At 41.1% G+C, this 120,950-nt stretch overlaps 5 protein-coding genes across 6 annotated transcripts in view; 2 read left to right on the forward strand and 3 right to left on the reverse strand.

The window, feature by feature from the left end:
* Positions 1 to 293: 293 nt before the first annotated feature.
* ptena (phosphatase and tensin homolog A) lies at positions 294 to 18,441 on the reverse strand. 2 transcript variants are annotated; one of them, XM_083897209.1, is made up of 10 exons: positions 17,575 to 18,441; positions 10,740 to 10,824; positions 10,532 to 10,576; positions 10,400 to 10,443; positions 10,024 to 10,262; positions 8,706 to 8,847; positions 5,794 to 5,862; positions 5,089 to 5,255; positions 2,405 to 2,734; positions 294 to 917 (listed from the first exon to the last, which is right to left on the reverse strand). In XM_083897209.1, the coding sequence occupies exons 1-10, from the start codon at positions 17,651 to 17,653 to the stop codon at positions 732 to 734; spliced, it is 1,386 nt and encodes a 461-aa protein (XP_083753335.1). In that variant the 5' UTR covers positions 17,654 to 18,441; the 3' UTR covers positions 294 to 731. The 2 variants fall into 2 exon arrangements, with proteins under 2 accessions (XP_083753335.1, XP_083753336.1); XM_083897210.1 differs by lacking the exon at positions 5,794 to 5,862.
* A 2,781-nt stretch (positions 18,442 to 21,222) lies between these two features.
* Positions 21,223 to 39,406, reverse strand: LOC310934409 (bifunctional 3'-phosphoadenosine 5'-phosphosulfate synthase 2-like; the record flags this gene model as incomplete). Its single annotated transcript, XM_083898132.1, is given in 13 exon segments — positions 21,223 to 21,869; positions 22,684 to 22,913; positions 24,046 to 24,314; positions 25,980 to 26,115; positions 26,202 to 26,407; positions 28,429 to 28,540; positions 28,822 to 28,935; positions 31,288 to 31,406; positions 31,498 to 31,636; positions 32,681 to 32,916; positions 33,856 to 33,970; positions 39,129 to 39,358; positions 39,361 to 39,406. Coding segments are annotated over 13 exon segments (2,094 nt in total). The 3' UTR covers positions 21,223 to 21,727.
* A 2,944-nt stretch (positions 39,407 to 42,350) lies between these two features.
* Positions 42,351 to 47,848, reverse strand: minpp1a (multiple inositol-polyphosphate phosphatase 1a; the record flags this gene model as incomplete). Its single annotated transcript, XM_083897458.1, has 5 exons — positions 42,351 to 42,772; positions 43,608 to 43,738; positions 44,970 to 45,067; positions 45,317 to 45,511; positions 47,278 to 47,848. The coding sequence occupies 5 exons, from the start codon at positions 47,846 to 47,848 to the stop codon at positions 42,388 to 42,390; spliced, it is 1,380 nt and encodes a 459-aa protein (XP_083753584.1). The 3' UTR covers positions 42,351 to 42,387.
* A 10,770-nt stretch (positions 47,849 to 58,618) lies between these two features.
* sgms1a (sphingomyelin synthase 1a) lies at positions 58,619 to 82,628 on the forward strand. Its single transcript, XM_083898090.1, has 6 exons — positions 58,619 to 58,737; positions 75,432 to 76,272; positions 76,363 to 76,480; positions 78,434 to 78,587; positions 80,457 to 80,623; positions 81,907 to 82,628. Exons 2-6 carry the CDS (start codon positions 75,662 to 75,664, stop codon positions 82,081 to 82,083), a joined length of 1,227 nt encoding a protein of 408 aa, XP_083754216.1. The 5' UTR covers positions 58,619 to 58,737; positions 75,432 to 75,661; the 3' UTR covers positions 82,084 to 82,628.
* Positions 82,629 to 118,573: 35,945 nt separating this feature from the next.
* LOC310934377 (cGMP-dependent protein kinase 1) overlaps positions 118,574 to 120,950 on the forward strand; it is a gene marked incomplete at both ends in the record, with an annotated part of 169,169 nt that continues 166,792 nt past the window's right edge. The window contains one exon of the mRNA XM_083898089.1: positions 118,574 to 118,830. Within this exon, the coding sequence (XP_083754215.1) occupies positions 118,574 to 118,830 (257 nt within the window). The remainder of the gene's footprint in view (positions 118,831 to 120,950) is intronic.

The following is a 120,950-nucleotide window of genomic DNA, read 5'->3' on the forward strand; positions in this document are numbered from 1 at the left end:
GAGAGCATGAGAAGCATTCACAGTAAAGGAGGAGGAGGATGGAGGGTAAAAGATGAGAGGGAGGGGGAGAAAGAAAGGGAGGAAGAGGAGGAGGAGGAGGAGGAGGAGAGAGGGAGTGAAACAAAGTGACTGCAGCACTGGCCTTGGTTTAGACAGGAGAAGGAGCAGCATAGTCCTAGTATTTCATTTCTAACTTCTCCCACACTTCAAAAACTCCCGTTTCTCCTGATTGTGGAACTCTTTCCATTGTCTTTGACACCAAAAAAAAAAGAGAGAAAAAAAAAAAGTTGGTTTATATATGCATATATATATATACGTATATACATATACTTACGTATGTATGTATGTATACATATATGTGTATATAGCTACAGCACCTTTTCCCATGGGGCAACAGTGTCAATACCTCGCACACATGGTACATGGCCGTGCCAAAGAAAATTAAAAAAGAAGAAAAAAATAATGATAATAAAAAAAAAAACATATTGGTCAGGATATTTATCTTTTTTTTTTCTTTTTAATTTTTCCCTAAAATTGGCATTCGACAGGATGATATTCTATTGCCGTCTGGGGAAGGAAGGGACAAAGGTTCTTCTTTTTGAGTTCATATTCAAGTTTTCTCCTTTTTTTTCTCGCTCACTCTCTCTCTTTCGCTCTCTGGTGTATAATTTTTCTTCTTTCTTTCTTTTTTTCCTGGTTGTTGTTGTTGTTGTTTTTTTTTTAAAAAGAGTTCACACTTTTGTGATTTGCGTGTGCTGCTCTTCATCAAAAGGTTCATTTTCCGGATCAGAGTCAGTGGTGTCAGAGTATCGATAATGGTCTGGCTCATTGTCGCTAACGTCCGGGGTGACGGATGTCGACGTGCTCGCCTCCGAATTCGAAGGCTCCTCCACGGCCTTCGTAAAATACAACTTCACCTGGGAAATCAGGGGGGATTAAAGACAACGGACTTCAGTCTGTGCAGTGAAACATCATCATAAAAACACACGCGTTAGCAGGGGTGAATTTAACCATTATTTTCTCTTTTAATCCCGTTTTTGAGTCGTTAAAATGTTGATCAGTGTTTACCAAACCACAAAATGAACCAAAAATATTCAGTTTTAATGATTTCTTTGTCATATGGAGCAAAGAAACCAGAAAATAGTCACATTTAAGGAGCTGAAAAATCAGAAAACTTGTTTAAATCATTGGAAAAAACACTAAAACCAATGAATCGATCAAAAATCGTTACTGTTTTTCAACAGCGTTCCCACACCTTGGTTAACATCAATTTCAAGCACTTTCCAGGACCAATTCCCTCAAAATCAAGGCTCAAAAATGCTAAAGATACAGCTTAAGATGGGAGGACAACAATGTTAGAGCGTCTTCGCCCATGATGGCGCTCTCTTTTATTGATCTGCAGCATGCTCTGCATCTGGACAAGTGACTGTCCTTGGGATCTTGGGTCAAATTTTTATTTGGCGAGACAGAGATCTTGGAATTTGCATTTCTCGGGCATCGTTTGCTCGCTTGCTAAACTTTACTCGCTCGTTGTTCTTGCGAGGAATCTCGCGGTGTGTCAAAATGTGGATGCGATAACTGATACACCAGGGTAAATATGGATATTTACACCCTTCTGATACCGTTCTGTTTGGCATTGCGTACTTCTCGTTACCGTAACTCCTAGATAGACCGTTTGTGATATCTAGAAAATTCAAAACCTATGGACGCTGTGGAGGATAAAGCGGTATAGATGGATGGATGGTTAAGGAAAGCAGAGAAATAGAGCTTTGCACCCATATACTTGACATTACGGTAGCCGTCAGTGCGTCACGTTTGTGACGTCAGCTTGTCAGTACTGTATTTCCTAAACAGTTCAATAACTGCCAGATATTGAAATTATCTTTAAAAAAAAAGGGGAACAATTCTACAGCCATAAAATCGAAATAAATCCAGGAAGCCTGAACATCATGATGCTAATAAGAGGCTTAAACAGTTTCAGTCGCTGGACGTCGCTTCTTGGCGGCAGAAGTTAACTTGGCTGAAGAAGAGGGAGTTTACAGCGGGATAACGTCGGAGAAGAGATGCTCCATCCACGTTCAATACATAAACTTTATGACCTTTATGCTACAAAGACTGATATTTCACGTTAACGTTTTGTTTTCTTCAGTTAGATATCGCGATGTATCGCTCTACGATATATTGATCATCACAGAATCGCCGTATCGTGAGATTCTTGGCATCGTGGACGATGCATCGCAAACCTCGCAACACTACTAGTAATTACGACTCGAAATTCAAGCTCTTTCATTCAAGGAACCACTTCTATCTTTCTTTCACGGATTTCAAGGACCCGCGGGAACTCTGGATCAATTAAAGCATTAATAAATCGACGAAATCGCTTGCAGCTCGTGCCGCGGCTTACCTTGAAGTTTGGCGAGAAGTAGCGGTTAGCTTTGTCTTTGTTGGCCTTGTCCAAGTCGTTCTTGGTGAGCGTCAGGATGAGGTCGTCCCTGTCCCTGTCGCTGCTGTCCCTGCAGATGTCCCTGCTCCTGGGGCGCAGCGCCTGTAGCTGCTGCTGCTGCTGCTGCTGCTGCTGCTGCACGAGCATCTGCCCGGCTCCACCATGCTGCTGCTGCTGCTGCTGCTGCTGCTGACTCTCCACGTTGTTCACCGCCCCGTTCTCCATCTTGTCCATGCTCTCCTCCGGCCCGGGGATGAAGAAGGTGTTCACCCAGAAATGAAACATTTTGTCCTTTGGAGGAGAAGGAGGGGGGGGTAAAAGTGAAGAGAGAATTTAATTAGCTGTAATTTAACTCCCGAGCTTTCCAGTCACTATTTAAACAGCTTCTTTATGATATTTTATTTTATTTGACAGTTATGCTGTGGTTGTTGACGTGAAGCCAAAGACAATTTTCCACCTTGTGGACACTTAAGTTTACCCTTAGCTAACCTTAAACCCTTTGAGGTTTTTGATTTAATGCATGTACGTGTTGATGTTAAAGAATGTTCTCATGACGTCTCAATGTCTGAACCAGGTTTGTTTTCTCTCTGTTTATTTAAAATGACAAATTGCCTCAGTAATTAAATAATTGGTATAATTCCTGTTTTAATTATCTCGACAAATTAGACTCACCAGAGTCTATGATGAAAAAATAATCATGATATACGACGTTACTGTGGTTATTTTCTGTAGTTTATGTTTGCAATTCTCAGAATTGGAAGCTTTCAATTAATACGTACACAAGCGCAGTCAAATGTTTAACAAAAATTTGTACAACACGAAAAACATTGTTTCAGGATGATCCTGATAAAAAGAATTTAATTACTGTGGTAAACTTCCACTTAATGACTCTATAATTAAAAAATATTAGATTTAAGATGTGTTTTTTTAATGTGTGGAGCCTTCTGCATTTAACTAAACCTTCATTTATTTTATTTTTTGTGAACAAATACAGACTTTCAGCTATATTTGTGCACATTTTATCCAATATTAATAAACGAAAAGTTGTAAAAATCTATAACTCAGGAACGGGAGGGAGTATATATACATACACACGTTTACATCTTCACTGCAGTGCAATTACATACCGGTATTTTCAATAAAAATAATGCATTAACTTAATATTATTGGGTGAAAACATACAGTTCTAGTGACTTATCAAAGTTTAGAAGAACAAAAAAGGCAGAATTTGTGATCACTGACTGTCAGACTGAAAATATTTAACCATGAAATCATCATTAATCACCAATTTGCTGGTTTATTTGCTCCATATAATTCAAATGGAATAATTTAATAATATTTGGAATAATAGTTTGTGGATAAAACAAGACATTTGGGAAAACAACAATCTAAGATTTGATTGATTTAGAGCCGCAACTAACGATTATTTTAGTAATCGATTGGTCCACAGCAGCTAGTGGAATAGGACGTGTTGATGCTTCAGCTGAGAATTTCATCAATACTTAATTTTTCAGATCTTGTGCTTCCTCACGTAGGAGTCCCTAAATCATGTACAAAGTTTGGTTTCGATATGTGAAAGCGTTCCTGATATACGAGCTAACTTCCTGTTTTTCGTGTGGCTGTGACAAGCAAATGCTTCCGAAAATCAAAAATCCTCCCGGTAACTTTTGTCAAGCTTGGTCCAAGGATCGCGTACGCAAAGTTTCGTGAAGATCGGGCAAAAATTTGCGACCTGTGAAAGTTTAGTTTCGCTTTCTATTCAATCCAATATGGCGGAAGAACGACAAGGGTCAGTAACGCCATCTTCACTTTCAACACTACACCGGTTTCGGCCGGATGTCCCAGAGTTGGAGATATCGGAAAAGGTCTCTGGCTGATACAGGAATAAGAAAAATTAAGGAAGATAGTGTGCTGCCATTCAGCGAGCACACTAATAATCAGATTAATTGATAAAAACAATCGTTAGTTGCAGTCCTTATTGACTGATAGATGACCAAACAATCCAGAATATCTTTAAAAAAGTCAACAAATCAGCTACGTCAAGCAAATGTAATAAATAAATAGGGGACAATGAAAAAAAAAAATCCTAATATCTTCAAAGGCTCATGTCAGGTAATAATCCTCTGGAAAAAGTGACAGCCCCCCTCCCTCCCTCCCTCCTCCTCCTCCTCAGGAGTGTGAACTTGTCGCTCGGCCTCTGTGATGCATGTTCAACACGGGCCGACTCAACTCTGTGGGAAACGGCTGCTAAATTTTTTCCAATATCTGTCAAAACAGAGCATTTGTTGGCAGGAGCGATACACATTTGTTGCGTTAGCGAGCATTTACGTCAGCAGGACGGCAACTGTGGGAACATGTCGAGTCCAACGACAGCCAGGCTCATTGATTTAATCATTTCACTGGACAACAAAAGAGGCAGGAGCAGCACAATAAAAAAAAAACAAAAAAACTAAAATGTTCACGAAACATTTACGAAGAGGAATCACATGGCGGCGTATTGATGTTCGAGGACGCGGACGTCACGGTCGCGCGGCGACGGCGGCGGCGGCAGAACACAGCCTCTTTTACGGTGGAGCCACAAAGAGCCGAGCAAATCGAGAAAACAATGCAAGACGACGCAAAAAAAAAAGGAGACACAAACTCACCTTCTTCATCATCTTGTTTTGTTTATGGAAGAACTCCACTTTGATGTCTCCACAGACCGGCAGCGGCTGGGGGAACTCGAAGAACATGTGCTTGTCCTCGCGCCGCGTGTGAGCCGGGTTCGATGTGTGGATCTTCACTTTTAGCTGATACACCACGAACTGGGGATCTGTGGAAGTTACGAGACGTTGATGTTGCACGGGAGGGGAGGGGAGGGGAGGGGGATGGGTGTTGAATAAATTAATGAAATTAAAAGAAGCACACACACATACACAAAGTGAGGAGTAAGTGAGGGAGGGAGTGAATTCAAAGAGCCAGACAGGATACAAGTGTTATTACACAAGAACCAGGTTAACACAACATTTAAATTAAAGAGTGGAAAGAAAGGGGGGGGGTAGATGGTAAGATGCGACACCCAAAGAGACCCAGAACCAGAGACACAGGACCCTATTCTGACAGTTTGGTGTTGGACGAGCACAACACGTTGCACATAATACAAGAATTTCAATCCTTCCTCCTTCCTGTCAGGGTCGGGGGGGGGGTTTGTGTTGGGAGGTGACTTCATTCTGCCTGCAAGCTACGACCTATCCTGCTAGGCAACATGTCTACTATAGCTCCCGTCTGGTGGATCTCTGGGGCCCCATTTACAAAAAAAAAAAAAAAAGCAAATGAGTGAAATGACAATAATGGATAAAAGGCTCATTTACCCCAGTGCCAATTCCCTTTCTTGAAGCCCTGAGGGGTCGGCTCGCTCCTGTTTTTAACCGTACTGTCCCCTTAGAGAGAGAGAAGGACATGGTCACACACACATACAGGGCCCAGTGCTAGCCCTCGTCGTCAGGGCTAACAACACACCGCTAACACAAATATTTACAGGTATTTTTGCACCCACATAGCTTCTTCTTACAAATAACATACAGTATTAGTGTGGGTTTTTTGTTTTTTAAAAAACTAGTGCTGGGCACGTTAACGCGTAAACGGCGGTTGGTAGCATTAACTCTAACGCTGACGCTAACGCATGACGCGAATGAACGGGAAAAGACATGTGTGATATATGTTTATATGTTCACCAGTTAGCTCCGTTAGCGCCATTAGCGCGCCAACGGTCGAACTGGTTTGTTTATTAAACGAAAAGAGCAGCGCTAACAAATAACCGGCGTAGCTGCGTAAGTTTAGCGTTACTTTAGAGTCACGTAAAACATGGCGTCGCTCGTCATGGTGCGTTAACGTTGGCGCTGTTAACGCGCTAACATGCCCAGCACTAAAAAAAACAAAACACGTGGAGGCGTACATTTTACACATCAGACACGGGACCTGATGCACAACAACGGGGGAAAAAATCCAATTACCTAAAAATACTGGATTTAGCAAAGAAAAGTGTTATCATTTTTTTTAAATATAGGCTGAAAATGTGATTGTTTTCAAATCAAAATGTGAAAATGGGACTTTACTGTTGATGCTAATTCATATCCTTAAAGGTCCACTGTGTAACATTTCGGAGAGCCTATTGGCTTTTCTACATACGCATGGGGCAAAGGCCTTGCTTTACAGAGGCGGCCATCTTGAGTGCCCCGATTCTACGGTAGCCCAAAGAGGACAAACCAAAGCCAGAGTTTGGCATTTTGAAGAGAAAAACTTGCTACACAAAACAGGAAGAACCACATTCTTTCGTCCTACGATTGTTACAATTTGCAGTTTCACCATTAGATGTCGCCAATTATCACACACTGGACCTTAAAGTTCCCATCCTTGTAAAGAACACAGTAATATATACATTTTAAAAAAACAAATTACGGTGAATGAAACTATGTGGATAAACAGCACATCATTAAAAAAGGTTGATTTCTTTATCTTTGGGGCTCAAACATCTATAGTCGTGGAGCTAAAACATTAGCACAACGCGTACACATGAATACAATATATGGAAAAAACGCTAGTGGCTTAGCAGGAGACGTGTGTTTGTAATAAGATGTCAAACTCAGAATAGGGCCTCTTTTTTAATTAAGAGGGGAGAGTTAATAGGAAAGAGAACGGTCAATACAGTGAGAGCTCTTCAGTCAGGTGTTAATATGAAAAAGCCAGAGAAAAGAAACAAGAGGAGGTGTTTCTCTCTTCCACACACTCTCTCTCTCTCTCTCCGTCTTTCTCTGACCGACAGTTAAAAATGGACAAATTCAGATCCTAAAAAAAGCAACAACACTGTGTGACTCAGACACATTTGAGCAGAGAGCGAGAGAGAGAGGGGGGAAAAAACTGTTTGACTTTAAAGCCTCTGAAGGCCAAAACAGAGCAGTGTTGACAAATGAGAACAGTTAAACACATCACATTAAGAGCTGCGATCATTATATTCTAAATCATCAATGTGTTCCAGTGTTATTTCTCAGTGTTTTTGCTCCTTTAAATACCAACGCACCATCGTAGGAAGTTAAGAAATACACATTGACATTTTGCAACATTTTCCCCATAACGGACGGATTCATCAATTCTGAAAATGAGCATTTGTAGCAGGCAGCGTTAAAAAAATACAGACAAACGATAAACTTATTGTGTCGGTTGTGGAAATCTGAATGGACGTTTTTGTATTTTATGCATTAAAACATGCGGTTTATTCGGCCACCTGCTGTGTGTGTGTGTGTTTGCACAACACACACATTTTACAATAATGTCACAACACTCGGGCTACAAGCAAACATGCAGTTCACCAAATGACTGAGTTCCTTTAGTTTACCTTTAATAATAACACCTTTCTGACTATGTGTGAATAAAGTATACGCTGCTGTGGCTTCTACCGAGATCGTGTGTGTGTGTGTGTGTGTGTGTGTGCAGACTGTAAAATAGGGAAACACCCTCCAGAGCAGAGGTTCTCAAACTTTTCATACCAAATAACCACCTGAGAAACTGTAGAAGTAATTATCAGTTAAAACACTACAAAGTCGGCCAGAGAGATAATTTGCTTCACACACTGAGATGGAGCGAGTGATCAGGTGACTAATGGTTAATATTTACATGCTATTTGTTTCGTTTTCTACGCACTACGGTCAAAATTCCTCAGCTCCGCTGCGATCGCATACCCTGCTAACAGTAGAGCAGTATTTCTGATTTTGCTCAAAGTACCACCAGAGGAAGCTCGCGTACCCCTGGCGGTACATGCACCACAGTTTGAGAACCAGGGCTTTAGTGTGAATGACGAATTGAATTGGCTTAGTCCCTCCTAAAGAGGTAAATAAGTACCTAAAACAACAATTCACTTAGCTTAAAAATGTCCTTTCTTGGATTTATTTTCTTTAATGACAATTATTTTTATTATTCTTGCTTATTTTTTGTATCTTAGTTATGTTTATGTTTACCTGTGCGACTTTAACTTGCAACAGCAAAAAAAAACCCTGATATGATCAATAAGAAGCTGCTCTTCAAACCTGAATGTTAAAATCGTGGCTAAAGTGCAGCGTGGGTGAAGAACTACAACGTACAGAACGTCCACGGCTCTGCAGCAGCAGCAGCAGCAACGACGTGCACGCACATGCATGCACGCACACGCACACACACACGCATGCATGCATACATGCCTGCCTGCCTACGCCCTGGTGTGGAGTGAAAGTTGAACATGAGTGTGACTCACTGCAGGTGCCCCCGCTGAACATGGGGAGAGTCTCGAACACCATTTTGTGGAAGAGCAGCGCCACCGGCTTGTAGTCGAGCTGGTTCTTCAGTAGGTAGCTGTAATAGTAGACGTAGCGGCGCTGGCTCGGGATCGTTACTCCCTGAAACGACCACGACGACGAGAAAGAAAAAAAAAACGTTAGCGAAGGCGAAATGTCGTCATCTCTTCTGTGTGGGTTCAAGTGTGAGTGATAACGATCAGTCATAAAGAAAAGAAGACATTTCCAGCAACGAAATCTGACATTTTCTGACAGTAGACAGACGACATGAGGACTTCAGAGCATCAGCAGCAGATACGACTGCAGCAATTAATCAGCAACTGGGTTCATAAAAACACACAAAACTAGCTCTGATTTTTCAGCTGCTTCTCTGGATTCTTTTGCTCCGATATAACAAAAAACGGTCCATAAAACTGATTTATTATGGTTTCATAACAAAAAAAAGACATTTAAGAACATTTCCAGGTTTGATTGTCCTTTTTTCAAATCTTCATTCATAAAAATTTAATGGTTTAGTTTTGATTGTTCTGCAAAATTAAGAGTGCTAATATACGAGGGTTTCATCTCATAACATTTAAAAATGTTTATTTTGCGTTAAATGAGAAGACACTGTAATTTGTTATGGTGTGATTTATTTTACGTGTAATAGATTTCACTTGATTCAATTTGTTTCATTGCTAATATACAAGTGCTTCATTGCTAATATACTAGGAGTGTTTCTCTGCTTATACACAAGCGTTTCATTGATAATACACGAATGTTCCATTGCTAATACACAGGTGTTTCATTGCTAATATACGAGTGTACCACTGCTAATATACATGTTTACCATTGCTAATATACGAGTGTGCCATTGCTAATATACAAGTAATATACGCATGTTCCATTGCTAATATACGAGTGTTCCACTGCTAATATAAGAGTGCTTCATTGCTAATATACGGGTGTTCCATTGCTAATATACGAGTGCTTCATTGCTAAAATATGGGTGTTCCATTGCTAATATACGGGTATTTCATTGCTAATATACGGGTGATTCATTGCTAATATACGGATGCTTCATTGCTAATATACGGGTGCTTCATTGCTAATACACAGGTATTTCATTTTTAATATACGGGTGATTTATTACTAATATACGGGTGCTTCATTGCTAATATACGAGTGTTTCAGGGCAACACATTTTAGGGGAATCTTCATTTTGAGGTTTAGAAAACTCCCGTTTTTAAATTAAGAAAATAATTGAGGCGGTCTGTAGCTGAGGTGAAAACACCGTACCTTCTTGTCCCTTGTCCTGACTTCGCCGTAGAAGTCGAGCGCTTCTTGGGCCTCCTGAAATTTGCCGCGGTGGAGGAGATAGGCGCATATCATGACTCCGGTTCTGCCTTTCCCGGCCTTGCAGTGTATGGCTGCCACGTGATTGTCGTCCTCACTGAGCCACATGTCCAGGTCTTCACAAAACGGCTTTATTAGCTCCAGCTGAGGAGGGTTGTGGTCTTCAAAAGGGTACTGTGCAACTGGTGTGTGACGGGACGCAGGTCCACGCGGAGATGTGACGAAAGAGGGAGGGAAGAACACGGTGGAAGAAATGTTAGATGAGATGTTTTTAGACGACACGTATATGTAAAGAAAGAGAAGAAGAAATGCAGCCTACCTCTGCAGTTAAATTTGGTAGTATCGTAGTGTCTTTCTGCACAGCTGAAATGGGAAGAACAAAACGCAGTGAGCGATCAAATACAGGAAGTTCAGCGAGTAAACAATGAGACGTTCAGGTGTGCACACTTACAGGTTGTAGATTTTATAATGGTTTTTATGCTTTGAATCCAAAAACCTGGAGGAAACAGAAGCACACGGAGCGTTTATTTATCAAACCCATGAAAGGTCATCAGCCAAAAGTCAATGAATTGAGGACGTCGTTTTCTATAACAGCAAAGCGAAAGAAGTCTTTCTCTTCTGTTTTTTTGCCGCGACCACAAAGCAGAAGCAGAACTCACCGTACTACATCGTCTATATTGTTTCTGTACACGCCTTCAAGTCTCTCTGCTGGAAAGCCCATAGCAATGATGTTTGGGTAGATATCTGTTCAGGCAGGAGGGGGTCAAGGAAACGTGCACATGGAGATTAAGCTTTTACAAAACAGAGGGGGTGAAGGTGCTGAACGGTGAATTCTGAGAGTTTAGAGTCACACAGAAAAACACATTTGCTGTTGAGGGTGAGATTTTGCTGTAAATGTTATAGCATCAACATCTTCAGATTATTGTTAGATGCAATTCTGGGTATCGTTTGCTAATGTTAAATAGCTTGCTATTGTTTTATTTTATTAGAAAGATGGGGAGAGAAACCAAACATTGGCTGCTCTGTTTTCTAAAGGTTGGTACTGGCCAAAGAAAAGCACATATTAGCCAGCCGCTAGTTATTGTATCTGTAAGGCTACTATAAATAAAACAAAACGGGATTATTTCAGTATCTGTCTCAAAGCATAGTAGGGAAGAGCATGAAGATTAGATTTTTTGATTATTCGTTTGATAAAAAGTAATAATGTTAAAAGATTTGGTCAGAAAGGAACCAGGGGTCTTTGAACGCATCTCGTGCAATGTGCTGCATTACTTTCACTAGCTCGCATGCACTGGATTGTAAGAATACTGTGGCTTAGAAGGCCCGTCCTTTAAAAAAGCGTAACATCGCTACTTATTCACAAAGTTCGAGCACAAACACAAGAATGAAGAGATGAGCAGCAGAGCGTGGAAAAGTTTCAGCCAATGTCAATAGGAGGTGTGCTGGTCAGTTTCTGTGTGTGTGTGTGTGTGTGTGACAGATGGCCTTGACAGTGAGAAGCGGGCAGAGAGGACGGGAGCGTTAACAGCGCTGCAGCTCGAGCCAGGCCCACATGTGCCTCCACAGGGAGAGAGAGAGAGAGAGTCTCCGCTCCCTGACCTGGGAGTATTTTTAGAGTCCAAAGTTATATTGGGACGATCGCAAATGTTCGGCTTATCTCTCTTTCAGCCCGAGCCAGACCAATTTGAATATCTCGGCGATCGAGCGCAGGCGACGCGGAGGCAGATATACGTGGATAGACAACATTTTTTTTATAAATAAAACATCAAACAAGAATCCTTTGTGTCGCGATTTGCACGTATGCAAGTTTGTGTAGCGTTCAGCAGTGGTGCGGGACCACGACTGTCACTACATTACTTTCAGGATTAATCGATTAGTTATTTGGTCCATAACAGTGTTTCCCCAAACATCAAATGTCCTGTGTTTGTCCACAAACTTAAATGATTCCTTTTTAATGATTTCTTTGTACCATGGAGCAAAGAAAGATTAGCGATTACTTTAATTCAGTTCAGTTAATTCAGGAACTGGTTAAAAATTGATTAGACTAGAACTGCAACATCAAATAATATTGGTTTAAATAAGCATTTGCTGTTCTTATTATGGATTAATTGAATAGAAGGCTTGTTTGTTTTGTTTTTAAAAAAAAAAAAATAACACTGCAGCATTAAACATCTAAAGACAAGAATAAAGTGTACTTAGATCAGCTAAAATGTTTCCACATATAGACCGTTTTCATTTCTGTTTCATGAAATCATTGTGTACGACTTACGGGGGGAAAACCCACGTGTGTCACATAGATGGACTTTAACCATCAAATGGTGGCAAAAGATAAGAATTCCCATGATCCCACGCTGCTTCCCCAATGTCATCAAACTCTGTCCTTTGTTATGGTTTGAAATTGAGGGCCTAAAGAAAATAAATATTGCAGGGTTTTCTTCTTTGATCCTCCATGACAGACAGTTCAATAAATATCTGAGAACATTTGAGGATTATCTTGAGTATTGGTAAATAATGATTTTTACCATTTTCTGGACCAAACAACTGATCGATTACACAATATTTGTAGCTTTTTTCATGATTAAAACAAGATTTCTAGTTGTTTTAGCTTCTTAAATGTTAACATTTGCTGGTTTCTTTGCTCCAAATAAGAAAGAAATCATTAAAACTGAATCATTTTGGTTTGTGGACAAAAACAAGACATTCGAGAACATCATAATTTTCAGATTTGACAAACACTGATCAACGTTTTTTAACATTTTATGACATTTTATGGACCAAACGATTATGAAAATAACACAGATTAATCAACTTGAGATCGCACCAAAAACCTTAATTCCACACCGGGGAACTATTTCATTCCTTTCTTGACAAACGGAGAAAATCCGAACCACCTTGCACAGGTAATAATGAAACTAATGGTTAGTTGCAGCTCCAGACGAGACGCCAAAGAAACCAAACGCACCAGATTCCTGCAGGAGTTTACTTGTCTTACATCATCAATTCAGAGCAAGAACAGTGGTGGAAAACTTTGTGGGCCAATTATATAGTGACAGACGTTCACATTTTTTTTAAAAGACACAAATGAAACAAATGACTGAGTTGGCGCTCGACGCCTACCTGACGCTGACAAGTCTGCAAGGTTTTCACACTTTAACCACCGACTAAAGGGCAACCTTTTCTAACACTTCCTGTGCCACGGCGTCAAAAATAGACGAGTTGAAGATGTGTCAAACTGGACGTTTCTGCTTCATTCTGTGAAGACTTTTTCCAAATCACTTTTAACACATGTATCCGACAAGTGTGGTGAGAGAATGAGACTGGCTCTACACAAGAACAGGACACTGCATTGACTTCCATTCATTTAGACAAACCCCCCCCCCCATCACCAATCTTAACCATAACCAATTCATGTCTCAACCACAATTCAAATTTTAGACCTTAACTTAACCACTTCCTCAGAAATGACGAGGTCAAAGTTTAGGACAGAAAATGTCCTAAAAAGGTAACAAATACAAGTACACACACTTCATTATTTAATCGGTTGACCTGCTAGCGAACAGGGCTGCAGCTAACGATCATTTTCATAATCGATTAATCTGGCGACTAGTTTCTCGATTAATTGAGTCCTTGTTTGGTCCGTTTGATGATGTTCTCAAATGTCTTGTTTTCTCCAATGATTTCTTTGTTATATGGAGCAGAAAAAACAAAATAAATGTACACTTTTACACTTCCATTGGTTGAATAATCATTGCAGCTCTACTAGCAAGGGGGAAAAAACTGTTAGAATCCGAGGTCAACTGTATGACAACGGACAAACGTATACAAAAGGACTATTTTCAAACATGGTTGTAGGATGAACTTCAGTACAGGATTCCTCTGGTGACCCCTCCGTTCCTCAGACACACCAGGGATCTACGGTGGCCTTCGCATACCAGAAAGGACGTCGTTCCTCGACGTTTCTGTAGCTAAGCGACCATTTCAAAACCCTAAACGCATACTCTGGCCAGCAAGCACCAAAAGTCAGATTCTACGGCTCACATAAGACAACATAACCTCCATAAGTTTCTCCTGATCTCAGTTCAATGCAGCTAAGCATTTGCTAACACATTTGTGCTGATGCATTACATCAACATAAACGCTACAACTGTGCAGCTAATATCCTGTTTCCATAAATAATAAACGTAGAGCCAGCGATACGAGTCAGTAAAAACGCTGCTGCTGCCTATAAATCAGCATTTTAAGTTTTTTTTGTAGTGATTTTCATCAGCACCGGACAAATACAGTCCTGAATATGACACACTTTCCATTTAAAACCGTTTCATACAGCTGAAACGCAGAACTACAACAAGGCCAACAGCAAATCTATGCCATTATTTGCATAGTGCTGAGCTTCCTTCCCCGTAGCCCACACCACTGTCGCCTATCTGTACACACTGTGCCGTAATCACTTCCATTAATGCCTCAAAGACCTAATTTAGAGCCAAACACAGGTTTTCTGTGCGACGTAATGGGCCAATCTAACCCTTGGACCTGCTGGCAACGTGATCCCAGTCAGACCGTTCTAAAGTGTTTTTAAAAAGCTTCAGAGCTCCCAGGAGAACCTCGGCGCAGAGCGTGGGGGGCTTGGTCTCCGCAGCTGGGAGGAAACACACACATGCGGGACCCCCGACGGAAGCTCCGAGTAGGAGGAGGGTGATGGTGGCGGTGGGGGGGGGGGGGGGAGAAGAGAGGGAAAAAAAAAGGAAAATCTGGTGTTTCGGGCACGCCTTTTTTCTTTAAAGCTAGCCTTGAATCAGCTCGATGCATATAAGCCAAATCCACGACTGAGTACGAGAGAGAGAGAGAGAGGGGGGGAAAGGGAGAGTGGGAACTGGCCGGTGCCGAGTGAGGAGGGGGTGGGGAGGACAGGAAAGGAGGAGAGCAGCGAAATAAGGGGGTAAAGCAGAGGGAGGGAGAATTAGAGTGGGAGTAGTAGAAAAAAAGAGAGAGAAAAAGAGAGGTGGTGGGTTGAGAGAGAGCGAGAGAGAGCGAGAGAGAGAGAGAGAGCTCTCAGACAGCAGCGCTGATATAAGATCACTGGCAACTCTATTTTAAGGGCAATTCCCAGAACTGTGATACTGCATTACATAACAGCAGAGAGCCAAAAAAGCATGATAAAGACGATCGAACCACATCTGAAAGAGACTGTGACAGAAAAGAAACGCTGCAGGGACGTCTTTCTGTTCTTTTTTGTTTTTTTTTTAAAGTGGCGTGACCCCTTTAACATCTGCACGACACAAAAGGGCCTGCCACCTACAGACACAAGACACAAGCTCCCTCTTTACCACATGATAACACCACGAGAGAACACCTGATCAGGCGCCGCTGTGATCTGCAGACGCTGCCGCCGCCGCCGCCGCTGCAGCGTCTGCAGATCACACTTACATCATAGATCACAGGTCTGGTTCAATACGTTTCTATTTCAGGTGGTCCCCCCGTATTGAATCATTGCAACTCAGTCACTCTCTCAGTCTCCCGCTGCCTAAACATTTCCATTCTTAGAAGAAAAGACGACACAACCGGGGCCAAACCCAGGCCGGTTTTAAACTTTTATACCAGCTGTACGCTCGTTCCCGAGCGGTTCATTATTCATCACACATTTTCAGAGCCGTCCGACCAACAAATCAAGACGCCGCGGGGATGAATATTATAAAACAGGTAACTAACGACGACGACACAAGACGTATTACACTCAGGGCTCGACATCCTGACACAAAGTCAAGTGCACAACCATCAGACACACGTCTCATCACTGGCACGCAACAGATTTTAGCATTTAGTGGGCCATGGTCAACCACATCAGCTGCTCATCTAGTTTATCTGCAGCCAAATTTGTACAAGCACCGGGGAACCAGGTCAACGACTATCAGCGGTAATAGAGGAGATACGAGGCCTTGAAGCAGAGACGTTCAAATGGTTTAAAGGAAATGAAACCGATTTTTCAAAGCTCAATCGCAGTCGTCGCAAATTTCTATACATTCTGTGAACGAGCGAGTGTATTTTTTTGTTTCTACCCACAGGAGTTCATACGTGTGATAAGAAGATAAGAAGGTCGCATTAGCAACTTCCGTATGCACTTTTTTTTTTTTTTTACAGTGAAATGCGTTACCTGGTGTAATATTTGAGTCACATAATCTGTAAACATTGGCATTTTTTTCAAACAATATCTTTTACCACTGCACGCAATCAAATTATATTTTTCCACCTAACTCAGATGTATAAACCTTTTAACATTATTAATGCCATTTAAGTTTTTTCACATGCAAATGCACCTTAAAACCATGCAGATGGAAACTATGTGGGTTTATCTGCTTTCACTCTCAAGTCCCCCATAAACCTGACCTTCCTCATTGGGGCTGCAATGATGATTTGATTAATCAATTACTACAATAACTGGCAACTTCCCTGATAACTGATTGATCGGTGCTCAGCTTCTTAAACATTTTTTTGGTTTCTTTGCTCCCGGGAAATCATTACAACTGAAAAATTTCAGTTTGTGGACAAAACAAGACATTCAAGATCGTAATGTCAAGGTTTAGGGAAACGTCAATAGACATTGTTCAATATTTTACGGACCAAACAAATACTCGATTCATCGAGGACATCGTCTAGTCATTTGGTACAAATATCTAATCTGGCAATGTAGAGATGGTCAAGAAAGACCTGCAGAGGTCCAATGTGAGCATCAGCGTGGAAAAGTAAGGCGACGCAAGTGACTTTAGATGTGTATTTTTTGCAAGAATTTCTAAAAAAAATTACTACCTATCTACCGAGCGCAACCATATATACGGTTCGCAGGGAATCGTCTGAAAATGAGAAAATATCAAGTGAGGTGCAGTTTTTTTGGGGGGCTCTTTAAACGATAGAAATGCAAGAGTAAGCCAAATAAACCAGTCATTACAACCAATGGTTGTCTACATCCATCTATGAACCGTGAAGCAGAGGCTGAGCTACAGCAGCAGAAGACCACACTGAGTGCCACTCCTGCCACTTTATTAGGTGTCCTTTGTACCTAATAAAGTGGCCGATGACTGTATACAGCCTATTTACTTAGTATACTACACACACACACGAGTACATGATTATTTCGTCATACACACTCGACAAGATCCTCCTGTGTTCAACCGACAACTCATTTTAAAATTTAAAACTATATCTACATTTAAAGCAGCATCGTCTGTGCAGCTGTAACATGACGGTGACATTTCTGCGCGCTGCTTTGACAGATCCACCATCTTTCAAACATGCTGGCTGACAGCGGAGCTGCTGCTGCCTGAGCAGCTAGCCTGCGAGCTAAGTAGCAGCAGCAGCAGCAGCATCAACGGCTAACACCCTCACCATCTCTGCTTCCACGGCTCCCCCACACATTAATGCACTTACTACCGCGTTACAAACCCGGTGTCCGGGCGGGGGGGGTTTTTGCTGTGCAAAACAGGCAACACGGAGAAAGGATACATGTTAAGTCCAGGTCGAAGCCGTCCTCTTGGTATCTCCTTTTGTTCCGGCTGACCATTTCTTTTATAATCGCAGCCATTGTAGCAGGTGACAGGAGTCTATATGGGGGTAAATGATGGAGGAAAAAAAAGCGGAGGTCGCTTTATGCACTTCAAGCACTGGCTGTGCGGACGTGTCCGTCGCAGTTAACGGCGACAGTCTTTGCCTCTTTGTCCCGGGTCCCTGCAGAGACGTGCTAGCCCGCAGAAGTAGCCGTGAGCCGCGGGTCGGATTAGACAGGCTTCCTCTGGATCATAAAGACGGGCCTCGCTCTGCTCCTCCGCGCAGGCCCGACTTTCCCAATCCTGCGATTCGTCTTGCAAACGCGCCCGATTTAAATACATGCAGTTGTCCTCGGGTGAACCTCAAAAAAAGGTGTCGAAAACGGTTAAAATATATATATATATATATATATATATCCGACTGGCTCAGTCTCAGCAGCAGCAGCAGCAGCCGCCGCGGCCGCTTTTGACAGCGAGGGGAGAACGGACTCACCGGTTCCCGAAGCCTGGATCCCAGAGCGAGCGAGCGAGCGAGCTAGCCTCGCTAGCTAGCTAGCGCAGCAGCAGCTAGCCAGCTAGCAACAATAGCTAACGCTGCCTCCTTTTTTTTTTTTTTCTCAACGCCGAGAGCCTTCTAACGATTCAACATTGTCATCGACTGATTGCCAAAAATATACATGTGGAAATAAAGTGACAGGCTCCACCTTGACTTGTGTATAGAGTCTACAACGCTCGGGAATCGGCGGGGATTGGTTTGACAGCTCGGTCCCGGGGAATCATCTTCTTTTCTCGCAGCTCTCGCTCCAGCTGAACTCTCAGGCTCCCATCATGGCCTCCACCGAGGGAAAAAAAGAAGGTAGAGCAGGCTGGGATTTTAGATGAAATATCCCTCCGCCTTTTCACCACATAGTCCCACACAGTCATTTAAACACACACACACACACACACAAAATAAAAACAACCAGATACACGTGTTTCGTTAAGTAAAATAAAAAAAAAAACACGTTATCGCTATTATATTTACGCACGTACGCGATTTAAAGCCACCTGTGCCCGGACACGCTCCAATCGAGTTATTTCGTGGTCCCGGCGGAAGGACACACACGAGTCCGCGCTCGCGACGCGCCCTTCTGTCAAAGTGGTCACGTGTGCTTTGTAATTAGGGAAGTTTCCAACAAAATGTCACTTTTCGCGGCTTCAACTGTCATTTAAAAGCTCCGCAACGCGTTTATTACACTGAAAATGACACATTTAGATGATAAAATAAATAAATGAATACATTTGGAAGTAAATAATGCTGTTAATTACAGCGTCCGTTAACTGTTTTATTCCCTTAAACCCTATAATCCTTATAAACCCTTTTGTTGTTTTTGTTGTTGTTGCTGTTTGTACTTTAATCTATTTATTCTTCTCTTAGTGACACTGTCTATTGTCCTCTTTTGTGTTTATTTACACTGTATAAATAAATATTATTATTGTTGTTGTATTATTATCATCATTACTATTATTATTATGTAATGGTACCACAGTAGAACTTATAAGAGAAAAACTAGGTTGTTGAAATGAATGAATCATGCAAACGTACCTTGTATATTAATGATTTGTAAACACACAAAAGTCTAAAATGTTGAGAATTAAACTAAATATAATTCACAGTATAAATAGTGACAGGGGCAACATTGTGCACCTAATATTTAATAGGCATTTTCAATAAATCCATGTTTAATAAGTAGTTTAACGACTAAAAGGCTTTAAATATTCAATCAATATATTTGATAACCCCTAAAACTGTATGATTACTGTGGTAATCAATTAATAATTATACAATTAGGTCATTTATAGCTGTTTACTGGGTTTATTATCTGTTTAAAGACCATTTTCTTCTTTCTGGCTTCCCCTTAAGATGATTTTTAACCTCTTTACTGTTTAGTTTTACTGTGTTTTATGTCCTTGCACATTGGTAAACATCTGAATTTGAACAGCGGGAGCCATTTTGTGTCAAACGTGTGGTATTTTCTCAGTAAATCGCCCACGTAAACGTAGTTTCTATTAGATGCGACATGTTGCACCACGTACAGTAGTTACAGATCTGATAAAAAGCAGCGATCGGTACAGTTAATCAGATTAAAACGGGGATTAACTGCAGCGTCGCAGATTAAATGATGTGATCCCACCTAAGGTTAATTAAGAATCTGCTTCTTTATGAAGTTGTGGAGATGGAGAGAGACAGGTTAGTCGTCACAGAGGAGATGTACGTAAGCCCTTAATACTGTCAGTGCTTTGAGTTCATTCAACCTCCTCTTAAGAGTCATTTGAAAAGCACTTTAAGATTTTAATCTGTGATTTAAGACGATAAAAAACCAGTTCAGAGCTAAAACTCACTTCTGTTAACTACTACTTAACATTTTAAAAAGTCAAATCTGCAGTAGTTTTCTTGACAAGAGTTAAAAACTTAAGTTTGACCACAGTAAGTGTAAATACAGAGGTTTTAAGACTAAGGCTTTTGATTTAAGTGTAAATAAAGATGTTTTAAGACTAAGGCTTTTGATTAAAGTGTAAATAAAGATGTTTTAAGACTAAGGCTTTCGATTTAAGTGTAAATAAAGATGTTTTAAGACTAAGGCTTTCGATTTAAGTGTAAATAAAGATGTTTTAAGACTAAGGCTTTTGATTTGAGTGTAAATAAAGACGTAATCAACGACACGCTAAAACATTTGAGTGAAAATTAAGATTCGAAGTGTGAATAAAGATAGTTAACAACGTTTTAAAGCATTTGGGAGAGAATTAAGACGTTACATGTAATTTGATTTTAAGGCATTTAAGGGAAAATGAAGACGTTAAGTGCAACTTAAGATATTTGACAACATTTTAAGGCATTTTTGGATAAAATAAAAACAATAAGTGTAACTTAAGATATATTAAACACATTTTTAAAAGACATTCTAGTGAAAATAAGATGTTAAGTGTAAACAAAAATCTTAAGGCATTTGAGGGAAAATTAAGAAGCTTTGTGTAAATAAAGATAATTAACAACAGTTTAAGGCCTTTTAGTGGAAATTAAGACATTAAGCGTCAATAAATATGTTAATATTAAGATTCTAGGTGTAAATAAAGATATTTAATAACATTTGAGTGAACACAAACCACACTAGGACAATAATGTTCACTATTCACAAATGAATATATGGTAAATTTTGACCTGTTTTCTTAACAACTGTTAGGAAAACTGCACTTAACAAGCCTAAATCCTGTAAAAATAAACCTGCATGTGCCTTTAAACATGAGTTGAGGCTCGTGCTGTTATTTCTTTTGTTACCACTCATCGCCAGCAGAGGGCAGCATTGCACTTTCGCCTTAGCAGAGCCCTCAGAGCGTCACACTGCGACCTTTAACCCCTGACTTTGATAACCGTGCACCTTGTACAGACCGAGGTGATGTTACACAACCAGTGAGGCAAAGATGAACGAGGACAGTAAAAACAATCACTTATAACTAAAATGTCCAACTTTATTATGCTAAGACTTTCATAACATGACACGAATTTTGAAAATCTGAGGCAAAACAAAACCTTCCACAACAATTTCCTCATTGGTGTAAAAATGTTGACATTTTTGAGAGCGAGACAAAGGCACTTCTTTCATTTTTCATATGTACAAACAAAGTGTTGCATCTTTTAACGTCGCTAACGTTCAAACGCACGTGAGATATGAGATAGCAACAGGCACCGTCGGTTTATGTTCTTTAAAATCATTCGCCGTTATTAAAATAACTCCTAAACCTCAGCTAAAAATAAAGTTATTTATTAAAATACATATATATATATTTTTTTTTAAGTTAATAATCATATAAAAAATACAATCGGGTTATAAAATCACATAGATTTAAAGCAGTGTACATGCTTTAAGGGAAGATACCCATCCCAGACAGAATTCATCCTCATCATTATTATTATTATTATTATCATTATTATTTATATCAATCTAAATTCTGCACTCTAAATAAACACTTCATTTACTGTAGGATAATGTAATGTCTAAATAAATCCCCTTTAAAAACTAACCGTATTGTTAACTGACAGGTTAGGATTATTGTTATTATTGTTATTGTTATTATTATTGGTCCTTTTGTAGAGAGCTGTAGTATTCCACCAACACCTTCCAGGCTTTGGGGGCCATGAAGCCGTCGGGGGGGTTCGCTCCGCTGCGGGCCATGTTCCTCATCTTGGTTCCAGAGATGAATTCGAACTCGGCGTGTCTACGATGGAGAGAGGAGGGTCACGTGGTGAAGAAGAGTCGGCAAAAAAAAAAAACACAAAACATAATTTTATAACCGTTTTCTGACCGGAAATCCAAGTTTGCGTCACTGTAACCAAACTCCATAGAGAAAAAACAGCGATTTTACAATAAGGCACACAGGGGTTTTTCATCCACTTCTGCCTCCGTCGGTGACTTTAAATGTGTTGTTTTGTGACTTTGGTGTTTGGAAGTCTTTGTTCAGATTTACCGCAGTGACACAAAGTGGCCACACGAGGCAGCAATGGACCAGCAGCTCCTGGGTTCCCACTGGTTAAAAATGTTGGTTTTCTCTATGGACTTTGGTACAGGAGACTATAACTCTCTAGCAATCAAAACTCGCGGCCCGCCACTTATTATCAAGTTATAGTGAGTTATTTCTGTATGTTTCTTTTGATTAATATATCATATTGTGAAGTATTTATCATTCCATATCAAATTAAACACTTTTATTTTGAAAGTTTGTGAAATATTGTCAAAAATATGATTATTTCGCTGCCTTTTTCTCAAATGTTTGGACTCAAACCCTTTAATTCACACGTGAGCATCCTAAAAAAATGAATTTCAGCAGCCATTTTGAGATTCATACTCCAAACAGTTTCCAGTGTCATTAGGGCAAAGGATTAAGGTCACAGATGTTTCATATTTTCACGAGGTTCATGATTTGGGTGAAAAGATTTAGGTCGACGAGTGTGTTTATGAGAATCTCGTGTGAGATTTTGTCAAACGCTCTAATGAACAAATAAACCTTCCATTATTCATCACTCGTCACTCACCGCTCTTTGTCGTAAAAGTCCATGGCCTTCTTGTCCTTGTTGTAGGCGGCGACCCTGAAGGGGATGATCTCCACAGAGGTCAGGCCCGGGGCCATGGTGAGGACTTTGCCTCCATGAGTGGGTTCATACAGGTCCTGTTTGGTCTCCGGGTGAGGCATACCGGCGGGGTCCCGGCCCACGATGTAGAAGTTAGCTCCGGCGATCATCCTGGCTCTGCAGTGCCACTGGACCTGTGGAGAGAAGGGAGGAAAAGATGGGGATTAAAGTCATGTTTTCGTCGAGTTTGAACAAAAACGATTCTGGATAACCAGCCTCTACCGTTCCATTTTTCGGCACCCTTATCTTCAGGTACCTTAACACGGGGCTTTATTATTCCAAACCTTACTGTATTTTTTTAATTTAATTTCTTTTGTTTTTTAATAAAAAAATTACAATTTGAATGTACAAAACAACAACGTTTACAATAACAGCACATTGGTGGATAACCAATTTAAGTTAGAGTACAACTAAAAAAGAAATTATAATAACAATATTATTATTATTATTATTATTATTATTATTATTATTATTATTAACAATAATAATAATAATGATAATAATAATAATAATATGTAAGTTAATAAATAAATGAATGAATGAATTAATAAATAAATAAATAAATCCATTAAATAATAAATTCATTAAATATTAAATAAATAAATACATTACCTAATTAATTAATTAAATAAATAAATAAATAATTAATTAATTAATTAATTAAATAAATACATTAATTAATTAATTATTTATTTATGCAATTAACTATTAATTAATTAAGTATTTGTTTATTTAATTAATTAAAAAATAAAAATAGATAGTTCAAGCAGGGGGCTTCAGGAAAAAAACTTTTCATAATGACTCAGTAAGGTATTATGTTTTTGTTATTTACCAAAATCAGAGATTTAAGCAAAAATCTCAGTTCCAGGAGAAAAGGAGCACATTTCGGGTATTGATTTTGTCAATTTTTGTTTTTGAATAAACAATTTTGTATATAGGATGACAAAGTTCATCAGGTGTTCAAGAGCGTTACCTTCTGGGTTAACATAGTAGCAAATAATATGGAGTTAGCAGCATTATTCCAAAACGTCTTAGATAAAAAAAAAAAAAAATTTGACATTGTTTCTGTATTAAGATTCCAAAAAAGTACAGGAATCATCAACATCTATACACTGGACAATAGCATGATGTAAACACAGCAGAATGAGTAAGCTCTTTTGTGTCTAACTCTATATTTCCTCAGATGGTACTTTGTATAAAAAGTTTGACAAACACTGATTTGAAGCTCTTTTATCGCAAGTTTTGAAACTCGGGGCCCTCACTCACCTCTGTCGGTCCGGCATACATCATCGGCGAGGGGAAGATGGCGACGATGGTGGAGTCCGGCTCCAGGACGCCCTCCTCCAGGACGGCGGCGTGCTGCTTCATCCTCCAGTCCAGCGGCACGTCGTCGTCCTTGGTCCAGCCGCCGAGCGGGTGCAGCAGGAGGACGGGCTTCTTGTAGCCTCGCTCCAGCAGGCGGCGCTTGGTGTCCTGCATCAGCAGAGCGTGGCCGTTGTGCACCGGGTTTCGCAGCTGGAACGCAAATATGGCATCTGCGGCAGACGAAGAAGAAGAGAATGTTAGAGTGTTTACGTACATTGGCCCGGTGATTTAGTCGTCACAGCAAACATCGTGCCTTTTGATTTTCAGCTAGTAGTGGCTATTTTGGCGTCTATTTCAATGTCACATTTCAACCATTATCTCCGGCATTTCTTATCCAAACAGCATCAAAGTCGGACCTTCACACTCTGGTGGTCGTACTACGGAGCTCGCCAAGTTTGAAGCCTGTCGAGCAAACCGTTGGACACTTATAAGTCAGACAGACATTCCTTGCATTTATGGATAGATTCGGACAATGAACGTTCATATTTTGAGCGATTTCAAAGGTTTTAACCACTTCTGTTCACTTCTGGCATCTGATAATGTTGCATTAAACATCCATCTTTTCCATGTAATCATCTATTAATTCTTGTATTTCATTGACTGAAACCATTATTGATTAATCTATCAATTGTTTTGATATGATTTGGTGTGATATGGTGCTAGAAATGAGAAAATATTAACATTCAAGAACACAGAGTTGACAGTTGAAGATTAACTTAGATTAATTGATTAATATATGAGTCATTGCAGCTCTTAAACCAATAATAATGATAAAAGAACCTGGTAGATGATTAATAGTTTCTACCTACAGTATGTCTGCATATACGCCCTCAGGTGTTTCCAGGTAAGAAGTCATTATTTCCTTCAAAGTAAAGGCTGTGGAGGATGAAAGTCTACTTTACAACATCGTAACTAGTAATTTTTTGGAAATAGCATCATGTTGATGTAATATTATATCCTATTTATACCTGGAAACATGCTAGAAATGACACACTATTACTATTATTATTTATTTTTTTCAACTCTATCTAATTTTTTATGAACTTACTGTACATCCTATATTCATTTATGTATTGTTATTATTAGTAGTATTATTTTTATTGATTTCTCTTTTGCCTCCATTTATATTATATCATATTATATTATACTATATTATATTCTTTGTTTTTGGGGGATGTTCTTTTCCTGGTTCTTTGTTCTAAAAGTACCATTTAACAAAAAAAAAATATATAAAAAAAACAACAACAACATAATAATGGATTTATAATCATACTCTACATTAATGAGTTATTTCCTGACTGAATTTAAAGTGTTAACATAATTATCTTCTAACTTTTACACTGAAATGCTGTGGCAGTGGAAAACCTACAGGAAAGTGTTCCATAGATTTAAAGCTGTCAGTTTGATGAATTATTGAACATGCATTGAAATACAGCAGCAGCAGCAGAAGCTTTAGGGAACAAATGCTTGTGGGTGTGGGACACGGACGACTCGGGGAGAATAAACAGACGCTCGCTGTTGGTTTTGGACATTCTTTTTGTCTTGATGTGGTTTTGTGTGTTTTGTCGAGTCCCGGAGCTTTAAAGGCACGTCACATGAACATGCTCGGACTTTAAAAAAAACAAAAACAAAACAAACACTATACTATAGGAAACCACAGAACAGCAAAAACTCGTCATGCAGCTTCAAATTTACCATTCTCATTTTTTCATCTGGTCTTTGGTCGAGTTCCTCTGGAAGAAAAACGGTCAACCGCTAAACGCTAACACAACCAAAGCTATGACAGACTTTGTGTGGAGTATTTGTGAGCAATAATAATAATGACACTTCCTGACCTGCTTTCATTTCTTTGAACTTCTGCTTGAGCTCCTTCGGCGTCAGGCGATACTGGTCAAGGCCGTCGTTCCACTTGATTCGCTCCAGCACCTGGAGGTCGCCGCCCACCAGCCAATCGCCTCTCTCCATAACCATCTGTAACAAGATGATCGACAGAGATCATTGCATTACTGTGCCAAAGCCTGCATTTCAGAACTAGCGTGAAAAACCTGTGCCGTTACCTTGATGTAAGGGTGCTGCGGACAGGTGGTTCCCCACTGTCGGGCACAGCGCTCCTCCTTGCAGTGAGCGTAAAACTCGGGGTTCCTGAGAATAGCCACTCGCGAGCCCTGGTACTCCAGAGCCACGGCCGCGCAGCCGTCCAGCTCCTGCTTGACCTCGGCGGTCACGGGCAGCACGATGGGGACGGACAAGTTGATGGTTCTACCTGAGACAGAAGAGGACGCGGAGACGTCAAGACCTGATGTAAACCCTCCTATTTATCCAGGCTTCAGACCACCATAAATTTTACCCTGATGCACTTTGACAGTGAGCTGACTTTCTTCCCAAAAACAAAAAGTATCTCGGAATAACTTGAAATTTACCATCATAATAGTCGGCATCGCCCTGAACAAGGATGTGTTGAAAACATTTGCAAACCTTTTAAGGAATAATTTCAATGAATTTTTGAAATTCAGGAAATTATCAATTTGCCCTGATGCACTTTGACAGTGAGCTGACTTTCTTCTAAAAAAAAAAAAAGTATCTCGAAATGACTTGAAATTTACCATCATAATAGTCGGCATCGCACTGAACATGGATCCGTTGAAAATATTTGCAAACCTCTTAAGGAATAATTTTAATGAATTTTTGAAATGCACCAAATGATCCATTTGCCCTGATGCACTTTGACAGTGAGCTGACTTTCTTCTCAAAAATAAAAAGTATCTCAGAATGACTTGAAATTTACCATCATAATAGTCGGCATCGCCCTGAACAAGGATGTGTTGAAAACATTTGCAAACCTTTTAAGGAATAATTTCAATGAATTTTTGAAATTCAGGAAATTATCAATTTGCCCTGATGCACTTTGACAGTGAGCTGACTTTCTTCTAAAAAAAAAAAAAGTATCTCGAAATGACTTGAAATTTACCATCATAATAGTCGGCATCGCATTGAACATGGATCCGTTGAAAATATTTGCAAACCTCCTAAGGAATAATTTTAATGAATTTTTGAAATTCAGGAAATGATCCATTTGCCCTGATGCACTTTGACAGTGAGCTGACTTTCTTCAAAAAAACAAAAAGTATCTCAGAATGAGTTGAAATTTACCATCATAATAGTCGGCATCGCCCTGAACAAGGATCTGTTGAAAATATTTGCAAACCTCTTATGGAATAATTTTAATGAATTTTTGAAATTCAGGAAATGATCCATTTGCCCTGATGCACTTTGACAGTGAGCTGATTTTCTTCCCAAAAACAAAAAGTATCTCGGAATAACTTGAAATTTACCATCATAATAGTCGGCATCGCCCTGAACAAGGATGTGTTGAAAACATTTGCAAACCTTTTAAGGAATAATTTCAATGAATTTTTGAAATTCAGGAAATTATCCATTTGCCCTGATGCAGTTTGACAGTGAGCTGACTTTCTTCTAAAAAAAAAAAAAGTATCTCGAAATGACTTGAAATTTACCATCATAATAGTCGGCATCGCACTGAACATGGATCCGTTGAAAATATTTGCAAACCTCTTAAGGAATAATTTTAATGAATTTTTGAAATGCACCAAATGATCCATTTGCCCTGATGCACTTTGACAGTGAACTGACTTTCTTCTCAAAAATAAAAAGTATCTCGGAATGACTTGAAATTTACCATCATAATAGTCGGCATCGCCCTGAACAAGGATGTGTTGAAAACATTTGCAAACCTTTTAAGGAATAATTTTAATGAATTTTTGAAATTCAGGAAATGATCCATTTGCCCTGATGCAGTTTGACAATGAGCTGACTTTCTTCTAAAAAAAAAAAAGTATCTCGAAATGACTTGAAATTTACCATCATAATAGTCGGCATCGCATTGAACATGGATCCGTTGAAAATATTTGCAAATCTCTTAAGGAATAATTTTAATGAATTTTTGAAATTCAGGAAATGATCCATTTGCCCTGATGCACTTTGACAGTGAGCTGACTTTCTTCAAAAAAACAAAAAGTATCTCAGAATGAGTTGAAATTTACCATCATAATAGTCGGCATCGCCCTGAACAAGGATCTGTTGAAAATATTTGCAAACCTCTTATGGAATAATTTTAATGAATTTTTGAAATTCAGGAAATGATCCATTTGCCCTGATGCACTTTGACAGTGAGCTGACTTTCTTCAAAAAAACATTAGAAAATATAAAATATGTATGTAAAATATGGATTTAAACGTGACAGTGGACAGCGGAGTGGACTCTTACCGTCCAGCAGGTTGTTGAAGTGCAGCACCTGGAGGAACTCCCTCTCCCTCATGAAACCCTTGAGAGGACTCGCCCAGCCTTCTGCAAGGACCTGCACCCACTGTAGATCCAGCTGTGGACATGAAGAATAAAAACTCTTAATTATACACTATGACTGAAAGAATGATGTTGCGCACGTAGCGTAGCATCAACGCACCATATTTCACCACAGGTATCAGCGTAGCATCGTAAGCTAACAACACAGCTCACACAGGCTCACAGAGTGGAGGCTGATTTGATAAGACACCAGTGTGTGTGTGTGTGTTAGGGTTAGCCAGTGCAGTTCATATGCACGCGGGGATTGTTTACGGGCTCATCATCACGAGCCTACGTTCTGGAGTGGCGGTCGGTTACCTTGGTGATGCTGATGGTGGGGAGCGTGCTCGCTTCAGCCACGGCGAGGTCCAGCTTGTTCTCGGGAACATAGAGTTCAGTCAACTCTTCCGTGATCTCATGCGGTACGATGCTCTGCGCGCGAAAAAAGAAAGAAAGAAAGGGAAGGGTTAACGGAAGCTTAAAAAAAAAAGAGGCAACGCTTCATTTTAGAGAAGCAGGAAATCAGATTATTAGATGTTCTCTCATCACTCAAGTACAAACTGTTGCACAAAGTAGGCCTCAACTCATGAACATAACTCTTTTGAGGTGTTACAGAATATGAAAAGCAGTTTTATGTTGAGATTTATTCGACGTCCATTCCTTTCGGAACAGACTCGACAAGCACGATCCCTCGACAGTTAGCCCTCAAGGTAACCAGCTCCTCAGAAAAATGAGGTTCTGCCTCAAGAGGACCACATTTGTGCCTCCGTGAGAATGAATATACCTCACATACCATACACTCAACATGCCTCAGAGCGCTCTGCGCGTCTCCCGTGTCGCCGCAGCGTCAGGAATTAGCTAAAGGCGACCGAGCGTACTTCAAATGAAGCAATTCCAGACGCCATTCGCTAACTCCCGACGCCCAAACCTGTCTCAAAAACTCAAGGTGAATATGATATGCTACATATGATAGGATTACATATTAAAAAACACACAAAACAGTGTTTTATGTACTAAATCGGTGACTTAATTTGTTTTACTATGGCAAAAATGACCAGTTGCACCAGATGACGATGAAAGACGAGCTCCGATGGGAGTGGTGATGAAAAGATACGAGGCCTCCAGAGAGAGAGAGAGACGCAGACAGATACTGATCCGTCTTCCTTCCACAGACTTCACTCTCCGTGTTTACATGTCAATGCGTCATTATGTGTGATTTGCCATTTCTTGTACCCACCAATTATCTCAGGAGAACACATATCGGCTGGACTTAAATATAGGACCACTTATTGTGTTCCGCTCCACTCGTTTCGGAACACGTTCTTCAACTCCGCTGAAGCCTGAGGGCAAAAGCAGTTCCTGGAACTGGTCTTTTTGTTTTTACGCCACCCTTACGGTGACGTAAAAGTCGTGGGCCCGGCTTACAGTTTAAAGGTCAATATTTGTCATTTAAGCACTTTTAGTTGAGTGAGCGATCTTCCTGTTCTCGCCGCAACGCGATTGTGACACAAATCGGCGAGGAAACGAGGCACTTGCGCAATTCCTGAGAAATCTCTTCCTGTGACACAGACACTGACAGATTGACCTCGAGGGGGTTTTTAAGTCGGTATATGATTATTTGGAGATTCAGCTGCTGCTGCTGCTGAAAGAAACACTTGATTTCTTCTCCTCACAACAGTCGCTTTCAGATACACGTGTGTCTGTTACTGTCTGGATTTTTTTTTTTTACTAACTTTTCAAACTCCTTGCGTTGACGGATGAGAGTTTTATTAAAATGTTCATGTGTCACCTTTTAATGTGGACAATGCAGGCGGAACACCATAACCGCCAATGTTAAAATACAGACTGAGGCTAAGTAGTACCACCAGTGGAAGTTAGGAATAATTTGACTGTTAATTTCTGTTTATTTTGTGGCGATAAAAGCACCAGGACATACACTACCGTTCACTTAGAAATGTCCTAATTTTTGAAAGAAAAGCTCCTTTTTTTGAACGAATATAACATTAAATCTATACATTGTTAATGTGGTAAACGACTATTCTAGCTGCAAACGTCTGGTTTTTAATGGAATATGTACATAGGTGTATAGAGGCTCATTTCCAGTGTTCTAAAGGTACATTGTGTTTGCTAATGGCGTTAGAAGACTATTGGATGATTAGAAAACCCTTGAGCAATGATGTTAGCACAGCTGAAAACAGTTTTGCTGGTTCTTTGACCAAAGCGAAGTGAATAAAAATCATTATTTCTAATCTTGCCAATGTCTTGACTATATTTTCTATTCATTTTGCAACTCTTTTGACGAATAAAAGTGTGACATTTAATGGAAAACACCAAACTATCGAACGGTGGTGTATAATTAAAGTCTAAATGCATGAATGAAATGATTGCTAAATTTGCTAATTTGTCGCGTCATCGGTGGAAAGTTGTATTCCAAGCAAACACGATGATGGCGTGATGTTCTCTGGCTCTGCCCCGGTGTTTACCAAACTCTTTATCAAGTCATTAGGACTTAAAAGATCCAGGATCTTCTTGGTGTTTGATCTAAACCACTGTTTGGCTTGAGATGAGAGAGTCACCGTGGCCCCTCCTCGACTACAAATAACTGGGCTTTACGCAGGAGACAATGTATACACGGCGTTATAATTACGTTTGACGGGTACACAAACTCTCACGCCATGGCCTCCTGACGAGTCCATACGCGTCTTTCGTTATTTGTTCTGGTGTTTTGAAAATGTTTCGCGACTCTTTCTCGTCAAACGTCCGACCCGACCCGACCCGACCCACCTGGTCCTTGAGCAGCTCCAGCACTTGCTGGAGGCATTCGTTCACCGTGAGCTCGCCGGTTTTCAGCACAAGCTCCGGCCCCTCGGGACGCTCGTAGTCCGAGTCTATACCAGTGAATCCTGGAAAACACGGAAGCGCACGGTCACTGAAACCGCAACACGGCAACGTAAACCAAAAGAGAACCGGGGCATTGACAGTTAGTGCACAGACCTTTGATCTCTCCGGCACGGGCCTTCTTGTAAAGGCCTTTGACGTCCCTGGACTCGCAGACGTCGAGGGGAGCGTGGACAAACACCTCGAAGAAGGGCAGGCCTGCGCTCGCATGGACCTTTCTTGCCTCTTCACGATCCTGTCGACGAGAAACATTTTACTTTTCATAGATATTTTATCCACACAGAAAGAAAAACACAATCTTTTTCTTCACACAAACAGCTGCTTACGTGAGGATTAATTAAGCTGATACGCAAATTCTCCTGAACTCCTACGGGCCGTTAGAATGCCGATACTAGGACTAGGGCTCTGTCCCAATACCTCCCCCTTAAAATTTCCCCTTGGTTTGGAGTGCCATCAACCGTAAGTGGTATTGGGACACCACTATATGCAAATTAGCGTAGTGAACGTAACAAACGTGCTAACCTACGTCACATGTTGACAATTCTACCGGTGGAGGGTGCTAATATTTTCATTCAGGAAAAATGCCGGCGGTCCAGGGTATTCGTGTTCAAGTGAACGCCGGTACACACATCCAAAATCTGACAAAACTACCCTGATGTAGCAGAGCTAGCTAACGGCTATTAACCGAGTGCTTCGAGAGCTCTCTCAAAGCACTCTGCAAATAGCCGCTAGCTAGCTAGTTAGCTAGCTGCTTTCAGAATGGTCAGCTATTTTCTGACGTTAGTGTTCATAGGTCAACGGCCCTTTGGATGTATATCAAACCAACATATTCCAACACAATTCGACATTGTAACGTGCTTATTTGCGAAAATATATTACAACGAAAATGTTCCTCGGCAGATGCGGCCGCCATCTTTGTTGGAAAAATATCAGCCGGCTCGCTGAATTCGCAAAGCATCATGGGTAATTTCATCTTCCACTTCTTTTTAAGCCCGCATCAGAGCTCACGACACGCGCAAAATTTAGGGTTAGGGCAAAAATGTAGGGTTAGGGGAGGTATTGGGACAGGGCCTTAGGTCTTATTTGCACCTTCATAAGACTTTATTTACGTATTTAATGGTACAAAACGGGCCACATGGTTGGTGTAGTGGTTAGCACTCTAGCCTATGTCAGCGTAGATTGGCACGGTAGAAAATGGATGTAAGTATTTGCCACGATTTCTCCCGCCAAACTTCTTGTTAAGCAGACAACAAACTATCGACCGCCGATGTTTCCTGACCTTGGAAAAGGGCGAGATGAAACTGGTGATGCAGACGAGCCCAGCGTCTGCGAACAGTTTGGCCACCTCGGCGACGCGGCGGATGTTCTCCTCGCGGTCTTCGTCCGAGAAGCCCAGGTTCTTGTTCAGGCCGTGGCGAATGTTGTCGCCGTCCAGTGAGTAGCAAGGGATGGCTTTGGACACGAGAAACTCTTCCAGGGCAAAACTGATGGTGGTTTTCCCTGCACCGGACAGACCTGATGGGGGTAAAAATGTGATTTAAACAGAGAGTATGAGCACAACACTGGGTTGAAGGTGGATATCATTAGGTTTGTGGACCATCATTTCTAGTGCTTGACAAACATTTTCTCACGTTTTCCAGATCCAGGGTCTCTACAGGTTTCAACAAGTCAAATTTAAGACTTTTTAAGACTTTTTAAGACCATAATGAATACAATTTAAGACCCATTTCAAATCCATACTGGCAAAAAAGTAGAAAAGACGTGAAGAAAAATTGGAGCCACAAATCTTTGAACTTGCAATTCGGCTTAGCTGTGGGCTTTCATTAAGTTGTAACACACCGCGGCGCGCGTTCACAGCACACTAGCTAGTGGTGCTCGATAAATTCTCACCGGGCAGAAACAGGTGGCCTACTTTAGTTCCGTGTTGTAGTTATGTTATCGCATCGTCAAAACTAGAAACATTTCAAAGCGAGACTGAAGTTTATGTATGTTTTAAATAAAAGTAACGTGAATTATTAAGATTTTTAAGACCTTTCAACATTGTATTTAAGACCTTTTATGAGATTTTAGGAGAATTTAAGACATTTTTAAGACCTTAAATTCAAATTATTGGATTTAAGACTTTCTATAAAACCCACGGATACCCTGAGATCAAAAAAGTACTCTCACCACAAAGCACTGCATGTATTTATTAGTATAAAGTAGTGACGTATATTTATAATAGTGTCATCAGCATATACTGAGATTCTGTGCGAGACTTTTCTGGTTTCTTTGCTCTATATGACGATATAAGATGAAGAAATGTTTAAAGCTGAATAATGTTGGCTTGTGGACAAAACAAGACAACAATACAAAGCAAGAACACCATAATTTCGACATTTTTCACAAGCTTTTCTGACATTTTACAGACCAAACTCATCAGTTAGTTGCCGCCCTAAGAACACAAAGACGTACCGGTGAGCCAGATCGTGCAGCCTCTGAAGCCACTCCTGGTGCCCACGACCTGCCCTCTCTTGCTCCGGCTGACATGGTGGGCCTGGTACACCACATTCGTCGCCCTGTTGGAATCCTGTAAGAGAAATGCAGACGGTTGGAACAAAGTGAAGCGGCTGAGGGGGAATTAAAGTCAATACAGATAGCTTGAAACGCGTCTTATTGGTGAGGCAAACATATTAAGATATCAGAGACTTCAAGCAAACATATGTCGTTCCTTGTGGGGAGGAGCACATCCATACCCTCAGGAGGGGGCCGGGAACCACACTTCCTAAAAACCTGAACTATCACTTTAACAGGGCTGCATCCTGCAATGTGACACAACATGACACTTTACATAGCAATGCTACACGTAGCAGGACTGGTTCTACATGCTCTGGTCAAAGTGACTATGTGGCCCCGGGGATGAATGGGGCTGTATTGACATCTGGAGGGGAGGGAGGGCGTCGGGCGTGGTGGTGGTGGTGGGGGGGGGGGGTTGACATGGAAGGGATGAAGGGAGGGAGAGGACTGACTGTGGACAATGTGTCCAGTGTAGTGCCTGCAGCCCAGTGATGATGTGGCAGTGCTTGTGCCCACAGGATTGCCCTCTGCACCCACTCCCACTCCACTTCCCTGCATCGATTCAGTGGCTTTGCTTCTTTAAAAATTTCAATGCGGTGACTTTAAAATGCGATGGTTTCTGTGACACGTCACACATAGAGGGTGTGTTTCAGTCAAGGGGTGAGGGAAAATGACCACATAAAGTTTTACTTTATGACTTAAAAAAAAAAACTTCCATAAACTTGCTGGGTTTATAGACCAATCTATACATTAGAGGTCGACTGATATGAGTTTTATTACAGCCAAGTGATTAATGACAACAAATAGTACAAGAATTACTTAACTGAATGGTCTGTCTCTCCAACCAACATGTATAAATGTATAAACTAAATATTAAATATATGAAACAGGTCATCAAAAAACTACTTTTGGATGAAAAAAAAAAAAAAAATCAGTCAGCCAGTGCAAGTTGACAAGCTGAAACAAACTAATACAAATGCTAAAGGTCCACTATGTAAGTTTGCTAGCTTGCGTTTGTGTAATAATGCTGTGTTCCATTAACATCAGAATTTGGGAAATGGAATTCTGTTGAATTCTGATGACTGCGTTCCAGAGAAGCTGGGGAAAAAAAACCCACAAACGAATCTCATGCTAGCCGTTGTTAGCAATAGCAGTCGTAAAAAACGCTCCACGTGGTATCTTGGTATTCTCGCAAAAAGACACAAATCTGAACGACCGATTTTCTCTGAAACTAATACGACGCGTGGGCTGCGCCCTACGGTCAATGTCAGATGCGTGGCGTGACGTCATAGCAGTCGCCCCAACAATTGCGGGTGGAGCTACTCGCACCGTATCATTTTACTCCAAGTTACCCCCAAGGGAAGTGTACCAACAGTGGAACGGTGGGGGCCAGTTATTATGGTACTATTGGAAGTACTAATGGAAATGCAAAAAAGTATGTACCGTACCATTACACTGTGATTGCGTGTAAATGTACTCAATCTGCTGTATGATAAGCATCGGTAAGGTCAGGTTATCCAAATAAACACATGGCACACTCTGCATTGTGCGCATGAACACACCCACACTACGTTGGCGTTACTGATATTCCAAACACTCCTTCTTCTTTCAAACCTCCCTCCTTCAAAACTACTTAAATAAATGGAAAGCACCATTTTCTGAATTCCTGTGTAAGAAATTGACTAAAAAAACCAAACTTGCGTAACTCTTCCCACTTGCTCTCACAAGTTCTGCCTACATCCTCTCTCTCTCTCAGGAAATCACACCAGATAATACAAAACTATGATGATGAGGAGTATTGTGAAATTCCTGAGAGACAGGGCTGACCAGCACTGTGGCTCAAATAACAGCTGATCATTTGTGTAAGAAACAGTTTTTTTTTTCGCTCTTGTTGTTGTTGTGCATCATAAATAGCCGCAGATGCTCGGGTGTATTCTGTTTTTAAGTGTCTTATCGGTGATGTGCGTCGAACGGTCTGCAGTCTCAAAAAAACTCAAGGGTTTCGACTCACGTCTGACCTGTTTGGTGGCATTTACATAACTAGTCCATGACAAAAGCACCGTCTATAATTAACGTAAAAAATGTTTCATAAATAACAATAAATCAGATTGTGAGATTGTGCGTAAACGGAGGATGACACAGTCTTGGACTACTGCCACTACTACTAATACTGTATTAACACATATATTTTGTCAGCTATTTCCATCGGAAGTCGGAATTGGGAATAACTAAGTTAACCGAGTTCCAGTTGCAACCATATCTCTAGGTTTGTGAGGTTGCTCCGACTTTTCCAGTAAGGAAATCTGACTTGAGAGAGCTTTCGGTTGAAGTTTCTGAGTGGGAATTCGGAAATTACGACTCCCGACTACAACTGGAACGCACCATCGACCTCGGTGATGACTGACCTTTCTTTCTGACCTGTTCCAAACTGCCCAGCCAGCAAGTCCATGCGGGTTTGTCCGTGTTTTCCATGGAGGTCCTCGGCCCATTTCAAGCCCATGCCCACTCTGTACCCACTTAGTACCTAGTAGCCTGGTGAGGCCACCGTGGAAACCATGAATAAACCCATTTTTGGACCTATTCTTGTCAGCCCAAATATAACTCTTACAACTCCACGTGGACGTGGACGGCTTCTTCTTCTTCTTTCTCCCCTGCACCCGCTCAACCCATCTCACAAGGCAACCTATGTTATGAATGGCCAACATGGAGACGCAAGTACAACAAGCAGCCTATTCACAAGCGAAAGGAGCCATTGATACAGTAAAAAAAAAGAAAGAAAAAGAGAGGTATATAATGGATTTAAAGCAACGCTCCTGAAGGTTTGACATTGAGGGAGAAAGAAGGCAGCAATTGTGAATACGTGTGTTTTCTGCACCAGACATCATCGTTACTATCAACCACTTAAGTTGATAATGGGATAAATTACACTGCGGGATACAGACACCTAATTAGCTGCACCTATTCTACTGCTTGTGATTCAAATCAAATAGAAATTGGTGTCCCATTGATTCAAAATTGATTCAGTAAACACGGCTGCTATTTTGAGCGCCATACTAGTTTTGAATCGCAGACAGGAATTGTGAATTTCACACAAATTTACTTTCTTGACAATGCATTTCGGGCACGTGGACACGGTCAAGGTGTCCTGCCGAAGTGACTTTGAACGTGGCATTGACTTTGGCACAGCCTTTTCTAAAAGTTCATGGGTCAGGGTTAGCACGACAACATGGTGATGTGCTACAGCAGCAGAAGACCTTACCCAGCCTGACTTAATTAAGTACACATTATACCTCATCCAGTAACCCGCGAGTGGATGTTCAGTAAGCAATCTGCCGAGTCAGCCAGGCCCGTCTCACACTGGCTTCTTCTTTCTGCGCCTGACAGCAACGGCATCAACCCCACCACACAAGGCACACACTATGTTATGAACGAGCCATTAAATAAGTCGACATGGAGCTGTAACTACAACAAGCGGCCCATTCACAGTGAAGGCAACCATTACAGCGAATGATACAGTAAATAAAAAAGAGGCACGAGAGTGGACAGAAAAATGAGCTTTGACGGAGTTTACTTTTCTAAAGGCTACAACTTTAGCACGTAATCATTGAAATTAATCGATGTGATAACATGCTAATTATAATAATACTATTCCAAATATACTTATAAAGCATTTTCTGGTATAAAGTATATCTATATATGGCATACGTTGACGTATGTTGCAGCATTATTTACTACAATGGCCAGCCTAAGTGATGGCAACAACTGCAATAACAAAGAGGCATGAAAGTGAACATGGAAATGAGATTTAAATGGTTAAAAAAAAGGGCCGACACTGATGAGGAAGGAGGGTCGCTGCCGTGTTTACTTTTCAAAGAATCACAGTTAAACTTCAGCTGACATGGCATTACATAATAAGAATGATTTCTGCTGTTTGTTCTCTTATGAGAGTACAAAATAAGAGTCTTTTCTGCTTTATGTTCCGTTATTATGTCATGAAAAGACAAATTAAGAGTCATTTCTGCTTTGCTATATTATCATAGTACAAAATAAGAGTCCTTTCTGCTTTATGTTCTGTTGTGATAATACAAAATAAGATTCCTGTCTGCTTTATGATCTGTTATAATAGTACAAAATATAGAGTCTTTTCTGCTTTATGTTCTGTTATAAAAGTACAAAATATAGAGTCTTTTCTGCTTTATGTTCTGTTATAATAGTACAAAATAAGAGTCCTTACTGCTGTATGTTCTATTATAATGCTACAAAATAAGAGTCTTTTCTGCTTTATGTTCTGTTATAATAGTACAAAATAAGAATCTTTTCTGCTTTATGTTCTATTATAATAGTGCAAAATAAGAGTCCTTTCTGCTTTGTGTTCTATTATATTACTACAAAATAAGAGTCTTTTCTGCTTTTTGTTCTGTTATCATAGTACAAAATAAGAGTCCTTTCTGCTTTATGTTCTATTATAATAGTACAAAATAAGAGTCCTTTCTGCTTTATGCTCTGTTATAATAGTACAAAATAAGAGTCCTTTCTGCTTTATGTTTTATTATAATACTACAAAATAAGAGTCTGTTTTGCTTTATGTTCTGTTATAATACTACAAAATAAGAGTCTGTTTTGCTTTATGTTCTGTTATAATACTACAAAATAAGAGTCTGTTTTGCTTTATGTTCTGTTATAATACTACAAAATAAGAGTCCTTTCTGCTTTATGTTCTATTATAATAGTACAAAATAAGAGTCCTTTCTGCTTTATGTTCTGTTATAATACTACAAAATAAGAGTCCTTTCTGCTTTATGTTCTGTTATAGTACAAAATAAGAGTCGGTTTTGTTTTATTTTTTAAAATTTGTTTTTGAGAGCTAAAACATTTACAAGGGTTATAATAGTAGGTAGTAGTCGCCGGTTGTCTTTAAGTACAAATTAGCTTTTTTAAAAAGGATGAATTTACTGGGAATAATGCAGGCATCTGAATGGACTCAGTGTGAATGACTACATTCATCACTGTTTAACCCGAGTCAATGAAATTACAGTCATGAAAAAGACATTAGCGACACAGCAGTGAATGGGTTTAGTTTGGTTTAGTCCAAATCTCTGCTCGGGTAAACGCTGCCACCTTTGACACTTATCGCTACGCCTCTATCTTTACTATCTTCACTATCTTCTTACCGTACGGAGCTTTTTCACGCCGGACATTTCGTGTAAATCCGCAGACAACACACACGCGGGTCTTGGTGCTGAGCGGGGCGGGTGAACCGGAGTTGGAGCGAGTCCTGCTTCACGCCGCTGCGGTCCGGGGGCTCCAAACTTTCGGGCTGCGGTGCTCGGAGCACGGGCAGACGGAGGGTTTTTATGGGACACTTTCAAGACACGTAGCATTCCGCTGGCCCGGCCTCCCTCCTCCTCCTCCGCCTTCTCCTCCTCCTCCGACCTCCACAAATCTGCATAATTTACCGGATACTAGCCAATACTCAAGCAGCGTAAAGGACCGGATCAGACTGAAACCGACACCGGCGTTGTTTCTCCGTCGGAGATGGGGAGCACGGAATGTTCGCAGAGGCAGCTTTTTCTCCGGGCTGAGCCGAGCCGAGCCGAACCGAGTTGTGTGATGTAGTTTACCGAGCAACGTCACCACCAACTCGATCCAGTGTACGGGTCCGAACCCGTTATAGACTCTCCTAGCGTCTCTGTCCGGCACTAGCGAGCTAAAGCTCTCTGACGGTAACTTTTTAAGCTAGTTTTTAAGCTAGTTTTGCCCCGTTTATGTTGAGTTGTGACGAAGCAAAAAAATGGCAGACTGACACTTCACATGGTATTCAGCTGTGTTAAACACCCACAGTGGAGTGAGGGAACACGGCAGTTAAAGGGAAGCACTGTGTGGTTTCAGTGGGAATTGGTTTCCACATTCAATAGCTTTATGGATATGTATTTACAGGTCTCCACAAATCAAAACAAATAAAATATCCATCACTTACAGCTTTGGCTAAAGCATAAAACCAGCTCTTAAACTTCCTGTCAGGTGTTGCTAATGGGACATTTTTTAAGGTAACTTTGTTAAAGGCCAATTTATACTCCCATTTTCTAAACATTATCTCTGTCACTACATTTTAACATGTTGCTACACCATCTTGTGTGGGCAAAACAACACGGAGCGCGCTGCTATGGACTGGTACTGCTAACAACGGCTAGCTCGAGAGGTTTGCGTTTCCGACATCTTAACTGGAACTCGGTGATAATGTCGCTCCTAGTTCCGACTTCCGAGCTCCAATGGAACGTCGCATAAGCAGTTGTTTTTGTAGTTAGACCTAACGGATTAAACTTGACCAACATTTAGCCATTCAAAACTATTAAAATATCTATCACTTACAACTTCGGGTAAAACATAAAACCAGCTCTTAAACTTCCTGTCAGTTGTCGCTAATGGGACTTTTTTTTTAAGGTAACTTTAGCGATTAAAGGCCAATTTATACTAAATTTTCGTCTGTTTTACATGCTAAACATTATCTCCCTCATTGCATTTTAACATGTTGCAACACCGTCTGTGTGGGCAAAATAACACGGAGAGCGTTGCTATCGACTGGTACTGCTGTTTGCGTTTCTTACGTCGCTCCCAGTTCTGACCTCTGAGCTCCAATGGAACGCCGCATTAGCAGTTGTTTTAGTAATTAGACCAGAGGGATTCAACTTAACTTAAAGGCGCCATATGTAAGAATGTGGCCAAAAACGGTTACTACACTCAAATTCAAAATAACAAGGTTTTGTTTTCTCCGCCGTTGTAGCGCAGACGTAACTGGCAACCTGTGGTTGCTCGGCAGCTGAGACTCTACTGACCGCAATGATTGGTAGACGGCGTTAGACGGCGGTAGGTGGCGCCACACGCCAAAACATGATTTCAAACTTAAACGTGTTTTGCGGTCCTCAAAAGATTTTTTTTAAATGCGAATATTTTGGCTGTACTGTTGTTGTTGGTGAGTACAGTTTGTTATATGAACATTATTCCCGAGTCTCTGTGACATATTAGGAGGATTTTACGGCCAGTTGCTTTAGATTTATTACATAATGCACCTTTAATTAATTAATTACAGGTTTCAGGCTGCAAAACAAGAACAAAAAAAGAAATATTTCCATGTGCCTATCTTATATCTAGGAGATTGGCATTTATATGCATCCTTTTTTTTAAAAACTTGGTAATAAAAGTCATTTATGAATTGCTTTATCTTTCGCTGACCTTTCCATTCTGCGTGTTACACTCCTACACCGTTTGTCACGGATACGACTGCTCTGCCCTCGACAAACTTGTTTGTGTTGCTGCTCCGTCTGTCACGTGTTATGACAGGCGCCCTCTAATATTACAAAATGTGTGTGTTCATGTGGAAATTGGTGAGCCAACCGCAATCATGCGAGGACGTCGATCACGACTTGATAACAGAGTGTTCCATTCATATCATGTATTAAAAAAAGGAAGAACGACGTCATTCAAATTAGCGCCTCGTTAGAAGTGTTGTTTCAGTTGTTTTCCAGGTAAACATAGTTGTTGACTCTGAGCGCTCTGTTTGACTTAATCTTCGTGTGAGTAAGAGAGTACATAGTGTAGTGTAGTGTATAATAGAAGGATCAAAAGTAAATCTAAATGTAAATATTAAAAAAAGTAAATGGTGGGGTGTGGTTAAATAAAGTCAGCACAAAGCAGGACCTATATATATACGTGTGTATATAATATACGTATATATATATATATTGTAGGGGGAAAAATTGATTCACATAGGAATTGCGATTCTAATCATCCACGATTCTGAATCGATTCATAAACTTCAAAAATCGATTTTTAAACAAAACACCAGTTTGTGTTATTTGTGTACAGTTTATTTTTGTAACTTCTGGGAGAATAGGGCAGCTTGCCTAAGCTTTTATATATTTTAAGTTAATTTAAGTTATTTTTTTTGTACAGTAAGTAAGTTTTTATTTGTTTTGAATGAATAAGTTTGCCTTTGTGTGATCACATTGTCTTATACAAACTGTATTGTTTTGATGCCATAATTTGCCTTAACACACTATGCATTGTATCAATTTTTGAATCGAGAATCGTTTGAATCGAATCGAATCGTGAGCCACCCAAAGATTCACATCCCTAATATAGTGCATATTATATCCAGAAGAATTTAATTTCAATTTCACACCAACCTGAGATACTCACCCTCACCGACCCAAAATAAAATACATTGCAGATTAAGTCTACAATACCTTCATGGGTGCATTTGCTGATTTAAAAACCATGCACCATTTATTCCTGGAAGTCAAAACTACCTTTTCTTTGGTATTCGGCAAAACGGTGCTGGCAAATTTGATTAATTGGGTAAAAAAAACTTAAAACTTAAACTCAATAAAGCCATTATGATCTTTCATCTTTCCCACAATCCACAATTCCTGGCTAACCGTGAGCAGGACGATCGGCCAGCTTGCACTCCGTCTCAGAGTCGCAGCCGTTGAGCAGTGCTCTGTAGTGATTTCTAACGTCCGCGTAGAGCGGGATCGAGGCCTTCTGGTCGCTTAACCCGGGGAAAGTCACAGCCTGCTCGTTGAGCAGCGGCTGCAGTCGCAGGTCGCCTCGGCCGCAGTCGTACAACACCAGGAGCAGGTTGGCGGCGTAGGGCAACATGAGACTGGTGCGGAAGGATCGTCCTGACTGAGTGGCGAAGTTGGTCGACGTCAGGGCTTCGCTGTCCTTGAAGAAGCCCAGCAGGGTGAGCAGCGGCAGGAGGGTCTCGGCGTGTCCGATCTGGACGGTCACAGGTTCAGTCACCTGCTGGCCAGACCTGACACATACAACACACTGGTTTCAGCTTTAACTTGGACTGAGGTCTGGTACCTACCAGAACAGGGGCGTCCAAGACTATCTTCAAGACATCTAAGACTATCTTCAAGATACCTAAGACTATCTTCAAGATACCTAAGACTATCTTCAAGATACCTAAGACTATCTTCAAGATACCTAAGACTATCTTCAAGATACCTAAGACTATCTTCAAGATATTTAAGACTATCTTCAAGCTACCTAAGACTATCATCAAGATATCTAAGACTATCTTCAAGATACCTAAGACTATCTTCAAGATATTTAAGACTATCTTCAAGATACCTAAGACTATCTTCAAGAGACCTAAGACTATCTTCAAGATATCTAAGACTATCTTCAAGATACCTAAGACTATCGTCAAGATATTTAAGAATATCTTCAAGATATCTAAGACTATCTTCAAGATATTTGTTCCTATCTAGTGGAGTTCTATCCAAGACTACTTTGATGTAGCCTCTTCCTGTTTTGTAAGTCGCTTTGGATAAAAGTGTCTGCTAAATACAAATGTTTTAGAAAACAGTGTTCTAGTAAATAATCCAGTGGGTTGTTAAGTTTGAAGAACATCTACGCAAGAGTGAGAGGGCAATCGATTCATCGATAATCCCAAGTCAACAATAAACGTAGTAATCGTCTACTGCTGCCTTGTCTGAAATCACGTAATAACAAGTTTGAGCTCACTGATGGAGGACGCAGTGGATCAACAACTGGTGTAAAGTTTTCTATATGGACAAAAAAAATCCCAACCACATTTCACAAAACCAGTATTTTCCCCTAAGGGTTTTTTTTATACTCACTTGTTCTCATTGACTGCTTTTTCCAGCCGGCTGAACATATCGTGAAAGAGAATGCAGCTCGACTTGCTGTTGATATCGTGACCGTAGCCTCTTTTCCAGAACTGCTTCAGGTCGTTTGCATATTCCATAACCTGTTGAAACAGATAAGATGCACATTGTTGCTGTTGTGGGTGTGGAGTGGGTAAAAAGTGCAGGGCGTATCTGAAGGGTCTTTTCGCGACACCTGAGTCGAGGGAAGTCACAAAAAAACACAAAAGACCCTTTGTGACATGGAAGATACCAAAGCCTTTTTCTACTACCTATGTCTAACAACAGTTAGTAATGTCTTTCTCTAACTTTATAATGCTATTGTTTACATCTAACCAACATGTTCATGATCGATTATTGTTGCTGATTATTTTCTTAATTGGTTGTTTGGTGTCAGAAAAGGGTGAAAAATGTACTTTTAGATAAGACAAGATCGTCCTTTATTGGTCGGCGACGGCGTTTTTGGGGCTTAAATACGCAAAAAAAATTAGCCCGCCCTCTAGAGTGGAAATCTTAAAAACGCTCCACCGTCACGTTCCCGTCTGAAGGGTTGAAAAACGCAAAAGTGCGCTCTGAGCTGCTCACGCTGGCTATCCTCCCGTACGCGTTGACGTCAGATCCATGTGCAGTACAGCCGAACAACAACAAACATGTCGGATTATATCCATCAGTCGGACCGATACCTATCCGGGAGTCATTTCAGCAATTAAAGGTGCATTATGTAATAAAGCAACTGGCCATAAAATCCTCCTAATATGTCACAGAGACTCAGGAATAATGTTCATAAAACAAACTGAACTCACCAACAACAACAGTACAGACAAAATATTCGCATTTAAAAAAATATTTTGCAGACTGCAAATCATGTTTTTTTGCATGTGGCGCCACCTACCGCCGTCTACCAATCATTGCAGTCAGTAGAGTCTCAGCTGCCGAGCAATCACGGGTTGCCAGTTACGTCAGAAAATGAAACCTAAAAGACCTCGGTATTTTGAATTTGAATGTAGTAACCGTTTTTGGCCACATTCTTACATATCATGGCACCTTTAAGCCGAGTTAATGTTTTGGTTTTTCGACTGTGGGCTACTTTCAAGGCATGCGCGCGCTCCTGGTGTTGTTGTATGGCAGTGCTTCACAGTGCCACCTAGCCGCCTGGCATGCATACTACATCAAATTTCACCGCGTGCAATGCAGATTTCCCCCCAAAGACGCTCGTCTAAACGCGAAATAAAAAGTGGGAACGCAACGCCACTTTTGCGGTTTGTGTTCACATCGTTGTCGTGTAAAGCTAGCCCAAATCGATTCCTCGGCCAGTTGTTTCGGTAAGTGTCGTACCTGTGCATCGACCTCGTCGAAGAGCCGACACCACGGGGAGTTCACAGTCTTGATGGCGAACTCGTAAGCGCACAAGTAGAAGGCAGCCTCGGCCATATCTGTGGGAGACAACGACATATTAAAATGTTAATATGTTGTGAAATCAAACAATTTCAGGGGTTTCAAAGTGGCCTAATAACCCATGATTGTCACAAAATAGTAGAAAAATAGTAACTAAACCACTTTTTCCCAGGTGTAAACCAGTGTATATGTGTGTCTAGTATGATGTTATTTGCTGATCCAGGCTCAACTCTTCACACTTTGATCTAAAAATGATCTGGATCCTCCGTCCTCCCCCCACCACTGACCATCTGTGATGTTCTCATATGGGACCCTGAGGCGGTCTGCGATCTTCTCCATGACCCTCCTCATCTCTGGTCCCTGTTTGAACTGGTCCATCTCTGTCAGAGCTGAGGGGTTTTTATCGACCTCCTCCACGAACCGGGCGCAACTGTCGAAGAACCTCATCAGAGCGTCGTTCACCGTGTGATCAAACTCCATGTCTGTGGAGACACAAACAGAGAGAGAGAGAGCTGTTGCATCAGGGAAAACAAAGCAGACATTTGTCCGGGGCCCCTGGGCTGAAATAGGGTCCACTGAGAGGATCTGATTACTTTAAACCACAGAAAAAACAGTTTTGTGGGAACTTCCTTAAAAGATAACGTTCTTCTTCACCTTCAAAAAGCTAAACGCTAATCGCTTTATTGATACTTGTTAACAGCGTTATGTCATTGCCTAATAATAAAACCACACTTTAAGGGACACTGTGTAGTATTTATGGGTTTATATTACCCATAATCCACTTTTGTATACATATTATGTGCTCCTGCATTAATAAAAACACCTTTTCCCTCAGCCTGACGGGACCTGCATGGGAGCTACTGTTAGCAAAACCAGCTAACAATAACAACGTTCCACATAGTATTTTGCAGATTCAAATGAGTGAATTAACTCAGCTGGCTGGTCTTAGTTAATTCACATAATACTATGCAGAACATTATAATTGTTAGCTGCTATTGCTAACAATAGCTAGTCTCAAATAGAATCACTTCCACTTCCCCACCAGGGCCCCCCCAGGTCCCTTCAGCCTGAGGGCCCTCACAGTGCCTTGAACCACCACTGTTAATGAAGTTAAATTCACATGAACTAATTTTAATCTGCAAAATACTGTGTAGACTGTTGTTATTGTTAGCTGGTTTCGCTAACAATAGCTATCCTCAAATGGAACCACTTCCACTTCCCCACCAGGGCCCCCCCCCGACAGCCCTCAAAGTGCCTTGAACCACCACTGTTCATGTAGTTAAATTCACAGGAACTCATTTGAATCTGCAAAATACTGTGTAGAACGTTGTTATTGTTAACCGGTTGTGCTAACAATAGCTAGCCTCAAATGGCATCACTTCCACTTTCCCCACCAGGGCCCCCTCGAGGGCCCTCAAAGTGCCTTGAACCACCACTGTTCATGAAGTGAATGCACATTAACTCATTTGAATCTGCAAAATACTGTGTAGAACATTGTTATTGTTAGCTGGGTTTGCTAACAATAGCTATCCTCAAATGGAACCACTTCCTTTTCCCCATCAGGGCCCCCCGAGGGCCCTCAAAGTGCCTTGAACCACCACTGTTCATGAAGTTAATTCACATTAACTCATTTGAATCTGCAAAATACTGTGTAGAACGTTGTTATTGTTAGCTGGTTTTGCTAACAATAGCTAGCCTCAAACAGAATCACTTCTACTTCCCCACCAGGGCCCTCACAGTGCCTTGAACCACCACTGTTCATGAAGTGAATTCACATTAACTCATTTGAATCTGCAAAATACTGTGTAGAACGTTGTTATTGTTAGCTGCTAATGCTAACAATAACTAGCCTCAAATGGAACCCCCCCCCCCAGGTCCCTTCAGCCCGAGGGCCCTGAAAATGCCTTGAACCACCATTGTTCATGAAGTGAATTCACATTAACTCATTTGAATCTGCAAAAAACTGTGTAGAACATTGTTATTGTTAGCTGGTTTTGCTAACAATAGCTAGCCTCAAACGGAACCACTTTCACTTCCCCACCAGGGTCCCCCCCAGGCCCCTTCAGCCCGAGGGCCCTCAAAGTGCCTTGAACCACCACTGTTATTGTGGGAGAGAGCTCCCCCTCAGCTCTCTCCATGAATTCACATTAACTCATTTGAATCTGCAAAAACTGTACCCCACCAGGGTCCCCCCCCAGGTCCCTTCAGCCCTCAAAGCCCCTTGAAGCACCCCTGTTCGTGGTCGTACCTTTGATGGCCCACAGCTCGGTCAGTCCTGCCTTGAAGGACACGGTGCTGTTGACACACCTGTGTTTGGAGCTGGTGATGAACTTGACGAGTCCTCCTCGCAGCTTCTCCTCGGTCAACAGCGACGGGAAGAGCTTGGCGAGCCTCACCGCCAGGTTCTTGTGGTCGCTCACCCCTTTCTGCACGAGTCTGCCGTCCATGTCCTCCGTGTACCACATGGTCCACTCGTCCCGGAGCTCACGCAGCCAGCTCTCTCCGCCCGAGGCGCCGCTCTTGACGACGCCGTAGAGCGCCTGCATCTTCTTGACGTTCTTGGAGGTCGGGTACCGGGTGCCGTGGCGCACGATGGCGGTCACGTGGATCTCCCGGCATCGCGGGAACGGAGGCCGCAGCGCGGACCTGTTGACCGCGAGTATGTCCTCGATGAGGTGCGGGTTGACTTCCTCGTATCTGCCCTTCGTGGTGAAGTACTTGGCGATGGCCGGGATGTCGCGGCTGCTCGGGACGCAGCAGGACGGGCCGACGACGGCGGAGAGCTGGAGAAGAGCGAGCGTCCACAGTGTGGAGGACATGATGCAGCTGGACAAACAGCTCAGTGTCCGCGAATGGTAAACAAGAGAGAGGGAAACGTCACAGGGAGAGTGGACCACAGGACCGTTAGAGATAAAAAAAATAAGAGATAACATTTAACAGATAATGTTTGAGCGTCTGGAATTAACTTTTTTTTTTTTAGATGTCTTCAACATAATTTTGACTCATTTTAATTCATCTAGTGGCCATGGTTCTCAAACTGTGGTACATGTACAACCCAGTGGCACCAGTGGCCATACTTGTTGTGTTCCCTTGCAGTACTTTTGGCCTTCCTTTGAAGTATTTTGCCTTCCCTTGAAGTATTTTGTGTTCCCTTGCAATACTTTTGGCCTTCCTTTGCAATATTTTGAGTTCCCTTGAAGTATTTTGTCTTCCCTTGCAATATTTTGCCTTCCCTTGAAGTATTTTGTGTTCCCTCCCTTGCAATACATTTTGTGTTTTTGCGTTCCCCTGCAATACTTTTGCGTTCCCTAGCTACTTTTTGCATTCCCCAGCAATACTTTTTGTGTTTTTGCATTCCCTTGCAATACTTTTTGTGTTTTTGCGTTCCCCTGCAATACTTTTGCGTTCCCTAGCAATACTTTTTACTTTCCCTCGCAATACTTTTGCGTTCCCTAGCAATACTTTCTCCGTTCCCTCGCAATACTTTCTGCAATACTTTATGCGTTCCCTCCCAATATTTTTTGCGTTCACTCGCAATATTCTCGCAATACTTTTGCACTCCCTAGCAATACTTTCTGCGTTCCCTAGCAATACTTTCTGCTACACTTTTTGCGTACCCTTGCAATACTTATAGGGTTTTAGCGTTCCCTCGCAATACTTTTCCATTCCCTAACAATACCTTTTGAATTCCCTTGCAATATTCTCGCAATACTTTCTACGTTCCCTAACGATAATTTTTGCGTTCACTCGCAATATTCTCGCAATACTTTTGCTTACCCTTTGAATACTTTTGGCGTTCCCTCGCAGTACTTTTGACGTTCCCTTGAAATACTTTTGGCGTTCCCTCGCAATACTTTAAGCGTTCCCTCGCAGTACTTTTGGCGTTCCCTCGCAATACTTTTGGCGTTCCCTCTCAATACTTTTGGCGTTCCCTTGAAATGCTTTTGGCGTTCTCTTGCAATAACATTTCCAAGAATTATTTAAACTTCCAACAGCACAGAGTCTTGTTTTATTTGCTGTTCTGATGGAATCAGCGATTTCTTCTCTGTGAACTTTGGTCTGGGAGTGGACGAGTACATTCTAAGAATATTGTTGACATACTTGATGCCCAGCCAGGTTTTTTAATTGTAATAAAATTCATTTATTTAAACGGGTCAATGGGACATTAATCAACATTTCAATTTAAACGAGTTAGCTGTAGCACTTTGATAAGACACAATACAGGCTTTGCGATACAGAGAATAATAAAACGTCCGACTGACTTTAATGATTAATTTAACTGGCGATGAAAGATCAAATCGGAGGCTGCAGCCAAATAAAAAGTGCACACACTGGAGTGACACGGCAACTTCAGTGGACTCTGAACATGGACTAAGGTTTGGGTTATCACAGGTGCTCAGAGAGGGTTTACTCCAGGTCAACACCGTGTCACATGACCGTGGTCTTTAAAACAGGAAGCAGATAAACTCTCTGTAGATTAAAGGCCATATGTAAACAAACACCATGTTTACACTTATTATACACTCTGGGAGCTTGTATTTAATCATTTTATTGTTGTACGTTTTAATTTAATTTTACTTTTTTTTACTTTTTAGTGTTTTAAAGGGTTTTTCAATTTTTTTTCTCAAAATTTCAAAATAAAAGTGTATGTTTTGATATGGACTTTTCGTATTTATGATAACAAAATGAATATTTGTCATAGTTATTGTCGGCTGATTCATAGAAGTTGACCTACTCCGCCTATTCAATTACAATTTATAATATTTCAGCAGCGTGAGCTATAATCTGTCAAATATAATCCAACATAACAACTTTTCGCTTGCACGACAGGTGCCGTATTCACAATTTTGGCAAGTGAAAGGCAGCGTTTTATGAGTCGCACTGGACCTTTAAAGGTTCTTCGACGACTATAAAGAACTATTATAATCTGTCAAATATAAACCTTGAGAGTGAATTACACTCAACAGTCATTCACTCACACGACAGGCGCTGCCGTCATTGGATTTTTATTGCCTCTATTGTTCTTTTTACTCGTATATATGCAAAGTTACAGTCTGGGCCATGAGTGGTTAAAAAGCAAAGAAAAAGCAGAGTCATTGTGGTGAATGATAACAGTGTTTGTGACCGCAGCCTCAGGGCGTGAGTAAAGCTGCTTATGGCGTCACGTATGCGTTGTGTTATATAATATAATTAGTGCTGGGCGCTAGGTTAACGTATGACGCATGTTCCCATGACGACTGACAGGAAAAAGACGCGCCACCAGTTAGCTCCTTTAGCGCCGTTAGCGCGCCTACAGTAAGAACTGGAGCGGTCTGTTTATTAAACGAAAAGAGCAGCGCTAACAAATAACTAGCGTACCACTGTACTGCGTATGTGTGCCTCTGTTTTTTTAAAGTTTAGCGTTACTTTAGAGACTCATTTAAACAATCGGGAGTCACGTAAACATGACGTCGCGCGCATCTTTTTCCGGTCAGTCGTCACGGAAACGCTGCGTGCGTTAACGCGCCCAGCACTAAATATAATATAATTTAGTACATAATCAGTAGTATAATGCATAATAATATAATGTATAATCACTTGTATAATAATATATATAATCAGTAGTATAATGTATAATAATATATAATCAGTAGTATAATGCATAATAATAATTTGGTATATAATCAGTAGTATAATGCAAAATAATATAACGTATAATCACTTGTATAATAATATATATAATCAGTAGTATAATGTTTAATAATATATAATCAGTAGTATAATAATAATATATATAATCAGTAGTATAATGTTTAATAATATATAATCAGTAGTATAATAATAATGTATATAATCAGTAGTATAATAATAATAATAATAATAATGTATATAATCAGTATTCTAATAATAATAATATAACCAGTAGTTGACTCCTCAAACTTAAGTACATTTTATGCGTTAAAATTACTTTTGATACTTTAAGACTTTTACCTAAGTAAAATTATATAAACAAAAGTGACTTCAACTTCTACCAAAGTCATTTTCTTGTAACATAAAGTAATTCTACTTTTACTCAAGTACACAAGTTATCCGTACTTCATACAACACTGACAGCATGTGTGTGTAAATGACTAAATGCACTGAGTTGCTGCCACGTGATTGGCTGATTAGATATTTGCATTCAGTCAAAAAAGAGAACGAACAGGTGTGCCTAATAAAGTGGCTGTCACTTACTCTATGATGAGCCACGTCAGCTCATCGTGGAGGAGGGAGGAGAGAATGTAGCTTGACCTGCTGTTAATATAATAACCAGTGCCTGTGGTCATTTGCATACACACCATTTTCCTTTATTTTTGACTGTGTACATTCAGGTCGTTTAAAGGTGTGAAAGAGGATAATATTTCAGGGTCAGTGAGTAACACGAGACACAAACACTCGTCCATGATGTGAATAATCTCCTGCGATATGAACTGAAGAGCCTGAGCCTCCATATTTTATCTAGAGTCACTTTGCTGTGACCTGATGTGAAAGGAGTTGGAACAGAATTATAATCCCTGTGTGGAGGTGCTGCTTCTTTAAAGTCAGATTATGTTTTTAATTTGTATTTATATCGTCTCTAATGTAAGAAATGGCATTTGTTTTCCGACCAATTCTAACCTTATGAAACATTACGAAAGTCATAATTCAAGATTAAAGATTAAAGTCAGAAAGTCGGGAATTCTGAGATTAAAGTCAGAAAGTCGGGAATTCTGAGATTAAAGTCAGAAAGTCGGGAATTCTGAGATTAAAGTCAGAAAGTCGGGAATTCTGAGATTAAAGTCAGAAAGTCTGAATTTTGAGATTTAAATGAAAATTCTGAGATTTAGAAGTCTGAGACTAAACTCAGACTTCTGAGATTAAAGTCAGGAAATTGGAGTTCTGAGATTACTGTAGTCATAAAATCGGAATTATGAGATTGAAGTCAGAAGGTTGGATTATTGAGGTTTGAGATTAAAGTCAGGAAATTGGAGTTCTGAGATTGAAGTCAGAAGATCGGATTATTGATGTTTGAGATTAAAGTTAGACTACTGAGATTAAAGTCAGAAAGTTTGAATTCTGAGATTAAAGTCAGAAAGTCGGAATTTTGAGATTAAAATCCAAATTCTGAGGTTTCGAAGTCTGAGGCTAAACTCAGACTTCTGAGATTAAAGTCAGAAAGTTGGAATTCTGAGAAACAATTCCGATTTAGAAGTTTTTTTCTCATAACTCTGATTTTCTGACTTTAATCTCAGAATTCAAGAGTTTGCACTCTTCTGATTCACCGTGATTTTTGAATGTTTGTTGGGCGTGATGTTGCTAAAGTGTTTGTTCATATCACGACAGGTTACTGTGACTAACCCTTTGCATAAATATGCATTTCTGAACGGCGGGGTGAATAACTTCTAACTTCCTAATTTCTTAAAACACTCCAATGAGATCCTTTAGTTTCAGAAAATAATGTTAACGTTGATTTCTGTCTATTTTCTATATATTTTTAATAATTGTAAAAATGTCTGCTCTTTTTTTCCCAGGGGAATTTACAAGAAAAAAGAAAAAAAAGCCTCTTAAAGTAACTCAAATTGCGTTGTTCACAATTTAACTAAACCAATAAATAAATATAATGAACCAGGTGTCATTTAAAACATTTACATTTGTGTTAAATCATCCTTTCTCAAAATCCTGCTGAGTTTTTTTTATGGTAGAAATCATGACTGTGGTTGGAAAATGAAATGAAGGCGCGCCCTCATGTGGTTGAAAAGTGTACTGCACATATATACTGCATATCACCTGTAACTACTTCTCAATACACAAGTATGCAAGTATGTACTATGCATATTAGAATTTACATTACCATGTAGAAAAATAGATATAAATGTATATATAAATATATATCAAATATGTAACTGTTTTTCATCTAGAACGTATCGTTATAAATACTATTTTGGTGAATATAATAATCATACAATATTAACCTGCAGACTTTTTGGAACATAAACCATAACAAGGTATTAAAAGTACTTTTATAAGAGTTTTACAAAGTCTCATCTTCTCAATGATTCGTAAATGCATCGATAATAAGTTTTAAATTAAATAATTAAAACCTGCTTTGTCATATTATTTTATTAAAAATGTAAACGACAAACCCCAAATTTATCTTCATTTATTCACATTTCTCATAAAGTACTGTTCACTGACAGCAGCGCCGCTCCCGAGACGCCACATGAGCGCGCTTTGCTGTGCTCGTACACAGCTGTGACGTCACTCTGGGAAATAAGATTTATCTGGGCTTTTTATGGCCTTTAGGAATGTTTTTATCAAGTATAAAACTCCATGAATTAAAAATATAGAATACAAAGACGTATAAAAGCCCTTGTCCGTGTCTCGAGGTGTCCTGTGGACACTTTTACAGGCGTTTATTTTTACTATTGTGCTCAATGGGAAAATTACTTTTTGGGCCCAGTGAGTATTTTTTGTTGCAGTACCCAAAGTGGCCACCGTGCAGAGGGGGCAGTGCTCTATCCAGTTCTTATTACCAGTGCATGGATGTATTATAAAATCTGGAAAACCCCAGTATAGTAAAATAAGCAGTGCTTGGATTATTAGAATATTGTTAATCTTAATCACACAAACGTAATCTGATATTTTAGTTCCCTTAACTGTATAGTTGTGGCGTCTGTTTAATAATAATTTATTCAATTACAAACATCTCACCGTTTCCATTATGTGAAAACAGCACCACCCAGTGTCCAAAGTCAGTACTGCACACCACCAATCAACACAGACGATGAATCCATCCCATCAGCCCTGGTCAGAGGCGATTCTAGAGTCTGTAGGGGCCCTAAGCAAAAATTCCCAGGGGGCCCTTCTTTCCAACCAGTGTTCATCACCATTATGCTACAAATAATCTGACACCAGCGAAAAATGAATGAGTTCAAAATGTATTTATTTTTTCGAAATGAATGAAATAACATGGAAAAACCAAGTATGTGAAAATATAAATGTAAAGATCAATAAAATACTGTAAATAGCTTTTAAAAAACTATATAAACTAAGTAAAAAAAATACATTATACTGTAAAGAACCCACATTATAAAACAATATAAATATATAGAACAATAAAATACTGTAAATAACTGAAAAAAAAAAATATACAAACTGAGTAAAAAAAGATATGCAAAAAAAGATAAATAATCCTCTTCATTTTCCAACTTGCAGAACGATAACTTCACACAGGTTAAAGTGAGGTGGGGCCCCTTTAGGGAGGGGCCCCAAGCAGTTGCCTGCCTTGCCTGTTCAAAAACTGCGCCTCTGGCCCTGGTTTCATTTTGAATTGTTGTTAAATTGGTCAATTATTGATTGGTAAATTAATTCAAGCGTCATTATATTCATAAATAATCCCTGGGATGGATTATGAGCCCCCAGCGTTGGCGCGGAAGTGTGCACTCACTCAACGAGCTAATCTTAAAAAATGCTAAATAAGAACCAAATAATCTAGAGTTTTAGAAAGTTTTCAGAGAGCAGTGAAAATGTAGTTTTTTTCCCCACCTTTACTCTGTTGATTTTTGTCCAAAAAAAAGTCTATCACCACACAATATAAGTGACAATAAGAACATAGCGTGAGGAATTTTAATATTTAACCACATAAAACCACGACAGCTGTTCAACTTTGCCCTCGCGAGGTTAATGATTCTGTTTTTCGCACGGTTTTATACGACTGTTCGGGACGTGATTTCTTTTAAAACGCTCCATCGCAAACTTGTGGTTGGACAACATTATTGTAGACGACGATAAGCAACATGTACAGTTTCACTTTGAGGTCACGTTACCTTAAACTAGGGTAAAGTTCACATTCACCCACAAAAGGTACAATAAAATAGATTGTCTAAATTAAAGTTAAAGGTGCAATATGTAATAAATCTAAAGCAACTGGCCATAAAATCCTCCTAATATGTCACAGAGACTCAGGAATAATGTTCATATAACAAACTGAACTCACCAACAACAACAGTACAGACAAAATATTTGCGTTAAAAAAAACATTTTGCAGACTGCAAATCATGTTTATGTTTTGAAATCAAGTTTTTCTTTGCATGTGGCGCCACCTACCGCCGTCTACCAGTCATTGCAGTCAGTAGAGTCTCAGCTGCTTTTAACCTATTGTATTATGTAAGTCATAATTCAAGATTAAAGATTGAAGTCAAGAAAGTCTGAATTTTGAGATTTAAATCAGAATTCTGAGATTTAGAAGTCTGACGCTAAAGTCTGACTTCTGAGATTAAATTCAGAATTCTGAGATTACAGTCAGACCTGAGATTAAAGTCCGACTTCTGAGATTAAATTCAGAATTCTGAGATTATAGTCAGGTAATTGGAGTTCTGTGATTAGTCACAAAATCGGAAATCTGAGATTGAAGTCAGAAGGTCGGATTTCTGAGGTTTGAAGTCGGAATTCTGAGATTAAATTTAGACTACTGAGATTAAAGTCAGAAAGTTGGAATTTTGAGATAAAACTCAGAATTCTGAGAAACAATTCTGATTTAGATTTCCAAGTTTTTTTTTCATAACTTTTTTTTTCATAGAAAACGAAACCTAAAAGACCAGGGACTAAAACTAGGGACTAGGTCTAACTTTAACAACATGAAATCACATGCTGCATACCCACAGAAAGGTCAGAAACTCAGATAAAAGCTCATATAAACCATTCTTATGTTCACCAAACACAGTTAAAACACAGATGGATCAAACCCGCAGGAGGTGAAAAAAAACGCTACGGGAGCGTCGGCGTGATTATGTAAACAGCGGAGAATCCACAGATTCTAACGGTACCATTTTTTATCACTCTACGATCAAGATTCACGGATCCAGCCCCCAAAATAAGAGCAAAACAACAACCGACTTTCAAGAAATACAAGCGGAAATGTTGTCTTACCTTTGCTGTTTATTTCCACCGGAACAAATCACTCCTAATGAAGAACTACACTTCCCAGCATGCTTTGGAAACAAATCCCAGTCTGATTGATCATTTACTTTGTATTTTTCCACAGTATTGTTTTGTTACAGAAAAGAGAGAAATCTTTGGTTATTTATTTATTTATGTTCAAATCTGTTCACAGTGTTCCAACATATGTGTTATTAAATGTTACATTAAGTTGTTATACAAGTAAATGTTGTTTAAATAAAATGTTTTTTGCAATTTAAAAAAAATCGTGGAATGTATCGAACCGTGGGTCAAAAATCTGTATTTTGAATTTGAATGTAGTAACCGTTTTTGCCCCCATTCTTACATATGGCGCCTTTAACGTTTAGTGTCTACACTTCATATTGAAATCATAACACACTCTCACTTTAGAGTGGGAAAAAACACCATTTTAATCCTTAAATGTTACAGGGAGAATTATGAGTGCAGTTTTTTTTTTCTTTTTTAATCAAAACAAACAAACCAGGTCATGACTTTCTGCATCAAGGCCGACAAACAAAAAGCTAAAGAGATTAAATTCACTGTCCCTGAAGGAGTGAATTATCAGTGAAGGGCGGCACACACGGACTCAACAATGAATCCTCTGTCAGGACAAAACCCCAGAGAGAACGTTTACTCAGCGAGGAGACGAGCAAACGTCATTATCTCATCGTCAAAGAGCTGAGAGCTGATCAGCGGCAGCCGAGGGCAGAATGAATTAATGAAGCGCAAACACGCGTTTAAATGTCAATGGCAGTTTGGCGTGTAGTAACGTTCGAAAAGGTCGCACTGAATGAAGAGACTTTGCATTTTCTGCGTTCCATTTGTAGCCGGAATTTGGGAATTCCAAAGTCATTCCTGACGCAGGGACGCCGCCCCTGAACATGGATTTCCAACCTGAGGCGTAGGTTGCTCCATAGGCCGGTCTCAAATCTCCGGTTCCTCGACCAAAACAAACACCCACGTCGCTGAATTGTGGCTGTTGAGTGACCACATCGTTAGTTAAAGTGCATATATACATATACAGTTTCACAGTTCAACAGTCAAATGACCCCCTGGGGGCCACTAAGGGCAGGTCAAGTGAGAAAAAACCCAACAGTTCGGTCAAAGATCTTCAAATGACATCATGATATTCCATCATGATATTGCAGTATTACATATTTGCGACTATATTTAAATAATAAAAGTGTTTGTTTTCGGTATGGACCGATAAATAGTTGTGCTGACCCGAAAACGCCCATGACGTCATGTTTACGTGCCGGACACCGGACACCGGAGTCCAGGCCACCGTTTACCAGTTAGCGCACTAGCTGCACTAGCGCCGTTAGCGTGCCTACAGTCGAACCGGAGCTGGTCTGTTTATTAAACTAAAAGGCCAGCGCTAGCGAATAACCAGCGTACCTGCGCACTGCGTACGTGTGCCTCTGTTTTTTAAAGTTTAGCGTTTTAATTTACACACTCATTTTAACAATCCGGAGTCACGTAAAAACATGACGCTGCGCGCGTCTGGAAACGTGTCATGCGTTAACGTTGAGGCCGTTAATCGCTGTTGAGTTCGGTCAAAGATCTTCAAATGATATCATGATGTTCCATTTTGATATTGCAGTAATAAATATGTGTGACTATATTTCAATAATAGAAGTGTTTGTTTCGGTAGTGGCCGATAAATGGTTGTGCTGTGCACTAGGCTAACGCGCGTTAACGCATGACACGTTTCCGTGACGACTGACCAGGAAAAAGACGCGCAATGACGCCGTGTTTACGTGCCGCGACACCGGAGTCCAGGCCACCGTTTGCCAGTTAGCTCCGTTAGCTGCATTAGCACCTTTTAGCGCCGTTAGCGCGCCTACAGTCGAACCCGGAGCTGGTCTGTTTATTAAATGAAAAGAGCAGCGCTAACGAAGAACCAGCGTACCTGCGCACTGCGTACGTGTGCCTCTGTTTTTCAATTTTTTTGTTTTTCAAGTTTAGCGTTTTAATTTACAGACTCATTTTAACAATCCGGAGTCACGTAAAACATGACACGTGTTGACGCGTTAACGTTTGACAGCACTAATAAATAGTCCACGATATAAATGTTTTTATGCTACAAAATGTACCAAAGTAGTATATAAAGCAGTAGATGATGGATGTTGCATATTAACTTGCCGCCCCCCCCCCATCAGTGTAAAATGTGGCCCATTAAAAAAAAAAAATCCTACATCCAGCCCTGATTCTCCTCGTCCTCCTTGTTATATAAGGACTGTAATGTCACGTCTTTACCGACAGGGGGTGCACCATTCAGCACATTGAGTTACTCAGTTGCGGTGGGCTCCTTCTGCGTAGCTGTCAGTGCTGCTGCTGCTGCGTTCACGTGCGCTCCGGTTTTTTTTGTTGTCAACATTACGAAATCGTATTTTACACACAACAGTGATATTCTAACACACACACACACACACCGATGATCAGTGACGTGTCTACACACCAGTGGAGCGCTTGTTTTTGTTAAATGGGATGTTTGTTTTCCAAACGCTCTCGCTTATGTGGACGGACTTTTATTTATTTTATTTTTTTAATGCGGTCCGTGAAGGCAACACGAGTGACGGTATGAAGTCACTTCACCGCCGCTTCGCTCTCCACGCAAACCGCCTTCTTACTTCACAGTGAACGCGACGTGTGGTCACTGTTGCCACAGCCGAGACTCCGTGCCTCGTTTACGGGTGATTTTCAAACGGGAGAGGAGACGACGTCTTTCCCACCTTTTCTACCAACAAAGGTAAATTCAATTTAACCCCACAATCTGCCTCTGTTACGTGATTTACGTGTTCACGTCCCGCCGGATCCCCTATGTATGTGTTGGTTAAGTCGTGGTAACTATGAGTTAACACTTAACTCCTGAGATTATCCTTTTTTAAAACTGTAAGAAGAGAATGTTGGGGCTGTTGCGTGACGCATAAACAACAACGTTAGCTTAAATACTACGCTGCTTTTATTTGGCCTTGTGTTGAAAACATTAACGAAGAAGAAGAAGAAGAAGAAGAAGAGGGGAAAAAACACACACATCTCCCGTTATGTGATGGGCGGAGGTGCTACACCTCAGTGTGGCGGCGTGTTACCGTCGACCTCGGTGTGGTTAACAGCTAGTTAAAACGTGTTATTTCTGTCGGTACAACGTGTTGCTGCGTTACTGTGGTCCACGGTGAGTCAGTGGGTGACTAACCGTTACCTCAGGACCTCACGAGCCCGGCGTTGTAGCTTAGCGAGCGCGGGGGGCGCTGCTAGCTAGCTCCATTGCTCGAGGATCCCAGCTGGCCTGTCTATTTTTAAGCTTCCAGACTTTTAAGCTCTTAATCTACATCATCATCATCATCATCATACAGCGGCTGTCCGGTCGGGGTGGGGGTCTTGGGGGTCTTGCCTGTTAGCGAAAGTGTTGTTTTTTTAGCGGCTTAATCCGCCTCTGTGCAGGGATTATGTTGGTCTCATACAGGTGTGTGCACAGGAACGTGACAGCGGCAGCACAAACATTATTCCTCCGAGCAGAGCTTCCCAAACTTCAGAGGATTTGAGGGCCTTCGGGAATCCTGTAAAACTTCCCAGGGACACGCCCAGACCAACAGATACGTGTAAAATAAAGAACTAGGTTAAAGGGGGCCCATGATTCCCCCCCGCCACCCTACATTCTTGTTAAAAAGTCCTGTTTTAGTCAGACTAAGCTAACTGAAATCGAGCTGATCTTAGTCGGACTGATGTATCTGGATAATCCGATTCATAGGGCCAATTCCAATTCCTATTTTAACCCTCAAGCTTAACCCTTAATCTTAACTGGCCCTCAAAACCAAGTGTTGAGGGTTATTTTGTCACTTAGAAATGGGACACCCCTTAAATGCAGATACGTCTTCAGACTGCGGGGGGCAGCGTAACGCGAAAGCTGCGTCCAGTCGGTCAATTCCAAAAAAGAAGAAGAAGAAAAACACAATTTACGTCAGGATTATTTATTACGATCTGTTTGTCAGTCAAGTATTGAAAAGTAAACGATAGCAAGTGATCGCTTGTCCGCACCGGCCGGTTTACTAAAAGATCGTAAAAATAAAAAGAAATGTTACGCAAAAAATGACGTAAGTAATCTACAATATGGGCCTAAACTAAGATAATACAATAGTTTTCATCATTTTTATATCTCTATTAACAAAGAAAATACTTAATTTGTAGCGTACTCGTTTCGCTGCTTTCAACGCAGTCTTTGTTATGTCAAAACACGCAATGCATTCTGGGTAGCCCTTGCTCCCAAGGGTTGGCTTGGAAAATCTCAATATTGAGAATCGGGCCAGCACTTGCACTAGCGGGAGCGCAAGTTTTTGAGATTGACGGTTAAGCAAGGAATTGGAATTCACCCATAGTCTGATTACTCCTGCATGTATACGCCGAGTAGGACTGGTGTTGGACTATATGGACAACATTGCAACTACTACTACCACGATTAACAGGTACAGCAGATATGAAACGCTCAAAACCACAGCACGGTCCATCTCACCATTCCCCTTTTTGTTTTTCCGTGACGTAAACGTCAACAGATGATCAACTTTTTTGTTCATCCACAAAGTTTCTTGAAATGCGTTGCGATTATTGAGAAAAAAACTCAAACCGTTTCTCAAACATTGTAAAAATAAACAAACAAACTTAGGCTAGAGGTTAAATTCCTAAATTCCTCAAATGGAGTTTTCTCAGCTTATGAGTTTCTTCAAAAGTTAAGGGTGTCCAGAGTAGTAGTAAGTGTTTTGAATGAATAAATATTACATTTTGCCTATGTGTTATCACATTATCTTATACAAACTGTATTGTTTTGATGCCGTAATTTGCCTTAACACACGCATTGTATACATTTTTGAATCGAGAATCGTATGAATCGAATCGTGACCCTAAGAATCAGAATCGAATCGTGAGCCACCCAAAGATTCACATCCCTAATATAAATATATATATATTGGCCAAAACACCAAGATATATGTGGGCATTTCGGATATCGGCAAAAAGTCCAGTGTCGTGTATCCCTACCTTTTGATGCATAAGTACAAATGAAGAAGGAACTAAAGTAATTTCAGCAGGAAAATGTGTAAACAGTTTTTCTTCCTAAGGCTACATCTCCATGTCATCACATGGTTATTTGCAGATCATGAATTCCCTGACCTGCTGTTGCTGTTAAGGCATAACATAAATATTCCATCGGAATGTATACTGTACTTGAGTCGGTGACGTCCGAGTCTGTATGTGGGCCGCAGGCCGCCCTTTTGGTGACCTCTGCGTTAAGGCCACACTAAACGATGGTCAGATGCGCCGGCTAGAAATACACAGTGTGGTGTTTGTGTGTAGGGAATGGTGAGAAAGCAGCTTTCGACAGACGTAAACATTGTCAATGCACTCTGTGTGAAGGCTGCGAAAACGTTAGTAAGTCAATGGGACGCGTTGTTGTCACTGCATCCGGCCCCTTTTGTAGAGAAACATCTTTTGCCAATGCAAAGCACGTCAGACTATCAACACGCAAGCGGGTGGTTTTGACAAGCAAAGACACAGTGGAGGTTCTTGTCTTTTGGTGGAAACAGTGATTTATTCATTTCTTTCTGTGACACAGCTGTGATTCAGCCCCTGGAAAAATGGCTCGGGCTGACAACCAAACATATTGACTAATCCGGGATTATCTACTTCCTCAATTCTGGAAGAAGTGCTCTTTTGCTCTTTTTGTTGTGTTTAGACAGCTGGAGAAACTTGTTTTTGAAGTCATATTTATGCGTTTTTCTCGTTTGACTGAAAAAAAATAGTCTGGGAGAATCGCACGTTCGTTCTGCTTGTTTTACTCTCATGGGCTGCAGTTTCCTTCAGCCTTTTCCACGCTACAATTAGCAGGGATATTTAAACCCATTCGCTCCGTTACCACCGACAGTGGCTGGTCTGACCCCGTGGAGGTTTTCTCACCTGTGCGTGAAGCGTGACGCTGCAAACAAAGCGAGTCGGGGAAGAAAAAGGACACCACAACCGCCGCCATAGATCTCTGCGATAATGTTACAGTGGTGAACCATTTTGCCTCTTCTACTTTCTCTTTCTCTTTAGAGCAAACATTTTAGATCAGCATTTCCACCAACTTTCTTTATGCAGCGATGTGAAAAATTTGTTAAGTAAAAGGCTCATTTGGTTTTAAAAAAAAAATAAGGATTACTGCAAACATTAATGCTATCAGCTATGCTAGAGGCCAAAGGATAAATGTATGTACAAAGACAAAATGAATGCGTTCAACCTTACATTCCCACTGGTGTCAACAATTACTGCACATAATAATTTCTATGAATGAACTCCGCACCGCTCTCCTGTATATGAATAATCAATCTGTCTGAGCTTCAGATATTAAATTACACAGCTAACTGATATTAGCCATCCATCTGAGTCATGTTCACTCATCAGCAGAGAGAGGGAAGGACTGTCGATCCTTGGCTCAGTGAGACTTCTGTGTCTGAACACATACCAAGTGTTGCTGCATGCATGCTTGTGGTGTTGGTGAGTAAGACTCTGTGTCGTTGGCGACGCAGATCATACTCGCAAATCCCTTAAATACCTGGCTAATCGCTCGAGTTGAGTAATGCACTCTCTCTCAGTTGTCTCATCACCACCGTCTGTAGCTACGTTGACATGGACACAAGTAATTGGAGTGAAAGCCTGATTGGGAAATAAGTGGTCTGCGATAATGTCACAATACAACGATTCTGTGATAATCAATATATTGCAAGACGATCAGTGAAAGGTTAAAAGTGCATAATTTCTCTGTTTATTCACAACATGGAGAACAAAGTGTATAAAGTCTATTGAACATGGATGTAGCATCTCTTAACGTAGCATTATCCCGCTGTAAACTCCCTCTTCTTCGGCCAGGTATCGTCCGCCCAGTTTTCCCCCAGTTATTTGAGACATGAAGTAGCAACACTGGTGAGTGAAACTGCCAGGCACCGTTTACTTCGTAGCACCTTCATATTTGAATATCGTATTCCACGAGGAACGTACACCGCTCATTGTTGACAGTGTAGTAGACGGTAGTCACGGTGTTATTGACAGTGGTAAAAACACAATCGAATGCACACCTGTGTCAACGGCAAGACTGGATAGTAAAGGCACCATAAAAGTTCACTTTATGGCCAGTAAGTCTTTCTGTAGTAAATGTAAATGTTTGTTTGCCTGATAAAAGCTTAAGATCTCAACGTACTTTGTTTTGATCTCTTTATCTAAAACAAAAAAAATACCTTAATTACTTTAAACTCCCTCAGATGTATCATGGGAAATACGGTTTGGTTTTCAGTACATTCTGAAATTGACATATATTTGACTCTCAAAAGGATTTTTTTTTAGCTTGATTTGAAACGATTGCACATGTGTGTATTTGAGCCTCTGTACTCACAACCACAGGTTGACTGTAATGACATCACCTGATGGCCTTGGCCTTTTCCACGTTGTTCCGCCGTACGGCACACTGTACTGTGAATGCTGGTGCCAGCCGGCAGCCATTGATCAATTTGATTTCCATTAACGTTTCGCCTCCAGAGAAACGATATGTAATACGGGGCGTAATCTTGTTTCTGCCATAATTAGAAACGCATGAAGATTTACTGCCACTCACGTGACGTCCCAGTTTCCTGTGGCCTCCAACTGTTTTTTCGAGATCTAGGCTAGTGGTACTGTGATGGAACCAATTCTGTGTATGTCGGGGAAAAAGAAATGGAATTTTGACAATCACAAAGGACAGGGAACCTGTTTAAGTAGCCTCGTGTATGACCGGGTGTTGAACTTCAATACTTTTGTGGAACGGATTGGGTGTCAAACTTCCTCTGTATCACCTAATATCGAGAGTGTGTTTTCATACCATATGAAATTCCAGGCCCTGAGAACTTAATCTCAGCTTTGATTACTAAATGAATCGTCAACTATCGGCTCAAGGGTTTATCGAGGTCCAGATATCGCTATATGTTACTATATTGAAAATGTGTAATCCATACCCAGTACGGCTTCTTTTATGTGAATATTTCCCACTATCTTTGCTCCATATAGCAAAAAAAACCCAACAGAATAATCTTGGTTTGTGGACAAAACAAGACATTTGAGAACATCATCGTTCAGAGGTTTGGGAAACACCGGTCAACATTTGTCAATGTTGTCTGACATTTTAATGGACCCACCCAGGTCTAAATGGGTCTGAGGGTGTTTTATCTGCATTCAGTTTGTTGGACGTTGGAACATAAATCCCAGGCGAACGCGCTAATGTCGCCTTGGTCTCCTCCAGAGAAGTGCCATTTCCAGCGCGGCGCTATGACGTACGTTCATCCTCTGGCCTCCAGCAAAATTTATGGAGCAAACAACACATTTTGAAAAAATTCGAGGAAAAATGATCAACGGATTAAATGGGACTGCAATCAAAAGTCCAGATAAAGAAGCTGTAATCGATTGCGTCGACTCGCCAACCCCACGGAATTAGCGCCAGTCTCAGTTTGACTTGAGATAATGTGCATATGTGAGGGTTTTATATTAACCTAAGTAGCTGCAGGTAACAGGACAAACTCAGTGGGGAAAGGTTGTGGGGGGAGGGAGGGAGTGCTGGTGCTGGTAAGGAATTTTAAGTGGTACAGGCTGATCCTTGGAGAGTCGACTCCTTGTCTGTTGTGTACTATTGTGTGGCCTGCTTACACCTGAGCTGAGTAAAATCCCCTGTCCTGACACGTCTCCTGTTACAGTGACACCCCTTACCCCCACCTGTATTCCAGTGTGTTAATCAAGTTTGTCAAGGATTGTGTTTTTACACACATTTCATATAAGAGTAGTTTCAGATTAAAGAGACATTAAACCAGACACCAGAAAAACCTCATCTTTCCATGCCCTATTTTTTGTTGTTGTATTTATTAAATGTGTATTTATTTTTAGCTAGTTTTAAGTGTCACATGGTCCCACAGTGAGGTTTGAGGGTGTGACCTTGGCTAACAACAAACCAGTCTGAAGCTATTTCAAGGAAACCATGCGTTCATAAAACTAGAGCAGTAGAGCAGAGCAGATTTTCACCATCACTTAATCTGTTGATTATTTTCTCGAAAAATCGTTTGGTCCATAAGATGTCAGATATTGGACTTATGACATATGCTGATAAATCGGAAATGCTTGGGCCGATAACCGATACAATACGTTTTTCAATACGTCGAAGTAATTTAAAAAAGAGTTATAGAGGGCGCCAATAGTCATTCGTCATATCGGCAGGTCCTGGTGTGTTTGCCGATACCCGATACAATAATATACCAATATTGTGCTTCCCTATCAAAGTTCCCCCATCAAACATCCATCTATAAATGGATATAAATCCATGCTCATAAAAAAAGGACACGGAGGTGTCTCTTTTAGCGATAACACTGTTGTATTTCTACTGATTTCTCTTGCCATTTCTTAAACAAACAACATCAAATTCGGCATGACACCCCCGGTAAGCCCTGAGCAAGTGAACTGCCAAGTTTATTACCTGTCGAGCAAAACCGTTGGACAGTTAATTTGATTAACGGACGGACAGACGGGCTTTATTTGCATTTATAGGTGGACGTTAAATGGTGTCGGTATCTATTGTGATTGAACGTGAACGACGCACAGATTATCAAAGCAGCACTATAACGAAATTAACGTGCCGGCTTCACCAATGTGAAAACTAAAATCTATGTTAATGTGTCTTTGTTTATTCTTTTTTTTTATTCCAAGGAAGAGTGTTTGACTGTAATTTTAGTAGTAACGTGTAGAGGGGAGTGTCTTTGTTGATAGTTAACAGTTGCTGCTGTACTTGTGTCATCATTGTTGGATTAACAAAGGACTGTCCTGTGTTAAATGACCCTGAGAATTTTATTCTGTTTATATAAGTGTTTAATATGTAATGTTTTAATGGCCATTTACACGGCACATGCCCGTTATCAGGGAAAAGGAGCAGTGACCACAGTAACGAATGCGAAACCAGGGAAACTCGAGAGTAGCTCAACTGAATATGGCTTGAGTTGTTGGATACATGGTTTGATTCAGGTTTATTTTGGACCTTAGTTTTTCTTCAGCTCAGAAACAGAGGCATTGTTAAGTAATTGTTTTAGAGTTTAGATTCTCTAAACGCGGGCCGGGACGATATTTCCCGCCACTATCCTCCTAGCATTTGTGTTTTTTTCCCCTCGTCGTGTGGTATCTTATAGCAGTTCGTATTGTCTGAAGGTGTAAAATCCTGCGGCCGTAAACGCATCATTTAAAAACCAGGAAGCGTATCGTCATTAGCAATTAGCTAACGGATCTCAGCGGCTCTGTTATTGTTGTAAATTAGACTGTGGCAGCAGGTGCAACAAGCTCCCACAGTGTGGAGGACGTGGACGTACGTGCACATTTATGGCTCGCGTATTAAAAAATTGTCTGTTTTAAATCGAGCTCGGACACAACGTGCACAGGCTCGGGTCGGGCTTGATTTTTTTGGCCCGATCTAAGCTCTAAATTGTTTACAGTTTGTATTATAGCACCTAAAGTAACGGCAGTTACCGCAATCTGTGTGGCAAGAAAAGAATGGATACCTGAGCGCGATTCTAACAAATATTTGTTTGTGCCTGGTTCAGTTGAAGTCCACACATGTTGTGTTTTGTGTCCTCTGGGGGCCCCTTACATTTTCCTCTGTGACTCCTAAAGCCACAGGTGATTTTCTTATGAGCAGATGGCACCTAGGAGTGCAGTGGTTGTTTTGCCGTTCAGCTCTGCTCCCCAGAGCCAACTGTAACTTATTACGGTCTGTTCCACTTCCATACGTGGCCACACGCGACCGAACACGTTTAATTGTTCTGTGAAATTGTTCTGTTTAGGGCTGAATGATTTTGTGGGGGGGGGGGGGAAATGCAGTTTAAATTTTATTTTAATACCTATCATACCAAAATAGTTGCAGAGCTGCTGATGTAGTGTTTCTGTTTGACACTCAGGTTTCCATAGTGCCGGGTTCTGTTGAGCCCGAGGCCATTGTTACAACAGGTAGCCTCCTCCCTTCCTCTGCTCTCACTTTCAGTCAAGCGATTGTAATCGAGCAAATCTCTTCATCATATCTCAGTGTTATTGCGAAGGCAATTAATTGTTCAGCCCTAGTTCTGTATAATAATGAAACACGTTTTGAACAGAGGTGTATTACCTTCTTTAACACTCCTGTGTTTTGTGTTTTTCTTGTGTTGTGTATATAGCAACTTGTACAATGTCATGTAGTATTCCTATTGTTAGCTGCTGTGTTGTTTTATGCTAATTCATTGATGTGGTTCTGTCGTTAATTGAGCTTATTGACATTCTAGACTTGATCATATTGTTGCATTTAACTAAATTAAATTAAATTCTTTCATTATTTTCTGTTTTTCTCTGTACAACAACAACAAAGTGGACAAAACCACACATTTAATCATCACCATCATCCTTTTTTAAGCATTTCTGACATTTTATGGCCCAAACGACCCATATATTAATAGTGAAAATCCTTAACACATTTATCGGTTAAGAAAATAATAGTTAGTTGCAGCCCTACTCTAAATGAATAATGATTCATTTTGACTCATATTGACGCAATTCATTGACATTTTGTGGGTCAAGCAGTTTTATTTAATGATAATTTGCAGGATTATCATTGCCCTCATCATCCGTGGAGCTTCTCCAGCTCTAAGTGACTGGTTATGAGCTGTTTAAATGTCTGTGGTGTCATGATTAAGGTCAGCGCCGTCTTCATTATGTCTGCTGGCTGTTTTTAACGAGGGTTTATTTAGAATCACCCGAGGCCCAGTTTAAGTAGTAAATAGTTGTCAAGTCATTAGGGAAGGCATGAAAGAGAATGCAAGGGCGATAAGTGGTGTCGTCGCCCTGCAGTCGCTCCTCCACCTGAACACTCCCCCCCCGTCTCCTGAACAGTTGAATGTCAACACAAACAAAGACCCTCTACAAACAAGACCTGTGGCCTTCAGTTCCGTTTTTTTTGTTTTACCGTTACCCCGCAGCTGTCGTCGTCTTTATTAAACAAATTCAGAAGTGGCGGAGGAGGTGTTTAATGCAAATTGTGAGGCTTTTTGTTTGCACTTATATTCCGTTGCTTGCGTGTGTGTGTGTGTGTGTGGTTGAAAGCCGACCCTCCTCATGGTGAGTCGGCGGCAGAAGTCTCAGCCTCGTCCTACACGGCTGAAACTATATTCACGGTTAATAGGTGGGTGAACCTTCAATCTTAAAAACATTCTAGGAATGTTGTCGTCCTGTGTGTGTCTGTGTGTGTGTGTGTGTGTGTGTTCACTCGAGCTAAACGTGTAGTCCTTTACTCTCTCTTGAGTAGATCGACAAAAATGGACGTGTTCTCTCGGCTATGTTTCATGTCAGACTAAAACTCAATTAATAGTTTTTTTAATGTGAATATTTTCTTTGCTCCAAACAACAGACAAGTGATCACACCTGAATATTACATTTGAGAACATCATCATTTTGACGTCTCAGACATTTTTCAACATTTTATGAGCCAAACGAATAACTGATTGACAGATTATGAAAATGATTCAATATCAGTTATTAATTGGGATTTTTGAGGTTTTATTTGCATTCTTAATTTCTTTGAGTTCTCAAACGTGAATATCTTGATATCTCATTCCTGCATAACAAAGAAACCATAACACTTGAAAGAATTAGCTTGATTGACATTGAACAACTAATTGATTCGAATTGAGCCCTTGTCGAGGGTTTATAATGTATATTTTTATCCCGCCTTTATCGTCATAAATGTTATCTTTACAAAGATTCATTGGTTAGTTTTTATTTACTTTCATGGTGGACCAAGATGGCAGCCTCTGTAAAGCAGGGCGCTTATCTAAAGTTCACCCAAGGGTTATTCTTGGACCGAACAGTATTTCACTTAAAATGATCACACACTTAATGCAAACATCCTTTGGGTAGGATCTTTTAAGCAGCGTTGCTCATTAACTCGTTCAAACTTGAAGTGCTGAACTGTCCGAAATCGACGAGAAGAATATACAGGGTTAATTTTTAAACCACGATACGTGTCGGAGTAACCAGGCTCAACCCTTGTGTAAATAGTGGTCCCATGTTGTTTACCTGTGTGCTGTTTGTAATCCAGGCGTTTTTTTTTTAAAGGATACAGGTGTTGCATCTTGTTGCTCTAACTGGATTGTGTAGTATGGAACCAAAAGGGTTCCCCGCCCTGAGGCCATCGAGGTTATTGTTCCTGTAAAGTGTATCGTGTATGGATCGTAATAGTGATATTCCACAGAGATGGTATCGGTGAAACCCTGTACAGGGCTGCTCTTTTCACAGCAGTCGGTTCTTGTGAATTTGAGTTTGAACGGTAAAATGTTTCATGATTCTTTCTGTTAGGGATGTGAATCTTTGGGTGGCTCACGATTCGATTCCGATTCCGATTCTTAGGGTCACGATTCGATTCAAAATCGATTCTCGATTCAACCGATTCGATTCATACGATTCTCGATTCAAAAATGTATACAATGCATAGTGTGTTCAGGCAAATGATGGCCTCAAAACAATACAGTTTGTATAAGATATTGTGATCACACAAAGGCAAACTTAAGACAAAAGTTAACATTTAAATAAAAGCTTAGGCTTAGGCTAGGTCAACTCTAAGGAGGATGCTATTTTGGACCACCATGTTTTTACGGTAGCCTACAATGGACAAACAAGACATTTGTATTTGTTGTATCCATAAAATGTCAGAATGTGTTGAAAAAATATCGTTGATTCACCCAGAGCCTAAAAATGATGATGTTATCGAATGCCTTTTTGTCGACAAACCTAAATGAATCGAAGTAGTTGCCCATTCATCAATTTATCATTGCAGCCCGTGTAAATTTAAACACTTAAAACATTTACATAAACTCCTTGCATCTTTGGCCGACAGCTTATCAGAAACGGTCAGCCGGGGTTTATCGAAAACCAGGAAGTGACTGCGCGTATAGTCGAATCAGCTCCAGAAGTCACTGTTTATTACAAACAAATGTGCAGCAACGGACAAGCAGAGTGAGGAAATACAGCGAATAGTTACTACTTCCCTCTTCAGCATCTAATTATAAAGAAAGGGCTAACAACTGAAAGTCGTGACAGCTTAATAAAACACCAATTGTCCTCTCAACTCTGTCGTAGAATATGGAATTTGTGAATGCGTGACTGTGGCTGAGAAGTTCATATCTCTTCAACCTTTTTTGAAAGTTCAAATACTAATGTTTTACGTGTCTATAGACAAAAAAACCCTCCAGAACAAAACCCCAAACAAGCAGAATTGCTTAGCAATCTCATGAAAGTACACTTGGCCTATTTGCTCTAGTTGATGTGGTAACGGTTTCAGACGTCGTGTCCTGTCGCGTCTCTTTGGCTGTTGTGATACTCGATCTGAGCCGATTTCTATCTTCTCCTAAAGCCGCGGTGTGAATGAGTCATTTGGTCCTACTTTTAGCCGACTAAAAATGGACCGCGGATGGTTGTGTTTATGTTTGTGTCGCGTTGACATATTGTCACTCCTGGGTGGGATCTCGCATGCACTGCCCAACCCGTCCTGTCGCCCCCTTCCCCTTCCCCTTCCCCTGGCCCCACCAACCCCTTTTTAGACGAGACGGAGAGACGAGCAGTTGCTTTTATATAATTGTCTTTAGTTTGAGTATGATGCACTCCCAATCTAAGTTTTTTCCAGTCAGCACAGCGAGTTAAGCCCGTGTTAATGCTTACAGTGCGTTTGTCTTTTTTTAGCGCTGTAGTGGCATTTTTGCACATGCAGCAGGGTGACACCTGCAAAGCAGAGACATTAATATTCTCTACGTCGCACAATGTTTTAAGTTTCATTGATCGCCGGAGATTCATTCAGGCTGTGCTGTTGCATATCCAGCTGTTTATTAACTATTAATAATTCAGTGGAAGCTTCTTAGTAATCAGGTTTTCTATTGCTATTAATCTTTTGGCAAAAGTAAAATCACTCGACAGCCTATGGTGATGTCTTGTTTTGCATTTGAGAAGCAAGAACCTAAAGCAAATTCAATAATTAGCTCATTGTTTCAACTGTAAATATTAGTAATGGGCTTTCCATGGTGGAAAATGTCTGGACCATGTTGACGTGTCACTTAAACAGGAGGAGAATATAATAAGCGTGTGATTAACAGTTAGCTTTTTTTTTCCATTGTGTGGTCCAGTGACTAAGAGTCTGTTTATATTACGAAAGAGTGGGCGGTTGCCATGTTGGGAATCCGAAATGTGTCTACCTGTTTAGACTAGCCTTTCTGGAAGACGGCGTGGAAACCTAGCTGTAATAGATAGATATGAGGAGTGATATTGTCAAGATTGTGTTCATAATGAAGCATTTCCTTCTTCCACCATTGAACCACCCTTGCAAATAAAAAAAAATTGTCATTAAACCCCAGTGCTCTTCTTCTACTTAACAAAACAGTATCCAGTGAGCAGGGAGTTTGTGCTCGGCAAACCTAAGCTAAGTAAATATTGATTTAAGAAAATAAAGACAACTGCTGTTAATGATGCGTGTGCATGAAAACCAGTTGGCTAAGTTGCTTAGTGAGAAGTTGATGAGATGTTTATTAATTTGTAGAGACACACCTGATTTATCGCCTCAGTATTTGTGACCTTTAATCATATTCGGCTGTAGCATAATCTATTATCTTAAGCTATGTCTGTGGCTCATTGTAAAGTCGCTGACACCAAGTTGATCTCGGTAAATCCACATTTTCAGGAATTCACAACCAATGTGTTCAATTTGTGAGTGACTCTAATGAGGATCAATTTGCCTCAAACCAGCACCTTCCTAATCGTATATTGACTTTATAATTTGTTATTTACTCTAATAGGTTCAGGAAAAACTCTTACTGTTATTTTAAGGGATAGTATACTATACTATAAAAAGTATTATGTTAATTTCTTTACCAAAGAGACCTCAGACATTTTCATAATCCTCATCATCTCATACCCAATCAATTTCCTATATTTTAATTATAATATGCATTTATGTTTAAGCCTGCTGCTCCACACCACCCTGCAGTTTTAAACCCTTTAAATACAGCTAGAGCTGCAATGATTAATTGGTTAATCGATTATCGAATGATAAGTAACTTCTTCAATTCATCGGTTTTGGTGAAGTTGATTTTGCAGCTTCTTAAATATTAAATATTTTCTGGTTTCTTTGCAGTGTTATCTGCAACTATGCAACACACCCCACAATGCAAACCCTACTTCCTGTTTACTAACACATCCCCATGCACAGTTTATGTGGTCTGTGGTCATGTGATGTGATCTAGTCTTGTCTTGAGCCACTCGTGTGCGGCCCCAAACGTCCCCACTTCCCTTTGCATCTACCACGTATGCAACTAAATGAACTGGAACCAGGCTCACAGAGAGTAAACGCATGACAATGAAGTTCCCTGCTCTGTAAATACACACGTCTGAGCTGAGCATTAAAGCTCTCTGTGATTCACCAAGTAACAATCCAATCCCCCCCTTTGTGTTCTGTTAGTGTTGTCATGTTGACAAAAGATCTCAAGGGAAAGTAAAGGCTTTTCAGCCCTTTGTTTAGGGAGGAGCTACAGTGTCTGTCTTTTATTATGTCATACGTTCACCACATCACAACGCTGACTCATTTCCATACTTTTATTCCGCTTCTGTAAATCTCTTCCCTGAAATAATATTGTTCCTGGAGTCGCATTTAATCAGACTTGCTTGTGTTTTTCTTCTGGCAGAAACATTTTCCCGTCCCTGCTCGCTGGTCACAGGGCGTAGGTTAAACTCCTTATCATGCAAACATTTGATTGAGAGAAATGGGACTTTACAACTATCTGTGTGGTCCTGCAAGGTCAAGTTACATTCATTTAAAAAGTGACTTCGATACTGTTTTTTTTTTTCATTTTTGATGACCAGAACAGCTTTAATTGGTATTTATTTTCAGGTCAAATGACTCTCAAAATGAAAATGCACAGTGGTTATTAATCAGCCTTGGCTCAAAGTGAGCTAGCTATGTATTTTTGTACTAAACCTTACTTTTACAACTTTGGACGGCACTCGACATTTACATTTTACAGTTACAAAAAACGATTGAAAGAGGGCTGCAACAATAATCAGTTGATTATTTTTCTCTATTCATTGAATACTTTGTGCGTAAAAATGTCCACAATCCAAAATTATTAATTTTTTAATATTTCTTTGTTATATGGAGCAAATGTACCAGAACATATTCATATTTTAAGAAAAAATATTGAAAATAAAACCACTCAAACGGATTAATCCGGTCTCATTGTTGACCAGGTTTATTATAATTTGAGTGTGACGAGGCTCTACTTGAATTTACATGGCTGGCAACCAGCACACTATCATTTCACTACCAAATGCACATGCACACTTGGACAATAGTTTTGCATATAAATCCCAAACCATGGCTCATTTTGTAAATTCCCGTTCCCTTAGTCTGATACCTGGTCGTACAGTATCTGAGTTTTCAGGATTAGCGTCTTTTTGAGATTATTTCGTCACCAGGCACGCGGTAAGCTGATTCACTGACTAAAGGTCCTCTGCACACAGCTGATCTCGGTGACAGCTGAACTTTGATCCGTCTCCGTTGCACGCAGATTGATTTGAGTGCTCTTTGTTTCCGCTTTTTCTTCCTTTTGCTCGCATCGCAGCCGAGTCGTCACGTCGCGGGCGACGAGGCCGCCGTGCTGCGTCGTAGACCCTCAAACGCTCCCCGCGTGCTTATTTTTACACATTTGGTGTTTGCTTGTTACATTAAAACTTGGGTTGTGAGGTCAGAATGTTCTCCAGACCTCAGCAGCGACGAATAATAAATCTGACTCCAGGTGTTTTCGATGACCCATTTAATAGCCCTTCCCCCCCCCCCCCCCCCCCTTCTTCACCCTCTGTTTTAATGGCCTAAATGCGCGAAGCCCTCCGAGCAGAGCTGAGGTGAGACGAGCCACTGATGTACAGCTTGTTGTTCTGCCTGCCAGTGGATTTAGCTGCTGTTGGCCGGAGCTGAGCTGGCCGTGCTGGGGCCTGCCCGCTGGCTGACTGCCCTCTGAGGGGTGGGGCCGGCCTCACTGCTCAGCACTGACCTTCACTCTGATTTACGAGTTCCTCCTTTCACTCTTCTTTCCCTCCTCCTCCTTCGCTCTTGTCCAAGGAGTAGATGAGAAATCTCTTCCAGCTGCACTGTACTCCCCCGCGCACCCCCCCCCCCAAACACAAGTTGATCCGTTCTGTGTCCACTGCCGACATCGCTGTGCATAAACAAAAGCATGATGTGCAGCAGATGTGCAGCGTCTTCATGTCCTTGTTGTTGTTGCCAGGAACCGAGATAAGAAACATTGTGGAGAAGTCAAATTGTGCATGGTAGAATTATTCTCAGTGCTGGGCACGCTAACGCACATTAACGGGTGACGCGTTTCCATGACGACTGGCGGGAAAAAGACGTGCGTGACGTCACGTTTACGTGACTCCCGATTGTTAAAACGAGTCTCTAAAGTAACGCTAAACTTTAAGAACAGAGGCACACATACGCGGTGCACAGGTATGCTGGTCTTTTCGTTTAATAAACAGACCGCTCCAGTTCGACGCTTGGCGCGCTAACGACGCTAAAGGAGCTAACGGAGCCTGGAATCCGGTGCAGCGAGACTAAACATGACGTTACACGTGTCTTTTTCGGGTCAGTCGTCATGGAAGCGCGTCATGTGTTAATGTTAAAAATACTGGAGTGCAAACAACGTATTCTACATTAAAACTCTTGTCAAATTGTGTCGCCCGGTGACATTTAAAATACACTACAAAGTTTACATTTAAAACCCCTCTTTCTTTTCCTGGTGGTGTTGCAATAATAATAATAACAATAATGAAAAAAGATCTGTATACCAGTTGCATTTTCTGTTTTTCTTCTAAATGATGTGATTCCATTAGCATCGACTCCCGTTTCAGAAGTACAGCTGCAAACACTCCCCGCGTCTCTGTGGGGATTAGGTTGTATATGAAAGTCCACACGGGATTGTTACCGCCGATGTTTGAAAGGGTTTCTCTGCAGCGAGGATCTAACGGGGGGGAAACCTTTTGATCGATTGAGTCCTTTCCCTATTATTATAATTATTGTTGTAAAAGTTTTAGAGTGATCTCAGTTATTGATTCAATATTTTGATCTGCGGGATGCGGCGCAAGATCTTTCAGTAATTTCAGCAGTTTAGAATTACACAGCCGTGCTGCTTTCTAATTCAATCAAGAGCGTACACAGAGATTTCCTGGAGTGTCCTATGATTTCATCCAGGGCTACGCCCACTTAGAGTTTGCTCGTCATCTCTACCATTATGAATCATATATTTCTTGGGGTGGAGTGCTTAGCCACCGCTGTGATGATTCATAGAGTTCTTCTACTTCTTTTAACAGGGGGTACAGTGTGCGGGTGGAAACGCAGACGAGGTGAAGAAACCACTGGCCTACTTTACTTCTCAACAGCATTTCGAGAGGAGGCCGTGGTCCCTCTGGGTGCAAGAAACACCATGTGCCAAAACTGTAAAGGAGTTCCCGCCGCCTCGTAAGACTTGCCAACCCTCTCGTGAACCTTCCTCTCGAGTACGAGGACCCCCGTTAATCCTCCACGTTGCCGACTGGCAAAGATGAAGAAGGTGGAGCAATGGTCAGCGGAGGATGTCTCTGACTGGCTGAGCAAAGAGGGGATGCCCGAGTACCAGGACGCCCTCCATCAGACGGACGGTCCTGCGCTGCTCAGGCTCACGGAGGCGGATTTCCGGAATCCTCCCTTCTCGCTGCTGTCATCGGACGGCGGGCAGCAGATCATGGAGCGGGTGAAGACGCTACAGATCGAGAACCACATGGTCGCCCACAAAAACGGTCACGCAAACGGACACGTTGTCGGACTACCGAACGGCACGAGCAAACCCCTGAACGGCACAATGGGGAGGAAGGACTTGCGGATGGAGATGGTGCACATCCACATCCCCACGGCGGAGGCGCCGCGCTCCTCTTTCCCTACGGAGTGGAGGAAGACGGGCGCGGCTTTTTGCTACGCGGTGGTGTGCTTCGTGACCACCACGATTGTCATTTCGGTGGTCCACGAGAGGGTTCCTACAAAAGAGCACACCCCGCCGCTGCCCGACAAGTTCTTTGACCTGTTCAACAGAGTAGAGTGGGCCTTCTCCATCTGCGAGATCAACGGCGTGCTGCTGGTCGGACTGTGGCTCGTACAGTGGATTCTGCTCAAGCACAGGTACAGGAGCGCTTTCCGATCATTGAACAAATATGAAGTTGAAATATGAATTCAAACTAAATGAAAATGTTTTTTGTTTTTTTTGTACAGGTCAATTGTAGGCAGACGGTTTTTTTTCATTGTGGGCACACTCTACCTGTACCGGTGTATCACCATGTACATCACCACTCTGCCTGTTCCAGGGATGCACTTCAAATGCTCTCCAAAGGTACAACTCTTGCTCACTTTTCTTTCTCTCGGCACTATAAAAAGGATCTCTTATTTTTTTACTGCAGCGCACTAAAACAAAGTGGGGGCTTTGAGTGCTTGATTCACCGTGGTTCCTCTTTGATAGCGTTGCAAATAAAAACCACTGTGTGTAAATTTCTTTCTTTAAAAAAAAAAAAGTATTGTAGATGCAGTCCAGGCATCATTTAAATATAAATGCTGATGTGTGGCGCTGCCGGAACAGAAATGTTAACAAATGGGTACACCGTTTTCATAACCTCCCTCTTGTAAAGTTATATTTAACATTTATGTTGGTTTTAAACTGATTATATTGTTAGGCCCGAGGAACTTTCTGTGGAGAAACTCATGACTGAGAACTCATGATAGGGGCTGAGGACATAACCCGCAGCCCCTGTTGTTTAAGTCGAGCTTTTCTTGTTTACATCGGAACCTGGGGGGGGGGTGGGTGTGACATAACTCCCAGTACTGACTTCTGAGTTCACCGCGTTCCAGTTGAGAAGCTGGGAAGAAAGATTACAGTCGCTAATGTAGCAACGTGTCAACGGTTAAAAATTAAACCGCACTATGCGTGCGACTTATTTACTGCGAGACAAAATGCGAGAGGACTCCTATTCACGGTAAACGTAGCAGAGTTCCCTGACCTTGAGGCCTGTCGTATGTCTTCCTGTGTTGCACCCCTTATCAAATGTTAAACAAAGGATGTTAAAGGTCCAGATTGTAAGATGTGGTGTTATCTAACGAGACTGCAGATTGTAAGAAATGGCTGGTTTGAGCTGCTGTTGAAACAAGATGGCGGTCTCTGTTACTCAAGTTCCTCGCATAAACCAAATTATTTAGTTTTTTTTTATTTTAAAGGAGATTTTGTACACACACACCAATTAGTGATAGTGAATTCGACCTCTGACCTTTAACCCCATCCCTACTACACACCAGTAGTGTCATGCTCATAACTCTTCCAGTGAAGTTCATGAACATCGCCAGAGCAGGTACCAAAATAAAAGCACAGGTACTCTCCCTAATGGAAAATGGAAATGACAACAACATATACAACTGTATAATGGGAAAGCCCCATTATACAATCATCCTTACGGGTAGTATATTACATTTATGCCAATCAACCATTCTAAATGTTGCACACTGGATCTTTAAGTAGTCGTAGTAGCAAAAAGAGACGAATAAACAGTGATTTCAAGTTAAAGCTGAATGGACAACTGTTCTGTACTCTCTATGTTAACAGGATCATGGTGTTCTCTGTAAAATAACACTTCGCTTGGCTCAAAGGAACAGAGTAACCAAAACAGCGAATGACCGGGCAAAATTATAACACAATAATACTCACTTTGAGGAACAGTACGTACCTGTGTCCTGAACCAGCATCGAGCCACTTCTAAGGAATAATAGCATCGGAAGGAAAAAGGCAGAAAGCGTAGACATTTTCAAACGGGGACATTTTAACTACCGTTTTTCCTAAGAGGCCTAGAGTTAGAACAATGTGGGCGGTTGGTGAGAACACAGGAATACAAAAGAAAACCTTGTATTTGTTCCTGTGCTGGAATACTTCTCTGTTTTACTCTGCACATTGAGCTGCGTTTTCATTTCGACGCTGATATGTTTTTGCGGAAATGTTAGTGGAACATAATACTCTCCATTGTTGGTGATTGGATTACCCAACAGCAGTACAACAATACTGGTTAGTGCCGGAGGCTGCCGAGGCTCTGAAAGGCGCCATTCAACGATTCTCCTTTCGCTGATTTACTCTAATGTGTTAAGTGGAGACTCGAGATACTCATGACCTCTGGGGCTTGACCTCATACGGGGACACTAGGCGACACATTCGGCAGCTAAAGTTCTCGGAGATTGTTGTTTAAATTGAGCCGCGTTTTCAATATTATGGTTGAAATGCTAATCTGATGCTGTCGTTTTGTCGTCGTAGCTTCTCGGGAACTGGGAGGCGCAGACGAGGCGAGTGTTGAAGATGATCGCCGGCGGCGGCCTCACCATCACGGGCGCCCACGACATGTGTGGAGATTATCTGTACAGTGGTCACACCGTCATGCTAACACTAACATACCTCTTCATCAAGGAGTGTAAGTGTCACCTTTGACTATCCATCTATCCATCTATCCATCTATCCATCTATCCATCTATCCATCTATCCATCTATCCATCTATCCATCTATCCACTTCATTTATCAAATACAGCTGATATTTTATGCGATTGGTGTATGAAGCCCATTGTTTATGTCAGTAATATGACTAATATACATGTAGGTTATTAAACTGCCCTACATTTATTTAACTTTGGTTCTTGAAATGGACATTGTGGTGAATTGGCTGAAGTTTATATTTAACTGTACGACATTACACATCTGAATTGAATCAAACAGCCTCCTAGCTACTTGACACAAGAGTGCACAGTCTGTCGGATAATTTGCACATTTTAATGAACATGATGCAAATTCTGGACTGAGAACAGTCACTCGAGTTGCCACTGGCTAATTTGTATATTATGCAGACGGAGAGCTACATGGAAACGATGTGAAATAATGTGTACATGTGTATTGTGTTTTTTTTTTTTATCTCTGAAGCTCAATTATACTTAGATTTTTACTCGTATACAACTTATCATTCTGAGAAATCAAGTTTTTTATAATCCCGTACATTGATACTTCAGTGTACAGCTTTGCTGTATGGACAAACGTGTTTGACCACACCTGTTAAGTATTGAATTCAAGTGTTTCAGTCAGGCTTTGGGCTCGAGGCCCCTTATCTCCAATAAAGGACAATCTTAACTTTTAAGACATTTTGGAACATCGGTGGCAACAGTTTGAGGAAGACCCTTTTCTATTCCAACATGACTGTGACCCATTGGGCTATAAAGACATGTTTTGACAAGTTTGGTGTGGAACAACTTCCTCAAATTCACGTAGAAACACCTCAAAATCTCGAGGAAAGTCTTCCAAGAAGAGTAGAAGTACAGAAGTACTGTACATGTATTCGAATACGTCATTACAGTCCCTGTTGATGTAATGATCAATACTTTTGTCCCAATACTTTTGTACAACACTGTGCAAAAGTCCTTTAGATTTGTTGTTTTAGCAATGCTATCATCACCATACAGTGTAATTATTCCTCGGTCACTTTATTGGAGCACATCCAGTATATAAAGGACACATGTATACTGTTGTAAAATAACAATATTTTCAGAAAACAAGAGGTTAAAATGTAAGAGTATTCAAATATGGATAAATATCTGCTGTGGTAAAGGTCTATCAGGAGTTGCACGAGTTAAGGTCATCGACCAACTTTGACACAGAATTAATGACAAAGCTGCTGGTTCCCTCAGATTTTGCACACGACTGTAAACTTACTTCCTTTAATGAGGTTGTGTTTTTGGTCACATTTTGTCTGTGAACTGCAGAACTCTCACAAAGTAGGGACGGAGGTTTGTGTCCCGTGACGCCGTTGGTGACGTTCTGGACATTAGTGGTTTTAGGGGAGTTTTACACACACTTCAGTGCTTTCTCTGGTTTTAAGATGCACTTACTGTATAGCAATATATTGTCAAATTCATAACTTATCCTTAAGGCGCACACGGTCACAATGTTAACCCTCTCCGAGTACGTGTGCATTAATGTATCTCTGTGTTACACAACCACATACTGTGTTTTTTTCGTGGATATGTGCGTTATCTGAGTTCCTTTACACGCCCACATGGTTCAAGACAAAGTACAAGGGTCAGTTAGGATGTTTCAAGCTGCTTGAAGTTGAAGAGATGATAGAATTTCCATTAACAGGGCTTTGTTTGAGTAACTCTGTTGTCCTTTTAATCATTTCCACAAGGTTTGTTTGTGCGGAGAAGCCTGATTGATGCAGCAGTGACATCTAGTGGGGGAAAAGTGGAACGACAGTTGGTTTAATTTAGCTTGGCGTTTTGTTTGTGCTTCTGTTTGCAGATTCTCCAAAGAGGTTCTGGTATTACCACTGGTTTTGCTGGACCTTGAGTGCTGTGGGGATTTTCTGCATCCTTCTGGCCCATGACCACTACACTGTGGATGTGGTGGTGGCCTATTTTATCACTACACGCCTCTTCTGGTGGTACCACACCATGGCCAACCAGCAGGTGAGTGCAACTCGCTATACACAGGTGATGAATTTGGGATTAAATGACTAAATAGACGCACATGGAATATGTGTTACATGCACATTGGGGAAACACAGTGTATTGCATAATAGTTTATCAATAAAAGGAATCAAAAGAGAGGGAAAACAACACTACAACTACTGTAATCAGCTCCCACCGTATTCATTTATTTACTTTTTTTATTGACATGTTAATTGTGAGCTTTAGAGTTGGTGGTAGATGGAGCACAAGTAGCCATACATTCACTCTACTGTACTGAATGTACTTGCAGGACATTTTGTGGCGTAAACACTGACGTTGTTGGGACCAGTTGTCCTCATGGAGACCAAAACCTGGATCTGATTAGGCAGAACTTGAGTTTAAGGCTAATTACTTAGCACTTAGCTTAAGGTTAAGTTTACTGTCGGTTTACTGAAATTACTACAACACAGTAAAGAAGAGTTACCTTGTCCTGTGCTGGGTCATGTTCCCTACAGGACCAATTACAGTTGATTATAATAACACATTTTTATTTATAAGCACCTTTTTAAAGGCAATCTTAAGGACACTTCACAGAAGAAGTAAGACAGTTGTCGAGGTCTGTGTCACCTTGAGGTCCTGCTACATTTCTAGAAAGGTTGCACGACTCTGGCTGTGTACCATGACGTGCCTATATTTGGAATTTTAGTAGTTTTAGGTCCATATTATGAATTAAGTTGGATTAAGTCTTAACATTATCTAAATAATAGTGCTGGGCACTATTAACGGCGTCAACGTAAGCGCAGGACGCGTTTCAGAGTCACATATACGCAGTACACAGGTATGCCGGTTATTTGTAGCGCTGCTCTTTTCGTTTAGTAAACAGACCACTCCAGTTCGACTGTAGGCGTGCTAACGGAGCTAATTGCACTAAAGGAGCTAACGCAGCTAAGAGCGCTAACTGGTAAACGGTACCTGGACGCCGATGGCACGGCACATAAACATGACGTCACGTGTGTCTTTTTCTGGTTCGTCGGCATGGAAACACATCATGCATTAACGCCGCTAACTGCCGTTAGCACGCGTTAGCGTTAACGTGCCCAGCACTACTAAATAATAAACATTTATTTGTCATTACAGCAAACGGCAATAGTGGATGTATTGTTTATCGTATCGTGAGGTAATCTCGTACGCTATTATTGGTTCATCCAGGAGGCAAATGCTAGCTAGCTAACGCACACACCGATGCAGTGCAATAAAGTTTCCCACTCGCCACAGGACCAATATTTTCTGTTTTGTTTCAGTCGCTGAAGGAGACGTCGCAGGGCAACCCCTTCTCGCGGGTGTGGTGGTACAGGCCGTTCCAGTACTTTGAGGAGAACGTCAGCGGCATCGTCCCGCGCAACTATCAGCTGCCGTTTTCGTGGCGAGGCTTGAACTGGAGCCGCGGCGTAAAGTACAGCAGACTGGACCTTCAGTGACTCATGACATCCATAAGTGCTGTTTTCTTTTTCGTTTTGTTTTTAAGAAAAACCACACGGAAGATGGCACTGTTCTTTTGTAGCGCTGTCCTTTCACCTCTAGTAACAGACACATCCACGTCCAAAAGGGTAAATGGGTAGCACTGTGACCCACCTTTAGTATTGTTTGTTTTTCCTTTTTTTTGTGTATGTACAGAATTATTATTTTTCTCCTCGTCCTCATTTCTCTTTTTGTAGCGTTTGTCAGAGAAGTAAATTATATTTGTTTTGTGTCTTTTCCTCTTCGTGGGCACAGTTTCTGCTTCTGTAGCAGATCTATGAAGCATTTCAACAAACAATCTTCCTCATTAGCGTTAGGCATGGGACGATATGAACATTTCATATACCTTACATGTAGGTAAAAACTATTATCATTATTGTTGTTATTTCTTTGCATCACAGAGAATGTTGGTTACATATTTCCCAACATAACAAGGTCATAAAATGACTCTAAAGACTGTATGTCGTCGTCGAGCTAAGTTCGCAGTTTTGCCCGTTTTGCGATTTATCCCTAAAATGATAATTAATCGCAAACGGCTAATTGCGAGAGCTTTCTAAAGAGACGCGTGACAAACTCGTATATCGTCCCATCCCTACTCGGCACAAAACCATACTGTTTTCATGTTCTTAAAACGTTTTTTTTTTTTTTTTTTTTTTGCGCTAGTCATGTCAACGCCCATCGCTTCTTTGATAACCAAAATGCCATAATGCTATTTTTTTTCAATAGCAAAAAAATACTTTTTGTAAAAACGGTTTCTTGCTAAAAAAAACAAAGTCAAAGGTGCAAAAAAACCACAAAAACCAGAAGATAACTTTTCTAAGTATGTCAAACTTTATTTTTCAAACGCAAAAATGATGTCCGATATTTAAAAAAAAAAAAAAAGGAAGAAAAAAAAAGATTTTTTTAGATTTTTACCTTTTCAAGATTGATATCTGAGAGAGCATACGAATCTAATGTGGTGTAACCTGATTCCAGTGCCTTTATTAGCTTGATTGTAAAACAGTTCAAGTAACTCTTATGTGTCTTTGTTTCTCGTCGTCGTGGCTGTGAACACGCCACGGAAACCGGTTTGTACTTAGTTAACAGTCTAACTCCCATGAATGTAAAAAGAAAAACGACGACAACAACAACAACCAACGACTACGCCAGCCTTAGCAGAAGATTGGTCTTCCCAAAATGAAGTGCAGTGAGTGAAATGTACCGTTATTTATTGATGCTTAATGATGTCAGTTTGTGCTTAGTTGGATCCTGCTGTTCAAATAGATGAAACACAACAGACTGTTAATTAACTTTTTATGTCCGTATCATTTCATTTTACCCATCAGACACATGTTTAGACCCCGATCATAGACTCCTCCCAGTTATTTTGTTGTTGTTTTTTTTACCTGCTCAGATATCACTGCCTGTTAGGGAACGTATGTATTGGATGTGTATGTGTTTTGGAAATATCTCCAAGGTGCAAGTTATTCTGGACCTGAGCTTGAATTGTTGTGTTGTTGTCGGAGTCCTGATTTGTTCCCCACATTAGACCCCAGTTTGGATCAGAATTGGCCCTCAATCATGAGCGATGTGTGTCGTGGGGGGGGGGGGAAGGAAACGGTTCAACGTGGCGAAAAAAAACCAGAAGCTTCAGGCAAAGTTTCTGCGCCGAATCTTGCACTAAATGAAGCCACTACCTTTTTTAAAGACGCCGTACGGATCCTCAAACGTTCAACGCGGAAACTTGAATGTGGGGAACAAAGTGAAGAAGCATGAAAGCACAGAGCTGGTGATTTTTTTTTTTTTTTTTTACTTTGGCCGTTTGTGCAAAAGCATTTCGAAAAAAAGTGCGTCGTCTCTATCGATTACCTTTAATTCATGTCCTGGTTTACTTTGTACTTTTTGCTTTTCCGTTGTGTAACTGTGAATGAACTGTAAAGAATAAGTATTACGCAAGTTCATAGGGAAAAAAAATGCATTTAACTCATTGTTTTTACTTTTAATTTCAAATTAAACTGATAAGCTTTTTTGAAAGAAAACGAGATTTACTCCCCCTACTATGTGTTTTTAATGGTGCGTTCCATTATCATCGGAAGTCGTGATGTCGCTCTGACTTTCCAAGTTGTGGGAGCATTGGGGAACTCGGGAATTCCAACTTCCGACTACAATTGGAATGCACCATAACTTTGTAAAGACTGGTAATGTGTTCAGACCTTGATATTGTGTGTAAATTTGGCATCACCCGACTCCGAAATTCACATATCTGTGCAAACTTTGCGGGGGAAAAGTTTAAAAACCTGTTAAGATTTCAAAATACACAGCCTTGAAGCACATCTACTCCCCTACTATGTGTTTTTAATGGTGCGTTCCATTTACATCGGAAGTCGGGACTGCTGCGTTCGACTTGAGAAACACTTGACGATAACAAAGCGTGAGGTTGCTCTGACTTTTCAAGTTGTGGGAGCATGGGGGGAACTCGGGAATTCCAACTTCCGACTACAACTGGAACGCACCATACCTTTTGTAAAGACTGGCAATGTGTTCAGAACTTGATATTGTGTGTAAATTTGGCGTCACCCGACTCCGAAATTCACATATCTGTGCGAACTTTGCGGGGGAAAAGTTTAAAAACCTGTTAAGATTTCAAAATGCACAGTGTAGAAGCACATCTACTCCCCTATGTGTTTTTAATGGTGCGTTCCATTTACATCGGAAGTTGGGACTGCTTTGTTCGACTTGAGAAACACTTGACGATAACGAAGCGTGAGGTTGCTCTGACTTTCCGAGTTGGAAATCCGACCTGTGGGAGCATTGGGGAACTTGGGATTTCCAACTTCCGACTACAACTGGAAGGCACCATAACTTTGTAAAGACTGGTATGTGTTCTGTACGTGATATTGTGTCTAAATTCGACATCATCCGACTCTGAAATTCACATATCTGTGCAAACTTTGGGGGGGAAACCTGTTAAGATTTCAAAATACACAACCTAGAAGCACATCTACTCCCCTACTATGTGTTTTTAATGGTGCGTTCCATTTACATCGGAAGTAGGGACTGCTGCACTCCAGTGAAGAAACACTTGACGATAACAAAACGTGAGGTTGCTCTGACTTTCCAAGTTGCGGGAGCATCGGGGAACTCCAACTTCCGACTACAACTGGAACGCACCACAACTTTGTAAAGACTGGTAATGTGTGGGAAAAGTTTAAAAACCTGTTAAGATTTCAAAATACACGGTACACTGTACACTAGAAGTGCATCAGACCATCGGTCCATGGCCATAGATCCATTTTGAATGGATTCAATCATGTGGTAAGGGTTGTTTTTGAGGCCATTTTGTTGTCGGTTCATTTAAAAGTGTTAAATTGTGTAGTGTAGTTTGTTTTACAGAGTAAACAACCCAAGTCTTGCCAGTTCCAAGACCAAAGGAATTGAGCTTGTAACCAGAGGGTCGTCGGTTCAAATCCTGCAGATAAGTGCTGCCCTCTGCTGGGCTTGTGTGTGTGTGTGTGGTCACTCCTGGTGATGGGTTAAACTCAACGAGGTGGATTTCACCATCACTTTTTTGGCGTGTGTACCAAAATAAGTCACTCTGAGTTTTGGCCTCACCCCGAAAAAATGTAACCGGAAGAGATTGTTCCTGCTTTATGTTTTTCCTGTAACGTCAACGCACTTTGGTCTGTCCATGTTTCAGCTTCACAGGAGATCACGGACGTCTGGAGACTCCACATTATTCCTTCATCTACATCGTGGGTGACTCTTCATCATCACCATCGCTCACCAACCACCACGCAAATAGGATTTCGTTTAAGGTGAGTAAGGTTTATGGGGCAAACCATTCAAAGGTTCCCCTTTTATTTAGTTTTCCTTTCGGAAATACCGAGTGAGTTATTCCCAACTATTCTTTCTGTTTCTGTACCGTTTGCGGTCACTATTCCCTAGATTAAGTTGTTGCTGCTACCATTCAAATAGTCTTAAGATAAGATAAGAGAGTCTTTTATTAGTCCCACAGTGGGTAAATTTACAGTGTTACCGCAGCAAGACCATAAAGATAAGGATAATAAACACGTATTAACAAGAAAAGTACAATATAAAAAGATATGAATACTGAGAAATAGAATGTATAGTGTAGATAATAGACCATTTTCAGAGTATGGACTAGATATTTACATTATAAACACTTTAAAATTGAAAATTGGGGATGCACAATATTATGGGTATCGGTGAATATTGGCTTTAAAATTTAAAATCTGATATCGGCAAACATGCCAAATAGCCACTTATATGACTCATGACTAAAGAGAGTAGGCTTGAAAAAGCTGATCTACCTCTTTGACTTTTATGTTGGCGCCCTCTACAGCTTATATTATATATCTATGTATGTTTCACATCGGTAACGGTTATCGGCTCAAGAAATCGCGGTGCATGTAAAAGTCAAGTTCAAGACCAAAAGAAAACGGGCAATAAAGACTAGGAATGATCCTAATGACATCTCCAAATGTCCAGAAGATCCAAGAGTCTTCATCTCCTAACATGTCCGTGTTCTGTCGAGCTCCAATTCACGTTCAGACCAAACTATGGGAGAAACTTCAAGCGTCCTCACAAAAATGTCTTCATTCTGGTGGTGGAACGGGATCTAAAACTGCAATCTTCGGTGTCTCAGAAAGGGATGGCACAAAAGATGGAGAACAGCACCATGGCTGCGGCCATGCCGACCATCATCAGCCCCAGTATGATTTCAAATCTGTAATCCCGGGTGGGTTTCTCCTCCCCGTCCTCCTCCGTCCTCCTGATCCTCTGACTGGGCTCCAGGTTGTCCACGTGCCAGCTCGGATGAGTCGCCTGGAACTGGCGCTCCACGCGGTCGCCGAGCCAACTCAGACCCTTCACGGTCAGGTCCGTGGCGGCTTTTCGGGTCTTCTTCATCCTGAAGAGCCATCCCTCCTGGTGGGTGCTCTTCTTCTTCTCCACCTTCTCCTCCTCCTCCTGCTCCTTCTTCTTCTCCTCCTTTGGTAGTTTATGGCAGCTGTCGTCAATGATGCCGGCCATTGCTGCCTCCTCCTCCTGCTTTGCAACACCTTAGCTGTGTGACCAAACTCCCTCAGTGTCACCAAAGGATGTCGTATATCACCAAAGATCAAGACGCCGGGGTTCAGACGGGGCTTTGATCTCGCTGTCATGTGTTTCCTGCAGCTGTCGATTTGTTCTAAACAAGCTGTCGCTTTCAAGTCAGTCACTCGTATATAACTCATTTGTTGCTATGGCGACCACAGTACTCAAAAGGCAAACTCACACAGCGGTGATACCAAAACAATTGTATGACATTTCCAGAACAAACTTTCTCCATGCACCAAAGTCCATAGAGAAATTAGTGATTTTTATATCATGGCTCGCATGAGTTGTTGATCCACTGCTGCCTTTCATCCAAATTAAAGTTAAATTGTGTTATTTTATCAATTCTGTTTTTGAAAATCCTTTATTCCGAGTTATTTAAGTGATACAAACTCGCCAAACACGGCAGCAGTTCACCACAAACTCCTGTGTCCACACAAGCTAAAAACACTGATTTTCTCTATGGGCTTTGGTGTAGAGCAGTGTTTCCCAACCCTGGTCCTTGGGGAACGCGGCCATGCCATGTTTTAGATGGGGCCCCCCTCCAAAAAACACCTGATTCAGATGAAACATTAATTTTTTTTATTTTTTTTTTAACAAAAGTTGAAACATTACATTTTTGAAAATAAAATAATAATTTTTTTTTTTTTACAAAAATTGAAATATCATTTTTTGGGATTTTTTTTTTTTTTTTACAAAAGTTGAAACATTTTTTTTCTTTTGTATACAACATTTTTGGGAAAAATTGACAAAAGTTGAAATCTAACAATTTTTTGAAAAATGTACAAAAGTTGAAATCTAGCTTCTTTTTTTTTTTAAATTGACAAAAGTTGAAATATTACAATTTTTTTTTTTATTTTTTACAAAAATTTAAATATAATTTTTTGGGATTTTTTTTTTTTTTTTACAAAAGTTGAAACATTTATTTTTTTTATTTATTTGAATCAGGTGTTTTTGGAGCAGGGCAACATCTAAAACATGGCATGACCGCGTTCCCTGGTGACCAGGGTTGGGAAACTGGTGTAGGGGAGCGTGAACTTCAGTTTCCAGATTAATCACCAAACACTTTCTTTAAGATATTATGGACATCGGTTTTAATGAGTCGAGACTTTTATTTCCTTGACTAAAATCAGTTTTTCTTTGTGTTTCTGGACCTCAGAGTCTGATGCTCTGGGGAATATTTAATGACTGAAAACTTGAGTCTTTTTCTTTTGTGGAGCACAGTGTGGGATTTGCTCTCAGTTGAGTGGGTGGAGATGCATTTAATTAGTTTTACAGCGTAATGGACTTATAACTCCATTTCTGATTATTTGACCTTCCCTCCTGTTCTATATTGTCTAGTTATTTGTTTCACTTGGACAGAAAACAGTTTTTTTTATATGGACATATTTTAGTTTATTTGAAGAAATAATGAAAAATTGCTCTAAAAAAAATGTGTATTAAGTGCTAAAAGTAAAGTTTGTATCCTAGTAATGAAGGACATTTTTTCAGTCTCGTATTGAGCGGTCACACCACAAACTGTGCAGATTGTGCCAGGTCATTGCAACATCGTCACATACCCATGAGCAGCCAGCAGGGGGACACGTTGAGCTGCGTAAAGAAAAGCAGTTTCTCCTGTGGTCATTTCCTGCATTGGTTCTGCCCCTTCATTGTTTCAAACTTAGAATTTTAATCCTCAAACCTATTTATTTTAGCTTTTTTTTTAGCCAATCACAACACTTACAAGTCATAACTCTATATACTTCTTAGAAAAATCTCATATAAAGTTCTGTTTTCCATGAGGATGAGGCCCAAGTCTACCATTAAACCACCAGTGCTCACCTGCAGCTTATGAGATATTTGTGTTTACAAGTGAACTTAATAAAGTGGTTGAAAAAGACCGATATTTCCCTCTGGAAACCAAGATTTACTATTTGTTTGGTTTTTAACAGATGGTCAGTGTATTTGATCAGAAGTGATCTAAGCTACTGACCTTAGACTCTTTTATTTGACCTCACTCTAAACATGGCTGCCAGCAGGGACGCAATGAAGAAACCATTTTAGCCGCTCAACAAAAGGTTCCCTTTATTAAATCTGTGCCATCTTAAGTCCTTAAAATCTTATTTTACCTTAAATACGTCCTCATCTTAGCTGGAATCTGACGTTTTTAGTTTCCTGCACCAAATCCCATAGAGAAAATCAGCATTTTTACCTCCTGAGGACACAAGCTGCTGCTCTACAGCGGGCTGGTTTGGTGAATCGTTGTCATTTAGGCTGAATCTGAATGATGCGTTTTCACAAATAGAATTTCCTAAAATGACACCTGTGACCTCACAGATGGATCAACAGCTCCTGTGAGCTGCGGTTTTCTCTGTGGACTTTGGTGCAGAGACGGCGACGGCCTAACAATTCGCACTCTGTAACGGGGTTCATGTTGGAACATGTCACTCCACGATGGGGTTTGATAGAAACGGTCACACTTTGGAAAAATGAAACTGTGACGCATCATGTGTTTCATCAGCGAACGTCTGCTCTGCTGCTGATCGCTGTGGATCGTTATGGGATGGTCAAAGTAATAAAGCAGCGGTGAATGGACAAGGTCCTGTGTGCTGTGATGTAAAATTGTTAATATTCTCTATGGACTTTGGTGTGGGGCGAAGTGAGTGGTTTACTCATCATCACGATCTTAATTTTCAAGCTTTTTAACAGTGAAATAAAGTGGCTAATATGTGTATGTGTACTTTAACAGGTGTTAATTGTCATATGAGTGACTTTCATAGATGTTCCCACCTCCTTGTCTTTAAAAAACACTTCGGTAACGCTTTCTTTTACAGTCCCCTAATTACCAGGTATTTACCTGGTAAATTCATGGTAACACCAAAGTGTTACTAGGTAATTACCAATGGTAATAAGAAAGTAAATACAGTGAAACTGTTGCCAAAATACTGGGCATTTACCTGGTAACTATATAGTTAATTATAGCGTGTTATTACTGCTGTTAATAAGAAGGTATGTACAGCTAAACTATGGCAAAACTATGGTAAATGTAAGTGTATTATTGGGTTATAAACTGGTAATAAGCAGGTACCTACAGTCCCCTAATTACTAGCTATTTACCCAAGGGGTAATCTAACAAACCTAACCCTAAAAATGTGTGTAATTACATGGAAACAAGCTTGGCTTTCTTTTACAGTACAGTTTTACTTTACTTACCGAGTACATTACCGTGCATTACCCAGTATTTTGGCAACTGTTTCACTGTATTTACTTATCTTATTACCCTTGGTAATTACCTAGCAACACTTTAGTGTTACCATGAATTTACCAGCTAAATACCAGGTAATTAGGGGACTGTAAAAGAAAGCGTTACCAACACTTCACTAAGATCGATAAAGTAGCAGCACGTGTTCTTCAGATATCACAGAGTGTAGATTTTTTTTAACTTGTAGGCCTTTTTACGCAGTGGTTACAGTCTGTTTTTCCACGTTAACGTCGTGTGTGAGCGAGTCTCGCGGCAGCGTCCCTGCTGACCATGTGTCAGTACCTCGTAAAAGCACACTTTGAAAGCTAAACTGAACTCAAACAAACCGGGTTTACGGTGTATGCATGCATGCAGACTTGTTTGAGTTTGTCAGCTTCACTCTTTTCCACTAAATCCATATTCTTCGAGTCTGTGAAGACACACTCTCTCTCTCTCTTTTGGCGTCGTCGTCCACTCATCAGCAGCCTGTTTTCCAATCTGGCCTCTCTCTCTCTCTCTCTCTCTCTCTCTCTCTCTCTCTCTCTCTCTCTCTCTCTGTACTTCACTTCCCCGTCGATGTAGCTCACTCTGCTTCACAGTATGCGACAACTCGGATTTGTGCAGTTGCACAACGGGCGTCACAATACGAGTGCAGAGTAACCTGTCCTCCCTCGGCGCTGCAAAGCCAAGAGAAACAAAGGTCTGATTCATGGGGTCACAAGCAAATATATGTTCTATTCCCAGCGCTGCTGCTGCTGCTGCTGCTGCTGCTGCTGCTGCTGCTGCTGCTGCTGCTGCTGCTGCTGCTGCTGCTGCTGCTGCTGCTGCTGCCTTTAACCGTAATACCATACTTAGTCCGTGGAGATAACGTTTGCAAAAGTTCTGCCTAATAACGGACGACCGGGAAAAGTGGGTGGTATGAGAAAGAACAGTTGGGGGCAATAAAACTGTCACGATGAACACACAGTCACCGTCTGCTCTGCTAGTCTTATGAGGTGTACTGTATGTTGAGGTGAAAGTTCAAGTTGTATAAACACGAAAAAAAAACACAGGGCTGGAAAACTGGGGCGTAGAAAGACCCTCGCTCTCTCCCGCACCAAACCTCATAGAGAAAACCAGCGATTTTAGCTCACATGCTGCCCCCCTGTGGTCACTTTGTGTCACTTAAATGCGTCCGAATGAGTTTGTTCGAAAACAGAATTCTTACGATAAGACATTTGAACTCTTCCGGAAGTAAACCGCCGCACGCGGCAGTGGATCGACAACTGCTGCGAGCTGTCGTTTAAAAATCGCTGGTTTTCTTCACCGTTTACCAGTTAGCTCCGTTAGCTGCATTAGCTCCTTTTAGCGCAGTTAGCGCGCCCACAGTCTAACCGGAGAGGTTTGTTTATTAAACGAAAAGCGCAGCGCTACAAATAACCAGCGTACCCGTGTACTGCGTATGTGTGCCTCTGTTTTTTTTTTAAAGTTTAGCGTTACTAGCGAGAGACTCATTTTAACAATCCGGAGTCACGTAAACATGACGTCACGTGCGTCATTTTTTCTGGTCAGTCGCCATGGAAACGCCTCGTGCGTTGACGTTGACGCCGTTCATGTTTTACAGCACTAATTCCAACACATTTTGACATTGTAATGTACTTATTTGAGAAAATATAGACTTTAGCAGGTGAATACTGTCATTTAAGTGACTTTTATCCCTTGTGTTTTCAGTGAGAAACGAGCCTCCGTATCCTCTGATCGATGGTTATATTTGATGTTATGTCACATTTGGGTCTATTCTCTCTGTATATTCAGCATTTTTTTTTTTTTTTCAGAAGACTGATGAAAAAGTAGCAGTTTGAAAACATCATGGTTGATTTTTTTTTTTTTCATCTAAACTCTAAAAACGCTGCTCACGGTCTCTCAAATCCAAATCGTTTTTAACCTCGAGAGGCTCCCCCACAAAAACGAGTCTGCGTCTGCTGCCGAGGACGGTGACAGCTGTCGTGATGAGTTTCTTTTATTTTCTAATCACACACACACACACGCACACACACACGCACACACACTCCTGAAGGGAGCCATGAAATGAGCAGCGCTCACAGCCACGCGTCGCTTCATCCTTCGCCTCTGAACTCGCTCGTGTCGCTATACGCTCCACATCGGTTTGGACCAACGCTCTCTGCTGCAGCCTCTTTAGGCCACTTGACATTGAAATCCAGTTTCAGTCCACACCCCCACCCGCCCCCCCACCCCTCACCACCACCACCCGCCCCGTCCTCCCCTCCACAATCCCCGGAGAGATGACTCAGTGGATAAGCAGTCTAAACAATCATGACTGTGCTGATGTGTTCGTTGATGGAGCTCGTCTTTAGATCGCGTCACGCACTTAGAGAAAAAAAAAGAAAAACATCTACACTCGTTGCTCTCGTGATTCCAAACAAATTGCTAATGTACCTCCATTAGCTCCGCCCACCCAGAACTTGGCCATTTTGGAAAAACAGAAAAATGGCTAGTCTACGCATTTGAACGAACCCGGGCTAGCACGTTTTGAGCTAGCCCGCGTCAAATTCAGTCCATGTGTTCTAGACACGTAGTTGTCCCGATTTTATCCAAAATTGGTACACGTGTTGCTCTCATGATGCCAAACAAATTTCTAATATACTTCCATTAGCTCTGCCCACCCAGATGTAAAAAAACAAAAATGGCTAGTCTACGCATTAGAACGAGCTTGTCCTAGTCACGTTTTTTGTGCTAGCTGCGTCAAACTCTACTATACTCTAGTACGTCAAACTCTATACTACTCTAGTACTATATAACTATATGTACTAGACACGTTAATCATTAAAAGCTATCAAAGGAATTTCTCTACGTCAAAAGGCGTGGCCTCATCGCTCTGACAATTTTGGTGTCAAAATGGCGGGAAAACTACTTTAAAATTCGTAAAATTTACATGTGAAAGCCGTGAAAATTGTGGACTACAAAGTTGTTCCGATTTTAACCAAACTTCGTAAACTTGTTGCTCTCATGATTCCAAACACATTTCTAATGTACTTCCATTAGCTCCGCCCACCCAGAAGTTGGCCATTTTGGAAAAACAAAAAATGGCTACTCTTACGCATTTGAACGAGCTTGTCCTAGCCACGTTTTTATGCTAGCTACGTCAATTCTGACAATGTTGACGTTAAAATGGCAGGAAAGCTACTTTTGTGATGAATCGTTCATCACAATCGTCTCTCGTCACGTGATCATTCTCTACGACCGAATATAACGACTGTAGCAGCCCTAACAACCAGCGCCCTCCGGTGTTTTGACTCGGTACTGCAGCGGCCATTTTAATCCCCGATTGTCGCTGTTGTACATATTTTTTTACATTCATCCTCCTTTAAGCCACGCGATCTACTTTGTGTAATATTGGACAGATTCCCGGTCCAAGCTGTAATTGCGTCAGAAAACCCACACACTGTGTGTGATGTAACGAGTCAAAGGTCAAATCTCGTGACCGACGCGACCATCTGTCGTCCGCTCTGAGCACAAACTCAGAACAACTTCCTTGGTTCATCCTCGAAGGCCGAGTTCATCATCATCATCATCATCATCATCTTTGATCGCTGATGTCTTCAGGTTATTCCTGTGGATGATTGTGGAAACGAACAGATGGCAGACTGATTTAGATCCTGGTTGTCAACGTATCATTTACATAAAGACCACACACGGCTGCTGCTGCTGCTGCTGCTGTTGTTGCACTGTGACATCCAAATCCCTGTCGTTTGTCCTCATATTTCAGTGTTTATATACTAATCTGTGTCGGGCACTTATGGAGCAGGATTTGCTCTCCATGCACCAAAGTCCAGAGAGAAAATCAGTGATTATTTTTTTTTTTTACCTTTACAGCACACAGGAGTTGCGACTTCGGCATTTTAAATGACCTTGTTTGGATTTACGTAAGTGTCATTTTTCAGTAGTAATGACAAACGTCACATCAAATATAGCCGTCAATCAGAGGAGGCTATCCATGGAAACAAGAAACCTAGCAATTAATGCACTTAAAGGGATATTTAGTGTGAGTTTTAAAACCTGATAACGTATATACCAGCTTATAATAGACATATAATATACGTTAAAAAGCGTTTCCCAGCTTCAAACTGAAGTTTCTGACAATCCCGCTCCGCCCCACACCAAATCCCATGGAGAAAATCAAGGATTTTAAACCACAGCACACAGCAGTTGTCGATTCCACTGCTGTGTGCTGTGATTTACCCGGGAAGAGTTCGAATGTGTTATTTTATGAATTCGGCTTTTGAAAAACTTCACTCGGCTGTATTGAAGTGACATAAACTGACCACAGGAGGCAGCAGTGGACCAGCAGCTCCAGTGTCCACTCTATGGGGTTTTGGTGCGGGAGACGTGCGATGTGTCGAAACGTCAGTTTCTAACAGGAAAAGAGGCTAAAATCATTTATTTTCTGAGTGAGGATCCGGGTTTTAGTTTGTACACGTTTAGGTTTGGGAAATATAAATATCATTCACAGAAAAACAGTGGCATCAAAGTCATTAATGTGAGTCATTTGATCCTTTGATGAACATTAAAAGTTATTATTTCAGTAATTCCAAGAAATGTCTATTTATCTTCTATTTTATTGTTTTGTTATTCATATTATAAATCACACTACGACAGTTCAACTAATTGTCGATCAGGGAATAACGCTGGAATAATTGATGTGGTGTGTTAGCGACTGTTGCAGAAGGTCAGGTCTCCTGACGTCCCCGGATCTCCTTACTGTACGTTTGCGTCGCCACGGGCAACCGTTAGCTGTGTGTGTGTGTGTGTGGGGTTGGGTCGAGCAGCACCTGACTTCTCTGAGAAACTGTAGCAAGCACACGTGCCTCAAAGCATGATGGGAAAACTGATGTGAAAGTGAAAGTCGGCTTTATTTAGTTCGCTGTGGGAAACTCGGGCGTCTAAATTCAGATGTCCAGTTTTTCCACTGGTTAAATGTCGAGTCATGGATCCAGACGTAAACACGGGCTTAAGATGTAATCAATAGTTTATTTATAATAGAGCTGATGAATATTCTTGGCAATCACTGATATTCTCATGCTTTCTAATGGAGCTCACATCGCTCTGACTCCACAGCACATGCAGCACTTTTTTCAGCATACAGTCAACCATATATTTTCTGTGTTTATGTATTCAGTCATTCATAATCAACCCTTTAAACAGAGAATTTAGACACACAGACACAACTTGCTGATAGATAGATGAATCATTTCCTGAATTTCAAAAAATCATGAAAATTATTCCTTAAGAGGTTTGCAAATACTTTCAACGGATCCTTGTTCAGGGCGATGCCGACTATTATGATGGTAAATTTCAAGTCATTCGGAGATACTTTTTGTTTTTTTGAAGAAAGTCAGTTCACTGTCAAAGTGCATCAGAGCAAATGAATCATTTCCTGAATTTCAAAAATTCATTTAAATTATTCCTTAAGAGGTTTGCAAATATTTTCAACGGATCCTTGTTCAGGGCGATGTTGACTATTATGATGGTAAATTTCAAGTCATTCCGAGATACTTTTTGTTTTTGAGAAGAAACTCAGCTCACTGTCAAAGTGGATCATTATCTGATTTTCAAAAATTCATGATAATTATTCCTTAAGAGTTTTGCAAATATTTTCAACGGATCCTTGTTCAGGGCGATGCCGACTATTATGATGGTAAATTTCAAGTCATTCCGTGATACTTTTTGTTTTTGAGAAGAAAGTCAGCTCACTGTGAAAGTGCATCAAGGCAAATGGATCATTTCCTGATATTCAAAAATTCATTAAAATTATTCCTTAAGAGGTTTGCAAATATTTTCAACGGATCCTTGTTCAGGGCGATGCCGACTATTATGATGGTAAATTTCAAGTCATTCCGAGATACTTTTAGCTTTTTTGTAGAAAGTCAGCTCACTGTCAAAGTGTCTAAAGATCGCAGACCCTGTGGCCTTCGTGTGAAAAGAGAAATATGCTTTTAATTCACTGACACTTTATTTTATTTCATTTATGTAATTTATTCTTTAAAATCTTTGTGCTCTAAAAGGAGAACAAAACAGTTGGTCAAGAGAGAGAAAAAGTGATAAACGCGTTGAGAAAACGACTCTTATGTAACGCCGCGTGTGACTGTCGTGTTATAAAATTACCACCGACAGCATAATGACCATATATAGAGAGTGTGAAAGCCCAGCACGACGTCCTGCAGCCAAACACTGGAGTGTTTCCAGCTTCTCACGCTGGCTGGACCTCACTCTCTCTCTCTCTCTCTCTCTCTCTCTCTCTCTCTCTCTCTCTCTCTCTCTCTCTCTCTCTCACGGTTATTTCCAACGTCTTGTGTAATAATCTCTCACTGAGGCAGACACCGTGTTCTGAAGCCGCTTCATTCAGGAATTTTAAAAACTCAAGTTAAGAAAAAGAAAAAAAAGAAGCCTCTTCACTCTCCGTTTTATCTTGATTGTCTTTTTTTTTTTCTTCTCTTTCTCGTCTAAAAGTTGATTTATGTCCCTGTTCCACTCCAGCTCACTCTCTCTTAGGTAATCTTTCAGACTCTGGGAATGTTACCTTTACTCCGCTGTTTAAAATAAAAAAGTAAAAGGCCACAATCACATATCACCCACAATTTACATATAAATATATACAAAACATGTCTTATTTATCACCAAGTGTCCAGTCGTATTTAAAAAAACAACACACAATTATTCACGATATCCTTGTGCATAAATACAGACATAAAATAAACTTGCGTTTCCCAGAAAAGGTCACAAAATGTTGTACGGTTTCAGGAAAACAACACTTATCTGACAAGAATGTACTTGTATGAGCAAAAAAACCGACTAGAATATATTGCTGCTCCGCCAAAAATGTCACAAATGTTGGAAAGTAACAAAAACACATACCGAAACTACTAAAATGTGCTACTATCCAAATAAAACCGTTGTACAGTTTCAAAAACACTTACTTATCTGACAAAAATGCACTTGTATGAACAAAAAAAGACTAAAATATTGCTTCTTCACAGGAAAAATGTCTTTCAGAAAATGTCACAAATGTTGCAAAAATGACTTGCGGTCGCGAAAACGACTAAAACGTGCTACTTTCCAAATAAAACTTTTGTAAATTACAAAAAAATGCATCGTAGGTTAGAAAACATATCTAAAAAAGTTATTATATTGTGAAAACATGTTTAATATGACAAAAAAAAGTATGTAGAGGTTGTTTTAAAGTGATGAAAATATCCACATTTAACAGCCAAAGAAAACAAAACACAAATTAATTAATGTGGCTAACAAGAAATGACAAAAATATAATATTAGATATGAAAAATTACTCTGATTTGACCAAAAAATGACCTGCATTCAAAAAACAGGTCACTAAATGTCCACTAAATCCTTGTAAGATGGAATAAAAAGATAAAACATAAAGTGAACATAAAATCCTTTGTCGTCGACATAACCACAATTTTTTTTTAAAAAGGTCTTAGCCTTCACATTTTTCTGTTTTCCACTGAAAATTCTGAAGATTTCTGTTATTTTATCCACTCAAACTGAACAGAAATAACCGTATATCATATGATATACAACAATAACACGAGATGAGAAGCTGCAGCTGTAACGTACACGTGAGCGCGAAGACGACGATAAATAAACGAGTCTGTTGTCGTCGTCGTCGTCGTGGTGGAGCATGCGAGAGGTCAAAGGGTCGCTGTGATGAACGCTGACCTGCAGCGGCTGATTTACTGCGGCCGCTTGCAGGGGAAAGTGGAACGTGAAGGACCTGGAGTGGAGTCATTCTCGCTCATCGACCAGCTGCAGACGTGAACTGTGACGTTCTAAAATCACGCTCTGGTTCTCAAACGTGGGGTTAAACGACGACGACGACGACCGCTAACTGCAGATTCGCCGATGAAGACGCTCATGCATATTGCATGAGCTGGCGGTCGCCTCAGGAGGCCGTGTCCAGTTATTCTGGTTGAGTGCTGCTGCTGCTGCTGCTGCTGCTGCTGCTGCTAATGCTAATGCTAATGCTAATGCTGCTGCTGATCTGAGTGGTCACCTGAATTATCGCTGTGTGTGGTCTTTGTCATGCAGATGTGGAGACGTCAGCAGCAGCATCAGCAGCAGCATCAAGCAGCAGCAGCAGAGTCCTCTCCTTCTTACTGAAGGATGTTTCCGTCTTGAATGCGACATCAAAGCCGAGCGTCGTCGCATTTAGCTGCTATTTGTTCAAGGAGGTTTTCTAAAAAACACTCGGTCTTAAAGGGGCACTTGAGGCTTTTTTTTGATGTGGGCTTATATGACGCACTGGCGTTAGCTTAACTGTTTTTTTTTATACCTTCCCCATCAGTGATAGTAGACCTTTTTTTTAGTTCCAAGCTAGCTGAGCCGATGCTAAAACGTGACGTCAACCGACTGTCGGACACCGATTGGTCAGAGAGTGACGTCGTCGCCGTAGATCAGTTAAAAAGACGTAAAAATCACTCAAAATATGCGATATTCTCCAACATTTAGCAAAGGAAATGCCAAAAAGTCAGTATTTAACAGAGGAGTCTGTGTATTTTACGCTGTATTTGATCATGACTTCAATCCTTGAAATCCTTGACAGTTTGGAATTTGAAAAAAAAAAATATATATATATATTCAAAGAACCCTAAAAATTGAGAATTTTGTGCAAGAACAGAAGTTAAGTTCCACCACCCATTTGGCCTCAATGGGTCCTTGAAATCCTTGGAAGTTTTAGAAAATATCCCCAGACATGGGGCGTTGAAAGTGCTTGAATTTGAAGAAAATAGTTCATATTTAGTTATATGTCTCCCACAACTGATTTGCCCTGCAAGGTTCTAAAAGGTCCTTGAAATCCTTGAACGTTTGTGAATTTGACAAAACCCTAAAACAATTCAAGGCACCGTAAGTAGACATGGGTCATACCAATTTGCCCTCCACGGGTCCTTGAAATCCTTGAAAGTTTGTTAATGTGATCTTCAGGGTTCCCATGGGTCCTTGAAATCCTTGGAAGTTTCAATAGACGTGGGTCATTGAAAGTGCTTGAATTTGAAGAAAATAGTTCATATATAGTTATGTGTCTCCCACAACTGATTTCTCCTGCAAGGTTCCCAAAGGTCCTTGAAAATATCCTTGAAAGTTTGTGAATTAGAAAAAAGAAAATCAAGGCCCTTGAAAGTTTTGGAAAATGGTCCTAAATAGACACGAGTCGTTGAAAGTAGTGGAACTTTGTGCAAGAAAAGAAGTGAAGTTTATATTTAGGTAAAATGTTTCCTGTCACCAATGTGCCCACACCTTCAAGGTTCCCATGGGTCCTTGAAGTCCTTGAAAAAACACATTCCAGGCCCTTGAAAGTTTTGGAAAATGACCCTAAATAGACATAGGTCATTTGCAGTGCTTGAATTTCGCGAAAGAAAAGAAGTTAAGTTATTTAGGTGAAGTCCTTGAACCGGTCCTTGAAAACCTTGAAAGTTTGTGAATTTGAAAAAAAAAAAAAAATCAAGGTTGTTAAAAGTTTAGAAAAATTGACAAATAAATAGGCATTTGGGACTTTGGTCTAATCCCACATGATAAATAATTAGCATAATCCAGCCTCGACGTTACATATCGCAGTTACGTACCGCTGCTTTAACAGGGCAGAGTGGGACAAAGTGGTCACATGATGTTTCCGTGTGATTACATGAAGGTGTTTGACGACACACACACACACACGCACGCACGCACGCACGCACGCACGCACGCACGCACGCACGCACGCACGCACACACACACACACACACACACACACACACACACACACACACACACACACACACACACACACACACACACACTGCTTTATTTTCCTCAGAAGTGACAGCTGAGACGCAGCAGCGTCCTCTTCCTCCTCCTCGTCCTCCTCGTCGCTGTCTCCTCCCCCCACTGTGAGGCTGCGCAGCCGTCAGCAAACGTCAATCAAACGCACCCTCAGCCTTTTGTTTTTGTTTTTTTTAAACTGTATAAACTCGTCTATTCTTCTTTAATCACTATTATCAGTCAGTGAAATCAAATTTAAACAAAGACTCACTCCCGCGGACATGTTTTCATGTTTTATTTCCAGCCTTTTACCTAAGATTCATTAAATAAAACATGCATGCAATTAAATTTGGATTCACATCTCTTGAAAGTGATGGATGAATGGATTATCTGTTAAAAATAATATTACATGGTATAAAAATGGCGCAATGAGTTTATGGGAGTTATAATAAGTCTTGATGAGCACTTATATCTCAGGTTTATTCTTCGTTGTGTGGATGATGCCAATAAGGAAGTAACAATTATATTATATGGCCACTAGAGGGCAGGTGACTTTGCTGATTGCTCGATTTATAATGTCGGTAAACATTTTTCTTTGTACTTAAAGGTGCCGTATGCAAGAATGTTGCCAAAAACAGTTACTACATTCAAACTCAAAATACCGAGGTCTTTTCAGGTTTCCTTTTCTGACGTAACTGGCAACCCGTGGTTGCACGGCAGCTGAGACTCTACTGACTGCAATGATCGGAAGACGGCGGTAGGTGGCGCCACATGCAAAAAAAAACATGATTTCAAAACATAAACATGACTTGCAGTCTGCAAAATATGTTTATTTACATATTTTCTATTTCTACTTGTTTACATTAAAAACTGCTTTGAGTGACATTATTCCAGTCCAAATATCAATATTAGAAAACACTAAAGAGTCCTGACTGATGTCAGCGTGTCACTGTACGAGCACGCGTCCGTTCGTCTTTCCTCTTATGACTCCACTCTGTCGTCCTCGGCTTGTTTACGTTGTCCTCTCTGTTATGACTCGAGCGTGTCCGCGAGCTAAAGTGCGCTCAGACGGCCGTTTTTACAGCACCCTGCAGCTAGAGTGACGGTAAATGGTTTAACAGTGAGTGGGAATATGGAGCGGTGTGGGTTGTTAACCCTGCGTGGTTGGCTGACGTGCTGCAGGTGGAGGCCTGTCCAGTGTCCAGCTGAGCCTGGAATGTGGAGGCCCTTTGGGGGCACGAAGAAGCAGCAGCAGCAGCCGGTGGCGTCTTCTGTGGAGGCAGCAGCAGCAGGAGCAGCAGCAGTAGCGGGAACATAGGACCTTTTTTCTAAAAAAGGGTCCTATGTTCCCCCGCTTTCACCCAAAAGGACCTGGGGAACATAGGACCCTTTTTTTGAAAAAGGTCCTATGTGCCTCGCTTTCACCCAAAAGAACCAGGGGAACGTAGGGCCTTTTTCTAGAAAAAGGGTCCTATGTTCCTTGCATGTTCCCCGCTTTCACCCAAAAGGACCCTGGGAACATAGGACCCCCAAAAGGACCAGGGGAACATAGGACCGTTTTTTTGAAAAAGGTCCTATGTTCCCCTCTTTCACCCAAAAGGACCCGGGGAACATAGGGCCTTTTTCTAGAAAAAGAGTCCTATGTTCCCCGCATGTTCCCCGCTTTCACCCAAAAGGACCCTGGGATCATAGGACCCTTTTTTAGAAAATGGGTCCTATGTTCCCCGCATGTTCCCCGCTTTCACCCAATAGGACCCGGGGAACATAGGACCCTTTTTTTGAAAAAGGTCCTATGTTCCCCGCTTTCACCTAAAAGGACCCGGGGAACATAGGGCCTTTTTCTAGAAAAAGAGCCTTATGTTCCCCGCTTTCACCCAAAAGGACCCGGGGAACATAGGACCCTTTTTCTAAAAAAGGTCCTAACCAGGAAACTCCCTCTCTCACTCTCTCTAACTCTTACCCTAACCCTACCCACTCTAACCCTAACCCTTTAACCTGGAGCTCCACACCAACACAGGGAACATAGGACCTTTTTTGGGGAACATAGTTACGACCCCCTGTACGGCCAGGTGTGGTCAGGTCACATGAGACGAGAGGATCAGCGTTAGATCAGCGACAGCCTGAGGATCAGAATTTTGGCAGCGAGTTTAAGCCGCAGCATCTGAGGACCCTCTTCTCTTCTCTTGGAACCCTGGGGGTCTCCCTCTGATTTACGGCCGTCCCTGCGTCTATCTTTAGCCGCTCAGACTCTTTATGAGGTCACTGCAGTGAAAGCAGCAGCAGCAGCAGCAGCAGCAGCAGCAGCAGCAGCAGCAGCAGCAGCAGCGACTTCACACGCTTAGCTTCGGTCAGGGAATCCCCCGCAGAGATCGGCATGTGCCCGTGGAATTCAAGGGGTAGCAATAGTTGTTGTTTTAAGGCGTCTGCAGCTGAGCTACTGTTTCACACCTACACCGACCTGGAATGTCACTAATGCATTTGTTCGGTTGCTGTGAAAATGTTAGCACAACCTCATTCCTCTCTCTCTAAGAATCAGAAGTTGAGCTATTGTGCTTTTTAAGAGCATCTGCTGCATTATTATACATTAAACTGAGCTAAATCTTCAATTTAGATTCAGATTTAATCGATATAAATAAAAAGAAAACCCGTCAAAAATGTACAAAATCCTTATTCAGTCTGATAAAACACGATCTATACCCTCAAACAAAATGTGAAAACTGAAATCATTTGTTAGATAGGCTGAGCAATCTACTGTTTACAGATAATTATCAGATAATCAAAGGTCAAGTTTTGCTTCTTAGACAAACCTCAATGTAGTTTTAAACTTTATTGTCGAACACGTGGAAAAAATTCACGTCAAAACTGTATTAAAGTCTGTTTACACAGTGCATTAATGTCATATCAATGTATATTTGACCTTTTTTAAATATATACACAATATATAGCCATTAAATTTATATTTTTATTGCTTAGATACATTATTTATGTCGTAATTTGTCCCAAAATCCACCAAAATGGTCTGTATTTTATATAAAACAAAGTGCAATTCAACCCTTGACCATGACTCGCATCCCATAATAAAACACTTTTACCATTCACCCATTTATTGATTGACTTTACAATTAAGAATATTGGCGTTAAAATTGCGATTTTAGTCGGACTAAGACAATAATTCGGTTTTGTTAATGCTATATAAACACGTTAGTCTGACTAAAATCCAGCTTAGTCGGACTAAGTACCTGGATAATGTGATTCATAGTCCGATTACTCGACGTTCACTGTTTTTTTGTGACCTAAAGGTCAACAGGAAACTGATTCAATACGCAATTAGCTTATAGAGCGATACAGCGCCACCTACGGAAGGGGAGTCAGACGTACACGGCCAACAAACCGATTTCCTCCTTCGCATGTGCACGCGGACTCGGCCGAGTTGTCCGATTGCCTGTCTTAGTCGGACTACGGCCTTGGCTCGATTGAACTGTACATGCACTGACTGACTGACGCCCCCTGGTGGCCATTCGATACACTCTTACTTCCTCATTGACGTCACAGAGAGATAAATTGAAGGATATGTCAGAAATTGGTGAATTATAACAAATAAATCAAATGAAAACAGTTGAAAAATGAAACAAAAAAACCCTCCTAAATCAACGACTCTCAGTCTGTGCACAGTGAGAGACACAGAAGACTAAGATGTTTGGCCTACAGCTTGACATATAGCCTCCATATGGTACGGTTTACGCCAGGAGGGGGGTGGCGTGGTGGAGTAGCTAACTATAGCTTCCATTAAACGCATTCCTCACAAACGGCCTGATAACGACACGGTCGTCTGTACGTGACTCATCGTCGCTCAGGTGTGTTTACGGCTTATTGAGCCCAGAGGACGCTGGTTTTCTGTGTGTGTGTGTGTGTGTGTGTGTGTGTGTGTTTATCTCACTCTGTGACCTCACACATGTGGAAGGTGATGAGCTCTTCTTCACACACATGATCACACTTTACACACACACACACACACACACATGAGGAGTGTGAGGGGGTGAGGGTGAATGTGTGAGCATGTGTGGGCAAAAATACATCAAAATGTGTTGTACTACCACTCGTTAAAATCAGAAGAAGAAGAGTTATGACAGCGAAACCGATCGCGAAACCTAGCGCGCAACCTAGCCTTTGATGTGTACAAATTGCCATGTTTTTTTTATGTCCTACGACATAAGGCCGCAGTTACGATCTACTTTTTGGTTCGTCTTGGTCTATAACATCTTCCCACCAACTTTCGGGGAATTCGGTGGAACTCAATGCATGCGGTACTTATGGGGCACTTCCTGTTTCGTTGCGAATGGTCGAAATTCGCCAAAACGCAGACGGCAGCCACGGCCACTCCATTTTGAATCTGCAAATCCTTTCGACAACTCTTCGCCTTGATGTGTCTCGCACAAATTGCGAGTTTTTTTTTTCTACTTTGGTACGAGAAACGCGCTCGGACGACTTCGCTCATTTACGCACGAGGTGCAAATCACCAAAATGGACGCCAAAATTCAATATTATCCCACTTCCCGTTGAGTTGAGGCCATAGTTACAATCTACTTTTTTGTTCGTCTTGGTCTATAACATCTTCCCACCAACTTTCGGGGAATTCGGTGGAACTCAATGCATGCGGTACTTATAGGGCACTTCCTGTTTCGTTGCGAATGGTCGAAATTCGCCAAAACGCAGACGGCAGCCACGGCCACTCAATTTTGAATCTGCAAATCCTTTCGACAACTCTTCGCCTTGATGTGTCTCGCACAAATTGCGAGTTTTTTTTTTCTACTTTGGTACGAGAAACGCGCTCGGACGACTTCGCTCATTTACGCACGAGGTGCAAATCACCAAAATGGACGCCAAAATTCAATATTATCCCACTTCCCGTTGAGTTGAGGCCATAGTTACAATCTACTTTTTTGTTCGTCTTGGTCTATAACATCTTCCCACCAACTTTCGGGGAATTCGGTGGAACTCAATGCATGCGGTACTTATAGGGCACTTCCTGTTTCGTTGCGAATGGTCGAAATTCGCCAAAACGCAGACGGCAGCCACGGCCACTCAATTTTGAATCTGCAAATCCTTTCGACAACTCTTCGCCTTGATGTGTCTCGCACAAATTGCGAGTTTTTTTTTTCTACTTTGGTACGAGAAACGCGCTCGGACGACTTCGCTCATTTACGCACGAGGTGCAAATCACCAAAATGGACGCCAAAATTCAATATTATCCCACTTCCCGTTGAGTTGAGGCCATAGTTACAATCTACTTTTTTGTTCGTCTTGGTCTATACCATCTTCCCACCAACTTTCGGGGAATTCGGTGGAACTAAATTTTGCCTCCGTTTTCACCTTAGCGCCCCCTGCAGAGCCCAACACACAGGACCGCAAGACCACAGATATAAAGCCACATTTCGGCCTCTGCTGTTCGTGGCTCTGCCCCCTAATAACATTTTGGATGTGAAACACATGCATCAGAATTACTGCCCGTTCCCCGTACATGAGGCCGAGGGGGGAAGTGAGTTCCACTCCATAACAGACTCATTTCTTTTTTTTATCGCAGGGCCATCATTTACCCACCTTTCCACCTCTGCAGCTCCTAAACGAGTTAGCTGCTTCAGTGCCGCGAGTGTCACACGCGGGGATGAGAGACGAGCGCTGGGATTATCTATCCACAGCTTATGTAACATACCTCTGTTCCTGGACTTTGTCCATCACTCTGCATGGTATATCAATAAAATAACACCGCGAGTGCGGGAGGTGTTCGCCGACGTTGTTGAGCGGGTGTTAGAGCGAGATTTTCTCACATTGTGTTGAAACACCGTTTGGTGTGAAAGAATAAAGAAAAGCCATTATTTACTGCTGACTTAAAGGTATATGTAGGGGTTGGAGATCCTGGATAATCCAAAGCGACGCCTCGAGAGCACAGGAAACGCGCCAAGGCTTGTTCATCTGTAACGTTTGATTGATGCGTCACGAGAAATCCATCAGAGTGTTAAATGTGCATTTAGAGACATTTAAATTTGTGCGGGAAATTTTTTTTGGGGAAAAATATGTATAAAAAAAGTCTAATCAACCAAAAATATCGCCACCACCCTCTGCAGTACCTACACAGACCCTCTAGGGGTCGCTCTACAGCCATAAAATCCAGAATAGAGCCATAAGAGTGTTAAATGTGCATTTAGAGACATTTAAATTTGTGCGGGAATACATTTTTTTGGGGAAAAATATGTATAAAAAAGTCTAATCAACCAAAAATATTGTGACCCCCCCTGCAGTACCTACACGGACCCTCTAGGGGATCGTGCTACAGCCATAAAATCCAGAATAGATCCATAAGAGGGTTGAATGTGCATTTAAAGACATTTGCATTTGTGCAGGAATTTTTTTTTTGGATAAAATATGTATAAAAAATTGTCTAATCAACCCAATATATCGCGACCCTCCCTGCAGTGCCTGCATGGACCCTCTAGGGGTCGCTCTACAGCCATAAAATCCAGAATAGATCCATAAAAGTGTTAAATGTGTATTTAAAGACATTTACATTCGTGCAGGAAAACATTTTTCAGGAAACGTATGTATACAAAAATTGTCTAATCAACCAAAATATCACAACCCTCCTTGCAGTACCTACACGGACCCTCTAGGGGTCGCTATACAGCCATAACATCGAAAATAAATGTGCATTTAAAGACATTTAAATTTGTTTTTATGTGTAAAAATATGCCAAAAAAATTGTCTAATCAACCAAAAATATCGTAACTTCCCCTGCAGTACCCACACGGACCCTCTAGGGGTCGCCTTGTTGAAGACCTATGCTATATAACATACATAAAAAGTAACCTTTGCATGTTTTTGTTACTTGAGGAGGAGAACACACTGACATGCTAACAACACGGAAACCCGGGATTCGACCTTCTTGCTGCGAGGCAGCAGAGCTAGCCGCTGCACCTCCGCGCGCCCGTGTGCGTGTGTGTGTGTGTGGGCCCAGGTTTGTTCACAAAGTTGAATTTTATCGCTGCTGTCGGAGCGAACGTAACTCTACACCTCTTTAAAGACAAAGCCAAGGTCGAGGAGAAAACTGTGTGTGTGTAAATTATCCAACACTTCAGTTTAAAAAAAAAAAAAAGGACAAAATCAACATTTTAGTGGCCTCTCGTCTGCGTCACACAGCTGCAGCTAACCAGGACCTAAAGAAAAGCTGTTAGAGCTGAGAGTCTGAAAACAGCTTATCCTGTTTGTTTTCTCAGGTGAAAAAGAAGCTGATACAGAAAATGAAGCTGCAGAGACTTTGGCAGAATGATAATCAGTGAGAGAGAGAGAGAGAGAGACGATGACGATAAGTGTTTGTTTTCATCACCTTCTCCTCGCGGTGAAGCACTTCACGTCCACAAACACTCTTATCATCATCATCATCATCGTCGTCGTGATGGATCAGTGTTTCCCGTCTCCTCAGCTTCACATTTAAACAGATGCGACGGAGAGATTACGCGCTCGGCATCGACGCCTCGTTTCAACTCGCTTTGTTATTTTTTTCACCCATTTTTGACATTTCGTTGATTAAAGATGCAGCGGCGACTCTAAATAGTCGTCCGTCACAGAGGTTTTGAGGACCTGGTCTGTGGCCCTGAATGCTCACGATGCAGCGCGTGCCGTGCAGTGAAAGCACAACACGGCTGCAAAAAAAAAAACCAACACACACTTCTGATTGTGGGAAAACACGTGTGCTGTGTGCAAAACAGTGATATATATATATATATGTATATATATATATATATATATATATATATATATATAAATAAAAGAGAAACAGAGATTCAGACTCAAAGAGGCATTTCTTATGTGCACCAAAGTCCATAGAGAAAATCACCATTTTTAGCTTTTGGTTGAAATGGGGAGCTGCTGGACGACTGCTGCCTCGTGTGGTAAATCTGTGTCACTTAAGTGAATCTAAATGAAAGATTTTCAAAGCCGAACACACGACAATACTATATTTTACCCTCCGGAGTCTACTGAGTGAGGAAGCGGTGCTTTAACACCTCGTGTGATTTTGAAAATGTAAAATCGTTGATTTTTTGAATGGAGTTTGGTGCAGGGGGTGAGCGAGTTTCTCAAAGTGGACGTAAACGTGCCAGAAAAGTCGGTTTAACAGTGAAATAAAGCAGTGAACATCATCTTGACATGGTGTAACAGTTTATTGTGGTTCCCATCTACTTTATCTCAAAGGAAAGTGGAATTTGTGTTGCTTTGTAAACTCGCTCACTCCCCTGCACCAAATTCCATAGAGAAAAACGTTGTTGCCGAGTCCATTAGTAATTTAAAATCTGTTCATTAGTGACTTTCGGCGTTTGAAACCCTTCGTTTGGATTTACCTGGATGTCAGTAGACCTGCAGCTCCTGTGTCCCTGTGAGGTAAAATTGATGATTTTCTCTTTGGGCTTTGGTGCAGGAGCGTGAGCGTCAGAAACGGCTGTTTAATGCCAGGTTAGCCTTTTGTTTGAGTGACTAAATATCCCTTGTTTTCACTGAAACTCACATGAAAACTCCTTAAATGTCCCTTCAAACAACCTAAGTCTTAAAGTAACACTATTATCACTGACGTGGTGTAAAATAGGTCGATAAGGTCTTTTCACCGGAGGCAGATTTAATAATAATAAACCTTTTCTTACAAGGATAGCAGCTCAAATCGCTTCAATATAAAAGGAAAACAACATTTTAACAATAAAACACGACACGCGGTGGAATGAAAAGGAAAAGTCTGAAGTCGAGAGGTTAAAAACCCTGTTTTAACTTTAAAATAAAAAACAAAAATGCAAATAAAACAGTAAAATACAACCCAGGGTGGAATAAATATAGGAAAATGCTCGAATCAAGAGGTTAAAAACACTGTTTTAACTGTGAAATAAACTAAAAATGAACAGTATTTCCTCCAAGTACCAGCAGCGGAAGCTAGTTTGCAAACCATAGCTTTAAAACAAGTCACGTTTGAAATGAAAATAATCGTCGTCTTAGCCGCGTTAGCCGTAGCATCGTTGTGAAATAAATAAAGCTCACCTCATCTGACCGTGACCGTACTAAGAACAGGAAGGAAGTATCATCATGACTGCGTCTGCAGCGTCAGTTTCCTGAGCTCTGAGACGACCGATCCGTCTGCAGCTCTGGATGTGACGAGATCACGTTACAGACGTGATGTGACGAGATCACGTTACAGACGTGATGATGATACGACGACGACGACGACGGATAATGTTGCCGCTTAAGTGCGAGCGTTCGCTGTCGGATATTTGTTTTGTTTTTTTGTGTCCTGTCCTTATCCCATGATGCATCTCTCTCTCTCTCCCTCAGTGCTCGTCTCACCTCTCCGGGGACTGCAGGCCCGGGCAGGCGTCCAGCAGGTGGCGCAGCAGAGCGTGCAGTTACACATTGATTCTCCTGAGACTACGTACACAACACCCTCTCCCATCACTGCACTGACTGTAATCCCCCTCTAATGTGTCCTCATGGGGCGGCTGCCATTGACAGGAGCTTTTAAAGACACGGTATGTAATATTCCGTGCATCAAAAATGAGACAAATGTCCAAAATTTTGTCGATTCCAGCCGAAAACCTTAATTTAATTCAAGGTAACTGTCAATTTTTAGTAACGCCATCGGGAAGTCGACATTTCCCATAATGCATCGCTGTCATTTTTGTTATTGTTTTGGCTCCTTGTGGCAGTAATGATATGAAGTGCATTCAATAACCTCAAGTAAAACACATTGGAAAAACTATTTTTCAAAGTTTAGAAAACGTCACATAACCTTTAACCCTGTGTTAGGTTTAAACCAACTAACAAAGTCATTCTTTGTCTAAAGTGGGTCATGGTGTTTTTACAGTAGCCCATAATGGCCAAACTAAATATGTTTTTTTTTTTTTTTTTTTTTTTTAAACTTTGCTGCTAACTGAACGCTACATAGTTTCTTTGACAAACTTGGGCCTTGTCGACGCGGAAACACAACGCTCCTTTTTACGATCTTCTACTTGTTTGGTCTTAAAATAAATATGGTATTGTTTCACGAAAGGCACCTTTTACCAGTTAGCTCCTTTAGCTGTGTTAGCTCCTTTAGGGTGCCTTCAGTGCTAACTGGAGCGGTCTGTTTATTAAACATGCTTGGAGGTTGTAGTAGCACGGAGGGAGTAGTAGCATGGAAATAGAAGTAGTGTGGAGGTAGTAGTAGCATGGAGGTAGTGGTAGCACGGTGGTAGTAGTAGCACTGAGGTCGTAGTAGTATGGAGGTTGTAGTGGCATGGAGGTTGTAGAAGCATGGAGGTAGAAGTAGCATGGGGGTTGTAGTAGCACGGAGGTAGTGGTAGCACGGAGGTAGTAGTAGTACGGAGGTTGTAGTAGCATGGAGGTAGAAGTAGCATGGAGGTAGTAATAGCATGGAGGTTGTAGTTGCATGGAGGTAGTAGGAGGTTGTAGTAGCATGGATGTAGTAATAGCATGGAGGTTGTAGTTGCATGGAGGTAGTAGCATGGAGGTAGTAGTAGCATGGGGGTTGTAGTAGCACGGAGGTAGTGGTAGCACGGAGGTAGTAGTACCACGGAGGTTGTAGTAGTACGGAGGTTGTAGTAGCATGGAGGTAGAAGTAGCATGGAGGTAGTAATAGCATGGAGGTTGTAGTTGCATGGAGGTAGTAGGAGGTTGTAGTAGCATGGATGTAGTAATAGCATGGAGGTTGTAGTTGCATGGAGGTAGTAGCATGGAGGTAGTAGTAGCAGCATGGAGGTTGTAGTTGCATGGAGGTAGTAGAAGGTAGTAGTAGCATGGATGTAGTAGCATGGAGCCCTTTTTTCCATTGCTGTAATCACCTTTACAGAACATTGTTGGTCTATCTTGCAACATAACTTAATAAAACAATAACTCTCTCTGACTTTAACTCCGCACCAATCCTCCGTTATCATATCGTTGATTTGAAAAATGGATCAAAAAAAAAAAAAATGGGAGGAAATGAGAGACATTTGATAAAAGTTAATATCCTATAACCTGGTGTGCAGAGGTTTGTGAATGGTTACATAAATCCTTGTATGCGAGTGCGTGCGTGGGCGATAATGATGTGCAAGCATATGTCTGGGTATACCCAAGATACTTCACTCTCTGTTTCTTATGTGTGTGTGTGTGTGTGTGTGTGTTACAGGAAAACAGTGACTAATGTCTGCCCTCTCCTCTTCCGTAAGCTGATCTGTCCCCGAGGCAAACGAGAGGGCACCGGCTTCTTCCTCCCTCTCTCTCTCTCTCTCTCTCCTCTGCCCACAGACGCTGTAAAAAAAAAAACCCTGCACATGCACACTTTTATTACCGCGCGGCACGACTCAGCGATAATGAACTCGGCGACGCCCCGGCGTGTCCCGCCCGCTGCTGAGCATCCGTCCGTCCGTCTCTCTCTCTAATCTCCGGGTGCCCGGAAGCTCGACTTTAGCATCCGTTACGCTAACGTTCCGGGGGCGAGACGACCCGTGTCGGACGACGGAAAAAAACCGGTCGTGCGGCATAGCTCCAAAAGCTCTGTGTAAACACACAAACACACACACACACAAACACACACACACTCTGAGGCCTAGAGTCATGGCGACGATGAGTGAATGAGTGTGTGTGCCACCGATACTGATAGCCCCGCTATTGATTTTTGGTAATAACACGACATGAAAGACCAGATGCGTGATGATGATGATGATGATTCATCACTCTTTTTCTTCTTGGACCACACAATGTCCCGTTGTGTCTTTTTTCTTTTTTCTTTCTCCCCCATGTTTTCCACGGACGTGGACAGGGTCACGGAAGGTGACACTTAATTTACCGCCATCATAATGGGCACAGTGTCTGCCGCATACATAATTAATCCGTCGCTCTCTCTCTCTGTGTGTTTTCCACACGAGCAGCAACAACCTCAGCTCTTCTTCGTCTTCTTTGAACGCCGCCCGCCTGCAATTAGACTCTGCTGCTGCTGCTGCACGATGACGGAGGGAGGGAAGAGTCGTTAAATATACAATAATAATAATAAAGACTTCAGGTGATTAACAATACTGTTCTTTTAGTGCTAAATGGACCTCACAAATGTCAACTAACTGGCTGTAAAATCATGATAAACTGCAGATTTCAATACTTGCGTTATACGTTGTATATAATATTCAGATTTCCTATAAGCTATTGTGTCTCAAACTCATGGCTCGCGGCCCTAATGTGGTCCTCCAATAGATTTCAGTTGGCCCTGAGTTGTTTCTTAACATTTTGACATGTCTAATAATGCCGTAACATAACAATATCCCAGTTTTCATGAACTACGTGTTGTTTGACACTTTTATTTTGAAATCCTGTGAAGTAGCTATCATGACACATATCTTTATTGCCCACCATGACTGAATATTTAAAAAAAAAGAAGTTTTATTCCCTCTTGACATGACTCTTGACAAGGTCATTCCACTTAAAGGTGATAAATGTAGTATAAAAAAAAGACATAGGGAAGTGTCTGGACTCTTTGTCCTTAACCGATACCGATGTATGCACGTTTTTCTGTCATGATATAGCATAAATAAAACTATAAAAAAAAAAATCAAAATAATTTTCATTCGTGGGCCACAAAAACATTGCCTCCACCCATAAACACAGGATGCCAGCTGCAGCAAAACGCCGAAAAATACTGAACGATACTGAAAATAAAAAGCCTCAGCGCCGCTCTCAAAAATGTCTCAACCAGAGGAGAAGAAAAACAAAAGACTACAGTTAAAATTACGACAGGACAAACCTGTGTGGATAATTAAAACAAGTTTCTGTGATTTTTCAGCTTCTTAAAGGTGCATTATGTGATAAATCTAAAGCAACTGGCCATAAAATCCTCCTAATATGTCACAGAGACTCATGAATAATGTTCATATAACAAACTGAACTCACCAACAACAACAGTACAGACATAAGATTTGCATTAAAAAATATATTTTGCAGACTGCAAATCATGTTTATGTTTTGAAATCATGTTTTTGGCATGTGGCGCCACCTACCGCCGTCTACCAATCATTGCAGTCGGTAGAGTCTCAGCTGCCGTGCAACCACGGGTTGCCAGTTACGTCAGAAAAACGAAACCATATGGCACCTTTAAATGTGAATATTTTCTGGTTTCTTTGACAAAGAAATCGTAACCAAACCAAATGTTGGGATTGTGATTTTAATTTTATGCTAAATTTAAATGCTAAATGTCATGTTGTACATCCTCATTTACCTTTTTTTTAATCTAGTAAATTGTTTAGTTTCTTATATTTTGTTTATACATCAGTTTTCTTCTGCTTTATCCTCCACATTCGCACCTATGGTCAATTTACCATTAGCCACTGAAAAGAAAATTTAATTTTAAAAGTACCTTTTTCTCTATTTATTGAGAGGAGGAAAATCAATTTATTTTAAGATGAAAAACGGCTCCACTCCAGTGTCTTTGGTGCAATTATAAAACCGGGCAATTTGAGCTCGGTAATCGCGAATTCCACATGGGGGCGGGTTGGTGGAGCTGGTTGTTATGGTAATGTTCTGCTCCGAGGTGCGTTTTACACACTGGAGAAGTGAGGGAGGCGTCGAACGACGTCCACACCTTCCGTCGCTCGACTTCTGGTGCAATAAGAGCGAGGAATAATGAAGGTGAGATGTGCTGAACTTACAGCGGCAAAGGAGTCTGTCTCTATTTTTAACTCGGAATCTTAATGAAACATGCTCACGAGCTCCTTTCTCTCGCTCTGTCTCTGTCTTTTTTTTTTTTTTCAATGAATTCATTGAGTTGAAACAGATTTGAGCAGAAAAAAAAGTGTCTGGGTTCAGAGATTAACGCTGCAGCCGCAGAAATCCACAGTCTGTTCACGATCGCTTCTCACTTTTCCGGCGCGGTGCACTGAGGTTAAACTGTAATTCCTTATTACTCTAATCTGCGATATAACGAGAAAAACAGATTTTTAGACACTCAACTAAAATGCTCACCTAATAAAATACACGTTTATATAAGTCTAGTATATCTTTAGCATGTGTTTGCACCTTTATTTTACCTTTAGAGATCATTTTACTGCTGGAAACGTGAGTTTGTAAACACGCACCAAACCCCATTGAGAAAACTGGCGTTTTTAGCTCACAGCGATGCATTAGCTACACAGGAGCTGCAGGTGAGCTAGCGGTGCACAGAACGTTCCCTGAAGGTTCCCCCCTACAGGTTCTCCTGTGGTTGATACGGAAATTTTTGTTCCCATCATGTTACGGTTCCCAGAACGTTCCCCCTTACGTTACTTTGTCACAACCTTCATACAACCTTTAGAGAATGTTCTTCTTTGGTTCCCAGAATGTTTCTCCTACAGGTTCTCCTGCTCCAGGAATGTTCCCTGAAGGTTCCCCCCCAAGTTCTCCTGTGGTTGGTTTTTGTTGCATATTCACTTCCCCCAAAGGTTCCCAGAATGTTACTTTGCCACAACCTTCATGCAACCTTGATAGTACGTTCTCCTTTGGTTCTCAGAACGTTCCCTGAAGGTTCCCCCCTAGGTTCTCCTGTGGTTGATATGGAAAATTTTGTTCTCATCACATTAGCTTTGGGTTGCAATGTTGGTTTCTCAAACATTCCCAGAATGTTACTTTGTCACAACCTTTAGAGAACGTTCTCCTTTGGTTCCCAGAACGTTCCCTGAAGGTTCCCTACTAGGTTCTCCTGTGGTTGATATGGAAAGTTTTGCTCCCATCACGTTGGCTTTTGGTTGCAAATTCAGTTCCCCAAACGTTTTTTTGTCACAACCTTCAAACAACCTTTAGAGAACGTTCTTCTTTGGTTCCCATAACGTTCCCTGAAGGTTCCCCCCCAGGTTTTCTTGTGGTTGATATGGAAAGTTTGACCTAATGTTACGGTTTTTGGTTGCACGCTCAGTTCCCAGAACATTACTTTGTCACAACCTTCATACAACCTTTAGAGAACGTTCTTCTTTTGTTTCCAGAACATTTCCTGAAGGTTCCCCCCTACAGGTTCTCCTGTGGTTGATATGGAAAATTTTGTTCTCATCACGTTAGCTTTTGGTTGCAATTTTGGTTCCTCAAACATTCCCAGAATGTTACTTTGTCACAACCTTTAGATAACGTTCTCCTTTGGTTCGCAGAAGGTTCCCTACTAGGTTCTCCTGTGGTTGATATGGAAAGTTTTGTTCCCATCACGTTAGCTTTTGGTTGCAAATTCAGTTCCCCAAACGTTTTTTGTCACAACCTTCAAACAACCTTTAGAGAACGTTCTTCTTTGGTTCCCATAACGTTCCCTGAAGGTTCTTTTGTGGTTGATATGGAAAGTTCCCCTAACGTTACTGTTTTTGGTTGCACGTTCAGTTCCCAGAAAGTTACTTTGTCACAACCTTCATACAACCTTTAGAGAACGTTCTCTTTTGGTTCAAAGAACGTTCCCGTAACCACTCTATCTATCTATAAAATGAAGATTTTCAGAAACGGAATTCATAAAATAACATATTTGAACTTACTGATTGAAGCAGCAGTGGATCAACAACTCCTGTGAGCAGTGATTTTCTCTATGGAGTTTGGTGCAGGTGAGCTAGCGGTGCACAAATGTTTGTCTAATCTCGTTTAAAAACAGTTTATTTTATTAGATTATCCGTGAATACGAGCGTTCATGTTAGTCTGCGGCCTCCACAGAGGATAGTGGATCTCCTTTAGGCTCACATGATAACTAATGAGCTCATTTACGTCGTCTCCTGTGTCTCACACAAAACCAGACGCTCAGATGTTTATTCGGGAGCAAACCTCTCGCCTCATTTTCACACGAGCCCCGCGTGTGCGAGCGTGTCTCGCATCAAAAATACACACCGACGGTGTTTAACACACCGACACGGCGCGTCCTGTTTCCTGTTTCAAAGTAAAAGCATCAGCGTTTCATGATTGTGTTTTATTGTGAAATGTGTGCAGTATCTTCAGTATTTTTTAAAAAGGCAAAACTCTATTTTAAAACGTGGAGCAGCAGATGAGGAGCAGACGTGTGGCGTCTCACACCTGGTGTGAAGCACAGAGCTGCTGCTGTCGCCACGTGTCACACAAACATCCACTGTGAATCTGACCTGAGGCCAGTTCTCGGCACGGGGCATATGTGCTAATCTCACCTCTATATATATATATATATGTTTGCTTTTATCCACTTTTAAACATTTGGTGACGTTGATGATGATGTTGCAGTTGAACGTCACATCACTTCGTCTTTAAAGTGTGTTGGAGCAAAGACATAGTTCAATGTTAGCTTTGTTGTCATTGGGAATGTTCCCTGAAGGTTCCCCCCAGGTTCTCCTGTGGTTGATATGGAATGTTTTGTTCCCATCACGTTACTTTTGGTTGAACATTTGGTTCCGCAAAAGTTATTTTGTCACAACCTTCAAACAACCTTTAGAGAACGTTCTTCTTTGGTTCCCAGAACGTTCCCTGAAGGTTCCCCTTACATGTTCTCCTGTGGTTGATATGGAATGTTTTGTTCCCATCACGTTACTTTTGGTTGAACATTTGGTTCCGCAAAAGTTATTTTGTCACAACCTTCAAACAACTTTAGAGAACGTTCTTCTTTGGTTCCCAGAACGTTCCCTGAAGGTTCCCCTTACATGTTCTCCTGTGGTTGATATGGAAAGGTGTGTTCCCATCACGTTAGCCTTTGGTTGCAAATTCGGTTCCCCAAATGTTATTTTCTCACAACCTTCAAACAACCTTTAGAGCACATTCTTCTTTGATTCCCAGAACGTTCCCTGAAGGTTCCCCCATAGGATCTCTTGTGGTTGATATGGAAAGTTTTGTTCCCATCACGTTACAGTGGTAACGTGATGGTAATTTGGTTCCTCAAACGTTCCCAGCACATTATTTTGTCACAACCTTCATACAACCTTTAGAGAATGTTCTTCTTTGGTTCCCAGAATGTTTCCCCCTACAGGTTCTCCTGTTCCAGGAACGTTTCCCTGAAGGTTCCCCCCAAGTTCTCCTGTGGCTGGTTATAGAAAGTTTTGTTTGCTTTTGGTTGCAATTTCGGTTCCTCAAAATGTTCCACTAACGTTACTTTGTCACAACTTTTAGAGTCTCCTTTGGTTCCCCAGAACGTTCCCTGAATGTTCTCCTGTGGTTGATATGGAAAGTTTTGTTCCGCTCATGTTTGTTTTTGGTTGCATATTCACTTCCCCAAAGGTTCCCAGAACATTACTTTGTCACAACCTTCATACAACCTTTAGATCTATCTATCTATCTATCTATCTATCTATCTATCTATCTATCTATCTATCTATCTATCTATCTATCTATCTATCTATCTATCTATCTATCTATCTATCTATCTATCCGAAAGGTTTTGTTTTGTCCACAAACCAGATTTAACAATTACGTTAAAACAAACAAAAACAACAACAACAACAACAACAACATTGATTCATTTATTTGTTACAACCTTTTTTCTCCACATAGAGAACAAACATCCTTCAGTGTTAGTGTCATTTATTTTCCTTATAGGGAGATGAGTGTGTGTGTGTGCGTGTGTGTGTGTGTTTACTCCACATATGACCACTGCAGGGAAAAATATTTATTTTTTATTTTTTATTTTTTTTATTCTTTATTTTTATCTGTTTTCTTAAAGGTCGAGGAGGTGATGTGGGTGTTCAACATTGCTCCTTTTGTCGCTCCTGGAGGAGTCGAGGTCAGGCAGTAAACAAATATTTGACAGCAGCAGCGGTGTGTGTGTGTGTCTGTGTGTGTGTGTGTGTTCTCCTCAGACTGAGTGACTGAGTGAGTGTGAAGTGGTGAAGCAGCAGCAGCAGCAGCAGCAGCAGCAGCAGCAGCCTCTCTGGTGCCCCGGTGCCCAGTTGTGTGTCGGCCTGACTCTGCCTCAGCCCCTGGAGAGGAAGCGCTGCTGTAATTGGTTTCTCAATGAAGGATCATCATCAGCGGCTCCTTGGAGGTTTGGAGCTGGACCCTCCACCGTCCGCCCTCCGCCTCTGAACACGCAACTGCTCTGCGCTTTTTCCTTTTTTTTTTTTTCTTCCTTCTTCTCCTTCTTCTTCCACCTCCTCCCTCTGAAATAAACAAGTGGCAGAGTGGAAGAGGGGGCTGATATCCTCGGATCAGCATCATCATTCTGCGCGTAAATCGCGCGGAGGATTCGTCTCGCTTTCACAACCTGCGCTGCCGCCGCCGCCGCTGCTGCGTGGACTGGAGTGGAGTTATCCTTTTTTTTCTCCCCCCTTTTTTCTCGTGTCCGCGGATTGCAAAAAAAAAAAGTTCCACAGCGGCGTTTCGACATGAGTGACCTGGAGGACGACTTTGCCAAGATCCTGCTGCTGAAGGAGGAGCGGATACGGGACCTGGAGCGGCGGCTCGCGGACCGAGAGGACGAGATCCAGGAGCTGAAGAGGAAACTGCACAAATGTCAGTCTGTTCTTCCCAGCGCTCAACTTATCGGCCCGCGGACCCGCAGGGCGCAGGGGATCTCCGCGGAGCCGCAGACGCACCAGGACCTGAGCAGGCAGACCTTCCGGAAATATGCCAAGTCCGACTGGTAAGAGCAGAGCCGTCGGACACGCGGCGTGTCCACGCACACACGCGTGCTCCTACATTCTTGTTGCGTGTTTTTAAGACAAACGTGATTTAAAAAAAAAAAAAAAAGTCCTGATGCTGTGTCTGTATCTGCTGCTCCAGGGCTGGGCCGATACGCGATATAATCACTGTCATCACGCATCGCGATAACAATGCACTCACAATAAGTTGATTATGGTAAAAAAAAATTGTTAAAACTTGGACTTCAAAACAATGTAAATTTTCTCCAAACAAACAGTGATTTATTATAAAGTGCCACCAGGGGGCGCCTTAAGATTTATGTCTTGACATAATAGTATTTTTTGTAGCATTAGAATCGATAGTCGTAACATTACAACATTTTGTAACGTTTTTTTGGTAACTTATTTGTGCTATTTTGTAACAGTTTTTGTTGACGCGTAATTTTTTTGGTCACTCACGTGAGGTTTTTGTAATATATGCAATATTTGTACGTAACAAAATTATTTTGTGGTTAACGTACGTCATTTTGTTGACACATGATTACATTTTGAGGCAGTTTTTGTTAACATGTTAACATATTTTGGTCAGTTTAGTCAGGTTTTGTAACGTTACGACATTTATTTGACATTTTTCATTATACTAGCAACATTTGTATGTAAAAAAAAATTATGTAGTTAACGTACGTCATTTTGTTGTCATGTTACGCACACGTTTTTGTAACATGACAACATTTTGCAGCAGTTTTTCATATTTGTCATATTTTTGGTCACAGGTTTTTGTTATGTTACGACATTATTCACATTTTTCATAATATTAGCAACATTTCTAAATAACAATACAGTGTTTCGCTAACACGATGACATTTTGCGACATTTCTCGGTAATGTTAACATCTGTTTGTAACGTTATTCGTCTTTGTCAGTTTATTTATTGTCTTTTCGTCTATTAGGGTTAAGGTTACAAGCCCTGTTTATCTTTGAAAAGCTAACGTTAGCTATATTAGCTATATTTTGAAGTACATTTTTACAGTTACTGCAATACTGTTTCACAACACAATTATTTAGTTTGGGATAATCATGACGGGAAGTTTTGTCATGTTGTCTAATTTTAAGATGCTAGCTGTCTGTAACTGATCCAACGTACAGTCCTAGTGATTTATTTCAAAGGGCCACAAGGGGGAGCCACTTCACTCCAGCACTTCTACCTTCAGTAACATGTGTTTTTTGTGCAACATGAGCTCATCTGTCGGTCTTCTTTTCGTATCTGTGAACGTTCGGGAACGTTGCGAATGTTCACTTCCCGAACATTCTTCTCCTCAATATTTAATGCCACCGTTGTTCTCACAGTATCGTAAACGTAAACAAGTTTTGTTCGGGACAATCATGCTAACTGTGGACGTTAGCACACTGTCCCGCGGGCTAATCTCGTGTCCCGCGTCCACATCCGTCTTCCTCCTCGTTCATCCTTCTGCAACTTCTCTCACGTTTTGCCGTGAATGAACGAATGAGTGAGTGAATGAATGGACGAGCACTTTCATTCTTTGGGGCCGATGACGCAGCTCAAAGACGAGCTTCAGAGAGAGCTTTCCTAATTGATCGGATCCATCACGGCGCTCCCCGAGGACACAGACGGGGAGGAAGTGCGATGCATTATTGGCTTTTAGTAGCTGGACGCTGAGGACCCGAAGTGCATGTCTGAGGATATTTAATACTCCATTAGAAAACGCTTTGTTTGACCATATGCTTCCTTCATCACCTTTAGGTGCTCGTTTTAGCTGCAGCTGTAGCTCGCTCAGGTTTGACTTTTTCTTCTTCTTCTTCTTGTTCCCCCCCTCCCGGTGTTTGTCTCAAACAAACTCTGTCTCTCTCTCGCGTTTATTGCACTCTTCTGCTCCGACTCCCTCGTTTTCTTTAATCTCTCTTCACCTCCAGTCGTGGCGGTCGTCTATCGGCGGATCCCTTCAGGTCAAACCGCTCCGTTGACTCGATTAACGCGACGAACGACGATGGAGTTAATGTCGTTAAGGCGTCTGGACAATTTCCAGTCTTCATTTGCACCCGGAAACGCAAACAAACAGCGGGACGAAGGGACGAAAAGGGACGGACGGACGGACGCAGAGTCC

The sequence above is a fragment of the Microchirus variegatus genome, assembly GCF_963457635.1.
Source record: "Microchirus variegatus genome assembly, chromosome: 11".
NCBI classification, from domain to species: Eukaryota; Metazoa; Chordata; class Actinopteri; order Pleuronectiformes; family Soleidae; genus Microchirus; species Microchirus variegatus.

Coding starts and splice junctions, on each gene's coding strand:
- sgms1a (XM_083898090.1), top strand. CDS start 75,662: ATGAAGAAGGTGGAGCAATGGTCAGCGGAGGATGTCTCTGACTGGCTG. Junction 76,273..76,362: donor TGGATTCTGCTCAAGCACAG/GTACAGGAGCGC, acceptor TTTTTTGTACAG/GTCAATTGTAGGCAGACGGT. Junction 76,481..78,433: donor ACTTCAAATGCTCTCCAAAG/GTACAACTCTTG, acceptor TTGTCGTCGTAG/CTTCTCGGGAACTGGGAGGC.
- ptena (XM_083897209.1), bottom strand. CDS start 17,653: ATGGCTGCGATTATAAAAGAAATGGTCAGCCGGAACAAAAGGAGATAC. Junction 5,863..8,705: donor GTTCAGCGGGGGCACCTGCA/GTGAGTCACACT, acceptor TCTCTCTCTAAG/GGGACAGTACGGTTAAAAAC. Junction 918..2,404: donor ACTTCTCGCCAAACTTCAAG/GTAAGCCGCGGC, acceptor CTGATTTCCCAG/GTGAAGTTGTATTTTACGAA.